The sequence below is a fragment of the Podarcis bocagei genome, assembly GCF_964188305.1.
Source record: "Podarcis bocagei genome assembly, chromosome: 2".
Taxonomy (NCBI): Eukaryota; Metazoa; Chordata; class Lepidosauria; order Squamata; family Lacertidae; genus Podarcis; species Podarcis bocagei.
In genome coordinates, this window is record NC_138126.1 from 4,199,839 (window position 1) to 4,317,389 (window position 117,551).

General features: G+C 46.0%; 5 protein-coding genes across 20 annotated transcripts; 3 read left to right on the top strand and 2 right to left on the bottom strand.

The window, feature by feature from the left end:
• Positions 1-252: 252 nt before the first annotated feature.
• Positions 253-14,350, top strand: LOC308580431 (uncharacterized protein). Of its 5 annotated transcripts, none has more exons than XM_081182043.1 (4): positions 253-351; positions 475-601; positions 10,074-10,178; positions 10,916-14,350. In XM_081182043.1, exons 1-4 carry the CDS (start codon positions 277-279, stop codon positions 13,039-13,041), a joined length of 2,433 nt encoding a protein of 810 aa, XP_081038169.1. In that variant the 5' UTR covers positions 253-276; the 3' UTR covers positions 13,042-14,350. The 5 variants fall into 5 exon arrangements, with proteins under 5 accessions (XP_081038169.1, XP_081038170.1, XP_081038171.1 ...); XM_081182044.1 differs by having other exon boundaries at positions 10,919-14,350; XM_081182045.1 differs by having other exon boundaries at positions 10,098-10,178.
• Positions 14,351-19,455: 5,105 nt separating this feature from the next.
• Positions 19,456-52,504, top strand: LOC308580427 (uncharacterized protein). Its single transcript, XM_081182026.1, has 4 exons — positions 19,456-19,526; positions 42,209-42,379; positions 42,511-42,637; positions 49,135-52,504. The coding sequence occupies exons 2-4, from the start codon at positions 42,305-42,307 to the stop codon at positions 51,423-51,425; spliced, it is 2,493 nt and encodes an 830-aa protein (XP_081038152.1). The 5' UTR covers positions 19,456-19,526; positions 42,209-42,304; the 3' UTR covers positions 51,426-52,504.
• A 4,157-nt stretch (positions 52,505-56,661) lies between these two features.
• Positions 56,662-65,104, bottom strand: LOC308580718 (uncharacterized protein). 2 transcript variants are annotated; one of them, XM_081182789.1, is made up of 4 exons: positions 64,835-64,968; positions 62,866-63,010; positions 62,437-62,514; positions 56,663-60,890 (listed from the first exon to the last, which is right to left on the bottom strand). In XM_081182789.1, exons 1-4 carry the CDS (start codon positions 64,835-64,837, stop codon positions 59,566-59,568), a joined length of 1,551 nt encoding a protein of 516 aa, XP_081038915.1. In that variant the 5' UTR covers positions 64,838-64,968; the 3' UTR covers positions 56,663-59,565. The 2 variants fall into 2 exon arrangements, with proteins under 2 accessions (XP_081038914.1, XP_081038915.1); XM_081182788.1 differs by lacking the exon at positions 62,866-63,010 and having other exon boundaries at positions 56,662-60,890; positions 64,835-65,104.
• Positions 65,105-67,656: 2,552 nt separating this feature from the next.
• LOC308580477 (uncharacterized protein) lies at positions 67,657-83,251 on the top strand. Of its 9 annotated transcripts, none has more exons than XM_081182174.1 (4): positions 67,657-67,925; positions 69,626-69,799; positions 75,292-75,465; positions 81,553-83,251. In XM_081182174.1, the coding sequence occupies exons 1-4, from the start codon at positions 67,718-67,720 to the stop codon at positions 83,229-83,231; spliced, it is 2,235 nt and encodes a 744-aa protein (XP_081038300.1). In that variant the 5' UTR covers positions 67,657-67,717; the 3' UTR covers positions 83,232-83,251. The 9 variants fall into 9 exon arrangements, with proteins under 9 accessions (XP_081038300.1, XP_081038302.1, XP_081038301.1 ...); XM_081182176.1 differs by lacking the exon at positions 75,292-75,465 and adding an exon at positions 78,055-78,132; XM_081182175.1 differs by having other exon boundaries at positions 69,662-69,799.
• An 18,258-nt stretch (positions 83,252-101,509) lies between these two features.
• Positions 101,510-111,678, bottom strand: LOC308580623 (uncharacterized protein). 3 transcript variants are annotated; one of them, XM_081182551.1, is made up of 5 exons: positions 111,579-111,678; positions 108,397-108,576; positions 108,143-108,269; positions 106,518-106,598; positions 101,510-105,969 (listed from the first exon to the last, which is right to left on the bottom strand). In XM_081182551.1, exons 2-5 carry the CDS (start codon positions 108,469-108,471, stop codon positions 104,435-104,437), a joined length of 1,818 nt encoding a protein of 605 aa, XP_081038677.1. In that variant the 5' UTR covers positions 108,472-108,576; positions 111,579-111,678; the 3' UTR covers positions 101,510-104,434. The 3 variants fall into 3 exon arrangements, with proteins under 3 accessions (XP_081038677.1, XP_081038676.1, XP_081038678.1); XM_081182550.1 differs by having other exon boundaries at positions 106,518-106,601; XM_081182552.1 differs by lacking the exon at positions 106,518-106,598.
• Between the last annotated feature and the right edge of the window lie 5,873 nt (positions 111,679-117,551).

Below are 117,551 nucleotides of genomic sequence, written 5' to 3' on the forward strand. Positions count from 1 at the left end.
GTGTGACCTTAAGTTAAAGGTCTGGAGACATGTGCAATTAATGCAAGGATTCTTAGGAAATGTGTAGTTTGATGCACGTTTTGCCAATTCCAGAGGTTGTCTAGCTCTACTTAATATTTGTTCCCCAGGCAAAGGTCTTCCATCTGTCTAAATAAATCTGCCTTTCTCTATTGTTCCTGCTTTGAAGGGCATCGTAGCAACAGCTGAGAGAGTCCCAGAAGTGGCCCAGTTTACGCCTCCTCCTCTTCCACCTCTGTCATTTCCACTGCCAACGCAATGGCCTCCGAGCCCCCCTCTGAACGGCCTCTTCTTACAGGTGGAGTGGAAAGAGGAGCCAGGCAGCTTCCTCAGGTAGGGAAAGAGCAACGGGAGCAGGGAGGAGGGAAGAGGCACAGATGGGACCACCCAGCCTCCCTCTGTGTTGAGTGGGGATGATGGGGATCTAAGAGCAACTCTGTTTTCTTCTTCTTCCAGGCCCTCTTGACCTTTGAGGAGGTGGCTGTCTTTTTCACGGAGGAGGAGTGGGCTCTGCTGGATCCAGGCCAAAGAGCTCTGCACAAGGAAGTCATGGAGGAGAATTATGAGATGGTGGCCTCTCTAGGTAAGGGCACATTTTTATTCCTCTTGGCTGCTAGACATTGGAGGTGGGAACCTTTGTGCCATTTATTCGTGCTGTGTAGTGACAACGTAAGAACACCTGCTGCCTCCTCCTCTCCTTCCCCCCAAATCCCATGTAAGTGAGATACTCTCTATTGTTCAGGGCTGCGGGGGAGCTGCCACCCTCCTCTCCCCTCCCTCCGCCCCTCCATCTTGTAGAATCGTAGGGAACTCCAATAATAATCATAATAATATTTATTTATTTATACCCAGCCCCTGTGGCTGGGTTTCCCCAGCTACTCTGGGCGGCTCCCAACAGAATATTAAAAATGGAGTCAAACATAATAAAACTTCCCTAAAGCATCCACAACAGATGGTCCCACCTCTTTTGCTAAAGGAGCCTCTCCACCCCCGTCGCTCAGCCTGGACACTGAGGTCCAGCTCCGAGGGCCTTCTGGCGGTTCTCTCCCTGCAAGAAGCCAAGTTACAGGGAACCAGGCAGAGGGCCTTCTCGGTGGTGGCACCCGTCCCTCCCACCACATGTCAAAGAGAACAACAACTACCAGACTTTTTGAAGACATCTGAAGGCAGCCCTGTTTAGGGAAGCTTTTAATGTTTGATGCATTACTGTATTTTAATATTTTGTTGGAAACTGCTCAGAGTGGCTGGGGAAACCCAGCCAGATGGGCAGGGTATTAATAATAATAATAATAATAATAATAATAATAATAATAATAATAAAGCCACTGAAAAAGGATAGGGAGCACAGCAACTCCCACTGCCACCTTTTAGGGTAGACATATCCTGTGGAGATACGCCCTCCCTGTGGGGCTGGCTCAAGGGAGTTGTGAAATCCGTGTGCGCGCACACACAGCGTCCTCTTTGAAATTGCTTGAGGAAATGGCACGGCTGCTGCTTGAGGAAATTCTGTAGATGTGAGGGACACTCCTCAATGGAGGGGGACCTGCTGAGAAAAGGGGAGAAGGAGAAGAGAAATAGAGTGGCTTGTGCACCCCGCCTAGCTGCAGCCATCGCGACTGCTACAGCCTGCAGTCATTGCTGTGTGTGTGTGTGAGTGTGAGTGTGAGACAGAGAGACAGAGAGAGGCGAAGCTGCACCAGCCCTGATTGGCATGTCTAGTCCCCCCCCCTTTTTTAACAATTTCCATGCCCTCTGTTTTGCATTTGTGTTTATTTTGAGCTTTCAGTTGGAATGAATGAGAGATAGCTACCTTGGTATGACAACCGAGGCAGGTGCTAGAATAAAACACACGCCCTTTTGGTCGTATGTCTAAATTGTGACGGACGGCCAGAGTCTGGCCATTCAGTCCCCCAGAAATTCCACCAGAGGGGTGGAGCCTCTCTCTGATTGGCCAGCAACACTTTTGGAGGGGAAATAAAAGGAGCCGTTTCTGAGGGAGAGAGTTTGATTTGAGAGAAGATGGAGAGGGATTGTTTGTGGATGGGAGTTAGGGAGGAGGATAGGATTTGTCTGAGGGAGAACTGGTTCTGGTTTGAGTCGTAGACCCACCCTGAGGAGACTGTCCATAGCCAGAGGAAAGAACCTCCCAGCTTGGATAGGGAGACCCAGTTGAGGGTCTGGGGAAAGTCTGCAACAGGCACCCCCAAACTCAGCCCTCCAGATGTTTTGGGACTACAACTCCCATCATCCCTAGCTAACAGGACCAGTGGTCAGGGATGATGGGAATTGTAGTCCCAAAACATCTGGAGGGCCGAGTTTGGGGATGCCTGGTCTACAGACAGGAGTGTCCTGGGAGGGCTGACTCTGAGGCAGGAGAAGCAGATCTTGGGGGAATTTAGGTTCCCCTGGGTCTCCTTCCAGTCAGGAGGGGGCAGATCTTCTAGGGAGAGAGGACCCCCAAGTCAGTCATAAGGGGGGAGGGGACCCCCTGTGTCTGCCATTTTTGAATTACCTCAGGAGTGGGGTTGCTTAGAGCAGTGTTTCCCAACCGGTGTTCCGCGGCACACTACTGTGCCGTGAGACATTGGCTGGTGTGCCGTGGGAGGGAGGCGGGCGAGTCGGGCGGTGAGAGGCGGCGGCGGCGAGGATCCACGTCGAGCCGGGGGCGGCTCCGCGGTGGTGGTGCCGAGCGGCGGGGCAGCGCGTGCAAAAGGGAGGAGCGCGAGACAGCGGAGGAGGAGGAGGCCGGCATGTCCGGGCAGCAGCAGCAACAGCAGCAGCAGCAACTCCCGGCGACGGCTCCTCAAGCCCCGCCGCCGCCCCCTCCTCCGCCCGCTATCGCCGCCACCACCACAACAGCCGCCGCCGCCTCAGTTGCCGCCGTCCCTCAGTCCCTCGCTCTGCTGCCTCCTCCCACCCCCAAAGCTTGGAGGTTCCCCGGCAAGGGGGAGGGAAAAAACTTTCACTTTCGTGCGTCCCTCCCGGCGTGACGCTGCGCGCTGACGTCACGGGGCGGGGCTTTAATGGTGGTGTGCCGCGAGATTTTTTTTCAGTAAACAGGTGTGCCGTTGCCCAAAAAAGTTTGGGAAACACTGGCTTAGAGCAGTGTTTCCCAACCACTGTTCCGCGGCACACTTGTGTGCCGCGAGATGTTGCCTGGTGTGCCGCGGGAAAAATTAAAAAATTCGAAAGATTTTTTTTTTAAAAAGTCAAATTTTCGATTGGGGCGCCGTCACTAGATGACCCCTGGGGTTCCCTCCCTCCCTCCCGCTCTGCGCCTCCCTCCTCCTCCTCCTCCGGGGAGGCCCTTCCTGGCTCTCGGCCAAGGCTTGGCGACTGCCACTCACTCACTCGCTCGCCCACCCGTCCCTCCATCCCTGCACCTGGCCTCTCCCCCTCCGTCCCCGGCGCGGGGTCTGCCAGGATCCGTAGTCCCCTCGCCCTTGGGTTCCGCGCCCGCGCGGGGTGCGCAAACTACGTTTCCCAGCGTGGCCTGGCGGGCCGGGCGTTTTGTTTGAAGCGCTCTTCTCCCAGCCATGGAATGAGCGCAGCGGTGGCGGCCGGGCGGGCAGGGGCTCTTCCGCGCAGACCCCGCGCAGCCTGCCTGCGCCCCCGCGGAGATCGGGCGGCAGGATGGAGCCCGGGGATCCCCGCGGAGGCGGAGCGGCGGAGGCGGAGGCTGCCCCCCAGGTAGGGCTGCGCCGGGGGTTTTTTATTTTTGCAATGCTGCATCCGCGCCAGAGGGGACGCATCGGACCGCGGGGAGACCCCTTGGCGTCCGTGCAAGGCAATGCATGCGTGCAGGCGTTGCATGGAGTGCAGTGCAATGCAATGGCAACGCGGCGCCCTGCATGCATGCATGCAACTTCCACCGGCGCTCCGGACTTGGCAGATGAGGGGGGTCCCCAGTGGGCGGCAGAGAGAGCCGGGATGGCGAAGGGGAGCCGGGGGGGAGCAGCGCTGCTCCCCGAGCTGAGCCCGGGGGGAAACTTCGGCGTCGTTGCGCCGGGTGTTGGAAGCGTAGGCTGGCGGGGGCCCCTCACCTGCAAAACCTGGTCGCCTCTCATATATTTCGTGCATTGCATTCATCGCCCGCTTTCTCCTCCAAGGAGCTCCCGGGGGCGCGCGTGGTTCTCCCCGTGTTATCCTCGCAACAACAGCCCTGCGAGGTGGGTCAGGCGAGTGGCCCAAGGGAGCACCCAGGGATTGTCCTGGCCAGGTGGGGTGATTTGAACCCTGCTCTCTGCCCGGTCTTCGTCCTCATTTAGCCCCCACATGTGCATGACTGTGCATGACTGAGGTTTCCCCCCCTCGTCTTGGCTATGGTGTGAGTCTGTGTTGTTAATTAATGGGGTTCTGCCTTCGGAGAAGATGAGCCAGCCCTCAAGGAGGTGATTATGTAATTTGCTAGCAATTCATGTCCCTCCCGGCGTGACGCTGTGCGCTGACGTCACGGGGCTGTAATGGTGGTGTGCCTCGAGATTTTTTTCATGAAACAAGTGTGCCTTTGCCCAAAAAAGGTTGGGAAACACTGGCTTAGAGAGGGAAAGTGCCCCTCGCTCATGAACCAGGGCATTGATCAGTGAAGGAAGCTGTGTTGTATTATTTAATTGAACCACCTCTTATAACTAATAATAATAATAATAATTTATTTATACCCCGCCCATCTGCCTGGGCTTCCTCAGCCACTCTGGGCGGCTTCCCCCCCAAAAATTAAAATACTGTAATACATCAAACATGAAAAGCTTCCCTAAACAGGGCTGTCTTCAGATGTCTTCTAAATGTCATATAGTTGTTTATTTCCTTGACATCTGCTGGAAGGGCGTTCCACAGGGTGGGCGCCACCACCGAGAAGGCCCTCTGCCTGGTTCCCTGTAACTTGGCTTCTCGCAATGAGGGAACCGCCACAAGGCCATCGGCGCTGGACCTCAGTGTCCGGGCTGAACGATGGGGGTGGAGACACTCCTTCAGTTAACAGAAACTGAGTCAAGCATTTTGCCACCTATTTTGGAAACCAGAACACCTGCCTGAAGTGTACCAACTTATTTCTTTAGCAACTGAAGTTTAAGAAGAGCTGTGCCTATAGTATTGTCTTTAAGCTTGTGACATCTTTATGTCTCGTTTTAGTAATAGGTTCTACTCGAAAGGACACATTTCCTGACCCACTTGGTTCCACAACCTCTTTTTATTTAGTGAAACTTTTCCTGTCTGTTGGATCAACTGTTAGTGTTGGATCACTAATTTTTCCCTCACAAAAGTCCCCCACACGATAACCCGTGGTAAATGGTGAAACTCTGTGTAATTGGCATACTGTGAGGTGTGCATGCAATATTTAATTGGGGGCAGTTAGCGGGGTGAGTCCGCCACACCATTAATTGGTGGTAAGTGGTTGGATCCGCTACAGCAGCAAAATAAAAACATTCCAAAAATCTTCACAAAACTGAGAGGCTCTATGCCTCTAACTGTCCTGGAACAACCCCATCCCAGCAGTGACGTGTGAATTGACCTCACTTGTTGACTCCAGGTAGAGAAACTCATGGACAGGGAGCCCCACGACAAGAAAGCTGTGGGAAGGTGCATAGTGGGGAAGCTAAAAAATGTGTTTTATATTTTTATTTATTTTTCATTTTATTTTGACAAAGTAATAATCATAGATAAGTAAGAATAAAAATGTGTACCCCATCACCGAGGCCGTTCCATTGTAATTATCCAACCTACCAATATTTCAGCACCTCTTGAGATGGCTTGACCCCTTTCTGTTTTAACAGTAGAAATTCTACACACACCCTCCATATCTCTTCAAAATTATTTCTCTGCATATTCCTTGTCTTACCTTAATGGCACATGTTAATTTATCATTAATAGCTATATCCCACACCTCTTTATACCATTCTTCCATTTTATATTCCGCTTGCCCCTTCCCCTTCCTAGCTATCATAATTCGTGCAGCAGTCAATAAATTTGAGAGCAAGTTTGCCTGTGAACCTTCCACCCCATCGTAAATCGGTAACAGTGCTACTTCTGGTCTGTTGGTCAGCTTTTACCCATTGATTTCTGTTATCTCCTTAAACACCCCTTGCCTAAAAAAATTTACCCCCACCATATGGGAACATAATTCCTTGCTTCCTGGCATCCGCTCCAACATAACACCAAATATTCGTTGTTTATTTGATTCAGTCTGACTGGTGTTAAATACCATCTTCAAACTAATTTATAATAATTTTATTTTATTCTTATAGACAACATTTTCAACATCCGTTTCTCCCATATTTCCCAGCTTTGACTATCTATCTGCCCTGTTGTCTCCTCTTCCCACACCTCTTTTAATTGATCTTCTTGATCTTCCATTTCTACTAATATTTTATAATTTCATTGGTTTTCCCTTTTATAACTGTGTTTTCTTCTTTAGCTCCCCTTTTTATAATCTTTCCCCCCCAAAATTTTGTATATTTACAGATCTTGTTTTCCCTTAACCACTTCTTTGTCCATTGCTTCAGTTGTATAAAGTTAAACCAAGTTATTCTACTTCCTGTTAGAGCTTCTCTTATTTGTTCTTTCTTCTCATTTTCTCCACCCAATCCTTTATTTTAAGTATTTTCTTCTCTTTAGCATCTTTTTCAATTTCCCATTTTCAATTTACTAGCAAGTCTTCTATCATCACCACCAGAGTAAGTGGGGAATTTGCTGGTATCAATTTTCCTTTCTATTTCGCTAATAATAATAATAATAATAATAATAATAATAATAATAATAATTTATTATTTATACCCCGCCCATCTGGCTGGGCCTCCCCAGCCACTCTGGGCGGCTTCCATAGAAACCAAAAATACACTAAAATATCACACGTTAAAAACTTCCCTGAACAGGGCTGCCTTAAGATGTCTTCTGAATGTCAGGTAGCTGTTTATCGCTTTGACATCTGCTGGAAGGGCGTTCCACAGGGCGGGTGCCACTACCGAGAAGGCCCTGTGCCTGGTTCCCTGTAGCTTTGCTTCTCACAATGAGGGAACCACCAGAAGGCCCTCGGCGCTGGACCTCAGCGTCCGGGCAATGACATTTCTTAATAAGGGATTTTCAATATTTTGCCAACATTGCCTATTTGATTTGATAAAAAATATATTCACTAACTTCTCCCTGATTTCCTGGGTACCACTCTCTAACCATTCTGACTCTCCTTGTTCTGTTATGCCATCTATGATATACATTAAATGATTTGCTATATATATTTGCTATATAACATAACTTTATGTTGGAGAAACCCAGTCCACCTGTTTTCTGGGGTTTATACCATCTTCTTTTATTAACTCTAGGTTTCTTACCCCATTACAAAATTTATTGATCATACTTTGCCAACTCTTTAACTCTGTCTCTGATATCTTAATTGGTAAGATTCTAAATAAAAAAATTATTCTGGACAAAATTTTCATTTTCATTATCGCTATTCTTCCAAACCATGAAAGCTTAATTTTCTTATATTCCTCCAGCTTTTCCTAAATTTCCTTCTTTAATTTGTTAAGTTTCCCTTCTTCTGAATTTTCTAAATTTCTTGTTATCTTTATTCCCAAGTACTTTATTACATTTCTTATTTTTATTTTTTTCAAATCATTTTTCATCTTCATCATAGTTCAACATCACCATCTCTGATTTGGACCAATTAATTTGCAACCCTCTTTTTTATACATTTTTTTTCAAATGTGCCTCTGTTACCTGCATATTTTCCAATGGGTTTTTGATTGTTTGCAAGGTTTCATCTGTAAATAAGCTCTTTTTCTTTATTGCTTATTCCTTTTATATTTCCACTGAGCCTAGGGCTTGCCGATCGGAAGGTCGGTTGTTCGAATCCCCGTGACGGGGTCAGCTTCCGTTCCTCTGTCCCTGCTCCTGCCAACCTAGCAGTTCAAAAGCATGTCAAAGTGCAAGTAGATAAATAGGTACTGCTCCGGCGGGAAGGTAAACAGCATTTCCGTGTGCTTCTCTGGTTTCGCCAGAAGCAGCTTAGTCATGCTGGCCACATGACCCAGAAAAACTGTCTGCGGACAAACGTCGGCTCCCTTGGCCAGTAAAGCGAGATGAGCGCCACAACCCCAGAGTCGTTTTCAACTGTACTTAACTGTCAGGGGTCCTTTACCTTTTCTATAATTACATTGGCCAGAGTTTCAATGACCAATACAAATAAAATGAGAAAGGAGGCATCCTTGTTTGGTGCCCCAGGAGAATGTTATTTGTTTTGTTATACCATCGTTCACTACGACATATGCCTTGTTCCTCAAATATAATTGCTTTATTAATCCCTTAAATCGTTCTCCAAATCCTAAGCTTTCTATAATCATTTTTAATGCTTAAAATGCTACTATACCAGCTTTCAATTTATTTCTTCTTCTTATGTCTATTTTATTCAACACTCTTTTTATTAAACTTGACATCTATCTTCCTGCTACAAAGCCACATTGGTTTTTATTTATATATTTATACATAAAATTATTTATTTCTTAATTTCGGGCTCAAAAAATAGGGGTTGTCTTGTATATGGGGGCATCTTATAGACGAAAAAATATGGTATTTCGCTATCTTATTTACTGTTTGACTATTATTGAAGATCCTTGTATCTAACCTCCATCTTCTGGCTTCCTTGTAATCTTTCTTTATTTTTAATACCCTATTAACCAATGTGTGGTTTATTATTCCAATTTCCATATTCAGTATTTTTGATATTAAGTTTTTTGAAACAAAGATATAATTGATCCTTCAGTAGGTCTTATGCACTGGTGAGAAGAAAAAAATTCTTTTCCCTTCATCACTCTCCAAACAACTTTCGTATCTTTCCTTTTCATAATTTTAGCTAATCCTGTAATGTTATTACATCTTTCCTCTGAGGTAGGATTTGACTTATCCAATTGTTTATCTAATACCATATTGAAATATGCTGCCACAATCATATGGCCCTTTGGAATATCCTCCATTTCCTTAAATACTTTATCAAAAAATTCCACCTGATTTTCATTAGCAACATAAATATTAATTATAATGTATTTCTCCCTTCTATTGTTCCTTGAATTATAATGCATCTTCCCTCAGGATCTTTCTTCATTTTTAATATACTCAACCAGCATCTCTTTGAAATTGTAGTTGCTACCCCTCTTGATTTTGAAGTACCAGGTGCTTTTTCATAATTATTTATACCTCTCAGTCTGTGTTCATTAACCCCCTCTTTCTTCTGATGCATTTCCTGTAAAAATATTATATCTGCTTTATTTTTATTCAGTAATGTTTCTATCCTCCTCCTTTTCCTAATCAACCTCCACCCTTTAATGTTTAAGGTTGAAATCCTTATTTCATTATCCATGCGGTACCTCGGTTTTCAAATGTCTCCGTTGACTAACATTTTGGTTTTCGAATGCCGTAAACCCGGAAGTTAATGCTTTGGTTTTTGAACACGCCTCAAAAGTCAAACATGCCATGTGGCTTCTGCTGAGTGCAAGATTCTGAGGCCTAGCTGTTGGCTGCTGAGTTTTTGGTTTTTGAACACTTCAGAACTCAAACGGTCTTCCATAACGGATTACGTTCGAAAACGGAGGTACCACTGTAGTACTGTTTATTATTTCACTACTCCAGGTTACATTCCTGCTTGAAAAGTTTCTTAGGGACTAAGCTGTATTCTTTGCTTCATAATACTTGTTCTTCAGAGAAATCCATCTTTTAAAATATTTTCTCTGGAGGCTCTCAGTTTCTGCTGCTTACTCCATAGCCAGCAGGACCCGCCCCCCAAATGTGTATTTTAAATGCTGGTTTTAATGTATGTATTTGTTTTGTTTTCGGACTAAAATATTATAAGTTGTGTTGAGTTCCCATACCCCCCAAAGTAACAAATGCATTGAATAAATAGGCTGCAGCAGGACCTGGTGGCTTCAGTTTTCCTGGTCCACAGTGCACATCACCAGATTGCAGCCCATAATATGTTTATTAGCCTTTAATATGTTTATTAGCCATCAGATATTTTGTTCTCTTTGCTTCAGATGATTATTTTTGAATATTTTTGCATATGACATAAATAGCAGGTCTCTTTTACTTATTCCACACAGGAGAGATTCTGATACCCAAGTCCGAGCTCTTCTCGCTCGAGACAGAAGAATACAGAGATGTTGTCCGGGACAAATGGAGAGGTAGGTGCCTCCACTTTGCTGTGACACTGTAGGTTTGATTGCTTCGTTTCAGTGAGTATGAGCCTTGCTGGATCAAAATGAGGGACCATCTTGTCCAGCGTCATCTTCTCACAAGGACCAACCAGGGAGAATCCCACCAGCAGGGCCTGAGTACCAAAGCTCTCCCCATTCACGATTCCCAGCCACTTGGATTCAGATAAATAATATTTCCAAAGGTGGGGGGAGAAGATTAGCTGAGAACTAAATGACAGCTACTGAAATGGTGGGTGGTTCTGACAGTGGAGACACAGTGCAAGATTGGGGAATGTGTACAGTTGGTTGGAATGTATCAGGAAGATGATATAGTTCACGGGGGAAGGAGAAAATGGACTGCAGATATGTAGCATTTGCAGAAGAGGCGAAAGAAGGAGAAAGTGCGTCCCCACAGATGTTACTGCACTGAAATTCCTATCACCACTGGCCATTGGACAAGCCTGCTTGGGCTGATGGTACTTTGAGTTCAACCACATCTGGCTCCTACATCTGCATGGAAGGTTCCTCTTTTTTGCTCAGAGTTACTTGGGAGCTGAAGGTCGTATTGGATACTAACAGTTCCTGAAACTATTGTTAGGAATTCTTCCCTTTCCTGAAAATCAGGTCAGTGGTGTAAAGAGAAAGTGGTGGTCTTACTGTATGTTAAGTTCTCTTGTTCTCTTCCTTGAAATTCTAACAAGGTTTCATTTTCCCCTACTCTCAAGCAGACGATGGAGAAGGGAGTCAGAATTCTGAAGAACCATCTGTGAAGTGTTTCAGTGTGAGTGAGCATCTTATCACAAATCTACAAACTCACACAGGGAAGAAACCCTTTACATGTATGGAGTGTGGAAAGAGCTTCAGTCGGAATGGAATTCTTACTGTACATCAACGAATTCACACAGGGGAAAAACCATATAAATGTATGGAATGTGGAAAGAGCTTCAGTTGTAGTGGAAAACTTCCTATACACCAACGAATTCATACAGGGGAAAAACCATTTAAATGTATGGAGTGTGGAAAGAGTTTCAGTGACAGTGGAGCATGTACAAAGCATCAACGAACTCACACAGGGGAGAAACCATATAAATGTTTGGAGTGTGGAAAGAACTTCAGTGAAACTGGAGCACTTACAAGACATCAACGAATTCACACAGGCGAGAAACCATTTAAATGTATGGTTTGTGGAAAGTGTTTCATTTGTAGTGGAAGCCTTAGTGTACACCAACGATCACACACGGGGGAGAAACCATATAAATGTTTGGCGTGTGGGAAGAGCTTCAGTGAAAGCGGAAAACTTACAAGACATCAACAAATTCACACAGGAGAGAAACCATTTAAATGTATGGTTTGTGGAAAGTGTTTCAGTGATACTGGAGCACTTACAAAACATCAACAAATGCACACGGGGGAGAAACCATTTAAATGTATGGCATGTGGAAAGAGCTTCAGTGAAAGTTCCCAGCTGACTATCCATCTCCGAACTCACACAGGGGAGAAACCATACAAATGTATAGATTGTGAAAAGAGCTTCAGTCAGTGTTCCCACCTTACTATACATCAACGAATTCATACAGGGGAAAAACCATTTAAATGTATGGAGTGTGGCAAGAGCTTCAGTGCAAGTGGAAAACTTACAAGACATCAACAAATTCATACAGCAGAGAAACCATTTAGATGCATGGTATGTGGAAAGAGCTTTAGTCAAAGTGGAAGCCTTACTGTACATCAACGAACTCATACAGGGGAAAAACCATTTAAATGTATGGAGTGTGGAAAGAGCTTCAGTGAAGGTTCAAAACTGACCGTGCATTTAAGAATTCACACGGGTGAGAAACCATATAAGTGCTTAGAGTGTGGAAAGTGCTTCAATGTGACTGAACACCTTTATATACATCTACGAACTCACACAGGCGAGAAACCATTTAAATGTATGGAGTGTGGAAAGAGCTTCAGGGATAGGGGAAAGCTTACTGTACATCAACGAATTCACACAGGGGAGAAACCATTCAGGTGTATGGTGTGTGGCAAGAGCTTCAATCGGAATGGAATTCTTACTGTACATCAACGAACTCATGCAGGAGAGAAACCATATAAATGTATTGAGTGTGGAAAAAGCTTCACTGAAGGTCCACAACTTACCATACATCTCCGAACTCACACAGGGGAGAAACCATTTAAATGTATGGAGTGTGGAAAGAGCTTCAGTCGGAAAGGAATTCTTACTGTACATCAGCGAACTCATACAGGGGAGAAACCGTATAAATGTGTGGAGTGTGGAAAGAGCTTCAGTTGTCGTGGAAAACTTACAAGACATCAACGAATTCATACAGGGGTCAAACCATATAACTGTATCGAGTGTGGAAAGAGCTTCAGTGAAGCTTCAAAATTGACCATACATCTGCGAACTCACACAGGGGAGAAACCCTTTAAATGTATAGTGTGTGGGCAGAGCTTCAGTCACAATGGAATACTTACTGTACACCTACGAACTCACACTGGGGAGAAACCATATAAATGTATGGTTTGTGGAAAGTGCTTCAGTGAGAGTGGAAGCCTTACTGTACATCAACGAACTCATACAGGGGACAAACCATATAAATGTTCGGAGTGTGGAAAGAGCTTCATTTGTAGGGGGAAACTCAGTGCACACCAACAAAGTCACACCGGGGAGAAACCATTTAAATGTGTGGATTGTGGGAAGTGCTTCAGTGAGAGTGGAGCTCTTACAAGACATCAGCGAATTCACACAGGGGAGAAGCCATTTAAATGTTTGGAGTGTGGAAAGCGCTTCAGTGAGAATGGAACTCTTAGAAAACATCAACGGTCTCACAGAGAAGCAGTTGTTTAAATGGAAGGAGTTCTTAATAAACACCTACCAACTCTCACAGGGGAGATCCCATTTAGATTTATGGAGTGTGCCAAGTTTTTCCCACAGTTCACTTTGTCCCTCATGTCAGCAAACTGATACAGTGGTACCTTGGGTTACAAACGCTTCAGGTTACAGACTCCACTATCCCAGAAATAGTACCTCGGGTTAAGAACTTTGCTTCAGGATGAGAACAGAAATCGCAGGGCGGCAGCAGGAGGCCCCATTAGCTAAAGTGGTACCTCGGGTTAAGAACAGTTTCAGGTTAAGAACGGACCTCCAGAACAAGTTACGTTCTTAACCCGAGATACCACCGTATAGGGCAGGGGTCGGCAACCTGCAGCTCCGGAGCCACATGTGGCTCTTTTACACCTTTGCCGCGGCTCCGGGGCAGATACTAGCGAGGTGAGGAGGCGCATTGTGCGCCCCGACACTCCCCACTGTGGTGGGCGCTGTACTGGCTGTGACGTCGCATGGGGGCGGTGCGTGCGTTAGTCACGCACCGTCCCGATGTCACCTTCCCGCCCACCCGCCCGCTACATTGTAAGGGGCATGTACACTTGTCACTGCATTGAAAGGGGGTATGTATGCTGGTCACTGTTTTGAAGGGGAGTGAAGAACACACACACAAAAACAGGTAACTTGTTAATTTAACGTTTATTTCTATGAGGAGGAGTAATTCTGAGGGGTCAAACAAAGAAATAATAAAAAAAGTGACAAGTTATTTTTATAATGACGAGTTTTGCGGCTCCCAGTTTTTTTTCCTTCGGAAATGGGTCCAAGTGGCTCTTTTTGTCTTAAAGGTTGCAGACCCCTGGTATAGGGGAAAATCAATTGTAAATACATGGAGTGTATTTGATGTTCTGGTGTTTGTATGGAAAGTTGTACATATATGTATTAAGGCAATGAAGGTAATGTCTCATAATAGTAAGTATAATGAAAGATACCGTTAGATATGTGCAGAATGTGACCCTTGAGTGCTCATTGTGAGTGAACATGTGCTGAGACAATGTTGATATTTGGTCTTTGGCAGAGAGAATTAGGATTGTAGAGTTGTGAAAAGTGGAGCACGACAGTGGTGTTTAACAAGCAGGATTGGTTATAGAACCCTAGAACTGTAGAGTTTAAAGGGACTCCAAGGGTCTTCTAGTCCAATTCCCTGTCATAAGAACAACAACATAAAACCCATTTTTATAATTGCAATAAAGGAACAATGAAAACACAGAAAGGCTGAAACCATTGTCTTATGTCCTATGTTGTTTATATTTTATAAATTCATTGTTTTATAATACCTTCTTATTCATGGCTACGTTAACAACTAAGTTGATGAAATCCCTGGTGGCAGACCAGATAAAGAGGTTCTATGGGAAACAACCAATATGGGGAGGGAAGGTGGCACAGGGAAATGCAGGCTGAGAGACTTCAGAGAAGTGTGACTAGCCCAAGGTCACTCAACAGCTGCATGTGGAGGAGCGGAGACGTGAACCCGGTTCCCCAGATTACGAGACTACCGCTCTTAACCACTACACCACACTGAATATGTGCTGAGACTCCATTGATATTTGGTCTTTTGCAGAGAGAGTTGGGAATGGAGAGTTGCAAGAAGTAGAACACAACAGTGATGTTTAGGAAGCAGAATTGGCTCTGGAATCCTAGAACTGTAGAGTTTAAAGGGTCATGGTAGTCCAATTCCCTGTTATAAGAACTGCATAAAGCCCATTTTTCTAATTGCAATAAAGGAACAATGAAAACATAGAAAGACTGAAAAGAAATCTTTAAAGTGTCCTAAAGCAGTGTTTCCCAACCTTTTTTGGGCAAAGGCACACTTGTTTGATGAAAAAAATCTTGAGGCACACCACCATTACAGCCCTGTGACGTCAGCGCGCAGCGTCACGCCGGGAGGGACGCACGAAAGTGTAAGTTTCAATTTTTTTCCCTCCCCCTTGCCGGGGAACCTCCAAGCTTTGGGGGTGGGGGGGGGGAGGAGGCAGCAAAGCGAGGCAGGAAGGAGAGCGTGGCTTGGCTGGGTGAGCTTTGGCAGGGGCAGGGAATGAGAGCTGCGAGGCGGGCGCTGCGGACGGAGGCGCTGCCCGCCGAGCTCGCAGGCAGGCAGGCAGATGGCGAGAGCCCCGCGCTGGGCGGCCTCTCCTCGCCGCCGCCGCCCCGCCTCTCACCGCCCGACTCACCCGCCTCCCTCCAGGCAACATCTCGCGGCACACTAGTGGTTGGGAAACACTGTCCTAAAGGTAAAGGTAACAGGACCCCTGACTGTTAGGTCCAGTCGTGGATGACTCTGGGGTTGCGGCGCTCATCTCGCTTTATTGGCTGAGGGAGCCAGCATACAGCTTCCGGGTCATGTGGTCAGCATGACTAAGCCGCTTCTGGCGAACCAGAGCAGTGCACGGAAACGCCGTGTGGTGTAGTGGTTAAGAGCAGTAGTCACGTAATCTGGGAAACTGGGTTCGTGTCTCCGCTCCTCCACATGCAGCTGCTGGGTGACCTTGGGCTAGTCACACTTCTCTGAAGTCTCTCAGCCCCACTCACCTCACAGAGTGTTTGTTGTGGGGGAGGAAGGGAAAGGAGAATGTTAGCCGCTTTGAGACTCCTGAAGGGGAGTGAAAGGCGGGATATCAAATCCAAACTCTTCTTCTTCTTCTTCTTCTTCTTCTTCCTGCTGGAGTGGTACCTATTTATCTACTTGCACTTTGACATGCTTTCGAGCTGCTAGGTTGGCGGGAGCAGGGACCGAGCAACGGGAGCTCACCCTATCACGGGGATTCGAACCGCCAACCTTCTGATTGGCAAGCCCTAGGCTCTGTGGTTTAACCCATTAGAGCATCCTATGTTGTTTATATTTCATTAATTCATTCTTTTACAATACATTCTCAACTGAAATCAATGGAAAGTGTAACAAGCCACGTTAGACTGTCTACAATATCATCAGTTACATGAAATGTTTAAAACGGACAGGAAAACCTTTTTTGGGAACAAAGCTCACTATTTGAATAAAAGCTGCTACAAGATAAAGAAAAGCTTTAGACCTTGTGATAATGGTTGAAGACCCTATAAACACTTGATAAGGAAGGGGGGCATGCCTTTCTTCACCCTTCCGCTGGTCACCAGAGGGTCCGAGGCGATGACCTCAAGGGCTCCCAACCCCACGGGGACCCCTCAGCCCCCACACCGTTGCACAAGCACCACACTCTACCCCAAGCCCCATAAATAAAGTGCCCTTTTCCCTTTCCTACACCGATCCGCTATTACGGGCGAAATAAGCCCAAAATCTTATGCCTTCCCTCCCGCTCTATCTTTACTATAGGTCGACCGTACGAAGCTGTATTCCCTATTCGTTCAATGGGTGCGTTCTACCCAATCAGAACCATGCATTCGCCTTGCAGAGCTAGCTCAGCGAGCTCCTGCACGCCTCATTTAACCTCTTGACAAGCTGCTGACGGCTCCCTGCTGGGAGAACAATGGAACCGAAACTTGTGAACTCATAAAAGTGTCAAATCTTGCTACAATGTATCCATGTTGTTTCCGACCTCAATTATCAATATAAAATGGACTAAAATCTTTAAAAATTTGTATAAGATCAACCACAACTCCGATTTTCTTGCTTCTGGTGCCAATCGGCTCAGTTTCTCTAGGACTCCATGACACCTCCCCTGTCTTCCATAATCCCTCAAGCGAAGTGTCACGTACTCTCAGGAAGAGTGTAATCCTATCAAATCACCCTGCCAAGCCTTTCCTCCGGGCAATGCCAGGTGGCAGACCATGCATACATGGACCATTGTCTTCTCATCACCGGTACTCAGGATGTGCTTATCTGCGCATATTTCCAGCTCTGCATATTCCCCCCTCCCTCCTCCATATGTTAATCCGGTGTAACCCAACCTCTCCGTAATGTATTCATGATGTAACTGTGATGTATTTTGCACTGTATTCTGGGACATGGAGGGAAGTTTTAAAAGTTCATGTCACCCCTTTCTCGGGGTTCAGTCTCGCCTTGAACCTGTTGCGCAATAAACTTGGGTCTTCTGCAGCTTGCTCCTGTCTCTGGCAGAGCTCATTTTCCTCCGCAGGGACCTGTGGACTTAGTCTGACGAGCTGGGGGGCAGAGCAGCCTCGCACCCAGATTTTACCGTAACACACTACAGAAAGTATTAGAAAAAATATAGGAATTTGGACAGGTATCACGTTTTAAATTGAATAAAAATAAGACTAAGCTCTTAGTGAACAATGTTTCAGAGCAAGACAAAAAGGAGATACAGCATAAGACACAAATATATATATCTGTTAAATATCTGGGAATATGGTTTACAGTTAAGAATATTAATATATTTAAAGATAACTGAAAAATTATGGACAGAAATAAAAAAAGAATTTAGAAATTTGCGGAAGGATGAATTTATCATTATTGGGCATAATTTCAGTAATTAAGATGAATGTATTGCCTCATATGTTTTTATTTCAATCAATTCTGGTGATAAGCAATATGAGCTGCTTCAAAGAATGGCAAAAATATATCTCAAGATTTATCTGGAGAGGGAAGAAACCAAGAATAAAACATAAATTACTAATAGATGTCAAAGACAGAGGAGGTTTCTCTCTACCAGATTTAAGATTACCGTATTTTTCGCTCTATTGGAAGCACCGGACCATAGGACGCACCGGACCATGGGGGGCGGGGAGAAGAATAGGGGGAATTTTTGTTGTTGTTGTTCTCGCCCTCAAAAACAAGGTGCGTTCAAGAGCAGGCCTTGCTGCTGCCCCCCAGCACTGCTTTCCCCCACTGCCAGCCTGAAAGATCCCTGAAGCCTTTGGAGCGCAGCTGCACTCCAAGGCTTGAGGCTTTGGGGACATCCTTGGAGCCTCCGCAGGGCGGTGTGGTGCCTTCACCCAGCCGCCCTGCGGAGGCATTGCGCAGCCATCCCGAAGCTGGAACAGCGAGTCGGAGGGCTGCGCAGAGCCCCGTCTCACTGTTTTGGCTTATGGGACAGCCTTTCAAGCCTCCGCAAGGCAGTGGGGTGCCTTCACCTCGCCGCCCTGCGGAGGATTTGCACAGCCATCCCGAAGTTGGAACAGCAAGACGGAGGGCTGCGCAGTGCCCCGTCTCGCTGTTTTGGCTTCGGGGACAGCAGGCTGCTATCCGCAAGCCTTGGGAGCCCGGCGGGAACTCCCGCCGGGCTCCGCTGGCTTGCGGAGAGCTGCCCAACTGTGCTCCCCGGGCTCCGGGCTGCAGGCAGCTATTCACAAGGCGGATAGCTTCCTGAAGCCTGGAGAACGAGAGGGGTTGGTGCGCACCGACCCCTCTCGCTCTCTAGGCTTCAGCGAAAGCCTGCATTCACTCCGTAGGACGCACACACTTTTCCCCTTCATTTTTGGAGGGGGGAAAGTGTGTCCTATAGAGCGAAAAATACGGTATATTATGAAGCATCTTGCATTTGCTGAATCCAGGATAGGATAACTTTAAAAAACGTAGATTTGTTAGATTTGGAAGGTCATGATAAAAGATTCCATTGGCATGTGGATTTATGATATCATAAGGCAAAAGCGCGGGTGGCGCTGTGGTCTAAACCACTGAGCCTAGGGCTTACCAATCGGAAGGATGGTGGTTCGAATCCCTGTGACAGGGTGAGCTCCCGTTGTTCGGTCCCAGCTCCTGCCAACCTAGCAGATCAAAAGCACGTCAAAGTGCAAGTAGATAAATAGGTACCACTCCGGCGGGAAGGTAAACGGTGTTTCCGTGCGCTGCTCTGGTTTGCCAGAAGTGGATCACTCATGCTGGCTAAAAGACCCAGAAGCTGTACGCCGGCTCCCTCGGCCAATAAAGTGAGATGAGTGGCACAACCCCAGAGTCTGAAGGCGGCCCTGTTTTGGGAAGTTTTTAATGTATGATGTTGTATTGTTTTTAATATTCGGTTGGAATCACTCCTGCAAATGTCATTTCATCAACCAATTTTCCTATCTCTATTCAAAGAGCCTCCGCTGCAGATTTCCAAATGTAACAATTCACTGATAACTGTATCTATCTACTGGCTCATTGGGAAAACTCTAGAAAGTCATATAACTTTCTCCATAAGCTCCCTCTTTTTTAAAAAAGTACCCATTGCAATGACACTGGACCAGCCTTTAGGGTTGTCTTAAGTTACTGCTCTAAACTCCTTCCCAGGACGAGAATTTTTAGAAATTCGGGGGGCGGGGGTCGCCCTTCGCTGCCCCTGCGGGGAATTGAACCCATGAATTTCTCACTCAATAAACGGGAATATAGGGCTTGCCGGCTGGGAAGGGCATTTCTGTTTGCGGGGGGGGGGGGCAGATCTTCTGCCCCTCCCTCTGGGTCAATGAGCTCCGCTTCCTAGAGAGGCAGGAAGGGAGTTTTATTGCGGGGGGGAGGCTATTTGGAGGGGAGGGGTCTCCATCCTCATTCGCGGAAGAGAAGCGGACTTGGAGAAGAGGAGAAAGAGGTGTCGCATATTGGGGGGTTATTGGGGGGTGGGAGAAGGATTTGCATTCCCTCTCCTTTAATGTACAGGGCATTTGGGAAAGGAGGCGGGAGGATGGGGGGGGAGAGACAGGAAATAAGGGAAGGGCTCCGCCCTTTTTCTGTGGGGAAGGGGGGCGGGACGCAGGCCATCCTGTTGCAAAGCGGGGTCCTCTTCCCCCAGGAGGGTTTGCATGGCAAGATCCTTTTCGAAGCGCAGAGATCAAAACATGGTGGGGGGAGGGGAGGGGGGCGAAGACACTTGAGACGAACCACAAAAGGGTGCCCCCCATGCACCCAAACTACAAAGGGATTTGCAGCCCTACCCTGTGCCTGTTGACTCAGAGGTCAGTCCTATTCCGTTCGAAGGGGGGGCCGCCCCATTCCACCTTGTGATGCTCCTCTCTGATCTGCCCCCCTCCGATATGTGCTGCTGACGCCCCTGCCTCAGTGGGGCGGAGATCGGGAGGGCAAGCAGGGGAGAGGAAGTGGAAGCAGCTGGAGAACAGAGTCGCCTCTGGATTGGGGGAGAGGGAGGAGATTTCGAATTGGGTGGGGGGTGAGAGATGGACAATGTAAAGGGAAATCGGCCTCCGGAGCTTCCTGAGTAAGAAGGAGGCTGATGTGAGAAGGAAGGGGGAAGCCCCCCAGCCCCCCTTTCAGAAATCCCAGTCTGGCCGGCTGAGGTTGCTTTGGCACAAAGGAAAGAGCCCTGTTGTGTTTCCCATGTTGGGGGGTGCAGTTGGGGAGGGGTTGCTATGCTGCTTTTGTTCCCCAAAACTGGAGGGAAGAGGCGCATTCCTGATTTCCTGAAGCATGAAAAAGCACCTTGTCAGTTTTCCTCCTGCTTGGCAAGGGAAATGGGCCCATGGATGGCAGGAATTGAAACTGATCAAGGTCTCAGGAGCCCTTTAAAAAGCTTCAAGGCAAAGATTGGAGGAATTAAAGAAATGCCCCCTCCCCAGCTGGACTTGGGGGAAAGAGGAAGGGGAATGAGTTTTTAATGCTGTTTCTTTCCAAAAAGAGGCTTCGCCATATATCCTCTTGGGACTCTGATTCTCGGAAAGGAGAATCAAAGCCCCCAGGGGTGGGAGATCTGGCCTGTCTTTCAGGATTGGCCCAGCGCAGAGGTGCTGAGGGACTTTCTCTGCTGGTTCTGGCAGCCTCACTCCTGCCTGGCCTCGTCCCCATCCAGGTTGCCAGGAGGGCCTTGTAATGCTGTAAGGTAAAGGTAAAGGGAGCCCTGACCATTCGGTCCAGTCGTGACCGACTCTGGGGTTGCGGCACTCATCTCACTTTATTGGCCGAGGGAGCCAGCCTACAGCTTCCGGGTCATGTGGCCAGCATGACTAAGCCGCTTCTGGCGAACCAGAGCAGCACATGGAAACGTCGTTTACCTTCCTGCCAGAGTGGTACCTATTTATCTACTTGCACTTTGATGTGCTTTCGAACTGCTAGGTTGGCAGGATAGTGTAGGTGATCTAAAACCCACCTGGGCAATGCTCACACCAGAACCCTGCAAGGTGGGCCAGGATGACAGCCTGTTCCATGTTTGGAACAGGGGTGGAGACCATTATCCAGCCTGAGGGCCATTTTCGCTCCTGAGCAGCCTTCCAGGGGCCTCTTTCTATTGATGGGCAAGACAGAGGACAGAGTTGGTGGGGCTATGGGGCTGACTCTGAGCTTTGTCCAGGAGCTGCCTGCCTTCCAGGGATTTTTCCCAGCCCCACAAAAAAACCTCAGGAGGCAGCTGGGAAACGTTGGAAAGAGGGTGTGGTGCTGGGGAAATTCCTGAGGGCCAGAGAGAGAGGCAGAAAGGATTTGAGGGCCAATTCAGCCTCTGGGTCTGAGGTTCCCCACCCTGCAGTTCAGGTGCTGTGCTTCCACCAGGGAGACCCAGTCTCCCATCCCCCTGCTCAGGAGGGATGCCCTGTGCCCAGTTTGGACCCCCTGATTATTTCTCCTCCTGTCCTTCCTCACAGTGTAGGGAAGATAAAAGGGGACACACACACACAGAGGTTCCTAAGAGGAAGGACTAGGGGGCCATAAGCTACTCAACTTCATATCTCTGTCCCCTAAACTGCAATCCATGTTAGTGCATAAAAGGTAAAAAAAGGTAATGGACCTCTGACAGTTAAGTCCAGTCGTGAACGACTCTGGGGTTGGAGTACTCATCTCACTTTACTAGCCAAGGGATCGGACGTTTGTCCGCAAACAGTTTTTCCGGGTCATGTGGCCAGCATGACTAAGCCACTTCTGGACCCTCTGGTTATTTCTCATGCTAAGAGAAGCTGCCCAGAGTGGCTGGGGAAATCCAGCCAGATGGGTGGGGTATAAATAATAAATTATTATTATAAATTATTAAATTATTATTATCCTGTCCATCCTCACAGTGTAGAGAAGATAAAAGGCTACACGCACGCGCACACACACACAGAGAGAGAGAGAGAGAGAGAGAGAGAGAGAGAGAGAGAGGTTCCAAAGAGGAAGGACTAGGGAGCCATAAGCCACTGAACTTCCTATTTCTGTCCCCTAAACTACAATCCATGTTAGCGCATAGAGTGCTCTAAATATTTCCTCTCCCCTTGGATGGAGCTTCTTCACCCTGGTGCCCCCCCAGGTGTTGGTTTTCCTCTGACTGCAAATTCTGCCCATAATTTAGGAGTTTCCCTTAATTTCTTCATTCTAAATGTATCAAAGGGTCAGAAACTGGTTTCCTGGGTGGCTGTTCGGAGGAATGACTGTAATGCTTTCTGCGAAGCTTCATTCAGAGTTTGGGATTTGATCCTAGAACTTTACAAACTGAAGCTGAATGTCCCCTAAAGGCTGAGGCAGCTTCTATTATTATAAAGTGCCTGTAGAAAGGATTACATCCTTCCAGTTCCCTGCCTTTCTAATTAGAATTTATGAGTATTAGTTTATTAGTACTGGTATTTGTACTTTGTAAAAGGAATGCTATTTGTGTTAATGTCTCCCACCCTAAATAAATCTGCCTTTCTGTGAACTGTTGTGAGACATCCAGGTATAAGGCGGTATATAAATTCAATAATAATAATAATAATAATAATAATAATTTCTGCATTATTCTCCTTAAAGAGCTCGCTGCATTGAAGCGCATCTTGTCAACAGCTGAGGGAGTCCCAGAAGTGGCCCAGTTTACGCCTCCTCCAAATCGCCTGCAGGCAGCGCAATGGCCTCAGAGGCACTGTTTGGACCGTCTCTTCTTAAAGGTGGAGTGGAAAGAGGAGCCAGGCAGCTTCCTCAGGTAGGGAAAGAGCAACAGGAGCAGGGAGGAGGGAAGAGGCACAGATGGGACCACCCAGCCTCCCTCTGTGTTGAGTGGGGATGATGGGGATCTAAAAGCAGCTCTGTCTTCTTCCTCTTCCAGGCCCTCTTGACCTTTGAGGAGGTGGCTGTGTTTTTCACGGAGGAGGAGTGGGCTCTGCTGGATCCTGGCCAAAGAGCTCTGCACAAGGAAGTCATGGAGGAGAATTATGAGATGGTGGCCTCTCTAGGTAAGGGCACATTTTTATTCCTCTTGGCTGTTAGACGTTGGAGGTGTGAATCTGCTGTTTGAGCCATTTATTCATGCTGTGTCTTCTTCTTTGGCGACCCCTCGTAGCCGAGTAAGATTGTCTTCCATCCACATGATCTTAATGGTGTGTCCATAAGTGACTGTGCAGTCCAATTCTGGATCCACACATCCTTTGGCAGTGGGGACATAGGTTTCTGGGCAGGAACGGCTAAGGGAGCTGGGCATGTTTAGCCTGGAGAAGAGGAGGTTAAGGGGTGATTCTAGGAGTTAATCACAGCAAGGTTTTGCCAAACATGCTTTCCTCGTAGCTTGTTTCTCCCTTTCGTCCTGAGTTTGTGCTTCTTCAAAGTCCATGAAGCCTTTGGTAAAGCTATTTTCCAGTTGGCACTCTTGCAAGCCCGTGGTTCCCAATTTTCTATGCCTATACTTCATTTTTTTAGATTAGCCTTCAGAACATCTTGAAACCACTTTAGTTGTCCACCTGTATTTCACTTTCCATTCTTAAGTTAGAAATAGCATAGTTGCTTTGGAAGACAATAATCAGGCATCTGAACAACATGACCAGCCCAACGAAGTTGATGTTGAAGATTGTAGTTCATAAACGCTGTACTCTTATCAGTAGGTAACTTCATAAGCTGATATTGTGGTATGAATTCCCCCAAAAAAACTAAAATGGGAAAATCTACAAAGAGACTCACGGGTTAATAATGGTGTTATGAGGTTTCCTGGTCCACGTCATTTATTAGCTTTTAATGGGCCAGCAGATACTTTGTTGCCTCTGCTTCAAAAGTTTAATATTTTTGTATATTTTTATAGTCTTATAAAGTAATATCTCTGGTTACAAACCGTCCTCCTTGCGAAAGCTTCGGCTTACGAGCTCTGCTAACCCGGAAGTAGGTTTCCTGGTTGCGAACTTTGCCCCAGGATGCGAGCGGAATCGCCCCATTAGCGAAAGTGTGCCTCAGGTTAAGAAAGGTTTCAAGTTGAGAACGGACCTCCGGAACCAATTAAGCTCATAACCAGAGGTACCACTGTATTACTAATACAGCACTTATGTTTTACTTATTCCTCATAGAGCGGCTCTGATACTCAGGTCTGAGCTCATCTCCTTGCTTGGAACTGAAAAACACAGGCATGTTGTCCTGAACAGATTGAGTGTTACATGCTTCCACTTTGCTGTGAGACTGTAACTTTGTATGTCGCCTTTCAGTGTGTAGGAATATAAAACCAGTCTTGAAAGACCTACATTGGCTCCCAGAACGTTTCCGAGCACAATTCAAAGTGTTGGTGTTGACCTTTAAAGCCCTAAATGGCCTTGTCCCAGTATACCTGAACGAGCGTATCCACCCCCATTGATCTGCCCAGATGCTGAGGTCCAGCACTGAGGGCCTTCTGGCAGTTGTGAGAAGCAAAGCTATAGGGAACCAGGCAGAGGGCCTTCTCGGTAGTGGCGCCTACCCTGTGGAACGCCCTCCCATCAGATGTCCAGAAGAGGAGGTTAAGGGGTGATATGATAGCCATGTTCAAATATATAAAAGGATGTCACATAGAGGAGGGAGAAAGGTTGTTTTCTGCTGCTCCAGAGAAGCGGACACGGAGCAATGGATCCAAACTACAAGAAAGAAGATTCCACCTAAACATTAGGAAGAACTTCCTGACAGTAAGAGCTGTTCGGCAGTGGAATTTGCTGCCAAGGAGTGTGGTGGAGTCTCCTACTTTGGAGGTCTTTAAGCAGAGGCTTGACAACCATATGTCAGGAGTGCTCTGATGGTGTTTCCTGCTTGGCAGGGGGTTGGACTCGATGGCCCTTGTGGTCTCTTCCAACTCTATGATTCTATGATTCTATTCTATGTCAAAGAGATAAACAACTACCAGACTTTTAGAAGACATCCGAAGGCAGCCCTGTTCAGGGAAGTTTTTAATGTGTGACATTTTAATGTATTTTTAATCTTTGTTGGAAGCTGCCTAGAATGGCTGGGGAAACACAGCCAGATGGGCGAGGTACAAATAAAGTATTATTATTATTATTATTAATATTATTATTATTATTATTATTATTAAAAAGAGCCATTTGGATTAGAATGAGGGCCCATCTTTTCCAGCAGCCTGGTGCAGGTTTAGGTGATGTGTACAGTTGGTTGGAATGTATCAGGAAGAAATTACAGATCAAGGAGGAAGGAGAAAACTGAATACAGAGGTGCAGCATTTTCACAGGAGGGGGAAAGTGTCTCCCTCTCGATGTGGCTGCACTACAACTCCCATCATCCCTGGTCATTGGCCATCTTTGCTTGGGTTGATGCTGCTTAGAGTTCCACCACATCTGGAGGGCCATAGATGCCTCACCTCAGCATAGAAGTTTGGCTTGGTGCTCAGTGTTACATGGGAGTTGAAGGTAGAACTGGATACTAAGGGTTCTTGAGACTATTATCATATGTCCTTTCCTTTCCTAAAACTTTGGTACATAGAAGAGGGAGGGATACTGGAAGTGTTAAAATCAGAGAAGGTGCTGATTGGCCTTGCTGTGTGTTAAGTTCTCTGGTTCTCTTCCTTGAATACCTAACAATATTTTCTTATCTCCCACCCCCGATACTTAAAACCAGGTGATGGAGAAGGCAATCAGAATTTCGAGGGGCCATCTGTAAAGTACTTCACTGCGAGTGAACACCTTAGGACACATCTTCAAACTAACACTGAGGAGAAACCCTTTAAATGTATGGAGTGCGGAAAAAGCTTCAGTGAAAAGGGAAAACTTACCATACACCAACGGATTCACACAGGGGAGAAACCATTTAAATGTATGCAGTGTGGAAAGAACTTCAGACAGTCTTCACACCTTACCGTACATCAACGAACTCACACAGGGGAGAAACCCTTTAAATGTACGGAGTGCGGGAAGTGCTTCAGTGAGAGTGGAAGTTTTACTCTACATCAACGAACTCATACAGGGGAAAAGCCATATAAATGTATTGAGTGTGGGAAGTGTTTCAGTGAAAGTAGAAAACTTACTGTACATCAACAAATTCACACAGGGGAGAAACCCTTTAAATGTACGGAATGTGGAAAAAGCTTCAGTCAGAGTGGAAGCCTTACTGTACATCAACAAATTCATAGAGAGGAAAAACCATTTAGATGTTTGGAGTGCGGAAAGAGCTTTAGTCAGAGTGGAAGCCTTACTATACATCAACGGAGTCACACAGGGGAGAAACCATTCAGATGTATGGAGTGTGGGAAATGCTTCAGTCAGTGTTCACACCTTACTAGACATCAGCGGACTCACACAGGGGAGAAACCATTTAAATGTATGGAGTGTGGGAAGGGCTTCAGTCACAATGGAATACTTACTGTTCATCTACGAACTCACACAGGGGAGAAACCATTTAAATGTATGGAGTGTGGGCAGAGCTTCATTCACAATGGAATCCTTACTGTACATCAACGAACTCACACAGGGGAGAAGCCATTTAAATGTATGGAGTGTGGAAAGACCTTCAGTCAGTGTTCACACCTTACTATACATCAACGAACTCACACTGGGGAGAAACCATTTAAATGTATGGAGTGTGGGAAGGGCTTCAGTCACAATGGAATACTTACTGTACATCAACGAACGCATACAGGGGAGAAACCATTTAAATGTATGGATTGTGGGAAGGGTTTCAGTGAGAGTGGAGCTCTTACAAGACATCAACAAACTCACACAGGGGAGAAACCATTTAAATGTATGGAGTGCGGAAAGAGCTTCAGACATACCTCACACCTTACTCTACATCTACGAACTCACACAGGGGAGAAACCATTTAGATGTACAGAGTGTGGAAAGAGCTTCAGTCGGTGTTCACATCTTAATATACATCTACGAACGCACACAGGGGAGAAACCATTTAAATGTATACATTGTGGAAAGGGTTTCATTGAGAGTGGAGCTCTTACTAAACATCAACGATCTCACACAGGGGAGAAACCATTTAAATGTTTGGAGTGTGGGAAGTGCTTCAGTAAGAGTGTAACTCTTAGAAAACATCAGCAAACTCACAGAGAAGCAACTGTTTAAATGAAAGTGTTTAATGTGTTTCACTTATAGTGGAGTTCTTAATCAACACCTATGGACTCTCACAGGGGAGAACCCATTTAGATGTATGGAGTGCTCCAAGTTTTCCCCACAAAGTTCACTTTGTGCTTCATATCAACAAACTCAGATAGGGAAAAATCAGTGGTAAATGCATGGGGTATATTTGATGTTCTGGTGTTTGTATGGAAAGTTGTACATATATGTATTAAAGCAATGAAGGTAATTTCTCATAATTGTAAGTATAATGATAAAGCTAGTGTACTGTTAGGGATGTGCAGAATGCGAATCTGGAGTGCTCATTGAGAGTGAGCATGTGCTGAGAGTCTGTTGATATTTGGTCTTTGGCAGATAGAGTTGGGAGTGGAGAGTTGTGAAAAGTGCAGTACGACAGTAGTGTTTAGGAAGCAGGATTGGCTCTGGAATCCTAGAACTGAAGAGTTGAAAGGGACTCTTAAGGTCTTCTAGTCCAGTTCCCTGTTATAAGAACAGCAGCATAAAGCCCATTTTTATAATTGCAATAAAGGAACAATTAAAACACAAAATGACTGAAAAGTAATTATGAAACCTTACTACATTGTTTAGATTTTATAAATTCATTGTTTTACCTTCCCTTCTCATTCATGGGTACTTTAACTGCAAAGGGGATAAAATCCCAGGTGGCAGCCGGAATAAAGGAGGTGCTGAGGGGGACAAACAATATGGGGAGGGAAGGTGGCACAGGGGAATGTGGGCATTGCCAGTGGTTTCAGCAGAGTCATTTGCCTGCAGACAGAGGAATCTGTGCCCAAGTAATTGGCCCATCTTTCAGAAATCGAGATGATCTGGCAGATCTGCAAATCTATTCTGAAGCAGCTTGCCTGAGTTGGTTAAAAGAATGGATTACATTGGATATTGCAGACATCCTGGACCTAGAATGCCAGGATTTAAAATTTTGCTGGCATGCATGTTTATGTTCTGGTGAGGCAAAAATTTACAAAAGCTTTAGAAACCATATTGTAAGGAAGAATTTGAATAGAGTTTGGGACAAATATAAAATTCTATTGAAAATTAAAACACCTTTACGGCTATCTCCTATTGAGGCTATTACAATAAAGACAGGTAATATGGATAGACAATGGGCGATTTACATGGAATTGTAAATTACAGGCCCATGTTTCAGAAATCTGTAGAAAGAGCAGGCAGTATAGGAGACTGAAAACAGAGTTCATCTGGAGCTGCTCCTCCCTCTGCTGTCATTGAGCATTTGCCCATGACATGAAGCAGCCACAGCAGGTCCTGGAAGCTGCCCACAGTTGGACTTCACCCCCAAAGGCCCCCTCCTCCATCGTCTCCTGAGACAGACGGATGCCAACAGGGTCTCTTTGCCTGCTAGGATTGCACCTGGGACCTCCTGCATGCAAAAGCATTGAATTCAAGACCTTTTAAAATAAATCATTTATTCAAAATAAATACAGCTTTGTCCACTGCCATAATATCACAGAATGATCACTCTGATCCTCAATCCCAGATCATAGTATTGTTTGCTCCCCCAATACCTTCAGTAAGAACCCAACTACCAATCTGTTTGGCTAGACATTTCCAATCATATCCCCTCCACAAATACCTCCGTGGTGGTGGTGATGATAAATAAATACTAAATAATTTTTTATTTATATCCTGCCCTTCCCAGTTCAGAAAACCGGGTTCAGGGTGGCTAACAACAAATTTAAAACACTTAATTGATGCAACAAAAAACTGCATAAAATGCGAATAACAATAAATTCAGAAATAAAACTCATTCCGAATCTGACCGGACGTGGGTTAGACCTCAACATTGAGCCTACCAAGTAGCGATAGCGACGGCGAATAAGACTTTCTTCACCGCCTCTATTGCATCTGCAGAAAATAGTAGCAGGAGACTCTTTCAGGTGGTCCGCAATTTAACGGAACCACCTTTACCACCGGGGCCTTGTAAAGACCCCAAGATCTCCTGCAATGATTTTGCAAAGTTTTTTGCAGATAAAATCACTCATATTCGGAAGGAGCTAGACACCACCGTGGGAGCAGGGCTGGGGCGGGAGAGTGCTGGAGCTCTGTCTGGTCAAGTTGCATGGAATCAATTTCAATCCGTTACCCCCGAGGATGTGGACAGGCTGCTTGGATGCGTGAAACCAACCACCTGTCTCCTTGATCCTTGCCCATCCTGGCTAATAAAAGCAAGCCGGGAAGGGCTGGGCGATGGGCTCTGCGGGGTGGTGAATGCTTCCCTCTGTGAGGCAACATTCCCAGATCCGCTGAAAGAGGCGGTCATTAAACCGCTTCTTAAAAAACCATCTTTAGACCCGGCCAGTACGGCCAACTATCGCCCAGTCTCAAATCTTCCATTCTTGGGCAAGGTGATTGAGCGTGTGGTTGCTGAACAACTCCAGGCACGCCTGGAGGATGCGGACCATTTGGATCCCTTCCAATCGGGATTCAGGCCTCACCATGGGACTGAAACTGCCTTGGTCGCGCTGGTTGATGATCTCCGGCGAGCTAGGGACAAAGGTGAGAGCTGTTTCCTGGTTCTGCTGGATCTCTCAGTGGCCTTCGATACAATCGACCATAACATCCTTTTGGACCGTCTAAAGGGGCTGGAAGCTGGGGGCACTGTTATACAGTGGTTTCGCTCCTTCCTCCTGGGCCGTGTTCAGAAAGTGGTGGTGGGGGATGAGTGTTCAGACCCCTGGGCTCTCACTTGTGGGGTGCCTCAGGGTTCCGTCCTCTCCCCCATGCTTTTTAACATCTATATGAAGCCGCTGGGAGAGATCATCAGGAGGTTTGGGCTGGGTGTTCATCAGTATGCGGATGATACCCAGCTCTACCTCTCTTTCAAATCAGAACCAGTGAAGGCGGTGAAGGTCCTGTGTGAGTGCCTGGAGGCGGTTGGAGGATGGATGGCGGCTGTCAGGGGTTTAGGAGCAGAGGCACGGGCAAGGGAGGAAACAGAGAGCGAAGGGGAGGAGGCAGAAGAAAAGATGAGTGATGACGACGACCCGAGATCTCCTAGTCTTTCCAGTGAATCAGAGGATTCACAGAAAGGAGCACCAGTGGCCAGGGCAAGGGGGGCACCCCAGGAAGATAGAGCCAGAAGGGACTCAGGGGGGAGCAGCTGGAAATCGGGACCAGCGTCACCGCCAGGAAGCAGGGAAGAGGAAGGGAGCCAGGGGGGAAGCGCTGGCAGCTCACCACAGGAGGGAGGGCATGAGTCAGGAGTGGCCACACCTCCATCGGGGAGCGAAGAAACGGTTAAGAGGAAGGTGGAAGGTTGGGCGCGCGCGCCAAGTTCAAATGCAGAGGAAGGTGGCGCAGTAAGCAGCCCCGAAAGGGAACCAGGTCCTAAAGCCCGGCGCAAGGAGGCAGGAGGGTCCGGGTCAGCGTCAGAAGAATCCCGGAAGGAGGAGGCCCCGGGGGGTAGAGGGACCCAGAGGAGGACAGTCAGGCGGAAAAGGTGGAGCAAGGCTAGGATATTAAGTTGGTGCTCACGGGGCGGAGACTCAGACGGAGCTTCGCCGATCTAGCTACTAGACGTAGAGTTTGCGCGCAGCAGCGTGAGAATGGAAACTGTAATTCAATAAAGACTTTTACTTAATGATCGCTGGCTAGCGTGATCCTCTGTGAGCTAGGATCTTCAAGCAGCTCTGACAGTAAGCTCCGTCTCCTCATTGTGGGCATCTACAGCCTCGAGGAGGGGAGAGAAACAGGTGCCTACTAGCGAGCTCACGAACGGCAGACGACATGACGGCTGAGCAGCAGATAGAGGACCTCAGAAAAGCAGTGGCACAACTGAACGCCGAGGTTCTCGCATCCAGGAAGAGAGAGGAGGAGGCAGCTGCCGCCTGCAGGGATCTCCAGGTCAGGTTAGACGTGCTGACAAAGCAGACACCCCGGCAGGAGGGAATTGGGTTGGCGAGACGGGCAGGCGGGCTAGTCTCTCACTTCGATGGGAACCTGCAACAGTATCCCAACTTTAGAGCCGACGTACTGTGCGCACTGCAACTGCTGCATAAAGACTTTAGAGATGAACAAGAGAGAGTGGGGTTCATCATGTCCCATCTGCATGGGGATGCGAAAGCATGGCTACGCAATTTATGGAGAGATAAGGATCCGGCGCTCCAGAATGCGGATGCCTTTATTAAAGCGATGGATGGGTGCTTTTTATCAAGTATTGACGTGGATCTTGCACGGAAGGAGGTGCATGGGCTGAGACAAGGGAGGGCCAGCGTCAGGCAGTATCATGCCCGCTTTTTCGCCTTGGTCAGTGCCCTGGAATGGGACAGAGATTCGGCTCCTGTAAGAGACCTCTTTTGGGAGGGGCTGCACAACTCGATTAAAGATGAGATCGCGAGGGGGGAGAGACCCCGAACCACCCAGGAGGTTGTTCAGAGGGCACTGGCAGTGGGGGTGAGGCTGGAAGGACGTCCGTGGAGCAGGGACGAAGGGCGTGGAGGGCGCGAACCAGCCGGGGGCCCCTCCTTCCTTCCCAGAGAAGCAGCGCGGGCGCAATCCACGCCTCCGCCAGGAGGAGGAGCCGAACCTATGGAGGTTGGAGGTGCAAGGGCTCAGTCAGCAACCAGAGCCCTAGCACCGGCAGCAGTGAAAGCGAAGCCTCCTAGAGGGAACAGGAAGTGTTACGTCTGTGAGGAACCAGGGCATATGGCAAAAGAGTGTCCCCAGAGGCCCCACAAGCTCACTGCAGCCTCAGCAATGGTGACTGCAGCAACGCAGCAAGGAGGACCACAGCAGGGAAACGACGCAGTCTGGCTGGAGGAAGAGGCACTGGGGCCCAGCCAGACGTGTTAGTGACGCAGTCCCCAGAAATTTTGCAGCCCGTGAACCCCCTCCCGCCCAAACCAGTAGTGCGGCTCACAGCATCTCTCCAGCTGCCCAATGGAATCACCATAGACGTGCCAATCACCATCGACTCAGGCAGCAATGCGGACTTTATAGGGCAGGACTTTGTCGACAGGCACGCTGTGCAGTTGCTGCCAGCCACACTGCCCCTGCAGGTTGTCACGGTGGATGGCAGGGAGCTGCTCGGGGGGCAAGTGGTGAAGCAGACGCCACCAATGGTGATGCGACTTGGGAATCACAGAGAAATCATCAGCTTCAACGTCACTCAACTATCTGACACGCCCGTTGTATTGGGCATGAGTTGGCTGGACAAGCACAGCCCAACGATGGCTTGGTACCAGAGGCAGCTGACCTTCGGCTCTTCCTTTTGTGCTGAACACTGCATCGTGCCCAGGCAGGAAGGAGAGGAAGAGGAATCACAGCTGCTGCTAGGCACGCTGCAAGCGATTCCCCACAAGTACGCTGAGTTTTTGGAAGTTTTCTGCGAGAAGGAGGCAGACAGGCTACCCCCTCACAGACCATATGACTGCAAAATTGACCTGCTGCCGGGGGCGGCGCTGCCTAAAGGGAGACTGTATTCCATGTCAGAGGACGAACTGCAAGAACTCAAGGAGTTCATTGATCATAATTTGCAGCGCGGCTTCATCCGGGAGTCCAAGGCAGTGGGGGGCAGTCCCGTATTCTTTGTTAAGAAGCGGGACACGCCCCAAAAGAGACTCGTAGTGGATTACAGGATTTTGAACAGTGTGACTAGGCCATCGGACTTCCCCATGCCCCGAATTGACGACCTCCTCGCGAAGGTACGGAAGGGCAGAGTGTTCACCAAGTTGGACCTGCGGGGGGCGTACAACCTCATTCGCATGCGGGAGGGTGATGAGTGGAAGACAGCCATGTTCACGCCCCTGGGGACCTACGAATATAGAGTTATGCCTTTTGGATTGCAAAATGGCTCCCACGTTTTTCAAGCATTTATGCATCACGTGTTGGCGGGACTTCTCTACAAGACGTGCGTCTGTTTCTTAGATGACATCCTGATCTTTTCGGAGTCGCAGCAGGAGCATGACAAGCACGTCAAGGAAGTGCTGAGCAGGCTAAAGCAACATAGGCTCTACGCCAAGCTGGAGAAGTGCCAATTTGACGTGACGGAGGTGGATTTTCTGGGCTACAAGCTGTCTGATAAGGGGCTCGCCATGGACAGCGCCAAGGTTCGAGCGGTGTTGGATTGGAAGAGCCCGCGCAACCGGAAGGAGGTCCAACGGTTTGTCGGCTTTGCGAACTTCTATCGCAAGTTTATCAAGGGCTTCGCGATGCAGACGGCGGCCATCACAGACACGCTTAGCTCCAAGAAAAAGAAGTTCATTTGGACAGAGCAGGCGGAGCAGTCCTTTCAGGCACTCAAGCGTCTCTTCGCGTCGGAAGAGCAGCTGCTTCATGTCAACCCCAGCAAGCCGATGAGGGTGGAGACAGACGCTTCGGACAGAGCCGTGGGGGCGGTCCTGCTGCAGAAAGACCCGCAGGGGGTGTGGCGACCGGGAGCGTTTTACTCCAGGAAGCTCAGCAAGTCCGAGCAGAACTACACCATATGGGACAGGGAGTTGCTGGCCATTCATGCAGCGTTCAAGGCGTGGAGGCACTTTCTGATCGGCGCCAAGCACACGGTGCAGGTTTGCACGGACCACAAGAATCTAGAGCACTGGCGCACGGCACAGTTCCTGAACCAGAGGCAGATACGTTGGGCTGAGTTCTTTGCGAACTTCGACTTCCGAATAGAGTATGTCCCGGGGGACACCAACATCATGGCAGACGCTCTCTCCCGTAAACCACAGTATCTGGAGGACGCAACACCAGCGGCCGCCATGCACATCTTCGCACCGACAGTGTGGGCGTGCGCCGCGGCGACCGTGGACCTAGAGGCGGTGCGGCGAGCGTTGCAGGGGGACTCCTTCGCACAAGCAAAGATGGCAGAGGTGCAAAGGGGCAAGGCAGCGGCCGACGGTTTCCAGCTAAGAGATGGATTGCTCATCCGTAAAGGGGCCATCTACGTGCCGGGAGACGAACTTCGAGCCAAGGTGTTGCAGCAGCTGCACGACGCGCCCACGGCCGGGCACTTTGGCAAGGAGAAGACGGTGGAATTAGTAGCCAGGGATTTCTGGTGGCCTGGAATGAGAGGGGAGGTCGCAGACTACGTGGCGAGGTGTGACACCTGCCAGAGGGCCAAACCAGTGCACAAACCGCCGGCCGGACTGTTGGAACCGCTGCAAACTCCGGTCGAACCTTGGGAAAGGGTGGCCCTGGACTTTGTCACGGATCTGCCCAGCTCAAGGGGCAAGACGGCAGTGCTGGTGGTGGTGGACCTGTTTTCCAAGATGGCGCATTTCATCCCGTGTGCTAAGGTGGCCACGGCGGAGCAAACCGCCAAACTGTTCATAGACCACGTGTTCAAGGTTCACGGTCTGCCACGGTCTATTCTGTCCGACCGCGGGCGGCAGTTCATCTCGAACTTCTGGCAGAAGCTGATGGGCTTCCTGAACGTCAAGATCAACCTGGCGTCGGCGAGACACCCGCAGACCAACGGGCAAGCGGAGCGGGTCAATGCCATCATGCAGCAGTACCTGAGATGTTATGCAAATCAACAGCCTGCGACGTGGGTGGATTACCTGCCGCTTGCAGAGTTCGCCTACAACAACACGAAGCACGTATCCACGGGGGTCACGCCGTTCTTCGCCAACAACGGGAGGCACCCCAGAACCTTCCCGGGACTGGAAAGAATGGGGGAGGGGGAGCCGCAGACAGCAGATGCGTTCGCGTCGGAGCTGCAGGAAGTCCACGATCAGCTGAGGCGCCACCTGGAGCTGGCCAAGCACGCATACAAGGTACAAGCAGACAAGCACAGAAGGGTTGGAGAAGAGCTCCACGTGGGAGACTGGGTTTGGTTAGCGGCCCACGCAGTGCCGGCCAGGTCGTTGGCCAAGAAGAAACTAGGGCATAAACAACTGGGGCCCTACCAAGTCGAAGAGCAGGTCAACCCGGTAGCTTTCAGACTGGCACTTCCGGAGGGTTCCAGAATGCATCCGGTATTCCACAGATCGGTGCTCACTCCCTACAAGGCACCGCACAGGTTCCAGGAACTCGGAACGGCGCCGAGTCCGGCCAGAGACAGAACAGGGCACGCGGGAGCGGCACAGAAGGAGCGCATCAACGAAGTCACGGAGATTTTGGACTCCAGATGGGGGGAAGAGGGGGTAGAATACTTTCTCGCCAAGGAGGGCACCCCGGCCAGTGCGAACAGCTGGGTGCCGGGCTACGCCTTAGACGAACCTCTGCTCAAAGACGAGTTTCATGCCCTCTTCCCACATAGACCTATGCCAGCAGACTTTTTCGACGACTGGCTTTTCACGCCCACGCTTTCGGCCAGCACGTTCCGGGGGTTCGACTCGGACGAGGAGCCGACACGAGACGTCCGTTCCCCGGAGGGGTCACCCTCGGGATCCGCCTCAGAACCCTCGTATTGGTGGGACGATAGGCCAGAGGAGCAGTTCCGCAGAAAGTGGCTGGAATGCTCAGGACGAGCAACGCCGCCAGGAGGAAGTGAGGGAGAGACGGACATGGACATTTTCGGGGACGACCCTGGTTTCGAGCACGGCGGCACAGAGATGGAAGCGGAGGTGACCGTCGTCGACGAGAGCAGGGAGGAAGAACCGGAAGACTTCAGATGGAGGCCCGCCACGGGAAGCGACCGATATCCGACGTTCGTCCCTTTGCAACAGCAGCCCCCAGCTCCAGCACTGGAAGGAGGGGAGGGGGGAATGGGGGGCTTCGGGGGGGATGGATGTCAGGGGTTTAGGAGCAGAGGCACGGGCAAGGGAGGAAACAGAGAGCGAAGGGGAGGAGGCAGAAGAAAAGATGAGTGATGACGACGACCCGAGATCTCCTAGTCTTTCCAGTGAATCAGAGGATTCACAGAAAGGAGCACCAGTGGCCAGGGCAAGGGGGGCACCCCAGGAAGATAGAGCCAGAAGGGACTCAGGGGGGAGCAGCTGGAAATCGGGACCAGCGTCACCGCCAGGAAGCAGGGAAGAGGAAGGGAGCCAGGGGGGAAGCGCTGGCAGCTCACCACAGGAGGGAGGGCATGAGTCAGGAGTGGCCACACCTCCATCGGGGAGCGAAGAAACGGTTAAGAGGAAGGTGGAAGGTTGGGCGCGCGCGCCAAGTTCAAATGCAGAGGAAGGCGGCGCAGTAAGCAGCCCCGAAAGGGAACCAGGTCCTAAAGCCCGGCGCAAGGAGGCAGGAGGGTCCGGGTCAGCGTCAGAAGAATCCCGGAAGGAGGAGGCCCCGGGGGGTAGAGGGACCCAGAGGAGGACAGTCAGGCGGAAAAGGTGGAGCAAGGCTAGGATATTAAGTTGGTGCTCACGGGGCGGAGACTCAGACGGAGCTTCGCCGATCTAGCTACTAGACGTAGAGTTTGCGCGCAGCAGCGTGAGAATGGAAACTGTAATTCAATAAAGACTTTTACTTAATGATCGCTGGCTAGCGTGATCCTCTGTGAGCTAGGATCTTCAAGCAGCTCTGACAGCGGCTAACAGATTGAGGTTGAATCCTGACAAGACAGAAGTACTGTTTCTGGGGGACAGGAGGCGGGCTGGTGTGGAGGACTCCCTGGTCCTGAATGGGGTAACTGTGCCCCTGAAGGACCAGGTGCGTAGCCTGGGAGTCATTTTGGACTCACAGTTGTCCATGGAGGCGCAGGTCAATTCTGTATCCAGGGCAGCTGTCTACCAACTCCACCTGGTACGCAGGCTGAGACCCTACCTGCCCGCGGACTGTCTCGCCAGAGTGGTGCATGCTCTAGTTATCTGCCGCTTGGACTACTGCAATGTGCTCTACGTGGGGCTACCTTTGAAGGTGACTCGGAAACTACAGCTAATCCAGAATGCGGCAGCTAGACTGGTGACTGGGGGCGGCCGCCGAGACCACATAACACCGGTCTTGAAAGACCTACATTGGCTCCCAGTACGTTTCCGAGCACAATTCAAAGTGCTGGTGTTGACCTTTAAAGCCCTAAACGGCCTCGGCCCAGTATACCTGAAGGAGCGTCTCCACCCCCATCGTTCTGCCCGAGCGCTGAGGTCCAGCGCCGAGGGCCTTCTGGCGGTTCCCTCATTGCGAGAAGCAAAGCTACAGGGAACCAGGCAGAGGGCCTTTTCGGTAGTGGCGCCCGCCCTGTGGAACGCCCTCCCATCAGATGTCAAAACGATAAACAACTACCTGACATTCAGAAGACATCTTAAGGCAGCCCTGTTCAGGGAAGTTTTTAATGTATGATATTTTAGTGTTTTTTTGGTTTTCGTGGAAGCCGCCCAAGTGGCTGGGGAAGCCCAGCCAGATGGGCGGGGTACAAATAAATTATTATTATTATTATTATTATTATTATTATTATTATTATTATTATTATTATTATTATTAATTTAGGGGGGAAATCCATCCAATAAACATTAGATGATCACCTGGGCTAGTTGGCTAAATTAGTCCTATTTGGGCCAGTGAGGAAACCAGGGGAGAATTAGATGTGGGATCCCAGAGAGGGTAATCTTCATAAAAGGGGAGGGGGAGGGAAGGAAGGGAATAAAAGATCAGGCTAAGTTCAAATTGAAAGCCAGGCGAAATAGTTCTGTCTTACAGGCCCTGCAGAAGGAAGTTAAATCCTGCAGGGCCCTGGTCTCATGGAACAGAGCATTCCACCAGGTTGGGGCCATCGCTGATGATGATGATGGCGGCATAATGATGGCATTATCAATCTCGTGTTCTTCTTCAATAAAGGGAGACCAGATTGTGTCAAAGGTATCTTTTTTGGAGATGCCTTTGATTAGACACCGATGGCATGTGAGGCGTTGTGATAGAGCAATGATCCAGATGTTATTGATCCAAGCCCCTATTGGTTTTTTAGAGGTTTCCTTCCATCATTGGGCAATAACTGTACTTTAGCTGCTGTGAACAGAAAGGAAATTAATTCTTTAGATTGAAGCCTGGAATTTGGAATAAAATCCAGTTATAATGAGGCAAGTGCTGGATTAGGACGGATAGATTGTTTAGTGATTTGGGGGGTCAGATAAAACACTTTTCTCCAGAAGGCGTGGACCACTGTACACCCCCACCAAACATGAAAATAGGAATCTGAAGCATAACAAAGCCTAACTTTCTCCATCAGCTCTCTCTTTTTTAAAAAATGGAATTGGTGCCGGAATTTATGGAAATTTATGAAATTTACCAAAATCATCACAATCACTCTGGCAAATGCCCCTACAAAACATTTCATCAACCACGTACTCAGCAGCCTCCTTGCCTGGCCAATAATCGCTGGCATTCTGGCTCCTGAGTGGTAGCCATATCAGAAACAAGGTAAAACCAGCCGCAGTTTTTTTAGGATCTTGGTCAAGACAAAAGGGAGTGATTAACTTGACCAGGAGAACAGGAACATGTACATCAGGCATGTTCAACAGGTCAATCACGATCTACTTGTCGATCATGGGCCGTGTAATAAACGTAAATCTGCCCTTATTCCGTTATGGGGGACACAAGAGCCCTTATAGAGTCCTTTGCAGGTTCTCCATTGGTCGGAGAAAATAACAGAGGCCAACCAGAGAATATTGAGAAGCAAAGCAGCTAGTAAGCCTGATCTTTATTGAACTGTTGCAACAGGGTGCCCCCTTCACACGCAGGAGAAGGAGGAGGACACAGAACAAAGGTGTGTCCGCCCTTATATAGACATTTTAAAGTGCCCGCCCTGGAGCTCAAGACCACCCCCAGAAACATCATACCTACATCACAGAAAGGGCGGTCTACAACAGAAATCTGAGTGCGTTGTTTACCTCTTGTCTGGCAGATTACCTGTTAATGCTTACTTGATTGGATACCCTGGGGAGCCTGGCCAGTCTTTTGTAATGACAAATACTTAGTTCCTTAGCCAGGTCACGGGTTCACCCTATTCATACACAGACATACCCTTAAGACAGGATTTGTGAACAAAAAGACAATGGGGAGGCTCCCCCACCCCCTCCCTCCGACAGAGAAAACATTTGAAAATGGTTTCAGGGAGGTCCTCCTGTGCTGCTCCAGACATGTGGTCCACACATCTATGTATGTGCTTGGTTGGCACATTTATGAGCATTTATTATATATATATATATATAAGATCTTATATGTTTTTAGTTCAGATGTCATTGGTCGATTGTTGTCAATCACAGGACCTTTAGCGATCTACGTGACTCACAAAACGAAACAACGGAAAATGTTGGCGGGACCCTTCGCGACCAAAAAAAGAAAAATGTTCGCAACTGTTCCCCACCCCCCATAAAAAATGCTCAACAAGTTTGGTTCCCCCCCCCAAAAAAAGCTCAACAACTAGATCAACAACGTTGCCTGTCAGTGACAACTGGTAGATCACAGCCAGTAGTTTAACACTGTGAGTAGATCGCTTTTTCTTGGGAGTTGGAGGTACCTAATGCAGTGTTTCCCAACCTTTTTTGGGCAAAGGCACACTTGTTTGATGAAAAAAATCTCGCGGCACACCACCATTACAGCCCCGTGACGTCAGCGCGCAGCGTCACGCCGGGAGGGACGCACGAAAGTGAAAGTTTTCAATTTTTTTCCCTCCCCCTTGCCGGGGAACCTCCAAGCTTTGGGGGTGGGGGGGGGAGGAGGCAGCAAAGCGAGGGACTGAGGGACGGCGGCAGCTGAGGCGGCGGCGGCTGTTGTGGTGGTGGCGGCGATAGCGGGCGGAGGAGGGGGTGGCGGCGGGGCCGAGGTGGCCGGCGGCGGCGGGGGAGGCGGCGGCGGGTGGAGCAGGAGGGCGGCCGAGGCCGGTGAGGGAGTAGGGTTGCCTGGGGCTTGAGGAGCCGTCGCCGGGAGTTGCTGCTGCTGTTGTTGCTGCTGCTGCCCGGACATGCCGGCCTCCTCCTCGTCCGCTGTCTTGCGCTCCTCCCTTTTGCACGCGCTGCCCCGCCGCCGCCCCATTGGCTGGGTCCTGTCAGCTGATCCTGTGTGTGTGTGAGGGGAGAATGGAGAGAGAAACCTTGGCACCACCACCGCGGAGCCGCCCCCGGCTCGACGCGGATCCTCGCCGCCGCCGCCTCTCACCGCCTGACTCGCCCGCCTCCCTCCCACGGCACACCAGCCAACGTCTCACGGCACACTTGTGTGCCGCGGAACACCGGTTGGGAAACACTGACCTAATGCACCTTTGTTTTACTTAATGGGAGTGAAGTGCAGGTCAAGGGAGGGATGGAGGCAAACCTGCCGGAACTGTGTGACGCTGTATTGTTTTTAATATTCGGTTGGAAGCCGCCCAGAGTGGCTGGGGAAACCCAGCCAGATGAGCAGGGTACAAATACAGTGGTGCCCTGCAAGACGAATGCCTCGCAAGACGAAAAACTCGCTAGACGAAAGGGTTTTGCGGTTTTTGAGCTGCTTCGCAAGACGAATTTCCCTATGGGCTTGCTTCGCAAGACGAAAACGTCTTGCAAGTTTGTTTCCTTTTTCTTAACACCGTTAATACAGTTGCGATTTGACTTCGAGGAGCAACTCATAGAATGGGGTGTGGTAGCCTTTTTTGAGGTTTTTGGTGATTTTTGAAGCTTTTCCAAAACTTTTCCGACACCGTGCTTTGCAAGATGAAAAATTCGCTAGACGAAAAAACTCGCGGAGCGAATTAATTTCGTCTTGCGAGGCACCACTGTAATACATTATTATTATTTATTTTTATATAGAAGACCCCTCCCAGGTTATGACATAGCTGTGATGTATATATGGCGTATGTATAATGTTGCACTAAGGGTGTTGAGTGTAAAAAGGGAAGCTTATACAAAAGAGACTTTATTGCTGCTTCTTCCATGTGGTGGGTAGAAGTCCTGTTGCAACAATAAAGATCCCGGGGGGGAGGCTTTTCAGAAATCGGGGTGGGGGGTGGGTCGTCTTTCGCTGCCGCTGCAGGTAATCGAACCCGTGAATTTATCACTAAATAAACGGGAATGTAGAGCTTGCCGGCTGGGAAGTGAATTCATGTTTGCAGGGAGGGGGAGGCGGATCTCCTGCCCCTCCCTCTCCCTCTGGGTCAATGAGCTCCGCTTCCTAGAGAGGCAGGAAATTTGTTTTTCTTTTTTTGGGTGGGGAGAGGCTATTTGGAGGGGGAGGGGTCTCCATCCTCATTCCAGGAAGAGAAGCGGACTTGGAGAAGAGGAGAAAGAGGTGCCGCATATTTGGGGGTTATTTGGGGGTGGGGGTGGGGAAAGGATTTGCTTTCCCTCTCCCTGAATCTACAAACAGGGCAGCTGGGAAAGGAGGCGGGAGGATTGAGGGGGGGGGGAGAGAAAGGAAAGCTGGGAGGGGCTCCGCTCTTTCCCTGTGGGAATCATGGGGGGGGGGCTGGATGCAGGCCATCCTGTTGCAAAGTGGGGTCCCCCTCCCCCAACAGGGCTTGCATTGCAAGATCTTCTCTGAAGCGCAGAGATCAAGCCAGGCTCCCATGGTGGGGGGACTGGGGGGGAGCGAAGACACTTGAGACGAACCACAAAAGGGCGCGCCCCCCAGTGGAACTTAATTAATTACAAAGGGATTTGCAGCCCCACCCTGTGCATGTTGACTCAGCAGTCCGTCCTTATCCGTTCAGAGGGGGGGGGGGTGTCAGCCCCATTCCACCTAGTGATGCTTCTCTCTGTTTAACGCCCTCCATCTCCCTTCTCACTGCTGCCCCACTCCTGCCCCCCAGGCTCTGTCTCCAGTGGCGGGGGGGGGGGGCTGAGCTCCTCCAGGACCCTGATCTGCCCCCTTCCAAAATGTGCTGCTGAAGCCCTTGCCTCAGTAGGGCTCCTGGTAGAGCTGGTTCCATGGGGGAAGATATGGAGGGCAGGCAGCGGCTATTGTGAGGAGTTGGCAAAAGGAAACAAGGATTTGCTTCTTGGGAAGGGGGTGGCCCCCATGTTGGCAGAGGGGGGAACAATGGGGGAGGGTTTGCTGTCCTGTTTATGAGGCCCTGAAGCGGAGGGAAGAGGCACATTTTGGATTTTCACCTGCTGCTAAGCAAGGAAAATGGGTACATGAGTGGCGGGATTGAAAACTAATCAGGCAGCTTCAGGTCTGTGCTCACGAGGGACCAGTTTTGACCCCCGGTTATCTTTCACCCTGTCCTATCTCACAGAGTTGGGAAGATAAAAGCACAGCTCCTTTCTTTGAAGTAGAACTGCGGAAGTCCCAGAAGTGGCCAACTTTACGGCTCCTCCGAGTCGCCTCACCAATGGCCTCAGAGGCACCGTTTGGACCTTCTCTTCTTCAAGGTGGAGTGGAAAGAGGAGCCAGGCAGCTTCTTCAGGTAGGGAAAGAGCATTGGGGAATCAGGTTGGAGGGAGGAGGCACAGATGGGACCACCCAGCCTCCCTCTGTGTTTTGTGGGGGTGATGGGGATCTAAGAGAAGCCCTGTTTTCTTCCTCTTCTTCTTCCAGGCCCTCTTGACCTTTGAGGAGGTGGCTGTGTTTTTCACGGAGGAGGAGTGGGCTCTGCTGGATCCAGGCCAAAGAGCTCTGCACAAGGAAGTCATGGAGGAGAATTATGAGATGGTGGCCTCTCTAGGTAAGGGCAGATTTTTATTCCTCTTGTCTGTTAGACATTGGAGGTGTGAATCTCCTGTTTGAGCCATTTATTCACGCTGTGAAGAAACAACATATGAATAGGATTTGGCCAGTGGCCCATCTAGTCCAGCATCCTGTTCTCCCACTGGCAAAGCCAGATGCCTCTGGGAAACCAACAAGCAGGATTCGAACACAAGAGCACTATTGCCTCATGTAGTTTCCAGTATTTAGGAACACTGCTGTCTTCTGAGTGTGGAGGCATTGCAGAGCCATCATGGCGAGTGGCCGGCAATAGACCTCTCCTCCAGATATTTGGGCCATCATTGCTCCCTGTGGGATCGAGTTCCCTAGTTTAACTATGTGCTGTGTGAAGGAGGCTGATCTTTTATCTGTGCTTAGTGAATAATAATAATAATAATAATAATAATAATAATAATAATAATTTATTATTTCTACCCCACCCATCTGTCTGGGTTTCCCCTGCCAATCTGGGCAGCTTCCAATAAAATTAAATGCATCTCCCTAAACAGGGCTGCCTTCAGATGTCTTCTAAAAGTCGGGTAGTTGTTTATTTCCTTAACATCTGATGGGAGGGCGTACCACAGGGCGGGCGCCACTACCAAGAAGGCCCTCTGCCTTCCTTGTAATCTCACTTCTCGCAGGGAGGGAACCTCCAGAAGGCCCTTGGAGGTGGACCTCAGTGTTTGGGCTGAACGATGGGGGTGGAGATGCTCCTTCAGGTATACTGGTCCAAGGCCGTTTAGAACTTTAAACGTCAGCACCAACACTTTGAATTGTGCTTGGAAACTTACTGGGAGCCAGTGTAGGTCTTTCAGGACCAGTGTTATGTGGTCTCGGCTGCCACTCCCTGTCACCAGTCTAGCTGCCACATTCTGGATTAGTTGCAGTTTCTGGGTCATCTTCAAAGGTAGCCCCACATAGAGCGTGTTGTAGTAGTCCAAGCTGGAGTTAACTAGAGCATGCACCACTCTGGCGAGACAGTCTGCGGGCAGGTAGGGTCTCAGCCTGCGTACCAGATGAAACTGGTAGGCAGCTGCCCTGGACACAGAGTTGACCTGCACCTCCATGGACAGCTGTGAGTCCAAAATAACTCCCAGGCTCCACACCTGCTCCTTCAGAGGTACAGTTACCCCATTCAGGAGCAGGGAGTCCCCCACACCCGCTCGCTCCCTGTCCCCCCAAAAGAGTACTTCTGTATTGTCAGGATTCAACCTGTTAGCCACCATCCATCCTCCAACCACCTCCAGGCACTCACACAGGACCTTCATTGCCTTCAATCGTTCCAATTTGAAAGGGAGGTAGAGCTGGGTATCATCCGCATACTGATGAACACCCAGTCCAATCCTTCTGATGATCTCTCCCAGCGGCTTCATATAGATATTAAAAAGCATGGGGGAGAGGATGGAACTCTGAGGCTCCCCTAACAGCACTTTCTGGACACGGCCCAGGAGGAAGGAGCGGAACCACTGTATAACAGTGTCCCCAGTTCCGAGCTCCCCTAGACGTTCCTCAAGGTTGTAATGATGATCCAGCAGAACTAGGAAACAGCTTTCACCTTTGTCCCAGGCCCGCCGGAGATCAAGGTCCGCATCTTCCAGGTGTGCCTGGAGTTGTTCTGCAACCACCTGTTCAATCACCTTGCCCAAGAATGGAAGATTTGAGACTGGGCGATAGTTGGCCATATTGGCCAGGTCTAAAGATGTTTTTTTAAGAAGCGGTTTAATAACCGCCTCTTTCAGCGGGTCTAGGAAAGCTCCCTCACAGAGGGAAGCATTCACCACCCCGCAGAGCCCAGAGCCCAGTCCTTCCCGGCTCGCTTTTATGAGCCAGGATGGGCAGGGATGAAGGAGACAGGTGGTCGGTTTCACTCGTTCAAGCAGCCTGTCTGCATCCTCAGAGGTAACAGATTGAATTGATCCCATGAAACTTGACTAGACTGGCCCTGCTCCCACGGTGGAGTCTACCTCCTTCCAAATCTGAGTGACTTTAGCTGCAAAAAACTTTGCAAAATCATTGCAGGAGATCTTGGGGCCCTTATTAGGCCCTCATGGTGCAAGTGGTTCCATTAAATTATGAACCACCTGAAGGAGTTTCCTCCTGCTGTTTGCTGCAGATGCAATAGAGGCAGCGAAGAAGGTCCTCTTCGCTGTTGCTATCGCCACTTGGTAGGCTCGACATTGAGCTCTAACCTGTGTCCAGTCTTATTCAGAATGAGTTTTCCGCCACCAGCACTGTAGCCGTCTCAGCGATTGTTTCATTGCCCTCAGCTACAGGGAGCTCCATGCAATCGGAGAGGGCGCTTTGAGGCCAGACAGTCAATAGAATCATAGAGTTGGAATAGACCACAAGGGCCATCGAGTCCAACCCCCTGCCAAGCAGGAAACACCATCAGAGCACTCCTGACATATGGTTGTCAAGCCTCTGCTTAAAGACCTCCAAAGAAGGAGACTCCACCACACTCCTTGGCAGCAAATTCCACTGTCGAACAGCTCTTACGGTCAGGAAGTTCTTCCTAATGTTTAGGTGGAATCTTCTTTCTTGTAGTTTGGATCCATTGCTCTGTGTCCGCTTCTCTGGAGCAGCAGAAAACAACCTTTCTCCCTCCTCTATGTGACATCCTTTTATATATTTGAACATGGCTATCATATCACCCCTTAACCTCCTCTTCTCCAGGCTAAACATGCCCAGCTCCCTTAGCCGTTCCTCATAAGGCATCATTTCCAGGCCTTTGACCATTTTGGTTGCCCTCCTCTGGACACGTTCCAGTTTGTCGGTGTCCTTCTTGAACTGTGGTGCCCAGAACTTGACACAGTACTCCAGGTGAGGTCTGACCAGAGCAGAATACAGTGGCACTATTACTTCCCTTGATCTAGATGCTATACTCCTATTGATGAATAGCCTGGTTAACTCTGCATTAGCCTGGTTAACTCTGCATTCCAGCGGGCCACCAGGGAATCAGCTGAAAGGGCATCAACGTGGCATAAAACATTCCCTACCACTCTCTGGAAACCAGTTGGATCCATTAAATAGCAGGGGCGGACCATCTGAATCGGTCCCATCTCCCTGCAGAGGGGAAGGGTCAGGGAGAAGTCCAGTTGCACCAGGAAGTGATCTGACCATGGCACTTCTTTTGTTTCACTTTTACCTAGTGTCAGATCACCAACATCACAAGAGGTGAACACCAGGTCCAAGGCACGTCTGTGACTATGAGTTGGGCCAAACTTATTCAGGGGCCATGGAGGCCATGCTTTCCACAAAGTCCAGAGTGACCCCATGTAAGGTTGTGTTGGCATGGATGTTAAAATCCCCTAGGACAACCAAACTAGGTGTCTCCAGGAGAACATCCGCCACAACCTGAAGCAGCTCGGGCAGGGAATCCTTGGTGCAGCGGGGAGGTCGGTACACCAAAAGGAATCCTGTACTGCCTGTATTGCCCAACTTCCAGAACATGCACTCAGAAAACCGGGTCTTCCCAATAGGACGCCTGGTGCAAACTAATGACTTCCTAAAAATCACTGCAACCCCCCCTCCCCCGCCACCACCTGTATGACCTGGGTTGCTGTGTGGAAGAGAAACCTGGTGGACAAGCAGCAGCAAGCACAGACCAATCTGCTTCATCCAACCAAGTCTCAAGCCAGATCAAGTCATAGATGGCAGTGGTCTTATTAATCAGTGACCTAGCATTGCACAGCAGCACCTTTACGTCATATGGGTCTCCGTTGCTGATTCCAATATCCTTCTGGTCAAGACCAGACCCAGAGGCAGAAATAGTATTCAAACAACGACTGAACCTGCCTCCTTGGTAATGACATGGTCTAAATGACATGGTCTAAATTAGATATAAATAAGATTTATATCTAAATCTTATTTACCATTTTCATTATTACACTTGAAACAATAACAATGCTTCCAATGCAAAACACATAATTGATATTGACTCGCCTTCAACTCCTTCCATGGTTCATTTTGTTAATTTATTTTCTACTACATATTCTAATTTTCCCCATATCTTATTTTATCTCAGTTTTATATCCCAGTATTCTTACTGCTGAATTCATTCTTTTACTGTTATCTTTTTAATGTGTTTACAATAAGTTTCCAAAATAATCTACAAAGCATTTCCAATCTTCATTTTTAAAATTATTTTTAATTTTAATTTATATACATTACAACAATTCTTTTGCCTAGTTTTAACATTTTCAATTTCAACTCCCTTCCATCTCGATTTATGCAGTTCCTTACATTTATTGTCTTCCTTTCCTGCATACTCCAAATTGTCTTAACTTATTCTATTCTCATATATCTCTCATATATATATTTTAAGCTGCAGGTTTTTACAATAATCCTGCCAATGTCTTCATCTGTTTACAGTTTGTGAATACTCAATAAACCATTTCCATTCCTTTCTAAAAGGTTTGTTATCTTGATTTCTTATTATTCTGATAAGTTTCACCATTTCTGCATACTCCATTAGTTTCTGTATGCAGTCTTCTTTTGTTGGGACCCCTTCATCCTTCCATTTTTGGACAAATAACAGTCTTGCAGCTGTAGTCGTATACGTAAATAAATTTCTATACTGTTTGGGTAGTTCTAATCCTATAATTCCCAAGAGAAAAGCTTCTGGGTTTTTTAAAGGAAAGATATTTTAAACATCTTTTTCAGTCATTATGTATCATTTCCCAGTAAACTTTAACCTTATTACAAGACCACCACATGTGCAAAAGGTGCCTTCTTTCTCTTTACATTCCCAACATTTATTTGATTTTAATTTATACATTTTGCCAAGCTACTAGGTGTTAAGTGCCATCTATATAATTTTCTCTTAAACCATAACATGCTGTAAATTTTATATCCGTATTCCATAATGCTTCCATTTCTATATTATGATCAGCATCTATTGCCCAGTGTATCATTGAAGATTTCACTTGCTCATTCTTTGTCTCCCATTCCAATAACATGGTGTACACTTTAGACATCACTTTAACATTACAACTTAACATGTCTCTCTCTAATTGTGATGGTTGTTCCCTAAACCCCCGCTTCATATCCTTTTTAAATATTTAATTCAAATGATGATATTGTAACCATGTTGTTAACATTCCTGGTAAATCCTTCAACTCTTTTAATTTAAATTCTCCTCCTCTCTTAATAAATTTCTGTAAGTTGCCCAATTATCCAGCATATTTTTCTTTTTCACTGCTATGGCTTCCAAAGGTGAAAGCCAAACGTTCCCAATAAATTTTTATATCTGCCCCATATTCTATACAATTTTTTCCTAATTCTATGGTTTGTAAAGCCTTTATGTACTTTCACCATTTCAATACCACAGATAAGCTTCATAATATCATATCCGGCAGGGAGAATCCTCCTCTATCTTTCAGTTCTATCAGTATTTTATATTTTATTCTTGTTTTTTCCCCTTGCCAGGTATATTTAGAAATATTTTTTTTGCCATTTTTGAAGCAATCTGCCTTGCAGATCATCAGCATTTCCAATCTTCTTCAAATACTATTTTATCTTGATCTCTTATTCTATTTGTCAATCTTCCGATTTCTATACATTCTATTAATTCATCTGCCATTCCTCCTTCGTTGGTATCCTCCTTCCACTTCTGAACATACACCATACATGCTGCTGTAGTTGCATATATAAAAAGAGATCTGTGATCCCTAGATATACTTGCATCTATTATACCTAAAAGAAAAGCTTCTGGGGTTTTAACAAAGGTCCTCTTAAACATTTTTTCAGCTCATTAAATATAATTTCCCAGAAGTTCTTAACCATTTTGCATGTCGACCACATATGATGAAAAGTAACTACTTTCCCCTTACATTTCCAGCAGATATCTGATTCAGTCTTGTACATTTTAGCTAATTTACTCTGTGTCAGATACCACCTATATATCATTTTCATAAAATTCTCCTTCAGTGTGCAACATGCTGTAAATCTAAAATCTTTTCCTACATTTCTTCCAAGCACTCATCTCCATATTATGACCTATATCTCTTGCCCACCCATTATTATAATCTTATCCAAATAATCAAGTAACTTCTCCTTAAATACCTGTTTTTTTTCCTCATTTGGTGCAAAGACTCTCACCAAGAACATTTTTTCTCCATCAACAATTGCCTGTATCCTGATAATTCTTCCTTGGTCATCTTTAAATAATTGTTATGGGTTCAAACCATGTTCTATATGCATTACCACACTTCTCTTTTGAGTTTTTCTGAGATTATAAACTCTTCAACAAATATCTTGTTTACTAATACTCTGCTGTGTCGACTTGCAACATGTGTCTCCTGCACTAAGAGATAATTTTCTGGGATTATTTCCTTTCCTAAAAATGTGGTACATAGGAGAGGAGAGATTGTTGGAGGTGTTGCTGTGTGTTAAGTTCTTTTGTTCTCTGTGTTAAGTTCTCTTGTTCTGTTCCTTGAAATCCTAACAATATTCTCTTTCTTTCCTACTTTAAACCAGGTGATGGAGAAGGCAATCAGAATTTTGAGGGGCCATCTGTAAAGTACTACAGTGTGAGTGAACACCTTAGCACACATCTACAAACTAATGCAGGGGAGAAACCCTTTAAATGTATGGAATGTGGAAAGAGTTTCAGTGAAAGAGGAAAACTTACCGTACATCAACGAATTCACACTGGGGAGAAACCATTTAGATGTATGGAGTGTGGGAAGAGCTTTAGTCAGTGTTCACACCTTACTATACATCAACGAACTCACACTGGGGAGAAACCATTTAAATGTATGGAGTGTGGAAAGAGCTTCAGTGAGAGTGGAAAACTTACCATACATCAACGAACTCACACAGGAGAGAAACCCTTTAAATGTATGGAGTGTGGGAAGAGCTTCAGTGTAAGTGGAAAGCTTACTATACACCAACGAACTCACACAGGAGAGAAACCCTTTAAATGTATGGAGTGTGGAAAGAGCTTCAGTCAGTGTTCACAGCTTAATATACATCAACGAACTCACACAGGGGAGAAACCATTTAGATGCATGGAGTGTGGAAAGAGCTTCAGTGTAAGTGGAAAACTTACTGAACACCAACAAACCCACACAGGGGAGAAACCATTTAGATGCATGGAGTGTGGAAAGTGCTTCACTTGCAGTGGGAACCTTACTGTACACCAACTAACTCACAAAGGGGAGAAACCATTTAAATGTACGGTGTGTGGAAGGTTCCTCAGTAGTAGGGGAGCACTTAAAAAACATCACTTAACTCACACAACAGATAAACCATTTAAATGTATGGAGTGTGGAAAGAGCTTCAGTGAAAGTTCACAATTTGCCATACATCTACGAACTCACACAGGGGAGAAACCCTTTAAATGTTTGGAATGTGGAAAGACCTTCAGTACAAGCTCACAACTTACTATACATCAGCGAACTCACACAGGGGAGAAACCTTTTAAATGTATGGAATGTGGAAAGCGCTTCATTGAAAGCGGAAAACTTATTGTACACCAACGAATTCACACAGGGGAGAAACCATTTAGATGTGTGGTGTGTGGAAAGAGTCTCAGTAGTAGTGGAGCACTTACAAAACATCAACTAATTCATGCAGGGGAGAAACCATTTAAATGTATGGAGTGTGGAAAGCGTTTTAGTGAAAGTTCACAACTGATCATACATCTTCGAATTCACTCAGGAGATAAACCCTTCAAATGTATGGAGTGTGGAAAGAGCTTCAGTCGGAAAGGAGTCCTTATTGTACATCAACGAACTCATATGGGGGAAAAACCATATAAATGTGTGGAGTGTGAGAAGAGCTTCAGTTGTTGTGAAAATCTTAATTTACATCAACGAACTCACACGGGGGAGAAACCCTATAAATGCATCCATTGTGGAAACAGCTTCAGTAATAGTGGAAACCTTACAAGACATCAACGAACTCACACAGGAGAGAAACCCTTTAAATGTATTGAGTGTGGAAAGTGCTTCAGTAATAGTGGAGCACTTACAAAACATCAACTAACTCATACAGGGGAGAAACCATTTAAATGTATGGAGTGTGGAAAGAGCTTCAGTGAAAGGGGGAAGCTTACTGTACATCTACGAATTCACACAGGGGAGAGACCCTTTAAATGTATGGAGTGTGGAAAGAGTTTCAGTGAAAGTGGAAAACTTACTGTACATCAACGAACTCACACAGGGGAGAAACCATTCAGATGTCTGGTATGTGGAAAGTGCTTCAGTCGGAATGGAATTCTTACTGTACATCAACAAACTCATGTACGGGAGAAATCATTTAAATGCATGGAGTGTGAAAAGAGCTTCACTAAAGGTTCACAACTGATCATACACCTACGCACTCACACAGGGGAGAAACCCTTTAAATGTTTGGAGTGTGAAAAGAGTTTCACTTGTAGAGGAAGCCTTACTGTACATCAACAAACACACAGAGGGGAGAAACCATATAAATGTTTGGAGTGTGGAAAGAGTTTCAGTCGAAGTGGGCATTTTAGAATCCATCAGCGAACTCACACAGGGGAGAAACCATTTAAATGTATGGAGTGTGGGAAGTGCTTCATTGAGAGTGGAGCTCTTACAAGACATCAACGAACTCACACAGGGGAGAAACCATTTAAATGTATGGAATGTGGGAAGAGTTTCAGAGAAAGGGGCAAACTTACAGTACATCAACAAATTCACACTGGGGAGAAACTGTTTAAATGTTTGGAGTGTGGAGAGAGTTTTAGTCAAAATGGACATTTTATAAGACATCAACAAACTCACACGGGAGAAACCATTTAAATGTATGGAGTGTGAGATGTGCTTCAATGAGAGTGGCGCACTTACAAAACATCAAGCAGCTCATAGAGGAGAAACCATGTAAATTGAAGGTGTGGACTATGCTTCAGTTAAGGTCATCTACATACTCTCACAGGGGAAAACCCATTTAGATGTTTAGAGTGTGTCTAGTGTTTTCTTCGTTCTTCACATCAACAAACTAATGTCAATTGTAAATGCATGGAGTGTTGTTGGTGTTCTGGTTTTTTTATGGAAAGTTGTATACACATGTATTAAAGTAACAAAGGTAGCTTCTCCCAGTAGTAAGTATAATGAAAGATATGATGTACTCTTAGGGATGTGCAAAGTGTGAATCTGGAGTGCTATTGGTGAGTGATGACTGGGCAATAATAGGCCCTTTAGCAGCAAACAAATTTAGTCCTCATTTTGTACTGGAAAATCCTCTTCCAGAACAGGGTGCACTTTCTAATTTGTGAACCCTGTCCCTGATTGACAACATTTACTGCCTAGGACCTGTTACAGAAATGTTAGTGATTTTGTATTAACTTTTAAACAAGGGAAGGCCAATCCTGTTCCAATAGCAGCAGTCACCACACAGTCATTCCTCCCTCTTTTGTATGTGTGAAAAACCTCTTCACACACAAAACGCAGACAAATTTTGGCTGTTCTGTCCTGGTTACTCTGCAGTTCATAAGCCTGAACTTCTATTGTCTTCAAGGCTGACAGCGTACAAATCAATATGGCTGACTTGACCCAACAACCCTTTTCCCTCACACACGCAAACGAAACTCACTGCAGCCTACTTAAGGCAACCAATCATGACCTGGGCCACCCCACCTCTCTCACTGCCAATGAAAACTTAAAAATGAATAAAAAGAACCTACCCATGTGATGCTGACACAAAAACCTTGCACATATGCTGTGTAAAAGAACCAATGTTTACTACCCCCTCTCTCCACCTCTTTCTTCCTCCCTAACTTTATTAATGTCTCACATCGTGTGTAATATAATATATAAATCTTTATTGTGCTCCAAAGACCCGTAACATAGATTCAGAATAAAATACAGATTCATACAGACAACCCCCTGGGAGAGGAAGACCGAGACGATATTTGTTCAGTCTTGAGTATGATGATCTTTGATACTTATGACTACCAAAAGAAACTTTGCCACAGCCACTGTGATATCATTAGACTTGTCATCCAGAAGATATTTAATACAGTAGGCTGCAGATTTACCTGGGCAATTTGCCAGTAGGGGTTTAATCAATAGATCTCTAGCTTGCTCATATTGTCCGCAATGCAGTAGGATATGCCTCATACAATTGACGTCCTGAGAGCATACACAGAGCCTATTCTGATAAGGGATCCCTCTCAGTCTGCCATTTAGCACTTCTGATGGAAATACACTTAATCTGGCTTTGGTAAAAAGATCCTGATAAGTTGGTACAGACAGATTTTTAAGATATGCAGGTATCTGAAAATTGTACCTGTAATGAATTCCTACTGCTATCAGGCCACAGATAACATGAGGTTGAGATCGGAGATCACTATGTGATATGTCCCAGAGGCTTTGCCTCAGAGATTCAAGGGCAGTATCGTATCCCAGATGGTACAAGAGTGAAGGTGGCATTCCAATCGAAGTGGCTTTTCTGACCATGGTTTTCTTCCTCGTTGTTTAGGTGTGGAAGTAACCCCTTCCCTAGGCCAAAGACTGAGATCTTAAGATAGATAGATAGATAGATTCTTTATTGTCATTACACTAGTGCAACATTGCACAAGTGCAACGAAATTGGATGCCATCCCTTAAAAACAGTAAAAGCAAAACAACAACAACAACCAAACAAACCACCTTCCAACCACACCCACACCCACCCCCAAAAACTCCCAGATCTCACTATCGAGTTACAGCATTCAAAAAGGCCACAGCTCTTGGATAGAAACTGTTTTTCAGTCTATTTGTCCTTGACTTGATGTTTCTATACCTCCTGCCAGAAGGCAGTAGTGCAAACAGACTGTATCCCGGGTGAGATGGATCCTGCAGGATGTTGTTTGCTTTCCTAAGGCAACGGGAACCGTACAGTTCTTCCAAAGGTGGGAGAGGGTGACCAATAATCCTTTGGGCTGTGGTTATGACCTTCTGGAGCACCTTCCTCTCTCTAGCTGTACAACTGGAGAACCAAGCACAAATACAGTATGTGAGTATGCTCTCTATGGAGCCTCGGTAGAAGGACACCAGTAGTCTCTCACTCAGATTGTTCTTTTTTAAAAGTCTGAGGAAATAAATTCTCTGCTGGGCCTTCTTCACCAGAGCAGTGGTATTTGCGCTCCAAGTCATGCCCTGATCCATAGTCACTCCCAAAAACCTGAATTCCGCCACCCTCTCCACCCGTTCCCCGTTGATATACAAGGGCTGAATGTCCGCCTTTTTTTCCCTGTAATCCACCACCAATTCCTTGGTCTTAGCCGTATTAAGAGCCAGATTGTTCTCTCCACACCAAACACAGAGCCGCTCCACCTCGTCCCGATAGGCGGACTCATCCCCTCCTGAAATGAGCCCCACCACCGTAGTATCATCAGCAAACTTGATGATTTTGTTGCTGGAGTAGATGGCTGTACAGTCATACGTATAGAGAGCATAGAGCAGGGGACTCAACACACAACCCTGTGGTGAGCCGGTGTTAAGGCTAAGGGCTGTGGACACATGTGACCCTACTCTAACCCTCTGAGAACGTTCTGACAAAAAATCCAAAACCCAGAGACAGGTGGAGTTGGGGAGTCCAATCGTCTCTAGCTTGGACACCAGTCTATGGGGGAGGATAGTGTTAAAAGCAGAGCTAAAATCCACAAACAGCAGCCTCACATAATTCCCCGGCTGCTCCAGATGGGACAGAGCAGCATGGAGAGTGGTGGTGATAGCGTCTTCTGTGGATCTATTTGCCCTGTATGCAAACTGGTAGTTGTCAAAAGTTAATGGAAGACAAGAAATAATATGACGGCGCACCAGTTTCTCAAAACACTTCATGATGATTGGAGTCAGTGCAACTGGTCTGTAGTCATTCAAACTACTGATTGTGGATTTTTTAGGCAGAGGGACAATAGTTGACGACTTCAGGCAGGGTGGGACAATAGACTGGTGTAAAGACTTGTTGAAGATCGTAGTAAAGACCCTCGCCAGCTGATCCGCACAGCCCTTCAACACCTTTCCAGTGATGCCATCAGGTCCAGCCGCCTTCCTCGGATTCACCATCCTCAATACTTGTCTCACCTCGTGCTCCTCTACAGTGAATGAGGGGCCCCTATGGGCTGGTGGCTGTAATACCGGCGTCTCAGGTGGCTCCTTCTCGAAGCGAGCAAAGAAGAGTATCTCAGGGCAGCCCACCATGCTTTTGTTGAGAGAGGGCATTCACCTGTTTCTAAAAATAGATTGCATTTGGAACCTGTAAAAGGGACTGATGAAACTTTGCCTGGAACCCATCAAACACGGAGAATGAGCCATTGAACCAGACGTTTGGGCGTAGACAGATTTTGCATTAAATACCCTAATGGCTGATGGAACATAATGACCTCTCCTTGTATAAAAGAATTGAATTATAGCTAGTTTGCTTACCTGCGCCTTTAGACAGGCGGTCTGCCAATGGTGTTTCCAGGACTTAGAATGATGGAATAGAAGCCCTAGGTACCGGAAGTATTTGGTCTGCTCTAGTTTATGATCATCCAGTACCCATTACTCGGGAGAATCTTTTTTCAAACACCAGGACTTTTGATTTTTCATAATTAATGGATAACCCATTACCAGAGCAGTAGTCTGAGAATTTCCTTAGTTTGGTAGTTCAGGTCAGGTCTGGATCAGGAGAGGATTGCCGCGTCACCCACATACAGCAAGAGAGGGGTGTTTCTTGTTCCTATTTTTGGAAGATGGCCATCAGGACCCATCGAGTATAACTGATCTGTAGAAAGGACTTTATGAAATGAAAACAGAGGTGTATGTACTTTTGTAACCCAATAAAATCTTTAATAAAATAAAAATTCAAAAAACGACGTCAGTATCTGAGATAGGCTAGATCAGTTCTGGCCTCTTATTGAGGGGAGACCCAACTCAGATGAGCCGCCAGAATCCCAGGAGGAAGCCCCAAAATCTGCCTTCTAGTTCTGATTTCACACTAATTCCCCCAACCTCAGCCCTGAAAAGCATTTGGGCAATGATCTTTGGCACATAAATCTTAATGTCTGGATTGATTAACTGCCCCCCTTCAAATGGAAAATACCTGTATAGATGCCCAGTCGAGTGGGCAGGTAAGAACTTGACTGAATTCAGATGGGATCTGCATATTTCAGGTATTGTTGAAGGTACAGACTCAAAAGGTTTACCTACAAAACCTCAATGAATAAGGTTCCAAAATTTGAATTAATTCCCTTCAATAAGAGGCCAAACCCAAAGATTTCCAACTATTTTCATAATGTTCCCTTTTTTTATCTTTTTCATAATGTTGCATTTTTAAAATCCTTTTCATAATGTACCACTTTCTCTCGCACTGTTGCAGTTATAAAAGAGAAATGGCCTCATCTGATCAGGCAAACTGAACTGGTCAGGTTAATTTGGTCAGTTCTTTTTTCTTGGAGTTACAGTCCCTATCAAACCGACTCCATGTGTTTATGTTAGCTATTTTTGAGTTATTTTGAGTTATGGGACACGGGTGGCGCTGTGGGTAAAACCTCAGTGCCTAGGACTTGCCGATCGCATGGTCGGCGGTTCGAATCCCCGCGGCAGGGTGAGCTGCCGTCGTTCGGTCCCAGCTCCTGCCCACCTAGCAGTTCGAAAGCACCCCTAAGTGCAAGTAGATAAATAGGTACCGCTTTATAGCGGGAAGGTAAACGGCGTTCCGTGTACTGTGCTGGTCTGGCTCGCCAGAGCAGCTTCATCACGCTGGCCACGTGACCTGGAAGTGTCTTTGGACAGCGCTGGTTCCCAGCCTCTTAAGCGAGATGAGCACGCAACCCCAGAGTCGGTCACGACTGGCCCGTACGGACAGGGGTACCTTTACCTTTAACTTTTTTAGAAGTTTCACCCTCAAACCTCAGTGATGAAGTAGACTCCGCATACAAGAATTGAAGATTAACATTTACTTCTCAGGGTGATATAATAATAATAATAATAATAATAATAATAATAATAATAATAATAATAATAATATATTTGAACCCTGCCCATCTGGCTGAGTTTCCCCAGCCACTCTTGGCAGCTTCCACAAAGACCAAAACTACACTAATACAACAACTGAGCAATTTGTATTATTCATATATATTCAGCCCAAAACAATGTGTTTCTTTCCCTTGAGCCCGAGGGTTTAGTCTTTTTGCTTTCAAAAACTGTATTTCGTAGCAATGCATTAATCCAGAGTTTTTCAACCTTTTGAGTCCTGGCTCCATTGACCAATTTCCTTCTTTCTGTGGCTCCCCTGGGGGGCTGAGGAGCCCAGTTGTCTGCAGAGCTGGTAGCCTCTCACCCCTTTTCGAACACCCTTGTGCAGTGTTCCCTCAGCCTCCTCTCCCCTCTCCTTGGGAGTCCTCTGGGCAGCTGCTGCTGCTGCCGTCTCTGGTCTGCCCCCACCCCCAAAAGAGGTGCCTCCTCACACTGCCCCACAGGGACCTGGGAAGAAGATGCTCTCAGTCTTAGTGGCCCAACAGAGACTGGCCAAAGGTGAACACGAGGGCAGCATCTTACCTTGGGAGGCAGCAGCGGGTGCTGCTGGGCCTGCATGGCGGAAAGGCTCCCCTTCAGCACCGGGCACACAGCTCCCAGCAAGCCTTGTACACAGCAAGCACAACAAAGGCCAGGATGGTGCCTGCCTGTCTCCCACTTGTCTGTCCATTCCCAACCTCAAGGACTGGTGGATTGGCTGGATGAGCTACCTTGACTGCTTGCTTGCTTACTCTGAGGATACCTCAGCTCCTGGTACCCAGCAGCCCCTGGCCAGCCCAAGAAGCACCATTCACCAACATTGCTTGCAACCAGGGCTGTTGCAAAGAACAGCCTTTGGGAGGCAGAGATGCAAGAGGAGGGAGGGAAGGAAAGAAAGAAAGAAAGAAGACTAGAGGCCAGTGTTGCCTGCAGCACCCCTGAGCATCATTCAAGGCACCCCAGGGTGCCACGACACGCTGGTTGAAAACCACTGCTTTAGGGAACCCTCTGGTTTTAACATTTGGGCCTCTGTGGTTTGCAAAATCTCTCTTCAGTGGAAACAATCTCTTCAAGGAGCCTCTGGAGAAGGTTCTGGTGGAGACCAGGGACTAACAGAAGGTTCTCCAGAGTGCCAGGAAGGACAGCAAGAAGGGAAAACCAGTGTTCCTTTCACTCGTCCTGATACTCCTCCAGCCACAGGACTGGTAATCAAATTACTTTCTCTCCTGCTGGGACAAACCAAAGAGGTTCCTGCACACCAGCTGGTAGTGGCTTAACGTCCAGATTAAACAAAGGCCCCAAGAAGGGAAGGAGCTCCCCTTTAACTACCAATAAGGGAAGGAGCTCCCCTTTAACTACCAATAAGAGGCAGACTATAGAACTTTGCCCAGGTGTGGGCAGAGAGGACCTTGGACAGATGGGTCAACTGAATGACCTCTTGGGATTACTCCTTAGAGGTTTCAAGGAAGCCAAGGGAGATGTTTGTGGGTACGCCCCCCCCCATCCAAGATAGCAGACAAACACAAGGCTGACATGAAGCCAATAGGACACCTGAGAAGCATAAGGGCAATTGTGTTAGGATCGTCCTACTCTCGTGTAGGACCCTGGCAGAGACACATGCCCAACTGGCATGTTCTCTCCCTCCTTGTTGATCGTTTGGGAGCTTCAAAAGCTTTCTTCTGCCCGAACATCACAGCGACTGATGCCAACAGACATCAGCACACTCTGGGATCCGCAGAGACTTTGCACTTTGCATAACATACCTCAGCAACTCAGCATTTTGGCTAATCGACTTTATTTACATATAAAACACTCGGAGCATTCTGACTTAGCAAAGAGAAAGAACAAAGGACAATAGTCCCACTTTACGGAACACAGTAACACAAACATCCTGTCTCCATCACTTTCCACTCTGGAATGAAAACATACACCGTCATGTGATAGACAACAATCCCATGACTGCAGACACGGGGAATGAATCTCCAACAAATTGAGCTCATCTCACATAAGGAACAGGGTTGGTTCTGTTATCACCATGTTGAACACTGCTTTCCTTTTGGGTGATGACAGGCAAAGTAGGTGTTGAGCAGTTCCGCCTTCTCTGTATCACCCAATAGCATTTCTTCATTTTCTTTCAGAGGTCATATTATTATTAATTTTAATCTCTTGTGAGCCTGAGCTCATTCTGAGCTTTGGCCTGCCAGACCTCGCGTATGCTCTTCTTTCATGATTTCCCTTTTCTTCCATTTCTTATACACACCCTTCTTAAATCTTAGCTCATTTGTAAACACGGTGCATGCTTGCTGCGTTGGTGCCCAGAAGGTGGCAATATTGATAGCCACACATTGTCTGGACTCAGTCTGACCCTTATGTTTCCCTCCCCTTATGGTTTTGATCTATGAGGCTGCATTTTAAATTGCATTTTAACCTGTACAGTGGTACCTCAGGTTAAGTACTTAATTCGTTCCGGAGGTCCGTACTTAACCTGAAACTGTTCTAAACCTGAAGCACCACTTTAGCTAATGGGGCCTCCTGCTGCTGCCGCGCCGCCGGAGCACAATTTCTGTTCTAGACTGTTACTCCACCTGTGGAATCTTTTGTGTGAAGTAAGTTTGCTGCTCATATTTCATGAGTTAGTTATCTGGTGTGAGTTCTCAGGTGCAAAGTCAGGCCACCAATCCAACTGAACTTCATTCCACACTCCATACATTTTCATGGTATCTCCTTGGCGTGGGGTTTTTTATGTAAGGTAAGGACACCCCCAATACGGAAGTGCTTTCCACAATCTAGGCATTCATACAGTTTCTCCCGTGTGGGTTCTTGGTTGGACAGTGCACTCCTACAACTGAAGCTCTTTCCACACTCCACACATCTATGCAGTTTCTCCCCTGTGTGGGTATTCTGAGGTACTGTACAGTGAGATGGTGATAAGAGACTGAAGCTCTTTCCACATACCATACATTTAAAGAGTCTTTTGCCTGTAAGGGTTCTTCGATGTGCAGTGGGTTCTTTGATGTAACGTAAGGTGGTGATTCAGACTGAAACTCTTTGCACACACCATACAATGAAATGGTTTCTCCCCTGTGTGGGTTCTTCGATGCGCAATAAGGTTTCCGTTCTGGCTGAAGCTCTTTCCACACTCCATACATTTAAATGGTTTCTCCCTGGTGTGAGTTCTTTGATGTAAAGTAAGGTTTCCACTCTGGCTGAAGCTCTTTCCACACACCACACATTTAAATGATTTATCTGCTGTGTGGGTTCTTTGATGTGCAGTAAGGCTTCCGCTCTGGCTGAAGCTCTTCCCACATGCCATACATTTAAATGGTTTCTCCCCAGTGTGAATTCTTAGATGTGCAGCAAGGTTTCCACTCTGACTGAAGCTCTTTCCACACTCCGTGCATTTAAATGGCTTCTCCCCGGTGTGGGTTTTTTGATGTAAAGTAAGGACACTACCAATACGGAAGCGCTTTCCACAATCTATGCATTCATACGGTTTCTCCCCTGTGTGGATTCTTTGATGTTCTGTAAGGGCACTCCTACAAGTGAAACCCTTTCCGCACTCCATGCATTTATGCAGTTTCTCCCCTGTGTGGGTTTTTTGAGGTACAGTGAGATGGTGATAGAGACTGAAGCTCTTTCCACAAACCATAGTTTTTAATGGCTTCTCGCCTGTGTGGGTTTTTTGATGTGCAATAAGGCTTCCACTCTGGCTGAAGCTCTTTCCACATTCTACACACTTAAATGGTTTTTCTCCTGTGTGGGTTCTTTGATGTAAAGTAAGATGGTGATTGAGACTAAAACTCTTTCTGCACACCATACATTTAAATGGTTTCTCCCCTGTGTGAATTCTTTGGTGTGCAATAAGGTTTCCGCTCTGGCTGAAGCTCTTTCCACAGTCCATGCATTTGAATGGTTTCTCCCCTCTGTGGGTTTTTTTATGCTTGACAAGGTTACCAGCACTACTGAGGCTCTTTCCACATTCCATGCATTGAAACGCTTTCTCCCCTGCTTGGGTTCTTTGATGTAAACTAATGCTTCCACTCTGACTGAAGCTCTTTCCACACGCCACACTGCTACTTCCTGTGCATTCTTCCTGTGGACTCAGTGATACACGGACATCAATGTCCTGAGTAGTAAGGGATTTGGTTTTCCAGTTCTTCAACACATTTTCTACATGCTTTTCAGGTGATCGTTGATTTACAAATGTCTCTTTCTGTGCTCCATGCCCCACATTTTCTACAGACACCACAGATGGCTCACCATAATTCTCACTTTTCTGCCCATTACCTGTTTTGAGGCAGAAAAAGAAAATGCCATTCAAATTACAACTCAGAAGCAGAGACTCTCATCATGGATCGAGCCCAGTTTTCCACTTCTCTGAGTTTACCATTTTCTCCCCCCCTTTTTTAATTTTTAATTTTTTTATTGTTAAAATAGTTCAACATTAATACACATACAAACATACAAACATACATTTCATACAACATACCTACATACATACAACATACCTACAACATACCTACACTCAATCCCACAGATAATTCCCATCACCATCCACCACACAAAGAAATTGCAATTGAGTAGATTGGAAGTCTAACACAAAGGGTGAGGGGTGGTGGATGAGTTTACCATTTTCAAGAATGCCCCCCTCCTTCCTTCCTTCCCTGCCCAGCTGAATCTGAAGTCAGCTTCTGAATATGCTTCTGACTATGAATATGTTGTCTCAAGACACCAACACAAGTCCCTTCCTGCTCCTCCTCAAACTTGCTGAGCTGTGTCTGCTCATCTCTCCCCTTCCTCGGAGCCCCATCCAACTGGATCCTATCCTTCAACCGAAATGACGAAATACAAAATAACCAGACACTCCTAGTGCTACTACTGCCATGGCTCTCTTCCCAAAAGCAGGGAAAGGCAAGATCTTAGCTCTCCTGCTGAGGGATAGCAGAGGGGACATGTGGGCCCAACAGAACCCCCCTGGCGCCCGTGAAGAGGATCTCAGCTCAGTGGCACTACAGAGGACATTTTAATTTGGGGTGCATCTCAGCACATGGAAGGGAAACCTCAGCCTGGAGGCCGCATCTGCTCTTTAGAAGACCCTGTGTGGGCAACATTTTGCAAATTGAGAGTGGCTTGCCTGTACACTGTGGGGCCAGAGGCATTTACAACAAATGTAAATGCGACCTTTAGACAGGAGCAGAGCTTCCACACACCCTTCTCTGCCCTCCATCCAGGCTGGCAAGAAGCCCCATCTGATTTCAAGGAAACAACCCAGCCAGACCAAAAACACTCAAGGAAGCAGGTCAGGGCCTGGGGAGAAGAGAGTCCCAAGGGCCAGTTGGAGAGGTTTGAAGGCTGCATTTGTCCACCTGGCCCCACAGGGGCCAACTAAATACTGATAGGAAGCCCCAGAAGCAGGACTTCTCTTCCTTGGGCCAGTATACCTGAAGGAGCATCTCCAACCCCATCGTTCAGCCCAGGCACTGAGGTCCAGCTCTGAGGGCCTTCTGGCGGTTCACTCCCTGCGAGAAGTGAGATTACAGGGAACCAGGCAGAGGACCTTCTCGGTGGTGGCGCCCGCCCTGTGAAACGCCCTCCCATCAGATGTCAACTATCTGACTTTTAGGAGAAATCTGTTTAGGGAAGTTTTTAATGTTTGATGTTTTATTGTGTTTAAGATTCTGTTGGGAGCCGCCCAGAGTGGCTGGGGAAACCCAGCCAGATGGGTGGGGGTATAAATTATTTATTTATTAATATTAATAATAACATTAACATTAATATTTATTTATATTTATATTACTGGAGCCCCACGACACAACTAAGACTAAGTGCATACCTGTTGAGGTTCCCCCTTCTTTGGGGACCTGGAGGAATGGATCTTGTCCTTCTTCCCAACAGGAACTGAGGTCTGATTCTGCCAAGGAAAGAGTTAATATTAGTTACTTTGGGCCACAAAACTCTCAGTCATTTCAAATCAATCTGTATTTTTGACCGCAAAGGCAAAGAGGAGGGATTGCCATATCCAGATCCTACAAAGGCACGCAACATGAGCAGGTGAGGGCCTTGTGGTCCTCACTGTCACAAGGGGTGTGCGTGTGAATATATGGATGCTGCTTCAGAGAGCAAAGCTGCAAATATCGTACATACACAAAAAGAGGGATCCAGCAGGCTATTCTTATTCCTACTCTGCATGAATAAATGGCACAAACAGCAGATTCACACCTTCAACATCTAGCAGTCCAGAGGCATAAAAATGTGCCCTTACCTAGAGAGGCCACCATCTCATAATTCTCCTCCATGACTTCCTTGTGCAGAGCTCTTTGGCCATGATCCAACAGAGCCCACTCCTCCTCCGTGAAAAACACAGCCACCTCCTCAAAGGTCAAGAGGGATTGGATGGTCACCAGATTCTGAAAGAAGAAGAAAACTTTTTAAAGGTCCCTTCCCTACTGGACACACAAGCAAGTGTAAACTGGGCTACTTCTGGGACTCCCTCACCTGTTGCCACGATGCACTTCAAAGCAGAGAGCAGCTCTTTGATGTGAACAATGGAGAAATACAGATTCATTTAGGGTTGGAGACATTTACGCAGGTGGCAGACCTATGACTGGCAAACAAATATTAAGCAAACAACATCTGGAACTGGCTAAATGTGCCTCAAATTACACCTTTTCTAACAAACCAAAAAGTTACTGCACATGCCTCTAGACCCTAGACCAGGGGTAGGCAAACTAAGGCCCGGGGGCAGGATGCGGCCCAATAGCCTTCTCAATCCAGCCCGTGGATGTTCCAGGAATCAGCGTGTTTTTACATGAGTAGAATGTGTCCTTTTATTTAAAATGCATCTCTGGGCTATTTGTGGGGCATAGGAATTCGTCCATTCTCCCCCCACCAAAAAAAATATAGCCTGGCCCCGCACAAGGTCTGAGGGACAGTGGACCGGCCCCCAACTGAAAAAGTTTGTTGATCCCTGCTCTAGACCCTAGACCCTTACCTCAAAGTTGAAATTCTAATTACAGATACCAATCCAAAATCCAAACACATATTATCGAAAAAACTAAAAAATGGTGAAAACGAAACATCCTATGTACCCCAACTTTGGTATTGTTAAAAAACATTCTTTTAAAAGAGATAACAATGCCAATTTTGAGCTTTAAAGAACTCATCACCTTTGTTTTAGTAGCTGCACAACAAGTCTTTGATCAAAATTGGAGATTTCTGGAACACTTGCAGTTAAGACAATGGAAACAGAAAATCTGGACGATTGCACTTTCAGAAAAACTGACCAAGGGAGCTCAAGCATTAGTTGGAAAAAGCTACGAGGGTGACTTTGTTGTGACACGTACGCTATGTTTTCCCACAGAGACACACATTGGGGGGGGGACGCTTTGACAGAGAGTTATCTTTATATGTTTGTTATGTTCAACATTTTGAAAAAAACAAAAACTTATACAATACATATATATTTAAGGGGGGGGGAGAGAAGCAGGAACCAGTCCAGGAACTACAAGGGAGAGACAGGGAACAAGAAGAATGTCAAACTTTACATAGAAGCTTTAGAAAACCATGTCTTGGTCTTTAGGGGACATTTAGCCTGGGTTTGCCCAGTCACTCAGCTTTGTGAGGTTTTAGGATCATATCCAAGACCTCTGAATGTGGTTTCATGGAAATCCCGCCTCTCTAGGAAGCAGGAGGAGGGGTGCTTGGCAGGCGATTCCCCCTCCCCTCCCTGCAAACATAAATTCCCTTGCTCCCCAAAAAGCTCTATTTCCCCATTTGCTTTGTGAGAAGGTCCCAGGTCCAATCCCTGGCAGAGGCAACGAAAGAGACCCCCCCCCCAAAAAAACCCCTCATCATGTGAATGAAGGTTGCACAGTGTTACATCCCCCCCCCTTTAACCCCATGGGAGAAAAGATCCCTCATTATTACACCTGTTTACAAAGGGGGGCAGGGCTGTGTCTGAGGGTGCCCCCCCCCCCGTTATAACAGCCCCTCAGAGCAGCCTGGTGTCGTTAGGCCCGTTTTGCTAGAGTGGTTCTGAGCAGTACCTTACGACAACCCTCAAGGGAAGTCCGGTGTCATTATTATGGATAGCTTTTTTCTTTTTGAGGCAGGGTCCTGGAAGCTGGGCTATGCTATTAGGGGAGGGGGCGTAGCTCAATGGCAGAGCAGCTGCTTTGCATGCAGAAGGAGGTGCCCGGTTCAATTCTTCGATTCCTCAGGGGCAGCCTTACCATTGGGCAGCCTCAGGTGGTTTCCTCGGAGGGAAGGATCCAGGGAAGATGCAGCCTGGAGGCGAAGCCTGTCTCTCCCCTGGAGAGGAGCAGCAGCAGCCGCCGGGGCGGAAGAAGATGAATGACCAAGACGCAACGGCTTCAATGGGCTTCCAGCTTCCGGCTCCCCTGATTGGTTCGCCGCCGCCTCTGGGGTCTCTTCTGATTGGTTCTCTTTTACCCGGGCCTCCATTCATTCTGTGTTCCCTTCCTGCAGCAGAATCACTTGCACTTCTTATGGATACCCTTTTCCAAGACTATTTTATTCCAAATAATAAAGCATTCCAAACTGTGTCAGAAGTATTTCATTTTGTTTTAGTTGAGATCCCTGCATTGCAGGGGGTCGGACTAGATGACACTTGGGGGCCCCTTCCGGTTCTATGGTTCTAATTCCTCCAGTTAATTGGGGCGGGGGAGGGGCAGTTTCCCAACGAAGCCCCAAGAGGAGGAGGGCAAGGGGCAGCTCGTCACTTCTGGTTCCCATCCGACCACAGGCTGCTCGGTAGCCGTAGCTCTATGGTTAGGCAGTCTCCAGGCGGGTTGGGGGGGGGCGTCAGCGGATGGGAAATCAGGAAGGGGAGGTTCTGATTGCCGGAGAGGACAAAGAGCAGGTAAACAAACAAACAAACAAACAAACAAACAAACAAACAAACAAACTGCAAAGCTCTTTTACGTGGTATCAGCCCACCCACCTGCACCTCTCCCCCTGCCTTTTCTCTGCTTTTGGGGGTGGATTCTACCACCACCCCCTATTTCAGAAAAGATAGGGTGTGCATGGGGTGCTTTTAAGCAAAATGAGCATTGTTCTGGAAGAGAAGCGAGAGAAGGTGATATAAGTAACAAAAAAACAACTGCTCTTTTTCACTTATGGGGTACCCAAGAACCCATATAGAGACCTTTTGTAGGTTCGGTGTCGGTGGGAGAAAATAACAGAGGCCAACCAGAGAATATCGAGAAGCAAAGCAGCTAGTAAGCCTGATCTTTATTAACTGTTGCAACAGGGTGCTCACAACCCCACGCAGGAGGCGGGAGGGACCCCGAACAATGGTGCGCAAGCCCTTATATAAACCACTTATAAATGCCATCTCCAACTCCTCAAAAGATTCCATCAACGGTGTCTCCGAAAAATTTTAACACATCACTTGGGAAGAAAGGCGAACTAATACCAGTGTACTGGAAGAAGCAAAGATCACCAGTGTTGAAGCAATGATTCTTCAACATCAACTTCGTTGGACTGGTCATGTTGTGCGGATGCCTGATGATCCTCTTCCAAAGCAACTACCCTATTCCAAACTTTAAAATGGAAAGCGTAATGCTGGTGGTCCACAAAAGAGGTTTAAAGACTGTCTCAAGGCAAATATAAAAAAATGTAGTATAAACACTGACAACTGGGAAACACTGGCCTGCGAGCTCTCCAATTGGAGAACAGCCTTTACCAAAGGTGTCATGTGCTTTGAAGACGCTCGAACTCAGGACGCAAGGGAGAAACGTGCTAAGAGGAAGGCACGCTTGGCAAATCCATACCATGATCAACTCCCACCCTGAAACCAATGTCCCCACTGTGGAATGACATGTGGATCCAGAATTGGCCTCCACAGTCACTTACGGACTCATTGTTAAAACCGTGTTTATGGAAGGCAATCTTACTCAGCTATGAGGGATCGCCAAAGAAGAAGATAGACATTTGAAATTGCCCGCCCTGGAGCCCAAGACACACCCCCCCCAAGACATCATACATACATCAGAGAAGGGGTGGTCTACAGCAGAAATCCGAGTGTGTTGTTTTTCTCCTGTCTGCTAGGATAATGGATCACTGATTGCATTACCTGGGCCATTTGGCCACCCTTTTGTGATGTTAACTACTTAATTCCTGAATCCAGCTCACAGGCTCACCTTATTCATACACAGACACAAGACACAACCAGCTCACAACAAAGACAGGATTTGTGAATAAAGAGAGTGGGGAGGCTTTTCCATTTCCTTCCTCTTTGCAGAGAAATATTTGAGGTGCCTGAAAGACTCAAAATGACTTTAGGACTGTTTTCCTGTACTTTTTCCAGACATGTGGTTTATATATTTATGTATGTGTTTGCCTTGTACAGTTATGAATATTTTATATATGTAAGACCTTAAAATCCCTATAACACCCCTTTTTATTTCTTTGTTTTTATTAGTCAAATGTTCTCCATTTAAAGTGTGTGGTCGAACATGGAGCCAGGCCTGTTGGCCCTCATAATAACTTCGCTTTATTCCAGTTACAGATAGGTAGCCGTGTTGGTCTGCCATAGTCAAAATAAAAAAGTTCCTTCCAGTAGCACCTTAAAGACCAACTAAGTTAGTTCTTGGTATGAGCTTTTGTGTGCATGCACACTTCTTCAGATACACTGAAACAGAAGTTGCCAGATCCTTCTATATAGTGAGAAGGTGGGGAGGGGTATTACTCAGAAGGGTGGTGGGAATGGGAGATTGGCAGATAGCTGAGATGAGCCTGTTGACGACTCTTAACAACTGCAATAGGTCTTGCAGGAAAAGGCAAGGGGTGAGAAGGTGAAAAATGGCTTAGTCATGTATAATGAGATAAGAATCCAATGTCTTTGTTCAGACCAGGTCTCTCCATGGTTTTAAGTTTGGTAATGAGTTGTAATTCAGCAGCTTCTCTTTCCAGTCTATTTCTGAAATTCCTTTGTAGTAAAACAGCTACTTTGAGATCTTGTATAGAATGTCCTGGGAGATTGAAGTGTTCTCCTACTGGTTTCTCTGTTTTGTACCCCACCCACCTGGGGGCAGGGCACTAAGCTGCTGTCTTCAGGGCATCTGAGCCGAGAATCACAGAGAACTCTGCACATGCCCTGGACCCCGGGATTGTGGGAGGGAAGGAGGACAGCCAGCCAGGGGGCTGTGCTCAGCTTGCGAAGGGTTAAATGGAACAGAGCAGGAGTCCTAGAGAGGACAGGAAGTGGAGAGGCGGGGCGGGTCCTCCAGAGCCCAGTCCCGTCTTTTGTCTCTTGTCTCCTCCCCGCGCTGCCTCGGTTTCCCTCCTGGGAAGAATCCGGTGAGTCTCCTCTCTCTCCCCCCTTGGGGTGCCCATGGGAGAAGGGGGTCCCGGGCCTGCAGGGGGAGACCCCCAAGTCTGGGAGCAGAGGGTCCTGCCCCCCAGTCCTCTCTGCCAAGCCTGGGAGGGGGCGAGTTTCCAGGGGGTCTGCAGCTCTGCTCTTCCTTGGCATCCTCTTTGGGGAAGGAGGGAGGGGTCCGGGGGGGGGAGGGCATGCCCAGAATGCCCCCCCTTCCAGTGGAGGAGCCCCTGCCAGGCCGGCCTTTCCCCCGGGCAGATCCTCCTCCAGATCAGCTCAGGTCTCCAGCCCAGAGCCTCAGGGGAAGCCTCTCTGGGCAGGGGCCACGCCTGGGGCTCCTCCGTGGAGAAAAGGGGAGAGCCAGAGGGCTGAGCTGGCTGCACTGGGCTTGCCAGGGTTCAAGGGAACGGAGCTGCCTTCCTTGAGAGGAGAGGGTGGAAAGGCGCCTGAAGGACCCCAAGATCTTGTCCTGAAGGGGGTGAGGCGATGCAGGGAGGAGAAGGAGGGGGCTCTGGGGGGGGGGAGGTCTGCCAACGTTTCTCTCTCTGATCCCAGAATGAGCGTTCAAGGATGTTCCCCATCCCGGAGTTTCTCTGCAGCTGCTGCTGTTGCAGAATGTTTTATTTACGTTAAACTTATAATTTTCACAGTGCGTAGGTAAAACTGGAACTCCAACCCGCAGGAGCCAGGGATTGGACAGACTTTTCTAAAGGGAACTAAGACAATCTTTACGGAATATATGGCAAGCATGATTGTGAATAATGCTCTCTCAGAAAAATGTAAGATACAGTAGGGGACATTTATTTATGTATTATCAAGAAGAATAAAGCAAGGATAAAAGACACCTACTCCCCACCTTCTGGGACGAAAGAGGGATTATCAGTCATTGTGTGGCTCCTACTACTAACAAAATAGACTAGTTCTATCAAGCTACCCTAAGCCTTTGGGAATCTTATCACAAGAGGAGTGTAAAGCTCACCTCTGGAGTTTTTGGAGGATATACATGCCTGGTGTTCTTAAGAACACAGCAGATTTAGAACATGTGGAAGATCTATACCTTGATTGCTTCCGTGCCAGGGTGGGGGCCACATTTTGGGACTGGAGACTTGCGAAGATGGTGTATAAGCACAGACGATATCTAAGGAGGAGGGGTGTATTAGTTTCCTGATATTTCAAAAATGTGGCATCACAGGCTCCTCTGCTTCCACATACAGATTTGGTCCCCATGTAACTCTTGACAGAGGTGGATACGGCCACAACATCTGTTTGGCTTGTGATGAGAGAGCTCAAAGATTGTGAACAGGGCTCTCCATACAAAGCACCTAGCATGGGGGCACCTACATGTAATAGCTACTCTGCTCTTTTCTGCCCATGCTCTGGGGTTTCAGTTTTCAGGCTTGGGGACAGGACGGTGGACTGGTTTTTTTTACCAGTTTTTTTAATTATTCCCACTGAGTTCAATGGATCTACTCTCAGGTCACTACTGTGCAGACCATGCCAAGCTTACAAGTGGGGTGAGGAGCATACAGAAGAAATTGGAATCACTGGAGATGTTTAGAAATGGGGCTTCTCTTGGGAAGGGGCTGCCCCATTTGCGTTTCTCCAGGGGCAGGGGAATATCTAGGGCAAGAAAATCCCTGCAGGGCCTCTGAGGCTCCCTTTGTTTCTTCCTCTCTCCCAGGACCCTGCATCTTGTTTTCGCTTCTTGACTGCTCAGGAAGGATGAAAGAGACGGATCCTGCAAAGCTCATAAGGATGGAAGGGGGAAGATGGACGGTTGACCTGGTCAGGTTGTCTCCTGCATCCCTTCGCACAACCTCTGAGCGTTCCCTCCCAGGGACCTCCGAGAGATCTGGTGAGTTCCAGGGGAGTGGAGATGGGGACATGGATGGATGGAGCCAGAGAGGTATTGTGGCTTGCTCAGGGGGGCACCATTTTTGGGCTCCTCCACCTGCCTGCCTGCGCCTTTGTCATCTGCAGGCAATTTGAGCTAGGAATACATCACAGCTCCCCAACCACCGCAATGTATTGGCAGCTCAAAATGTCTAAAACCAGTACCGTGATTGAATGCTCTACCAATGTCAGACAACTTACCGATCCTTCAGGCAGCATTAGAAGTCGTGACTCTTGAAAGTAACCTGATCCTGGGCTTCTGATTTGTCTGCGAAGGGAAATGGCGAGGTGGTGTGAGTCGTCTGTCTAAGAGACGACCGTTACTGGGGCTTTTGAGCAGTGGGGCTGAGTGCCAGGGTTAGACACCCCCCAAAAAAGCTCCAAGGGTAGTGGGGTGTCGAGGGGACCAGCCGGGTGTGAAGAGGCTTGCCGCGATTGCCGGAGCCCCAACACTGCATCGGCAGCGAGTGGGTGTGTGTGGGTGTGTGAGACAGTGGCTTGAGGCTGCCCATGGCTCCAGCGCAGGTCAGAAACCTGAAACCACAAATCGCCACCTGAAGCAACAGACTTTCAAAGGAAAAAAGGTATTGTCAACAACTATGGGCTTTTCAAAATAAAAAGGATTGCATTTAATTTAGATTTGGCAAAGACGGAATCTAAACAGGAAGCCAACTTCCGTCTTTTGAAGGGAAGGTTTTGCAGTACAGACTTGTGAATGGGAAAAAAACTTCGGAGACACATCAGTGTTTAGATACTTTTTAAACTGCACTGTTACTTTGCTACCTATTAACACTATGTACTCTGGATACAAGAAGAAACTGTAGCTCTTTGTTCTTTGATTCCTTAAAAGGAAGATACAGGAAGCGATTGGAGTACTCTCAGTTTTTTTGAATGGGGATGCAGATTTTATGAATGAAAGCACTGAAAGGCTTGAAAACATTGCAAATTCTTTTTTAAAAACCTCTAAAAAGGACCCTGGATCTTGGCAAGTCCTACCAAAGCTTGGCAGGAGGACACTTTTCCATAACTGGGAGGTAATCCCAGGGAGGGGAAGTCCCTGGTTAAGAGCCTTAGTGGGAGAAAGCGGGGACGGGGGGGCCTGTATTGGAATAAAAATTGTGTGAAATAGCATATATACCGTAGATTAGGCGACTGGGCTTACTAGACCAGTGTTTCCCAACCTTGGGCCTCCAGCTGTTTTTGAACTACAATTCCCATCATCCCTGACCACTGGTCTTGCTAGCTAGGGATGATGGGAGTTGTAGTCCAAAAACAGCTGGAGGCCCAAGGTTGGGAAACACTGTACTAGACGACCCGCAGCTGCAATTTGGGGGTTTGTCTTATAAGCACAGTTGTCTAACACGCTGGGCAGCAACAGGGGGCGGGCTCAGCTCCACACCGAGGGAAAGCCGTCCGCTCTGCTCCGCGCCACCCATACCTGGCGTATAAGGCGACCCCTGACTTGTGGAGAAGATTTTCTGGGGTTCAAATGTCGCCTTATTTACTGGAATCTACAGTATATTGGATTACGATTACCATTTGGATTACAAATCTAATTTGAATTATAAATACGTCTGGAAAATTTTTGGACTCACAGTGGAAGTATTTTGGATTACAAGACACATTGTGGATTATAATATAACTAGAAGCTTGGCAAGTGCTAATCATCATCAAGGAGACAACGTACCGTATTTTTCGCACCATAGGGCGCACCGGACCATAGGGCGCACCCAGTTTTTAGGGGGGGGGAATCAAGAAAAAAACCTCCCCCCCCAGTCCCAAAGAGCAGCGTACGGGCTGCACACAACCTCTCCCTGCCGGAGGGGTTGTGCACAGCTATGGAGCAAGCCAAGGCAGTGAGCAGGATGGATCCCGCTCACTGTTTTGGCTTCCCCTTTAGCCCTGTGCAGCCTCTCGCAAAAGCCCGCAAAAGCTGTGCAACCCCTTTAAAGAGATCACGGCTTCTCCTGGCTTTTCTGGGAGGTGGGAGAAGGAACTGATGCGGCCAGTCAGTCCCTTCTCCCTCCTGTGGAAAAGCCCGCAAGAGCGCACGGAGCTTGTGTGTGGCTCTTGGGGGCTTTTCCTGCCTGCCTCCCCCCTGCATTCGCTCCATAGGACGCACACACATTTTCCCTTTCTTTTTAGTAGGGAAAAAGTGCGTCCTATGGTGCGAAAAACAGTGAGTTTGAACAATGGTAACTATTAGACTTCTGTTGTGGTCTGCTTTTTTATTCTTTTTTTCGTAGGTTGTATATAGTTGTTATTGCCCTCTTTTCTCTCTCTCTTTTGGATATTGTGGAACTTTTATAATTCTGTAAGTTTGAAAGTGTTGTTACAGTTTGGTTTAAAAGGGTGTGGGAACTGGATTGGTGGGAGAACTGTTGTATACAAGGCAAGAGTGAGAAAAAGACAGGAGGGCTGAAGGAAGTATCAAACCTGACATCAATTCTAAGAGGAGCAGGAATAAATTATAAATGGTAATTCCCGGAGGGAGTTTCCTTTACTTATAGGAGAAAGAGATTCAGATTAATGCTATAGAGTCAGGTACAGGAATTTCTGGATAAACATGGCAAAGACCCAGAGTTTCAAAGCTCAGGGAGAGACTTCAGAACCCCCTTTGAGATGCAGAGAGATGAACTGGAAAAGACTGAAAGAACAGGGCAACAGAGCAAATCTTTTTTAAATGAATCTGATCATGGCAAATCTTAAATTACTAACCTGGCATGTCAATGGCCTTAACAATAATATTAAAAGGGACAGGGTGTGGCATGAAGTTTTAAAATGGAATTTGGATATAATTTGCCTACAGGAGACTCATGTTGCGTGAGAAAATCTTGAGTAATAAGAATTAGGGAGCCAATTTATTGCATCAGATGTTTCCAAAAAACGTCGAATTGTTTTGCACATAAAACCTGCACTTGAATCACAATTAATTCAAAAGGATGAGAAAGGGAGAAAATTAATGGTACAAATTAAAGTTGAGGGAGAAAAAAATAATTTTGGTAGGGATATATGCACCAAATGAAAATATAAAAAAAAAATCAAGATTTAGAAACAGAATTGCTGGAATTTGCAGATGAGAAAATAATAGTGCTGGGAGATCTTAATAGCGTCCCATCACTAGAGAAAGACAGAACGATAGGAAGAAAGACACGAAAGAAGGTATACTTCCAAAAACTTTTTTTGAAATGACAGAAAATGTAAAATTGATAGATATTTGGAGAATTAAGCATCCATTTGAAAAACAGTTCACTTTTCTCTCTCGTGTTTATGGAAGCAGTGCCCGACTGGATGCGGTTTGGGTCTCTAAGGAATTAGAGTCAAGAATCAAAAAAATTGAAATAGATCCAAGAACAATGTCAGACCATGATTCTATAGTCATGGAAATACAGAAAGACACTCAGTCCACCTTTCGGCGGAGACTGAATGAAGAAATATTGGATGATAAAATCTTTCTGGAAAGGACAGAAAAGACAATAAGTGAATATTTTGAACAAAATTTGAATAATGAGACAAAACTCCAAACAGTCTGGGACACAAGCAAAGCAGTGATGAGAGGCCCATTCGTTCAAGAAAATTAAGGTAAAAGAGAAGAAAAAGAGATTTTACATAAAATAGAAGAAAAATAAAAAGAATTAATAAAAACATTAAATAAAGAAATAGTAAAGCAGGAGATAAAATTATTACAATCACAATATTCAATGGTAATCAATGAGGAACTAGCATGGAAAATAAAACAAAAAACAAAAAGTCCAGTCGTGAATGACTTTAGGGTTGCTTTACTGGCCAAGGGAGCCGACGTTTGTCCGCAGACAGTTTTTCCAGGTCATGTGGCCAGCATGACTAAGCTGCTTCTGGCAAAACCAGAGCAGTGCACGGAAACGCCATTTATCTTCCTGCCGTATTTTTCGCTCTAAAACACGCACCCGACCATAACATGCACGTAGTTTTTAGAGGAGGAAAATCCGTAGGTATGCCACCCGTAGGCATTCCCTCCATAACACGCAGACATTTCCCCTTACTTTTTAGGAGTAAAAAAGTGAGTGTTATGGTGCAAAAAATACGGTATTTATCTACTTGCACTTTGACGTGCTTTTGAACTGCTAAGTTGGCAGGAGCTGGGACCAAGCAATTGGAGCTCACCCTGTCGTGGGGATTCGAACCACTGACCTTTCGATCGGCAAGCGCTAGGCTCATTGGTTTAGACCACAGTGCCACCTGTGTCCTGATAGGTCCTTGTAAAACCTTTAGGAAAAAATCTAGCAGAGAGTCTGTGGGCTTTGATAAACAAGAAATGGCAATTGGTGCTATCTCAAAATAGACTAGTTCTATCAAGCTATCCTAAGCCTTTGGGAATCTTGTCACAAGAGGAGCATAAAGCTCACATCTGGAGTTTTTGGAGACTATACATGCCTGGTGTTCTTAAGAACACTACAGATTTAGAACATGTGGAAGATCTATATTTGGATGGCTTCCATGCCAGGGTGGGGGCCACATTTTGAGACTGGAGACTTGCGAAGATGGTGTATAAGCACAGACGATATCTTAGGAGGAGGGGTGTATTAGTTTCCTGATATTTCAAAAATGTAGCATCACTAGCTCCTCTACTTCCACATACAGATTTGGTCCCCATGCAACCCCTGACAGAGGCCAATGCTAGATTTCTGTTTATGCCACTGTGCAGTTTCTGGAGTCACAAGACTCTGTTTACATTCCAGACTGTTGGAAGTCTCACGGGAGATGGATGTTGATGTTTCTGGTTTCCTGTTTCTTTGTCCCAGTTGGTTCTGTGCTCTTACAGCGAGAGGATGTATATTCTTTTCTGTCTGCGTAGTTAGAAATAAAACGTAGCAATGTAGCTCATATATTTCTCGTCCTTCTGCTGCTGTTTGTACACTCTGCGCTATAGGAACGTGCCTGGAGCCTCATCAAAGGCTTAGGTCGTTAATCACGTCGGAGGAGGAGATTCCAAAGACTCGAGCTGGAGGAGTAGCTCAGTCGAACGGAATTCCAACAGCGGATACAGCCACAACATCTGCCTGGCTTGTGATGAGAGAGCTCAAAGATTGTGAACAGGGCTCTCCATACAAAGCACCTAGCATGGGGGCCCCTACATGTAATATCTGCTCTGCTCTTTTCTGCCCATGCTCTGGGGTTTCAGTTTTCAGGCTTGCGGACAGGACGGTGACTGGTTTTTGTACCAAGTTCTGTCAGTTATCCCCACAGAGTTCAATGGGATCTACTCTCAGGTCACTACTGTGCAGACCATGCCAGGCTTGCAAGTGGGGTGAGGAGCATACAGAAGAAATTGGAATCACTGGAGATGTTTAGAAATGGGGCTTCTCTTGGGAAGGGGCTGCCCCATTTGTGCTTCTCCAGGGGCAGGAGAATATCTAGGGCAAGAGAATCCCTGCAGGGCCCCTGAGGCTCCCTTTGCTTCTTCCTCTCTCCCAGGACCTTGCAGCTTGTTTTCGCTTCTTGACTGCTCAGGAAGGATGAAAGAAACTGAATCTGTAAAGCTAGCGAGGATGGAAGGGGGAAGATGGATGGTTGACCTAGTCAGGTTGTCTCCTGCATCCCTTCGCACAACCTCTGAGTGTTCCCTCCCAGGGACCTCCGAGAGATCTGGTGAGTTCCAGGGGAGTGGAGATGGGGACATGGATGGATGGAGCTGGAGAGGTATTGGGGCTTGCTCGGGGGGCACCATTTTGGGCTCCTCCACCTGCCTGCCTGCGCCTTTGTCATCTGCAGGCAATTTGAGCTAGGAATACATTACAGCTCTCCGACTACCACAATGTATTGGCAGCTCAAAATGTCTAAAACCTGCACCGTGATTGAATGCTCTACCAATGTCAGACAACTTACCGATCCTTCAGGCAGCACTAGAAGTCATGACTCTTGAAAGTAACCTGATCCTGGGCTGCGAAGGGAAATGGCGAGGTGGTGCGAGTCGTCCGTCTTAAAGATGACTGTTACCGGGGCTTTTGAGCAGTGGGGGTGAGTGCCAGGGTTAGACACCCCCCCAAAAAGGGTAGTGGGGTGTCGAGGGGACCAGCCGGGTGTGAAGAGGCTTGCCGTGATTGCCAGAGCCCTGACGCTGTATCGGCAGGTCAGTAACCACACTACCTGGGGTGTACGAGGCATCCATATCTTTCTGGTATAATTCCTCTGTGTATTCTTGCCACGTCTTCTTCATGTCTTCTGCTTCTGTTAGGTCCTTACCACTTTTGTCTTTTATTATGGTAATCTTTGTACGAAATGTTCCTTTCATATCTCCAATTTTCTTGAACAGGCCTCTGGTTATTGTTTTCCTCTATTTCTTTGCATTGCTCGTTTAAGAAGGCCTTCTTGTCTCTCCTTGCTATTTTTTGGAAATCTGCATTCAATTTCCTGTATTTTTCACTATCTCCCTTGCATTTTGCTTGCCTTCTCTCCCCCGCTATTTGTAAGACCTTGTTGGGTAACCACTTTGCTTTCTTGCATTTCCTTTTCATTGGGATGGTTTTTGTTGCTGCCTCCTGTATAATGTTACGAGCCTCCATCCATAGTTCTTCAGGCACTCTGTCCACCAAATCTAAATCCTTAAACCTGTTCCTCGCTTCCACTGTGTATTCATAAGGGATTTGATTTAGATTGTATCTTACTGGCCCAGTGGTTTTTCCTACTTTCTTCAGTTTAAGCTTGAATTTTGCTATAAGGAGCTGATGATCTGAGCCACAGTCAGCTCCAGGTCTTGTTTTTGCTGACTGTATAGAGCTTCTCCATCTTTGGCTGCAGAGAATATAATCAATCTGATTTCGATGTTGCCCATCTGAGGATGTCCATGTGTAGAGTCGTCTCTTGTGTTGTTGAAAAAGCGTGTTTGTGATGACCAGCTTGTTCTCTTGGCAGAACTCTATCAGCCTTTGCCCTGCTTTGTTTGGAACTCTAAGGACAAACTTGCCAGTTGTTCCTTTTATCTCTTGAGTCCCTACTTTAGCATTCCAATCCCCTATAATGAGCAGAACATCCTTCTTTGGTGTCATTTGTATAAGGTGTTGTAAGTCTTCATAGAATTGGTCAATTTCAGTTTCTTCAGCACCAGTGGTTGGTGCATAAACCTGGATTACTGTGATGTTAAAAGGTCGGCCTTAGATTTGTATCGAGATCATTCTATCATTTTTGAGATTGCATCCCAGTACAGCTTTAGCCACTCTTTTGTTGACTATGAGGGCCACTCCATTCCTTTTATGGGATTCTTGCCCACAGTAGTAGATATGATGGTCATCCGAACTGAATTCGCCCATTCCTGTCCATTTTTGTTCAGTGATGCCCAGGATGTCAATATTTATTCTTGCCATCTCATTTTTGACCACATCCAACTTACCAAGGTTCACGGTTCTTACATTCCAGGTTCCTATGCAATATTTTTCTTTACAGCATTGGACTTTGCTTTCGCTTCCAGGCATATCCGCAACTGAGCGACCTTTCGGCTTTGGCCCAGCCGCTTCATCAGCTCTGAATATACTTGTACTTGTCCTCCACTCTTCCTCAGTAGCATGCTGGACGCCTTCCGACCTAAGAGGCTCGTCTTCCAGCGTCATAACTTTTATATGCCTGTTGTCTTTCTCCAAGGAGTTTTCTTGGCAGGGATACTCGAGTGGCTTGCCGGTTCCTGCTCCAGGTGGATCACGTTTCGTCAAAACTCTCCACTATGACCTGTCCATCTTGGGTGGCCCTGCACGGCATAGCTCATAGCTTCTCTGAGTTATTCAAGCCCCTTTGCCACAGCAAGGCAGTGATCCATGAAGGGGGGAATAACTTTTTATTTGCTTTTAAAAACAAGGATGATAGGACTAATATACAAATATGTAGACCAAGTATCTATAGCATATGGTTCACCATTAGTGGTCAGTGTATGAGTTCTGGGTTCCTGAATCGGTTTAAATTGAAAGAAAAAAAGGGAAACAGGAGAGAACAGAGGACATTCAATATTGCATAGCCGAATGCCTAGTCAGGAGCTCTTGCGGCCGTTGTGTTTAGATCAAGTGTGAGTTAGTCACTTTTCCTCTTTTGTCACCAATGAAACAATACAGAGTTAGTCTACTCTTGAAAATGGGAGTGGGGTTCAAATTGAAGAAAGTGATTTAGGTATAAATTAAAATTTAGACCAAATTTAGATTGAGGCAACAGCTGGTGGGGAGTGTGCAGGTGAAGATGTTGCTGTTTGTTTCACAGACAATTTGCTGGATCTTGACCAGAGAGCTCTGCATAAGGAAGTCAAGGAGGAGAATCGTGGGGTCATGGACCCTCTTGGTAACACTTCCTGTTGGATCATAATATCTGTTCTGAAATTAAGCAAGTAACTTTGAAAGTCCATACATACCTCTATGTGATGAACCTTCACTATTTAGGTGGAGACCAACAGCATTCGGGATTCTAACATCCCCACCATGAACCCTGAATGGAGGGATATCCAGTTTTTTATGCAATTTTTTTCCTTCTAGTCATGCCTTTTAAAGCAATGACCAGGTTGTCTGAACTGGCCAGGCCTTCTTAAATGTCAGCCTCAGAGCTTTAAGGGAAATTGGAGATGGAGTGGATTCCAGGATTTAGCCAACCAAAATCTATCCCAGATAAAAACCAAGCAATATGTCAGTTAATACCAGCCAACAGTGAAAACTATAGTAAGGGCCCACATCTAATTCTCTTCAGTTCCTCCTCTATCACAAGCATTCATAGAATCATAGAATCATAGAATCCTAGAGTTGGAAGAGACCACAAGGGCCATCGAGTCCAACCCCCTGCCAAGCAGGAAACACCATCAGAGCACTCCTGACATATGGTTGTCAAGCCTCTGCTTAAAGACCTCCAAAGTAGGAGACTCCACCACACTCCTTGGCAGCAAATTCCACTGTCCAACAGCTCTTACTGTCAGGAAGTTCTTCCTAATGTTTAGGTGGAATCTTCTTTCTTGTAGTTTGGATCCATTGCTCCGTGTCCGCTTCTCCGGAGCAGCAGAAAACAACCTTTCTCCCTCCTCTATGTGACATCCTTTTATATATTTGAACATGGCTATCATATCACCCCTTAACCTCCTCTTCTCCAGGCTAAACATGCCCAGCTCCCTTAGCCGTTCCTCATAAGGCATCGTTTCCAGGCCTTTGACCATTTTGGTTGCCCTCCTCTGGACACGTTCCAGTTTGTCAGTGTCCTTCTTGAATTGTGGTGCCCAGAACTGGACACAGTACTCCAGGTGTGGTCTGACCAGAGCAGAATACAGTGGCACTATTACTTCCCTTGATCTAGATGCTATACTCCTATTGATGCAGCCCAGAATTGCATTGGCTTTTTTAGCTGCCGCGTCACACTGTTGGCTCATGTCAAGTTTGTGGTCAACCAAGACTCCTAGATCCTTTTCACATGTACTGCACTCAAGCCAGGTGTCACCCATCTTGTATTTGTGCCTCTCATTTTTTTTGCCCAAGTGCAATACTTTACATTTCTCCCTGTTAAAATTCATCTTGTTTATTTTTGCCCAGTTCTCTAATCTGTCAAGGTCGTTTTGAAGTGTGATCCTGTCCTCTGGGGTGTTAGCCACCCCTCCCAGTTTGGTGTCATCTGCAAATTTGATCAGGATGCCCTTGAGTCCATCATCCAAGTCGTTGATAAAGATGTTGAATAAGACCGGGCCCAAGACAGAACCCTGTGGCACCCCACTAGTCACTCTTCTCCAGGATGAAGAGGAACCATTGATGAGCACCCTTTGGGTTCGGTCAGTCAGCCAGTTACAAATCCACTGAGTGGTAGCATAGTCAAGACCGCATTTTACCAGCTTCTTTACAAGAATATCATGGGGCACCTTGTCAAATGCCTTGCTGAAATCAAGGTAGGCTACATCCACTGCGTTCCCTTCATCTACCAGGCTTGTAATTCTGTCAAAAAACGAGATCAGGTTAGTCTGACATGACTTATTTTTCAGAAATCCATGCTGACTATTGGTGATCACAGCATTCCTTTCTAGGTGCTCACAGACTGTTTGCTTAATGATCTGCTCCAGAATCTTCCCTGCTATTGATGTTAGACTGACTGGGCGGTAATTATTTGGGTCCTCTCTTTTCCCCTTTTTGAAAATAGGGACAACATTTGCCCTCCTCCAGTCTGCCGGGACTTCGCCTGTTCTCCAGGAATTCTCAAAGATGACTGCCAGTGGTTCTGAGATCACATCTGCCAGTTCTTTTAATACTCTTGGATGCAGTTCATCTGGCCCTGGAGACTTGAATACATCTAAACTAGCCAAATATTCTTGTACTATCTCTTTTGTTATTCTGGGCTGTGTTTCCTTTGCTGAATCATTTGCTCCAAATTCTTCAGGTCGGGCATTGTTTTCTTTATCGGAGAAGACTGAGGCAAAGAAGGCATTGAGGAGTTCAGCCCTTTCTGTGTCCCCTGTTTGCATTTCACCATCTTCTCCTCTGAGTGACCCCACAGTTTCTTTGTTCTTCCTTTTGCTACGAACATACCCATAAAAGCCTTTTTTGTTGCTTTTAACCTCTCTAGCAAGCCTGAGTTCATTCTGTGCTTTAGCTTTTCTGGCTTTGTGTCTACATGTGCTGGCTATTTGTTTGAATTCCTCTTTGGTGGTTTCCCCCCTTTTCCATTTTTTGTACACATCCTTTTTTAATCTTAATTCAGTTAAAAGTTCTTTAGATAGCCACCCTGGCTTCTTTAGGCACCTTCCATGTTTCCGTCTCATTGGTATTGCCTGACGTTGTGCTTTTAGTATCTCCCTCTTAACAAACTCCCAGCCATCATGAACTCCCTTTCCTTTTAGTATTGTTGTCCATGGGATCTCACCCAGCACTTCCCTAAGTTTTATGAAGTCGGCTTTCTTAAAGTCAAGAAATTGAGTCCTAGTATGCTTGGCTGCTCCTTTCCGCTGTATAGTAAACTTCAGAAGAGCATGATCACTCGCGCCTAATGATCCTTCCACTTCTACCCCACTAACCAGGTCATCAACATTGGTTAGGACCAGATCTAAAATGGCTGTTCCTCTTGTTGCTTCTCCCACTTTCTGGACAATGAAGTTGTCTGCAAGGCCAGTGAGGAATCTGTTTGACCTTATGCTGTTGGCTGAGTTTGACGTCCAACAAATATCCGGGTAATTGAAGTCCCCCATTACTACTATCTCCCTTCCTTTTGCATGCTTGGCCATCTGTTCCAGGAAGGCATCATCTATGTCCTCCGTTTGGCTTGGGGATCTATAGTAAACTCCCACAATGAGGTCTCTGTTATTCTTCTCTCCCTTAATTTTGACCCAAATGCTCTCACTTTGGCTTTGAGGATCTAAATCTTGGATCTCTTCACAGGTATACACATCCCTGACATATAACGCCACTCCTCCTCCTTTCTTGTCTGGTCTGTTTCTCTGAAATAGATTGTATCCCCCCATTATTACATTCCAATTGTGGGACTTATCCCACCAGGTTTCAGTGATGCCTATTATGTCATATTTAGTTTGCTGTACCAAGAGCTCAAGCTCATCTTGTTTATTTCCCATGCTTTGTGCATTAGTGTACAGACATTGAAGTCCATTAATCATTCCCCCGTGTCTCTTATTTAAGGATTTTTTCCTCCCACCACTAGGTCCGTGTGCTGTTTTCTCCATTTGAGAAAACATTCATTCATTAAGTTTGTTCTTCCTGAGGCTCTAATTAGCTTCTCTCTTCATTGCAGATGGTGATGAATTGGAAGGGAAGAACAAGGGGGACCATAACAGTATCCACATAGCAGAGAAGTCAGATAAATATACAAAGTGCGGAGAGAACATCTGCCAGAGCCCCCAGTCCACCTCACATCAAGGAAAGAGCTTTGTTCGGAGGGATAGAATCTCTTCACATGAAAGAACTAACAGCGGAGAGAAATTGTATCAGTGCAGAGAATGTGGGAAGAGCTTCAGTCACCGTCAGCATCTCACTTGCCATCAAAGAGTCCATACAGGGGAGAAACCCTATCAGTGCTTGGAATGTGGAAAGAGCTTCTGTCAGAGGGTGCAACTCACTTGCCATCAAAGAATTCATACAGGGGAGAAACCCTTTCAATGCCTTGAGTGTGGAAAGAGCTTTCGTCACAGTTCCGGTCTCACTTCCCATCAAGGAATTCATACAGGGAAGAAACCCTATCAATGCTTAGAATGCGGAAAGAGCTTCAGTCAAAGTTCCAATCTAACTATGCATCATAGACTTCATACACGGAAGAAACCCTATCAGTGCTTGAAATGTGGGAAGAGCTTCAGCCAGGGGATCCATCTCACTTCCCATCAAAGAATTCATACAGGGGAGAAACCCTATCAGTGCTTGGAATGTGGAAAGCGCTTTAGTCAAAGTGCACATCTCACTTCCCATCAAATGATTCATACAGGGAAGAAACCCTATCAGTGCTTAGAATGTGGAAAGCGCTTCATTCAGATGGTGCAACTCACCTCCCATAACAGAATTCATACAGGGGAGAAACCCTATCAGTGCTTGGAATGTGGAAAGAGCTTTCGTCAGAGAGGTGATCTCACTTCCCATCAAAGAGTCCATACAGGCGAGAAACCATATCAGTGCTTGGAATGTGGAAAGAGCTTTCGTAAGAGGTGGCAGCTTACTTCCCATCACAGACTTCATACAGGGGAGAAACCATATCCATGCCTGGAATGTGGAAAGAGCTTCAGGTACATGCAGGGTCTTAGTTTTCATCAAAAACTTCATACGGGGGAGAGACCATATCAGTGCTTTGAATGTGGAAAGAGCTTCAGCCAGGGGGCCCATCTCACTTCCCATCAAAGAATTCATACAGGGGAGAAACCATATCAGTGCTTAAAATGTGAGAAGAGCTTCAGTCAAAGTTCCAATCTCACTTTGCACCAAAGAATTCATACAGGAAGTAAACCCTATCAGTGCTTGGAATGTGGAAAGAGCTTTCGTCACAGTTCCACTCTCACTTTGCACCAAAGAATTCATAAAGGGGAGAAACCCTATCAGTGTTTGGAATGTGGAAAGAGCTTCTGGGAGGAGGCCAAGTTCACTTCCCATCAAATAATTCATACAGGGGAGAAACCTTTTCAATGCCATGAGTGTGGAAAGAGCTTTCGTCACAGTTCCAATCTCATGACCCATCAAAGAACTCATACAGGTCAGAAACCATATCAGTGCTGTGAATGTGGGAAAAACTTCAGTCAAAGCACCCATCTCAAGACACATCAAAGAATTCATACAGGGGAGAAACCCTATCAGTGCTTGGAATGTGGAAAGAGCTTCATTCGGAAGGATGTTCTCACTTCCCATCAAAGAATTCATACAGAGGGAAAACCAAAAAAGAAAAATAATAAGGCAAACATTATTGAACAACCCTTACAAAACACCTTTGTATAGAAAAGAGAAAGGGCAAGAGACTAACTAAAAATACCCTTATCACATTTGTATCATATATATCATATCATTTGTCAAAACATAGAAAGGTAGGCTCCCCCAGCTCTCCCCTGGGTGCCCCCCCTTCTCCAAAAAATAAAAATAATAAAGCAAATGATTTTGGTTAGTTCAGGATGATGACATTGGGTTGAAACTATTAAGATTGCTGCGATCCTTTGATTGGTGAATAGGAATGATGTGCAATTTGCCATTCCATCAAAAAAAACCAACAAAAAAAAACCCTAGAAAAAATATAAATTACTTACTGATCGGAGAAAGAGAGGCGGATTTGAGCTACCTGACCTGGAATTATATCATGCTGCAGCAGTTCTGACCTGCTTAAGGGAGTTAAAAGACACTGATGTGTTAGATCTGGAGGACGTAGGCACTCGATTTGGATGGTATGCATACTTAATAGATGAAAAGAAGAGAGTCCAAATGGGTTTTATAAGGAAATCATTGTATAAAATATGGATGAAATATAAAGGGATTCTAGAATCCAAAACACCTTGGTGGACCTCACCTTAGAAATCATGACTGTAAAGAGAAAGAAAATGAATAACAACTGGGCAACATATAAGGATTACTGGAAGAGGAAAATAATAAACTTAAATTGAAAGGATATAAGGAAGTTAAGAAATATTTGAACAAGTGGCTGCAGTTCTTTCAAATCAGAGATGACAAAAAGAGAAAGAAAAAGGATTTGAGAAAGAAATTTCAAGATTGGATGAGTACTTACTCCAATCTAAAAGTAAACATATTTCCAAACCATATGATTTGCTCCTACAATGGGAGGTAAAGGAGGAGCAAGTGAAGACAGCGATGGTAAAGTAGGCCCAGGATTTAGGGGGGAAAAAGATGAGCTAATGGGAACTGCTGTGAGACAGGGATATTAAATTTACAGCATGCTACAATTTAAGAGAGAATGTAACGAAAATGCAATACAGATGGTACCTGACCCCGGTTAGACTGGCAAAAATGTATACAAACTGTAGTGATCATAGAATCATAGAATCATAGAGTTGGAAGAGACCACAAGGGCCATCGAGTCCAACCCCCTGCCAAGCAGGAAACACCATCAGAGCACTCCTGACATATGATTGTCAAGCCTCTGCTTAAAGACCTCCAAAGTAGGAGACTCCACCACACTCCTTGGCAGCAAATTCCACTGTCGAACAGCTCTTACTGTCAGGAAGTTCTTCCTAATGTTTAGGTGGAATCCTCTTTCTTGTAGTTTGGATCCATTGCTCCGTGTCCGCTTCTCTGGAGCAGCAGAAAACAACCTTTCTCCCTCCTCTATGTGACATCCTTTTATATATTTGAACATGGCTATCATATCACCCCTTAACCTCCTCTTCTCCAGGCTAAACATGCCCAGCTCCCTTAGCCGTTCCTCATAAGGCATCGTTTCCAGGCCTTTGACCATTTTGGTTGCCCTCCTCTGGACACGTTCCAGTTTGTCAGTGTCCTTCTTGAATTGTGGTGCCCAGAACTGGACACAGTACTCCAGGTGAGGTCTGACCAGAGCAGAATACAGTGGCACTATTACTTCCCTTGATCTAGATGCTATACTCCTATTGATGCAGCCCAGAATTGCATTGGCCTTTTTTAGCTGCCGCGTCACACTGTTGGCTCATGTCAAGTTTGTGGTCAACCAAGACTCCTAGATCCTTTTCACATGTACTGCTCTCAAGCCAGGTGTCCCCCATCTTGTATTTGTGCCTCTCATTTTTTTTGCCTAAGTGCAATACTTTACATTTCTCCCTGTTAAAGTTCATCTTGTTTGTTTTGGCCCAGTTCTCTAATCTGTCAAGGTCGTTTTGAAGTGTGATCCTGTCCTCTGGGGTGTTAGCCACCCCTCCCAGTTTGGTGTCATCTGCAAATTTGATCAGGATGCCCTTGAGTCCATCGTCCAAGTCGTTGATAAAGATGTTGAATAAGACCGGGCCCAAGACAGAACCCTGTGGCACCCCACTAGTCACTCTTCTCCAGGATGAAGAGGAACCATTGATGAGCACCCTTTGAGTTCGGTCAGTCAGCCAGTTATAAATCCACTGAGTGGTAGCATAGTCAAGACCGCATTTTACCAGCTTCTTCACAAGAATATCATGGGGCACCTTGTCAAATGCCTTGCTGAAATCAAGGTAGGCTACATCCACTGCATTCCCTTCATCTACCAGGCTTGTAATTCTGTCAAAAAACGAGATCAGGTTAGTCTGACATGACTTATTTTTCAGAAATCCATGCTGACTATTGGTGATCACAGCATTCCTTTCTAGGTGCTCACAGACTGTTTGCTTAATGATCTGCTCCAGAATCTTCCCTGGTATTGATGTCAGACTGACTGGGCGGTAATTATTTGGGTCCTCTCTTTCCCCCTTTTTGAAAATAGGGACAACATTTGCCCTCCTCCAGTCTGCCGGGACTTCGCCTGTTCTCCAGGAATTCTCAAAGATGACTGCCAGTGGTTCTGAGATCACATCTGCCAGTTCTTTTAATACTCTTGGATGCAGTTCATCTGGCCCTGGAGACTGAATACATCTAAACTAGCCAAGTATTCTTGTACTATCTCCTTAGTTATTCTGGGCTGTGTTTCCTTTGCTGAATCGTTTGCTCCAAATTCTTCAGGTCAGGCATTGTTTTCTTTATCGGAGAAGACTGAGGCAAAGAAGGCAACAAAAGATGTTTGTTGGAGATACAACAATGGGGCGGGAACCTTTCTACACATGTGGTGGGAGTGCAAAGTGAATAAGGAGTGGGCTATCTTTAAGGAATACATCAAAAGCTATGTGGAAAAAGTAGAACTTTTGACAGATATTGAGTGAATCCAGAACATGATTAGAGTGAAAGGAGAGTAAAGTTAAGATAGAAGAAGAGATTAAAGAAATAATGAAATGTCTTTAAGCCAATTGGAAAAATAAAGTAGTGTAACAAGAACGGCTGGAAGTCAAGTCACTTTGAGGGTATTCGTGTGCAGTTAGGTGTGTTGGTATGTATAGTATAGGTAGGTATAATATAATGTAGGTATGCTTTATGTTATGAAAATAAGGTATTGTGTAAATGTACATGTATGGGTTCTATATGTTAATAAAATATTTTAATAAAAAGAATAATGTGCAATTTGGAAGTTTATTTTAAAAAGCATTTTATCAGATGTGGTTCTTTGCAGGAACATTTGTATTTCAATAAAGGCCTATATTTCCACCTGGAGACTTCCTCCTTTTCTTTTGGGTTTCTGTGTGGATAACCTCCAGTCTGTGAACCTCTTTTTGAATTTTGACTACATATACATGACAGGATTTATTTTTAAAAAAATTGAGTGATTTATAATGAGACTGAATATAATTATTGGTAGAAACAACTCTTTAAAACATTCAAAAAATGAATCAGCAATACATTTTAAAAATAAATTTTTATTATCGTGAAGTTCAGTTTACAGATGGTTGAAGGGGTACAACATGTTGAAGCAGAGCCCATCTTTTTCTTTTTTTCAAATCATTTGTATTAATTTTCCAATAAAAAACATCCGATCCACATATCCAATCATAATCCAAATAAAACAAAAAAACTAAAATTAAAAAAAGACCAAATTATAATCCAAATTGTAATTATTGATTTTTCAGGGCTCCCCATAGTCTGGACCTCTGAAGCATATCCAATTCCTGCCTCTCCTCATTTTCATATTTTCCACATCCTGATTTTAACGCTTTAAAGTTCTCCGTCCCTGGCTCTATGATTCTCAATCATGTCAGAAATCATATAGCCTTTCGTCCTTTCGTCTGACTCAACAAAAAACTTCCATTGTTTGTCCTTTGAATTTCTAGACCGAGATAATTTTTCACTGGTCCCAAATCTCTTACTTTAAACTCTTTTCTTAGTTCTGCAAATTTTTTCACTTATCATCAACATAAGACAAACATAATTCCTGTTTATGACCCTTTCCTTTAGTGTACAAGCAATTATCAGCTAGGCTTTTAATGCCAAGATTTTTTAAAGCATTATTGAGAAGCTCGTTCCAATTTCTAGCTGATTGTTTGAGCCCATAGATTGCTTTGTGTAACCTATATACAGAATTCTGTTCACCTGCCTCAAATCCTGGTCCTTGATTCATAAAAATTTCTTCGTGCAGATTTGCATTAACATAAGCTGTTTCAATATCAAAATGGTTTACCTTAAACCCACGTTGTGCTGCAATAGCTAGCAATAAACGTACACTTTCGCTCCTTGCAGTAGAACAAAACGTTCACCTTTTCTTTGCATAAAGCCATGTGCTACCAGCCTAGCTTTGTACTTAACACTACCATCTGCCAAGTGTTTTATTTTATACACCCATCTATAGTCCACTGCCTTTTTTCCTTCTGGCAATGGCTCAGTAGTAAACACATTATGTTCTGCCAAAGAATTCATTTCTGCTCTCATTGCATTTTTCCACATTATTATTTCCTAGTGTGGTATCTTTAAAACCTCCTCATCACAAGGTTCTTTCTTCACATCAACAGTTTTAACTTCTTGTCTAGTAAACCTTTCTGGAGGTACCCCCTTACTGCTTCTTTGTGATTTTCTAACTTGAGCACTTTCCTCCTCTGAACTATCTTCCCCTCTTGATTCATCTCGCTCAGGAGAAATTGGTTCAGCTTTAGGAGATTGTGTACTGGGACCCTCATCCCCTGATTCCTCATCACTATCACTTTCAGAACTTTCTTTAATTTGTGGCTTTTCTTCCTCAGATTTCACAAATTTATCTGTACCATCTGAATAATAATAATAATAATAATAATAATAATAATAATAATAATAATAATTTATTATTTATACCCCGCCCATCTGGCTGGGTTTCCCCAGCCACTCTGGGCGGCTTCCATAAAAACCAAAAATACAATAAAATATCACACGTTAAAAATTTCCCTGAACAGGGCTGCCTTAAGATGTCTCCTGAATGTCAGGTAGTTGTTTATCGCTTTGACATCTGCTGGAAGGGCGTTCCACAGGGCGGGCGCCACTACCGAGAAGGCCCTCTGCCTGGTTCCCTGTAGCTTTGCTTCTCGCAATGAGGGAACCACCAGAAGGCCCTCGGCGCTGGACCTCAGCGTCCGGACAGAATGATGGGGGTGGAGACGCTCCTTCAGGTATACTGGACCGAGGCCGTTTAGGGCTTTAAAGGTCAGCACCAACACTTTGAATTGTGCTCGGAAACGTACTGGGAGCCAATGCAGGTCTTTCAAGACCGGTGTTATATGGTCTCGGCGGCCGCTCCCAGTCACCAGTCTAGCTGCCGCATTCTGGATTAGTTGTAGTTTCCGAGTCACCTTCAAAGGTAGCCCCACGTAGAGTGCATTGCAGTAGTCCAAGCGGGAGATAACCAGAGCATGCACCACTCTGGCGAGACAGTCCGCAGGGTCTCAGCCTACGTACCAGATGGAGCTGGTAAACAGCTGCCCTGGACACAGATTTGACCTGTGCCTCCATGGACAGCTGTGAGTCCAAAATGACTCCCAGGCTGCGCACCTGGTCCTTCAGGGGCACAGTTACCCCATTCAGGACCAGGGAATCCTCCACACCTGCCCGCCTCCTGTCCCCCAAAAACAGTACTTCTGTCTTGTCAGGATTCAACCTCAATCTGTTAGCCGCCATCCATCTTCCAACCGCCTCCAGACACTCACGCAGGACCTTCACCGCCTTCACTGGTTCGGATTTAAAAGAGAGGTAGAGCTGGGTATCATCCGCATACTGATGAACACCCAGCCCAAACCTCCTGATGATCTCTCCCAGCGGCCGCATGTAAATGTTGAAAAGCATGGGGGAGAGGACAGAACCCTGAGGCACCCCACAAGTGAGAGCCCAGGGGTCTGAACACTCATCCCCCACCACCACTTTCTGAACTCGGCCCAGGAGGAAGGAGCGGAACCACTGTATAACAGTGCCCCCAGCTCCCAGCCCCTCAAGACGGTCCAGAAGGATGCTATGGTCGATGGTATCAAACGCCGCTGAGAGATCCAGCAGAACTAGGAAACAGCTCTCACCTTTGTCCCTAGCCCGCCGGAGATCATCAACCAGTGCGACCAAGGCAGTTTCAGTCCCATGATGAGGCCTGAATCCCGACTGGAAGGGATCCAAAAGGTCCGCTTCTTCCAGGCGTGCCTGGAGTTGTTCGGCAACCGCTCGCTCAATCACCTTGCCCAGGAATGGAAGATTTGAGACTGGGCGATAGTTGGCCATCGTGGCCGCATCTAAAGATGGTTTTTTAAGAAGCGGTTTAATAACCGCCTCTTTCAGCGGGTCTGGGAAGGCTCCCTCACGGAGGGAAGCATTCACTACCGAACGAAGCCCATTGCCCAGTCCTTCCCGGCTAGCTTTTATAAGCCAGGATGGGTAAGGATCCAGGAGACAAGTGGTTGGTTTCACTCGTCCAAGCAGCCTGTCCACATCCTCGGAGGTAACAGATTGGAATTGATCCCACTCAACTTGACTAGACAGAACTCTAGCACTCTCCCGCCCCGGCCCTGCTCCCACGGTGGAGTCTACTTCTTCCCGAATCTGAGTGATTTTATCTGCAAAAAACTTTGCAAAATCATTGCAGGAGAACATGTGGCCCGTACTGGGCCCCGATGTTGCAGGTGGTTCCGCTAAATTGTGAACCACCTGAAAAAGTCTCCTGCTGCTATTTTCTGCAGATGCAATAGAGGCGATGAAGAAATTCTTCGTCGTCGCTATCGCCACTTGGTAGGCTCGACGTTGAGCTCTAACCTGTGTCCGGTCAGATTCGGAATGAGTTATCTGCCACCGGCGCTCTAGCCGTCTCAACGATTGTTTCATTGCCCTCAGATCCGTGGAAAACCACGGGGCTGTCCGGGCTCCATGCAATCGGAGAGGGCGCTTCGGAGCCAAACAGTCGATAGCCCTGGTTAATTCCACATTCCAGCGGGCCACCAGGGGATCAGCTGAAAGGCCATCAACATGGGATAAAGCATCCCCTACCACTCTCTGGAAACCATTTGGATCCATTAAGTGGCGGGGGCAGACCATCTGAATTGGTCCCACCTCCCTGCAGAGGGGATGGGTCGCAGAGAAGTCCAGTTGCACCAGGAAGTGATCTGACCATGGCACTTCTTTCGTTTCGCTTTTACTTAGTGTCAGATCACCAACATCCATAGAGGTAAACACCAGGTCCAAGGCATGTCCACGGCTATGGGTTGGGCCAGACTTATTCAGGGACAGCCCCATGGAGGCCATGCTTTCCACGAAGTCCCGAGCGGCCCCTTGTAAGGTCGTGTCGGCATGGATGTTAAAATCCCCTAGGACAACCAAGCTAGGTGTCTCCAGGAGAACATCCGCCACGACCTGAAGCAGCTCGGGCAGGGAATCCTTGGTGCAGCGGGGAGGTCGGTACACCAAAAGGAATCCTGTACTGCCCCTATTGCCCAGGGCTGCCCGGGAAGACTCCCTGAGTGAGTGCTTGAGGGCCCTGCTCTTGCCACTTACCATCTGGCCTGGGGCGGGGCCTGGGGCCTCATAAGGACTGCGTGCTGCTTGCGGCCTGCTGCCCAGGAGGACTCCCTGAGTGAGTGCTTGAGGGCCTTGCTCCTTCTTGCCACTTACCATCTGGCCTGGGGCTTCACAAGGACTGTGTGCTGCTTGCGGCCTGCTGCCCAGGAGGACTCCCTGAGTGAGTGCTTGAGGGCCCTGCTCCTTCTTGCCACTTACCATCTGGCCCAGGGCGGGGCCTGACAGGCCTCACTAGGACAGTTGTTACTGCCGGAGAGGCACAGAGTATTTTTAAAATGTTTTTAAAAATTTTCTTTGGATTTTTTGTATGTGATATCTGAAGATAAAACAACTTCTGAATTTCCATGTAAACGAGCCCAACCTGCCACACCCTAGTGCAAAATGATACCCTTTTGACCAACTTTGATAACCAACAAATCTAAGTCTCTTTGCCTTGGGATCTCCTTTCTTTCTTTGTCCTTTTGGGATGTGAACCCAAGCCCAACAACCAAAAGTTTTAATGTGGTCCAAAAAAGGCTTTTTTTTCCATAAAGCAAAAAATGAGGGGTATTGTTTAAGGTAGAATGAAACAATTGGTTCTGTATGTAAATAGCACAGAGAATTGCTTCTCCCCAGAATTTTATGGATAAGCCAGAATCACATAGCATAGAGTCTACCATTGTTTGTAAATACCTTATCTTGCATTCTGCAATCGAATTTTTTTCAGGTGAAAAAGGACACGATTTACAGTGACTAATGCCACATTTTTTCAACCATATCTGGAGGGCTTCAGACATGAACTCGCCTCCACGGTCACTCTGCAATTGGGTAACTTGGTAGGAAACTGCCTTTCTGTATAGTTGACCCAATTTTTAATCAGTTGACCAGTTTCACTTTTGTGTTTTAACAAGTATACCCAAGTATACCGGAAAAAAGAACCAGAAAAAACTTTGCTCCTCCTTCGGATTCTGCAAATGGCCCACAAAAGTCTGTGTGTACTAAAGCAAATGGCTTCTTGTTAATTCTATTACTTTCAGGATAAGATCCCCGCTTACTTTTAGACTCCCTGCAGGTATTGCAGTCCAGAAAAGCTGAACATTTCTTCATTTTAATTCCCTTACTTAATTCTGGCATTTTTGCAATACTGCGGAAATTGGCATGCCCCAAACGACGATGCCAAAAATGCTGGCACTCATCATGCAAGGCTCCATTACAGGATTTAACACATGCCCCAGACTCACTTACTAGCTGGTCTTTAAAAACAAACAAACAAACCATTCTTTGGTGACGCTGTAACCACTTTTCCAGCTTTCTCTATTTTACAGCCTGAACCAGAGAAAGTTATCTTAAACCTCTGTTTAACAAGACTTGCAACTGAAAGCAAATTATTTTCTGCACTTTGTACACATAATACATTGGTAAATTTGGTGTTTAAACAGTTACTATTCACACTACCTTTTCTAGCTGACTCATGCACTGTTCCGTCAGCTAGTACTACATTTACAGATTTACAAGGTTGCTTTTCTACAAGGGCTTGTGCAGACTTAACAAAAATGTTTGTCGCTGCAGAGTCTAAAATCCAGTCCTGTCCAAGGTCGTGACTGGTGCCTCAAACTGCTGCAGAAACATACTGGACTCGACTATTTCTGTCTCCTCGCTTCTCAGCAAATGCAGGCTGCCATTTTCTTGTGTTTTCTCCCACAAACACAGTGCACTGTCATACTAAATGCTTGGTTGACCCACAATGATAGCATATTCTGACTGTGAACGCTGCTTCCTCTGTGTGGACAATGACCTCTTTATGTTGCCGCTCCTCATCAGTTGCATATATTTTACTGGACCGCCTCCCATTTCCGGAGTTATGGTGAGGTGTTGTTGCCTTCCTCTCATGGCGTCTTTCCTCCTCATCATGCAAATGCCCAGTTAAGAAATGCATCATTAATTGGCTTTCTGGAATTGCCTCCAGCGTCATCACAAAATTATCCCATGACTCAGGAAGTGAAGACAGCACACTATAAACCTTTCTCTGCTCAGAAAAATGTTCCCCAAGTTCATTTAACTGTGAAAATAAATAATGCATTCTTTGAAGGTGTGTTGAAACACATTCACCCTCACTTAGTCTAGCTCGGTACAGAGCTCTCATTAGAGTAATTTTGCTGCCAGCAGTGTCTCTAATGTGTATCGCTCTCAGTGCTTTCCAAATCTCACTTGCTGTTTCAAGGTCTCACATTTGAGATAACTGTGACTTCTCTAAACTCAAAATTAGATTGACATAGCCTTTATCTTCCAGCCTTTGGTCTGTATCATCTAACTCTTCATCCTCATCTTTTACAGGAGGGTTAACAATAACAGTCCAACATTGTTCTTTCTTGGCTGCATCTGTAAACTCCATGACATATAACTGGATTCTCCCAGTTTCTCTACTGGAAAATATGAAGCTCCCCCTTGAACTCTAGCTCCAAGTCCAGCCATAGCTCCATCCAGCTTTCAGCTTTCCACTTAGTCTTTACTCACACGTGGCTTGAAGAAATGTTCGGCTCCTGGTCTCAAACAGACTCTCCCTGCCGACGCCTTCACACAGCCAGCTGCTTGAGAAACGCTGAGTCACTTTTCGCTTTGCAGAGAGACACGGGTATGATGATTCTTTCTTAAAAAGAAAGAATAAGCACTTACTCAGAAGTAAGCCCAGCTGCTTGTAATTGTGGCGGGGACCGGAGGTAGCGTGTCCTAGATTTATATAGTTCAGGCTTTTTAGAAGCAGCGAGTTTTCTCAGAAGTCAGCCCAGGTGACACTTGGGGACCCTTCTGGTTCTATAGTTCTAACAGTTAATTGGGGTGGGGGAGGGGCAGTTTCTCATCAAAGCCCCAAGAGCAGGAGGGCAAGAGGCAGCTTGTCATGTCTGGTTCCCATCCAACCACAAGCAGGAGCTGCTCTGTAGCCTTAGCTCCATGGTTAGGCAGTCTCCAGGCAGGGTGGGGGATCAGTGGATGGGAAATCAGGAAGGGCAGGGCTGATTGCCAGAGAGGACACAGAGGTAAAGATGCAGAGTGTTGGAAGGGCAAATATATAAAACTGCAAAATCAAGGTAGGTGTCAGTCAACACTGATAGCCTTCTCCTATGACTGCCAGTAAGTACAGCCAGCTGATGCATATTTTGGCCTAACGTTGTGTTATGTACTGAGCTTGGATCCTAGAACAATAGGCAAGTAGGATCCTAGAAGGCAGCATCCTGATTGGTCTTCAGGAGCCGCCCAATCCGGCTCCAGGAGGAAGTGAATCAGCTCCAGGTGGGGAGTTGAATCAGCCAATCATGAGGGAGCCATTGTGTAAATAATGTATATATAGCCAGAGGTTTTGGGGAAAACTTACTCCCTGTTTGCCATGAGTTGAAATAAAGAACATGAAATCAACACTCGTCTCCAAGTACCGTATTTTTTGCACCATAACACTCACTTTTTTCCTCCTAAAAAGTAAGGGGAAATGTCTGTGTGTGTTATGGAGGGAATGCCTACGGGTGGCATGCCTATGGATTTTCCTCCTCTAAAAACTATGTGCGTGTTATGGTCGGGCGCGTGTTATAGAGCGAAAAATACGGTATATTTCACGTTGCCTGCTATTTTGTTCCTTCTGCTTCCAGAATTTCATGCATTTAAATTTAGCAAAGGTAAAGGACCCCTGAATGGTTAAGTCCAGTAAAAGGTGACTATGGGGTTGCGGTCATTATCTCGCTTTCAGGCCACGGGAGCCGGTGTTTGTCAGCAGACAGCTTTCCAGGTCATGTGGCCAGAATGACTAAACCGCTTCTGGTGCAATGGGACATACCTATTTATCTACTTGCACTGGTGTGCTTTCAAACTGCTAGGTTGGCAGGAGCTGGGACATAGCAACGGGAGCTCACTCTGTTGTGGGGATTTGAACCGCCGACCTTCCGATCGGCAAGCCCAAGAGGCTCTGTGGTTTAGACCACAGCACCACCCATGTCCCTTTAAATTTAGCCAGCACTAGTAAAAATACAGTGTTACTGTGTGATTGCCTTTTCAAATAAAGAGGTTCCTCACAGGAAAGGGATAAGTTCTCTGTCCATGAAGTATAAGTTCTCCTTCGTGAACCCTCCGGACTACAAACCTTTTATAGCCTTTTATAGCCTTTTACAGCCGTCTTTATAGCTATTTTTATTAGACTTTTAAATTATTTTACCTCTGTTAGAAGTTTTTAATTGTTTTACTCCCACGGCTGGCCTGTTGGGGCCAATATACGTATCAACAAGGATCAACAAGAATATTCAAACCTTCTGCCCGCAGCTGATTAGTAACGCCACCTTGAAGACTGGATTATGTTGAGTAGTGGAGGAGGAGTAGTAGAGACGTTGTGCCCATAAAAGATAAGTTTTCTTCTATATCTGTTTATCTCTACTTTGAACCTCCGTAGTTAGTGAGACAGCGACAAATGGGTTATGGCAAGCGACCAAGATCTGCTGAGAAAGGTTGCTCACCTCCAAGAGTAAAGCAGTCGAAGCTTGAATCCCCCCCACCATCTACTAATAATTGCAAAACAGAGCAAGTAATTGTTTCTGCGGTTGAAACATACAACCGCTTTTGGCCTCTGTATGATCAAGGAGAGTTGGAAAAGCTAGCTGATTCAGCGGGGGATGGAAGCCATGGGGAAGCCCTCCTCCCTGACACCTCAATCACATCTCCGCCATTGAAACGGGACGCATTAGGGCAAACTGCCCATGAATTAGTACCTGATCAAATACAACTGGTAATCAGGACTTTAAGCTTCATTTTCAAGGAATTGGAGGGGATTTCTTTGTCATTGAACAAACTTTCACGGGCCCTTCTGGCCCACCTACCTTCCTCAACTGAGCTATCTAATTTGCATCAATCTCCTGCGCAGCTTGTAAGTGCCTTAAAGAGACAACCTGATCAGAAAACTCATCTTAAGAGCCCAAGACGCTGGCCGCCACCGCCCCAAAGGAATAAGCAATCCTTGATTTTTCAACCTAATAAAATATGTCTATCCATTTTTTCCCGTGACGCCCCCAGACTTAGGTGGAATAACCTGAGGATGGCTAGAGGGTACCTACGTGATTTGCTAAATATTCCTTTCTTCCAGATAGATCTTATATCTGTAGTACCCCTAAATGCCATGCCCTGGCCAAGGAAATTTATGCTCTCCTTCCAGTCTGCAAGGATCCTACATCTTCTTGCAAGATAGAAAGATCGGCTGGCACCCTGGGAGATTGTAACAACAAGAGTCTTTAAGGACACAAGTGTTAAACCTCTTTTTGCCAACATCTCAACCGGCAACGGACGCTCGTTTCCTCCTTCTGTTCCTATATCAAAGGGAAAAACATCTAGCCGGGTACCCCCTGGTCCATCTGCGATCTCAAGTGCCCATCTAGCTACGTTGAGGAATGATTCAATTGCAAGCGGAGATTGGAATATCCCTGAAGAGAGAAATCTTATCTTCTCTTATCAAAAACTCCCTTCAGAAGAACAGCAGGTTATTCTTGATAGATTGGATCTACTCAAACAAAGACTCCTATCGCAAGGGGACCCCTCTATTCCGATGAGTGGGGAGAGCAGGCGCTCCACGTCCCACAAGGTGTCTCCATCAAATGCCTTGATAATCTCTCAACCTGCTACCTTGTTACCCCCTACTGACCTGAATCAGCAGTCACCTGTTGACCAACAGCACCATTCCTCCGTGGAGGATGTCGATAAACTTAATACTCCCGTCTTAGACCTTAAGTCTAATCAAAATAGGGAAGCTGAGGATTCCTTTGCCTCAATGCCTGAGCTAGAATCTACCCTGTCTGAAGATCACCAGGAAATGACTATGCATGTACCATCCCCACGTTCACGTTCTTCTATACATCTGCGTGACAATTCTTCTCCATCTGCGCAGCAACTACAAGTGATGGCTGGAACACCTCTTAGCGCTACCCTGCTTAAGACTGACAACTCTGACAGATCTACTAGTATAGCCCATCAAAGACTTGCTACTACTCACCTTAATGAACAGCACCCGACCTCACCAACTTTGTCTAATTCTTCCTCCTCAGCAAAGCCCTTCCTCCCTGTTAATGTTACCAAATCATCGATCCAATCAACACAGAAGAAGACTTTATCTGCACAAACTAAAATTACTGATTTCCTTATGGGTCCTCGCTCTACCCCCAAGAACCCATTAAACAACCCAAAGTGACAATTACCGGGACAGCATAAGGACCTGACATTATCAATACTTAGCTGGAACATTGCTGGTTGGAGATCCAAAAAATCAGACCCCGAATTCAGGAAGTACATAAATTTATTTCACATCATCCTATTCCAAGAAACATGGGATGAGGAAGAGATTACCATAGACGGCTTCAATCTTCTAACACTTCCGGCCTCCCCTTCCTTGAAAGGTGGTCGCCCCAAAGGGGGTCTTCTGATTGGGATCTCACTCCAACTTCACGCCAAATTCACTCTGGTACGGGCTTCCCCGCCTTTTGCTCTATCTGGACTGATCGTAGAAGGGAAGTCCTCATTACTAATTACTAATGTTTACCTCCCCCCCGAAGGCTCAACACCCGATCTTGAATGGAGATGGGAATCATTTGAAAATCACCTATTGTCATGTCATACCAAATGCCCAAACTCGTACTCCTTAATTCGGGGTGACTTTAATGCTCGAATTGCCACAAATTGGGACCTACTAACCAAGTCCAAATGGTGGACTCCTCCATGTTTGGACAACTTTGATTTGGAACATACTAGAATTAGAACTTCAAAGGACAATAGAGTAAACAAAGCTGGAGTGACCCTTTATCAAATGGCCATTCGCCTGAATTTAGTATTCTTGAACGGCACCTTCCCCCCGATATACTGGGGGAGTTCACTCACCTGGGACCAGCATCTAACAGTGTTATCGATTACTTCTTGATCTCCGCAAATTTGGCCGTCAGTGTACTTTCCTTCCAAGTCGAAAACCAACATTTCAGTGATCACCTCCCAATAGTGACCACTTTGTCATTGTTCCGGTGCCAGAAGGACTATAAACACTCAGTCCTTCTGGAAACTTCATCAGCGATCAAAATAAGAGGGATCAAATGGTCCGAGGCTGTGGCCCAAAAATACCAGGATTTTTTCCATAGGGAAATCACTGCCTATCTACCTCAAATAACTACTGATTTACAAGATTCTAGTTCGGTTTTGAAACTTTTTAACCTTCTTATAACAAACCTCACCACTTTTTTTACATCACCTCCTCAGAAGGCGAAAGTGGCGCATTGCAGTGCTGGGGCCCCTTGGTTTAACACCTCTTGCAAACAAGCAAGATCCCTTCTTCGCTCCATCTATAATGAATATAAAAACTCAAATGCCCAGGCTTTACCATCCTCCTATTTACAAGCCAAAAGAGCATACAAACAGACTTTAAAGCTGGCCAAACGTGAGTGGTATCTAAAACGTTGGCGAGCCTTGATTGCAGCCTCTAGATCCCGCAGACCACAGGAATTTTGGGCCTTGATAAACAAAAGAGGAAGGAAGTACCCACTGACGATTATCCCTGCGCCCACATGGGAACAATTCTTGAGTAAATATTTCTCCTTGGCAGAGGAATCCAACTCATCCACGGAATTCCGAGCTGACCATCTACCTTTGTGGCCCTCTACTGACCCAGACCTGATAATGAATTTGATATTAGATCTGAAAACGGGCAAAGCCCCTGGGCCGGATCTAGTCCCTGCTGAGGCCATTGTTGCGCAACCGAGGTGGTGGGCTGAAATCCTGGCCAAAGTGTTTGATGCGATTAATTCTACGGGGCTTATCCCTAGGTCATGGAAGAAGGCCGTGATCGTGCCAGTCCATAAAAAAGGTCCCCCTGCTGACCCAGAGAACTATCAGAACATCAGCCTTTTGTCTATCATCGGGAAAATCTATGCAAAATTTTTGCTAAGCTGTCCCATTGGGCAAACGACTCAAATTTGATTGGCCATGAGCAAGCGGGCTTTAGGAACAATTATTCGACCACTGACCATATGGTAATTATGTATCATCTTGCCAGAAAATATTCTGCCCCGAGTCGGGGGCGCCTATGTGTCACTTTCATAGACCTAAAGGCCGCCTTCGACAGTATGCCAAGAAACTGTCTATGGAAGAAATTAGAGAGATGGGGCATAGATAGAAGGCTGTTATGGCTTATAACTCAATTACACCACGGGTCGTCAGCTAGAGTGAGACTCACACCGGCGGGAAACCTATCCAACGAGGTCCCAATAAATAGAGGTGTGCGCCAAGGCTGCATTTTGGCCCCACTCCTCTTTAACTTGTTTATTAGCGATATGAGGCTCTTTCTGAATGAGTCTCAAGCCAACATCCATGCCCCCCGCCTAGCTGATTTTCGCTGCCCTCTGCTTCTATATGCCGATGATGCAGCGCTCCTTTCCTACTCTAGAGTCAGTCTATGCAGAGCTCTAAAGATTTTTGCGGCTTACTGCAAACTCAACCATCTGACAATTAATCATGGGAAATCTAAAGTCCTGGTCTTTACCAGGTCTCGGAAAACTTACAGCTGGAAGTTAGATGGAGTCCAACTAGAACAGGTTTTCAAATTTAAATACCTAGGAGTCTTTTTTCACTACAACCTAAGCTGGAAGCCACAGATTCAGTATCTACTAAACAAAGGGAAAACAATATTCTCTGCTCCAATTTTTTGCGGCCGACGGAGCCTCCCACATCCCCTCTGCATTGAAGGTATACCACGCAAAAGTGGTTTCCACCCTCTGTTATGCTGCCCCACTCTGGGCCCCAGGGTCCAATTTAACATCGCTTGGGACATTGCAGAATCAGTTTCTCCGTCGCCTCCTGAAACTCCCCATGTGTGTGAGCAACGCAGCCTGGAGTTAAGGATTGCATCATTGGAGACCGTCATCTGGAAGCGAGTCTTTGGCTACTGGCTGTCCAGCTGGCATAGGCTTCCGGATCATTACCTTTTTCAGTGCCTCTGGCGAGATGATTTTGTCAATCCGTGGGTAGGAAAAATCCATGCCAAACTCCTGAGCATCGGAATTTCCCCAGCGGACTCCCTAAAGATGAACTTATGCTCAGCCAAAAGCCTTATAGAGCAAAGATTAGCAGACATTGAAAATCAACACAACCTCGCTTGGGGTGGGGGTGTTTGTTCCCCCAGGTATCACGGAATAACCCCACCACTTGGCCTTCCATCATACATGTCATCTCTTTCATCTGTACCACACCGACTTGCATTTATTCGTGCAAGGTTCAATGTCCTTCCATTGAACCTGCTGAGCCACAGATTTTCTAAGGGTTTGGTGTCTCCGTTATGCATGTGTGACGGGAAAACTGTTGAATCTCTTCCACATATAATGTTCAACTGCCCCCTACATAGCATAGCCAGGACTAAACTCCTAGGTCCTGCTTTACTGCGCTTGGTGGGCAGGCCTGTTGAGTCACACGCCACACTACTTTTGCAGGATACAGATCCTTCGGTAACTCTGCAGGTGGCGAGATTCCTGAACGCGGTTATCTCACACACAAAAACAACCAAAAAACAACAACAACACCAAAACTAATTGGACAGTTACGATGAGAGTGCATGTCGGACCTCGTCTTCAGTTTTTCTTTTTCTGTGATCCGTCCCTTGGAGCTCTCTGGGCCCCAAGCTGTTATTTGGCTCTGCTCATTGACCCACCCTAGTACCGTGATGTTCACCCTTTGGTGTCGAATATATCGGTCCTTATGCCTCTGTGCTTTTATGTTTGTACATATTTTATGGGCTAATAGCCGTAAATAAAATAAAATAAAATAAAATAAAATAAAGTATAGGGATATTTGGTTTTAAAACCCCCAGAAGGAAGAATCACTCTGCTGAGATACATGTTTTTTGCAAATAAGAAAGGAGACTTGTAAAACCTCTGTTTGTATTAGGAGACAAAGTTGGGTTTAAAGGCTTTCTTATTTTAGTTTTCTTTTCTATTATTTTCTTTTGTATCCTGGGAAGCTTTGCAAATAAGTTGTAGTGAAAGAGGGAAAACAGGAAACCAAATATCAAAATATTAGTTTAGAGGGAAAGTACACCATGAGAAAGTAGAGTGAGAGATTAAGGATGGAATTACAGAGATACAGTGACAGAGTGTGGCTAAAAAACAATTGCAGGGGTTTTATATTTTTCTTTTAAGTATTTCTCTATAATAAAGGACAAAGTGCCATCTAGTGATATTTTGATATAATTACAAGCATTGAAGACAGGAGTGTCTGGCGTGCTCTGGTCCATGGGGTCACGAAGAGTTGGACACAACTAAACGACTAAACAACAACACAAGCATTGATGGGAAAAGAAAGCAATATATATATATATCTTTACTTATTTTATTTTATTTCTTTTCTTTCTCTCCTTCCTCCCTTTTGCTTTTTCTCCTCTCTATACAGAAATCAAAAATTGAAACTTAATACATAAATGTAATTGTTGAAAATTGTTAAAAATCGTTTAGTTATTCTGAATATCTTAAATAATAACTGGAACTTTATTTTTTATTTGTTACTTTGTATTCTGAATATTTGAAAGGAAGTAGGGAAGGGAGAGAACAGCGGGAGAAGGGAGGGAAAGGGTATATATAGATACGCTTTTTTGTGTCTGCTTCTATTGTTGCAGACAAAACTATGGCTAATACAGGCAGAAAAACACACCTCCAGGCTCAACTACAACACAAAGTCAGATAAAAGGATCAATTGCAGAAGGGGACACAAAGTCTGATTTAACATCAATTTTATTAGAAATGAAGAAAGAGATGAGGAAAGGAATACAGAGGCTGGAACATGTACTGGAACATGAAAAATGTACTAAAAGATATAATTCCTCCAAACCAGGTAGGATTCCTTCCAGAACACCAGATTCAACATAATACCAGGAACATCATCAATATATTAGAATATCTGGAGTTCAAAAATGAAAAATAAGCAGCCATGATGCTCATACACACCGAAAAGGCATTTGATAATATCTCATGGGTCTTTATGAAAAAAATAGATAAACTTAATGGGCTGCAGAAAAAGGGTTGAAAGAGGTATAGAATCCATCTACTTTTCACTAAGAGTGAAACTAATAATCAATGGCAATATCACAGATAGCATTGAAATTAGGAAAGGAACAAGACAAGGGTGCTCCCTATCCCCCCTTTTATTCATACTAGTGCTGGAAACCTTGCTGAATGAACTGAGGAAAGAAGAAAGAATAAAAGGTATCAGGATTGGAGAAAAAACATACAAAATAGGAGCATATGCGGATGATGTGATAGTGACAATCAGAAACCCCAAAGAAGGTATCCCATTGGCAACAGAGATAATTAACGAATTTGGACAACTGGAAGGAATCAAAATTAATAAAAAGAAAAACAATTTAGTAGTTAAAAATATGAGTTCAGAGGAAAAATTGGAATTACAGGAAATTACTGGCTTACAAATTAAGCAAAAAGTAAAATATCTGGGAATTTGGCTATCAAATAAATGTATTAATCAATATCAAGATAATTACGTTAAACTATGGAAGGAGATTAAGAGGGACCTGGAAATCTGGAGTAGGCTCCATCTCTCCTTTTAGAGCAAAATTTCTGTAATTAAAATGAGTGTTTTGCCTAAGTTGATGTTTTTGTTCCAAACCATCCCAATTTTGGATGGTATAAACTGCTTTAAAAATTGGAAAAAGGATATAGCAAGATTCATTTGGAATGGCAAAAAACCAAGAATCAAACACCAAATTTTCATAGACTAAAAGGAGAGAGGAGGATTTGCTTTGCCTGATTTGGAATTGTATCATGCAGCAGCCGGCTTAGTGTGGATCCAAGATTGGATAGTCTTGAAAGACTACTTGATCTAGAGGGCTATGACAATCATTGGGATGGCACACAAATATGATATACGAGAAGGTGAAGGTCCGCAGGGTTTTTTTGAATCATATAGTAAGTAAATCACTATATAAGATATGGAATAAACATAAAGACCTTCTGGAACTCAAGACCCCCTTGGTTGACCTCCCCACTGGAAGCCATGGCTGTAAAAATAAAGAAAGAATATGCAAGGAGATTGGGCAAGGTATAGAATGATTCTGGAAGAGAATAACAACAAATTAAAGCTGAAAGAATTTGGAAAAATTAGACTATATTTAACAGATTGGCTACAATACTTTCAACTGAAGGAAAGATTTAGTATTATAGACAAAGGAAAAAGATTTGCAAATAAAACTTCTAAATTTGAAAAGGAGCTCCTCTAATCTAAGAGTAAATATATTACAAAAATGTATAACCTCCTTCTGGATTGGGAGGTAAAGGAAGAGGAAGTGAAAGGATCTATGATATGTTGGGCCCAAGACTTAGGATACAACATATCCATGAATCAGTGGGAAAAACTGTGGAGAGTGGATATCAAATTTACAGTATGCATGAACCTAAGAGAAAACGTCATGAAAATGTTATATAGATGGCATTTGACACCAGCAACACTAGCCAAAATGTACAAGAACAGGTCAGAGTTATGCTGGAGATGTAAGAAAGGAATTGGAACATATATGCATATTTGGTGGGAATGTGAAAAGATCAAAGAATTTGGGGACATCATTTATAATGAGTTAAAGAAAATGTTTTAAGATCCCATTCCCTAAAAGACCCGGGGCATTTCTAATAGGTATCATGACAGCAGAAATTAAGACATTTAGACCATTATTCATGTATGCAACAACTGCAACACGGATTCTAATAGCAAGAAACTGGAAAAGCGAAACCATCCCTTCAAAGATTGAGTGGCAAACCAAATTGATAGAGTACTTACAATTAGTAAGGAGAATGGGAGCAGTGAGAGGAAACTCAACACAAGAAGGTAATAATGAGTGGATAGTAATTAAGGAATATCACAGCCAAAACGTTTGAATATACAGTGGTAACTCGGGTTAAGTACTTAATTCGTTCCGGAGCTCCGTTCTTAACCTGAAACTGTTCTTAACCTGAAGCACCACTTTAGCTAATGTGGCCTCCTGCTGCCGCCGTGCCTCTGGAGCCCAATTTCTGTTCTTATCCTGCAGCAAAGTTCTTAACCTGAAGCACTATTTCTGGGTTAGCGGAGTGTGTAACCTGAAGCGTATATAACCTGAAGCGTATGTAAACCGAGGTACCACTGTATGGGTTTTATGTTGCTGTTCTTATAACAGGGAGTTGGACTAGAGGATCGTTGGACTCCCCTTGACCTCTACAGTTCTAGGATTCTACAGCCAATCCTGCTTCCTAAACACCACTGTTGTGCTCCATTTTCCCCAACTCTGGATTCCCAATTCTCTCTTCAAAGACCAAACATCAACAGACTCTCAGCACATGTTCACTTTCAATGAGCACTCTACAGTAGCATTCTGCAGCACTAACAGTACATTGTATCTTTCATTACACTTACTATTATGAGACATTACCTCCATTGCTTTAATACATATCTGCACAACATTCCATACAAACACCAGAGCACCAAACACAGTACATGATATTTCCCTCTATGGGTTTGTTGACATGAAGCACAAAATGAACTCTGTGTGAAAAACGTGGCACACTCCATACATCTAAATGGGTTCTCCCCTGTGAGAGTCCATGTCTTAATCAATAACTCCATTATAATTGAAACACATTCAACACTCCTTCTACTTAAACCATTGTTCCTCTGTGAGTTTGCTGATGTTTTCTAAGAGTTACACTCTTACTGAAGCTCTTCCCACACTCCAAGCATTTAAATGGTTTCTCCCCTGTGTGAGTTCTAAGATGTATAGTAAGGTGTGAACATCGACTGAAGCTCTTCCCACACTCCATACATCTAAATGGTTTCTCCCCTGTGTGAATTCGTAGATGTGTTGTAAGAGCTGAACTCTGAATGAAAACTTTCCCACATTCCATACATTTAAATGGTTTCTCTCCTGTGTGAGTTCGTAGATGTAAAGTAAGGTGTGAACCATGTCTGAAGCTCTTTCCACATTCCATACATTTAAATGGTTTCTCCCCTGTGTGACTTCGTTGATGTAAAGTAAGCTGTGAACATTGACTGAAGCACTTCCCACACGCCACACATTTAAATGGTTTCTCACCCGTGTGAGTTCTTTGATGTACAGTAAGTATTCCATTGTGACTGAAGCTCTTTCCACACTCCATACATTTAAATGGTTTCTCACCAGTGTGAGTACGTTGATGTACAATAAGTACTCCACTCTGGCTGAAGCACATCCCACAATCCATACATTCAAATGGTTTCTCTCCTGTGTGACTTCGTTGGTGCACAGTGAGTTTTGCACTACAAATGAAGCTCTGCCCACACTCAAAACATTTATATGGTTTCTCCCCTGTGTGAATTCGTTGATGTAAAATAAGGCTTCCACTCTGACTGAAACACTTCCCACACTCTATACATCTAAATGGTTTCTCCCCCGTGTGAGTTCGTTGATGAATCGTAAGTTGTGAAGACTTACTGAAGCTATTTCCACACTCCATACATTTAAATGGTTTCTCCCCTGTGTGAGTTTGTTGGTGTCTAGTAAGGTTTCCTCTTTCTCTGAAACACTTCCCACACTCCATACATCTAAATGGTTTCTCCCCTGTGTGAGTTCGTTGATGAATCATAAGTTGTGAAGACTTACTGAAGCTCTTTCCACACTCCAAACATTTAAAGGGTTTCTCCCCTGTGTGAGTCAGTTGATGATTTCTAAGCACTCCACTATTGGTGAAGCTCTTTCCACACTCCTTACATTTAAATTGTTTCTCCCTTGTGTGAGTTCGTTGATGTCTAGTAAAGTGTGAACACTGTCTGAAGCTCTTTCCACAATCCATACATTTATATGGTTTCTCCCCTGTGTGAGTCCGTTGATGTCTAGTAAGATGTGAACACCGCCTGAAGCTCTTTCCACACTCCATACATTTATATGGTTTCTCCCCTGTGTGAGTTCGTTGATGTACAGTAAGTTTCCCTCTTTCACTGAAGCTTTTTCCACACTCCATACATCTGAATGGTTTCTCCCCTGTGTGAATTCGTTGATGTACGGTAAGTTTTCCTCTTTCACTGAAGCTCTTTCCACACTCTATACATTTAAAGAGTTTCTCCCCAGTGTTAGTTTGTAGATTTGTGCTAAGGTGTTCACTCACACTGAAGTACTTTACAGATGGCCCTTCAATATTCTGCTTGCCTCCTCCATCACCTGGTTTAAAGTGGGGATAGGAAAATATTGTTAGATATTCAATGAATAGAACAAAGCAACTCAACAGAGAGCAAGACCAATCAGCACCTTCTCTTCTTTTAACATCTCCTGGATTCCTTTCTCTCCTATGTACCAAATTTATAGGAAAGGTAATCTGAAAATAGCCTCAATAACCCCTAGTATCCAGTTCTACCTTCAACTCCCATGTAACACTGAGCACCAAGAGAACCTTCTATGCTGAGATGAGGCATCTATGGCCCTCAAGATGTGGTTGGACTCTAAGTACCATCAACCCAAGCAAAGATGGCCAATGACCAGGGATGGCGGGAGTTGTAGTGCAGCCACATCCAGAGAGAGACACTTTCCCCCTCCTGTGAAAATGCTATGACTCTGTATTCAGTTTTGTCCTTCCTCCTTGATCTGTAACCTGCACCAGGATGCTGGAAAAGATGGGCCCTCGTTCTGATCCAAAACGGCTTTTTTAATATTCCTACACATGAAAGGAGACATTGAAAGTTACAATCTCACAGCCAAGTGGAAGCATGTACCTCGCAATTTCTCCAGGACAACATCAGTGTACTTTTCTGTTCCAAACGACGAGATGAGCTCAGACTTGAGTATCAGAGTCCCTGCTATGCGGAATAAGTAAAATAGAAGTGTTGTTTATGTCATATGTAACTGTACAAATATTCAAAAATATTAATCTTGTGAAGTAAACAGCAAAGTATCTGGTGGCCCATTAAAAACTATTAAATGACATGGACCAGTAAACCTCATGCCATCATTATTATCCTATGAGTCTCTGCAGAGAGCAAAACCAACCCCTGTATATAGTGTTTATTGACCTGACTAAGGCTTTCGACACTGTAAATCATAATGCCCTGTGGACTGTCATTCTGAAAATTGGCTGCCCAGATAAATTTGTGAACAACATCCGGCTCCTCCATGGGACATTCGCAGAGAAACCAAAATGCTTGTTTACAAAGCTATTTTACTACCAATCTTACTATATGCTTGTGAAACATGGACCACTTATAAACACCATCTCCAACTCATTGAAAGATTCCATCAACGGTGTCTCCGAAAAATTGGGAAGATAGGAGGACTAATATCAGTGTACTAGAAGAAGCAAAGATTACCAGTGTTGAAGCAATGATTCTTCAACATCAACTTCGTTGGAGTGGTCGTGTTGTGCGGATGCCTGATGATTGTCTTCCAAAGCAACTACTCTATTCCGAACTTAGAAATGGAAAGCGTAATGCTGGTGGTCCACAAAAGAGGTTTAAATGTCTCAAGGCAAATCTAAAAAAATGTAGTATAAACACTGACAACTGGGAAACACTGGCCTGCGAGCGCTCCAATTGGAGAACAGCCTTTACCAAATGTGTCATGGGCTTTGAAGACACTCAAACCCAGGATGCAAGGGGAAAATGTGCTAAGAGGAAGGCACGCTTGGCAAATCCACACTGTGATCAACTCCCGCCCGGAAACCAATGTCCCCGCTGTGGAAAGACGTGTGGATCCAGAATTGGCCTCCACAGTCACGGACTCATTGTTAAAACTGTGTTTATGGAAGACAATCTTACTCGGCTACGAGTGATCGCCAAAGAAGATGAGTCTTTTTGTGAATTCATACCACAATATCGGCTTCTGAAGAGTTGTCTACCAACAAATATACAGCATTGCTAGAAACTACATATTCAACATCAACTGCAACTACTACTTAAGAATGGAAAGTGAAATACCGGAGGACAACAAAAGAGGTTTCAAGATGCTCTCAAGCCAAATCTAAAACAATGCAGTATAAGCACAGAAAATTGGGAAACACTGTCCTGTAAGTGCTCCAATTGGAAAATAGCCTTTACAAAAGGCTTCATGGACTTTGAAGAAAGACAAACACAGGAGAAGAGGGAGAAACAAGCAAAGATGAAAGCACGTTTGGCAAAGGCTGACCGTAATTAACCTATGTCCCCACTGCCGAAGGATGTGTGAATCTAGAATTGGCCTCTATAGTCACTTATGGACACACCGTTAAGACCGCGTTCATGGAAGACAATCTTACTCGGCTACAAGGGGTCGCCAAAGAAGAAGACACAACATGAATAAATGGCTCAAACAGCAGATTCACACCTTCAACGTCTAACAGCCAGGAGGAATAAAAATATGCCCTTACCTAGAGAGGCCACCATCTCATAATTCTCCTCCATGACTTCCTTGTGCAGAGCTCGTTGGCCAGGATCCAGCAGAGCCCACTCCTCTTCCGTGAAAAACACAGCCACCTCCTCAAAGGTCAAGAGGGCCTGGAAGAAGAAGAGGAAGAAGACAGAGTTTCTCTTAGATCCCCATCATCCCCACTCAACAGAGGGAGGCTGGGTGGTCCCATCTGTGCCTCTTCCCTTCTCCCTGCTCCCGTTGCTCTTTCCCTACCTGAGGAAGCTGCCTGACTCCTCTTTCCACTCCACCTTTAAGAAGAGGCCGTTCAGAGGGGGGCTCGGAGGCCATTGCGCTGCCAGTGGAAAGGACGGAGGAGGAGGAGGAGGCATAAACTGGGCCACTTCTGGGACTCTCTCAGCTGTTGCCACGATGCACTCAATGTAGGGAGCAGCTCTTTACGGAGAACAATGCAGAAATGATGATGATGGTAACAACAACAACAACAACAACAACAACAACAACAATCTATTGAATTTATATTCCACCCTATAACTGGAGGTCTCAGGGCGGTTCACAGAAAGGAGGGTTTATTTTGGGTGGGAGACATTTACACAGATAGCATACCTTTTAGAAATTACAAATACCTGATGTACAGATGGTATATAACACCAGTGAAACTAGCTAAGATGTACAAAAAAAGCCCCCCCACAAATAATAATAAATGTTGGAAATGTAAGGGAAAAGAGGGTATGTTTTACAATATGTGGCGGGAAGGTAAAAAGTAAAACACTTCTGGGAAATGATTTACAATGAAATTTTAAAAAAATATACATTTGAAAAAAGCCAGAAGCTCTATTACCTGATATTGTAGGTACATAAATTCATAAGAATGATAAAAACTTGTTTTTAGATGCGACCACTGCAGCAAGAATACTATTAGCCCAACGATGGAATCAGGAGGAAATGCCAACAAAAGAGTGGCAAATGAAATTGACGGACTATGCTGAGTTGGCGAGACTAACGGGGAAACTTTGGAATCAGCAGGACCAGACTTTCCTGAAGGACTGGAAGAAATTTATGATGTATCTGAAAGACAATTGTAACCAATTAACATCACTTGTAGGGTTACAAGAAGTTTTGTAAGGAATTTTACAAATTACTGCGAAAAGGATTAAGAATAGTTGATGTAGGATTTGGACTTATGGCAAAAAGTATAGTAATAAAATGCAAAATGCTGGAAAATATGTGTAAAAACCAATAAAAATTATTTTTTTTTAAAAAAAGAAATTATAATTACCAATATTAATAAAGTAATACTCATAAATTCTACAACAAATACAAAATCCAAACACATATTATGAAAAATATAGGAAGTGTTAGTGAAAACCAAATGTACTATGTACCCCAACTTTGTGAATGTTAACCATTTTTATAGATGAAAATGCTGATTTGAGATATCAGGGATTCATTCCCTTTGTTTTAGTAGCTGCTTATCAACTCATTGCTCAAAACTGGAAAGCTTTGGAACACTTGAGATTATCATAATAGGGACCAGCTCTCCTGTGGTTCCCTTCAAGGGAGTGCAGGCAGCGAACTGGAAAGATGTAATTCTTTCTACAGGAACTTTATAATACTATAAGCTGCATGAGTTTTTAGGGAACATTCAGCTTCGGTTTGTAAACTTCTAGGATCAAATCCCAAACTCTGAATGAAGCTTCGCAGAAAGCATTACGGTCAGTACCTCTGCAGACCTCACTTTTCCTTTCCCCCAAACAGCCACCCAGGAAGAGTGGATGGAAATATTTAGAGCACTCTATGCACTAACATGGATTGTAGTTTAGGGGACAGAGATATGAAGTTCAGTGGCTTATGGCCCCCTAGTCCTTCCTCTTAGGAACCTATGTGTGTGTGTGTCCCCATTTATCTTCCCTACACTGTGAGGAAGGACAGGAGGAGAAATAATCAGGGGGTCCAAACTGGGCACAGGGCATCCCTCCTGAGCAGGGGGATGGGAGACAGGGTCTCCCTGGTGGAAGCCCAGCACCCAAACTACAGGGTGGGGAACCTCAGACCCAGGGGCTGAATTGGCCCTCAAGTCACCTCTCTCTTTCTCTCTCTGGCCCTCAGGAACTTCCCCAGTGCCACACCCTCTTTCCAATACTTCCCAGCTGCCTCCTGGGGGGCTTTTGTGTGGCAGGAAAAAATTCCTGGAAGGCAGGCAGCTCCTGGACAAAGCTTAGACTCAGCCCCATAGCCCCACCAACTCTGTCCTCTGGCCCTGCCCATTAATCTGGCTGTCATCCTGGCCCACCTTGCAGGGTTCTTGTGTGAGCATTGCCCAGGTGGTGGGCTTTAGAAGACCTACAGTATTATAAAGGCCCTCCTGGCAACCTGGATGGGGACGAGGCCAGGCGGGAGTGAGGCTGGCAGCACCGGCAGAGAAAGTCCCTCAGCACCTCTGCGCTGGGCCAATCCTGCAAGACAGGCCAGATCTCCCACCCCTGGGAGATTTGATTCTCCTTTCCGACAAAGTCCCAAGAGGATATCTGGAGAAGCCTCTTTTTGGAAAAAAAGAGCATCAAAATCTGCGGGGGGGGGGGATCAGTTTCATTCCCCAAGACTAGCTGGGGGTCAGCCCCCTTCCCAAGAAGTAAATTCTGGTTTCTTTTGCTTCCTTCTCACATCAGCCTCTTCCTTACTCAGGAAGCTCCGGAGGCCGATTTCCCTTGACATTGTCTATCTCTCACCCCCCACCCAATTGGAAATCTCCCCCCTCTCTCCTAATCCAGAGGTGACCCTGTTCTCCAGCTGCTTCCACTTCCTCTCCCCTGCTTGCCCCCCCATCTCCGCCCCACTGTGGCAGGGGCTTCAGCAGCAGATTTCGGAGGGGGGAGCAGATCAGGGTCCTGGAGGAGCTCACCCCTCCCTGCTCAGACCGGCTCCCTGACGCAGGAGGCAGAGCCTGGGGGGAGCGATGGGGGGGCAGCAGTGAGAAGGGAGATGGAGGGTAGCAGAGAGGGGAATCACTAGGTGGAATGGGGCTGCCCCCCCCCCTTTGAACGGAGAAGGACTGACTTCTGAGTCAACATGCACAGGGTGGGGCTGCAAATCCCTTTGTAATTAAGTTCCACTGGGGGGTGTCACCCTTTTGTGGTTCGTCTCAAGTATCTTCGCCCACTCCCCCCACCATGGGAGCCTGGCTTGATCTCTGCGCTTCGAAAAGGATATTGCAATGCAAACCCTGTTGGGGGAGGGGGACCCCACTTTGCAACAGGATGGCCTGCATCCAGCCCCCCCCCTCCATGATTTGTACAGAGAAAGGGCAGGCCCCCTCCCTGCTTTTCTTTGCACCCCCCCCCGCAATCCTCCCGCCTCCTTTCCTAGCTGCCCTAGCAGGCAGAGGGAAAGCAAATCCTTCTCCCCCCCTTCCCAAATAACCCCCCAATATGCGGCACCTCTTTCTCCTCTTCTCCAAGTCCGCTTCTCTTCCTGGAATGAGGATGGAGACCCCTCCCCCTCCAAATAGCCTCCCCCCCCATAAAACCCCCCTTCCTGCCTCTCTAGGAAGCCCAGCTCATTGACCCAGAGGGAGGGGGAGCGGCAGGAGATCCGCCTCCCCCTCCTTGCAAAACAGAAATTCCCTTCCCAGCCGGCAAGCTCTATATTCCCGTTTATTTAGTGAGAAATTCAAGGGTTCGATTTCCTGCAGCGGTAGCGAAAGGCAACTTTAATAACAAGTGAGCAACAAGACCCTTGACCGCAGGAGCAAAGCCAAACCCCCACAGATGGGCAAGATGGGGCATTTCTCTCCAGGGAGGGTCACCCCCTAGCTGCCTGGGATATTGCTCATGGTCATTCAGTGAAAGCCCTAACACCAGGGGTGCATTTTGAGGGGTGGTTGCTGTGTTTATGTCGAAGGACCAGAAGAGAGCTAACTTTGACACAACAAAGGCAGAACAAAACAAAATGCACTGGCAGAATCCGAGACCAGGGAGAAGAGTCGGTGGAAGAAGATTGGAAGAAATTTAAAGACTATTTACAGAAATACTGCAAAATTAATGAATGTTAGAATGATGTCAGAATGAAGTTAAGTGGTTTTAGCAGCAATGTTATAAAGGTGTATGTAAAAATGGATTGTTAACAGGTGAGAATCCAAAGTTATAATATATTAAGTTAAAGGATTAAGACAAAAACAAAGAGGGAAAGGAATTGCTCATTCAACTAATTGAATTGGAATACAAAAAAGGGAGGTGTGAGGAGGTCAGGGAAGCAAAGAAATGAAATGTAAGGCATGGAAAGATTTATTTGTTTTTAAGTGTTTTTTATTTTTTTATCTGTATTTTGTACTTTTTCTTCTCTTTCTTTTTTCTTTTCTTCTTATCTATGTAATCTTTTTTTGAAACCTTAATAAATATCATTCAAAAAAACAACCAAAAAACAAAACAAAATGCACATCTCAATCATTATGGGACCTTCCTGCCAAGTGCAGAACATAGACGTTTATTGAGAGAACGTTTCTCCCAAAGTGCTAGAATGCCATAAGTAGTTTAGTAAAAGAACGGAAGATGTGCTATTATTGTATAATATCCCATGTCCACTTGGGTTGCGAACGTGATCCGTGCGGGATGCATGTTTGCAACCCGCAGCGTTCGCAACCTGCAGCGGCGCGTCTGCATGCGCGGGATGCGATTCGGCGCTTCTGCACATGCGCAAAGCGTGATTTAGTGTCTGTAACCCGAGGTATGACTGTACAGTCGTACCATGGATCCCGAATGCCCTGGAACTCGGACGTTTTGTTTCCGAACGCCGCAAACTCGGAAGTGACTGTTCCGTTTGCGAACGTTGTTTTGGAACCTGAACGTCCGAAGGGGCTCCCGCGGCTTCTGATTGGAAAAGTTCAGCATCCACGCAGAACTAGGAGGGAGAGTGGTTTTTTCCCCATGGGAACTGGCAGGAGAGGGAGGAGGGATGTCATTGTCTCTCTTGCGTATCCTGTGCAGCTGCAGCCCAAAAGGAGCCCACGGGCCTCATCTTCGCCTGCCTGCCCAGGGCTGAGGCTTGTGGTGGAGGCAAGCGCCTCATACCTTTCCTTGGCAGCCAGCTGACTGGGCGTTGGGCAATGCCAGTGGCCGGAGCAGGGTGCCTGAGGCACCTGCAACCCTAATATCCATCGTGCGAACGATGAGATTGATGCATTGGGCGTACATGCTCTATCAGAAGGCCTCGTATACAACCAGTGTCTAATTTAAGGTTTCTCAAAAAAAAGATGCATTTGACACAATCTCCCTTTCTCTCCTTTGCTTGAAGAACAGGATATTTTAATGCCATGATAATCATTATCATGGGATGCGGGTGGCGCTGTGGGTTAAACCACAGAGCCTAGGGCCTGCCGATCAGAAGGTCGGCAGTTCGAATCCCCACGATGGGGTGAGCTCCCATTGCTCTTGCCAGCCTAGCAGGTCGAAAGCACATCAAAGTGCAAGTAGATAAATAGGTACTGCTCCAGCGGGAAGGTAAACAGTGTTTCTGTGTGCTGCTCCAGTATGCCAGAAGCGGCTTAGTCATGCTGGCCACATGACCTGGAAGCTGTACGCCGGCCCCCTCGGCCAATAAAGCAAGATGCGCGCCACAACCCCAGAGTCGTCCACGACTGGGCCTAACAGTCAGGGGTCCCTTTACCTTTAATCATTATCACGGAGGTATTTGTGGAGGAGATTATAATGACTGGTAATGTCTAGCCAAGCAAATTGGTAGTTGGGTTCCTACTGAGGGTATTGGGGGAGCCAAAATGACTGTGATGTGGGATTGAGGATTGGAGTGGTCATTCTGTGATATTATGGCAGTGGACAAAGCTGTATTTACTTTGAATAAATGAATGTTGTTTTTTCAAAAAAAGGTCTTGAATTCAATTCTTTGCATGCAGGAGAAGGTCGCAGGTGCAATCCTCGGCAGGTAAAGAGACTCTGTTGGCATCCGTCTGTCTTGGGAGGCGATGGAGGAGGGGGCCTTTGGGGGTGAAGTCCAACTGTGGGCATCTTGCAGCACCTGCTGTGGCTGCTTCAGGTCATGGGCAAATGCTAAATGCCGGCAGAGGGAGAAGCTCCAGATCAGGGGTCCTCAAACTACAGCCCACGGGTTGCATCCAGTCCGCCATGGTCCTAGATCCAGCCTGCCCGTCCATTGCAGAACTCCGCCGTGAAGCCACTGTACCGGGTTTACCTCAAGTGGGGATGTGGCATTTGCCCGTTCATTTGAAAATGTCTGTACAGGGGGAGAGAAAGGGTTAATATGTAGACCAATAGAACAGCCAGAGGCGGAGCCTACCTGTTTATAAAGGGCTTAGCCCCAGGTTTGAGTTTGAGTTAGTTGGTTGGTTAATCAGTTGGCAGACAGTTTGAAATAGAGAGACAGTTAAATGCAGTTGGTTCTTGTGTGAGGGGAGGTAGAAGAGTTAGAGACAGGATAAAATAAGACTAAGAAGGTAAAGAATAACAGCGTTTGGAATGCAGTTAAAGTTTATTTGTGTTTGCAATAAACGACACTCTTCTTTGTTAACCTGAGACTAAGTGATTTACCGGGGAGGACCTGGTTGGCGGCAGCGGATTGGTGGTGTACGGGTCAATAGTCCATGAGACGACCGGGGGCTCCGTACGAACGCCACAGCGGGGACTGACTGAGTGGGCAGAAAGTGAGGGGAGCAGCAGCATCTCCTCCTGTGAACAGAGCGGCTGCAAAGGCGCCACAGGTGCCACGGGAGGAAGAAGCTCCGGCACAAGCCAGGGGAGCCAGCTTGCCCACCCCAACCCCTGGTCCTCCCCACAGCTCTGCAGCCTGTCAGTACGACTTTGAGCTGATGCCAATGACTGGGCTCAACGACTGGTTCTGCCCCGACTGGGCTAGGCAACTGGAGAGCACTTCCAGAGACCTTCCACTCCTGCAAAGCAGGTCCAAGTGCACTGGACCCACAACTGTGAGTTGTGAGCACCAAACTCAGCAGAGTATGAACAACATGGAAGGAAGCTTTGAAGCATAACTTCTTTTATTTCTCCCCCTTCCCCCCTTTTTTTCTTCTTCTCCCCCTAATGTCTCAACAAATGAAATGGATTTGTAAAAATGTTACATAGAAAAAACAAAAACGAGGCATTACGCTTACTTCTGTAAAACAAGAAAATCCTTAATAAAATATTTTTTTTAAAAAACACTTCTTTTATTTCTAATAGCTACTGCAAACTAAAACTAAAGAGGTACTGGCTTGCATGAGTGTTACAGCTCTCACTCAGCCATCTAATCACTACAGAGATAACACACAGAGTCAGGCAGGAGCGGAAGAAGTGAAGACCAGTTTCCGCCCCCTCCTTTCAGAAAACATCGTATCAGGAGATTCTCACAATGGGAAGAGACTTCTGCACCACGGAAAGCGACAGGGGCTCCCTCTGCGCGTTCTGTGGGGGGGTTGCGTCAGCTGCGCTTGTTCCTCCTCTCCCTGGGCTGGCCACCCCTCCTGCTTGCCCTCAGTTAATGTTCCTTTCCACCTTCTTTCCCTGAAGCGTTTCCTCTCTTCCAGTACCCGACGCCTTTCCCTTCTTCCGTTTTGCGTCCGCTCACCTGGAGTACTGTGTCCAGTTCTGGGCACCACAGTTCAAGAAGGACACTGACAAACTGGAACGTGTCCAGAGGAGGGCAACCAAAATGGTCAAAGGCCTGGAAACAATGCCTTACGAGGAACGGCTAAGGGAGCTGGGCATGTTTAGCCTGGAGAAGAGGAGGTTAAGGGGTGATATGATAGCCATGTTCAAATATATAAAAGGATGTCACATAGAGGAGGGAGAAAGGTGGTTTCTGCTGCTCCAGAGAAGCGGACACGGAGCAATGGATCCAAACTACAAGAAAGAAGATTCCACCTAAACATTAGGAAGAACTTCCTGACAGTAAGAGCTGTTTGACAGTGGAATTTGCTGCCAAGGAGTGTGGTGGAGTCTCCTACTTTGGAGGTCTTTAAGCAGAGGCTTGACAACCATATGTCAGGAGTGCTCTGATGGCGTTTCCTGCTTGGCAGGGGGTTGGACTCCTCTGCAAAGTGGACAGCTTGTTAACCTCCTACCCTGTGCAGTGAAAAAAGATTACAGCTGCAGTCCTGTGCGCACCTAACTGGAAGTCCTGCTGAACGTGGTAGAATACTTTGAGTAAAAGCAAGCCTAGGATCCAGCCGAGGGGAATAAATCAACTTCATGCACTTAACAACAGACAGTTTCAGGAATTTCTGTCTGAACTAAATGTTGCCTATGAAGATATTCTTTAAATTTTTTTAAAAATAAATTTTATTAGTATTTTCCACACAACACAAAAAATATTGAATAACAATACACAAAAACCAACATTCAAAAAAACAAAACAAAAAACAAATCCATATCTTACAAGTTAATAGTATAAACACTAAAAAGAAAACAAACATTGACTTCCACCAATCCCACAGCACCTCCTTAATCTTTCATTGTATCTTCCTGTTTTCCTGTTCATCTCTATCCTAGCATCTAGATATAAATCCCTTTCTTATCCTTTCACTTCACAAGGTTATTCCAGACTCAGCCAGATTTCTGTCCTCGAACCTTGACTTTTAAGGTATTCATTTAGACACTCCCATTCCTTTTTCACTTCACTTTTTGGTTTTTGTCTTATTATATTTGTCAATTTGGCTAATTCTAAATATTCTGAAAGCTTACATAACCACTCTCCCCTCGTAGGTAACTGATTCCCATTCCAATACTTAGCCACCAGGATTCTTGCTGCAGACGTTGCGTATAAGAAAAAATTAGTTTTGTCTTTTGGAATATCGTCATTTAAAATTCCTAAAAGGAATGCCTCTGGCCTTTTACTATATTATATTCTTAGTATTTTCTTTATTTCTTCATGGATCTAGGGAGAGTTTTGAAACATTTTAATGACTTACTTCCACAGGTTTCTGCTTTTATGCTTTCAAAAAACGAAGAAGCAAAGGTAAAGGTAAAGGGACCCCTGACCATTAGGTCCAGTTGTGACCGACTCTGGGGTTGCAGCGCTCATCTCGCTTTATTGGCTGAGGGAGCCGGTGTACAGCTTCCGGGTCATGTGGCCAGCATGACTAAGCCGCTTCTGGCGAACCAGAGCAGGGCACGGAAACACCATTTACCTTCCCGCCGGAGTGGTACCTATTTATCTACTTGCACTGGTGTGCTTTTGAACTGCTAGGTGGGCAGGAGTTGGGACCGAGCAATGGGAGCTCACCCCAAGCTCAAAGATGCAGAATGGAAATGGCACCTTGCCTTTCTGACAGATATAACAGAGCTACTCAACAGTTTCAATGTTCAACTTCAAGGAAAGGGGAAGCGCATCTGTGATATGTTTTCACATGTGAAAGCATTTCAAGTAAAATTAGACCTCCTCAACTGAAG

Excerpts from the sequence above, each read along its gene's own strand:
- LOC308580718 (XM_081182788.1), bottom strand. The coding sequence starts at position 65,066 with ATGGAGGCCCGGGTAAAAGAGAACCAATCAGAAGAGACCCCAGAGGCG. Across the intron at positions 62,515-64,834 it reads CCACCTGAGGCTGCCCAATG|AATCAGACCTCAGTTCCTGT; the intron begins GTAAGGCTGCCC and ends TTTCCTTGGCAG. Across the intron at positions 60,891-62,436 it reads AGAAGGGGGAACCTCAACAG|GTAATGGGCAGAAAAGTGAG; the intron begins GTATGCACTTAG and ends GCCTCAAAACAG.
- LOC308580623 (XM_081182550.1), bottom strand. The coding sequence starts at position 108,471 with ATGGCCTCCGAGCCCCCCTCTGAACGGCCTCTTCTTAAAGGTGGAGTG. Across the intron at positions 108,270-108,396 it reads GAGTCAGGCAGCTTCCTCAG|GCCCTCTTGACCTTTGAGGA; the intron begins GTAGGGAAAGAG and ends TTCTTCTTCCAG. Across the intron at positions 106,602-108,142 it reads TGAGATGGTGGCCTCTCTAG|CAGGGACTCTGATACTCAAG; the intron begins GTAAGGGCATAT and ends TATTCCGCATAG.
- LOC308580427 (XM_081182026.1), top strand. The coding sequence starts at position 42,305 with ATGGCCTCAGAGGCACCGTTTGGACCTTCTCTTCTTCAAGGTGGAGTG. Across the intron at positions 42,380-42,510 it reads GAGCCAGGCAGCTTCTTCAG|GCCCTCTTGACCTTTGAGGA; the intron begins GTAGGGAAAGAG and ends TTCTTCTTCCAG. Across the intron at positions 42,638-49,134 it reads TGAGATGGTGGCCTCTCTAG|GTGATGGAGAAGGCAATCAG; the intron begins GTAAGGGCAGAT and ends ACTTTAAACCAG.
- LOC308580431 (XM_081182043.1), top strand. The coding sequence starts at position 277 with ATGGCCTCCGAGCCCCCCTCTGAACGGCCTCTTCTTACAGGTGGAGTG. Across the intron at positions 602-10,073 it reads TGAGATGGTGGCCTCTCTAG|GTCTCTTTTACTTATTCCAC; the intron begins GTAAGGGCACAT and ends CATAAATAGCAG. Across the intron at positions 10,179-10,915 it reads TGTCCGGGACAAATGGAGAG|CAGACGATGGAGAAGGGAGT; the intron begins GTAGGTGCCTCC and ends CCTACTCTCAAG.
- LOC308580477 (XM_081182174.1), top strand. The coding sequence starts at position 67,718 with ATGCCCTGGACCCCGGGATTGTGGGAGGGAAGGAGGACAGCCAGCCAG. Across the intron at positions 69,800-75,291 it reads AGGGACCTCCGAGAGATCTG|GACCTTGCAGCTTGTTTTCG; the intron begins GTGAGTTCCAGG and ends CCTCTCTCCCAG. Across the intron at positions 75,466-81,552 it reads AGGGACCTCCGAGAGATCTG|ATGGTGATGAATTGGAAGGG; the intron begins GTGAGTTCCAGG and ends TCTTCATTGCAG.